The sequence below is a fragment of the Mercenaria mercenaria genome, chromosome 4, assembly GCF_021730395.1.
Source record: "Mercenaria mercenaria strain notata chromosome 4, MADL_Memer_1, whole genome shotgun sequence".
Taxonomy (NCBI): Eukaryota; Metazoa; Mollusca; class Bivalvia; order Venerida; family Veneridae; genus Mercenaria; species Mercenaria mercenaria.
Genome location: NC_069364.1, coordinates 13,950,221 through 14,079,767, shown reverse-complemented (window position 1 = coordinate 14,079,767; position 129,547 = coordinate 13,950,221). Strand labels below are relative to the sequence as shown.

At 33.6% G+C, this 129,547-nt stretch overlaps 1 protein-coding gene across 6 annotated transcripts; it reads left to right on the top strand.

Moving 5' to 3' along the window:
* Nucleotides 1-23,259: 23,259 nt before the first annotated feature.
* On the top strand, nt 23,260-123,821 carry LOC123551048 (uncharacterized). 6 transcript variants are annotated; one of them, XM_045339686.2, is made up of 3 exons: nt 23,260-23,550; nt 112,748-113,377; nt 118,471-123,821. In XM_045339686.2, the coding sequence occupies exons 2-3, from the start codon at nt 112,791-112,793 to the stop codon at nt 118,901-118,903; spliced, it is 1,020 nt and encodes a 339-aa protein (XP_045195621.2). In that variant the 5' UTR covers nt 23,260-23,550; nt 112,748-112,790; the 3' UTR covers nt 118,904-123,821. The 6 variants fall into 6 exon arrangements, with proteins under 6 accessions (XP_045195621.2, XP_045195625.2, XP_045195623.2 ...); XM_045339690.2 differs by lacking the exon at nt 23,260-23,550 and adding an exon at nt 53,636-53,934; XM_045339688.2 differs by lacking the exon at nt 23,260-23,550 and adding an exon at nt 67,064-67,219.
* The last annotated feature ends 5,726 nt before the right edge of the window (nt 123,822-129,547 follow it).

Below are 129,547 nucleotides of genomic sequence, written 5' to 3'. Positions count from 1 at the left end.
TCTGGCTTCTTTGTTTAAGGGTTACACAAGAACTTCGAAGCAACACAGTCAAACCCTACTGAAGAAACAAATAAAATGTCATTAAATGTATCAAAAATAATTTTGATTTTGCTATCTGCAAAACTGGTTTACTTACAAAATGTATTATAAAATGGGCAATGTTTGCGAGTTTACCAATTTGCTATTAGACACAAAGTGGAATTGTTCATAGAACCGGAATGTTTGATGAAATTGTATTCTTTTAACTTTTTCACGCATTTTTTGTTTCTTTTTTCAAGCAAACATATTATCTATCATGCCAAATTTGAATTTAAAGTATTTTGGTATTTACTTCCTTGAGGTAACGCATGAATATCATGTTATATTTCTCGACAATAAAAGCATGTTCTGTCTTCTTAATATGATACAATTGTCACACCGGTGTCCTTAGCCTGGATAAGGTCTGCATCAGTCACATGCAAAATGTGTTATATTTTGCTTTCTGCTATTAAGATACATGAATTAAGGATTAATAAATCATCTTTAACTCAGCATTTTAATAATGATGTACCACTTATTTAAAACTCATCTGGAAAAATCATGTTTCTTTTGCAAAAATAATATATGCGTTCCAGCGTAATCCTGATTTAACCGACAAAGAGGTATGCAAAAATTATGAGACAACTCGCTATATAGCTAACCGTAAATGTAAATGTTAATTCTGGACTAAGTTAGTTTGTGCGTATCCTCTCCAAAGACGTAAGAGATGACTATAAATTCGATTACAATGTGATTCTGGGACGATCTGTATATGGTCGTAAGAGGCGACTTATAGGGTCTGAACACTTGGTTTTGCTGTATCTTTGTGATTCCAGCAGGTACAAAAGTTTTGATTCCATACCTCAGGTTTTTATTCCGATATAAATGAGATATAAATCGAATTATTTAGACCTGTTTGGTGCCAGATAACCTATACTGTGTTGGTGCATTGAAAACCCCAAATCAAATCGAAATCTAAACTCAGAATATAACTTTTAGATCGACTATACAAAGAATAGACAAAGTTATTGGACTCGCCCGTGCGTCGGCGTACGCGTTGGCGTTCGCGTTCCAATTTGGTTAAGTTCTTGTATGTAAGCTGGTATCTCCGTAACCACTTGTGGGAATGGATTGAAACTTCACACATTTATTTACAGTGATAAACTGACTTACATTTCACAAGTTACATAACTTTAGTTTGCTTTTTTACAAATGTGTGTCCCTTTTTCGACTTAGAAAATTTAGTTCAGTTTTGTATGTAAGCTGGTATCTCAGTACCCGCTAATGGGAATGGACCGAAACCTTACACACATGCCCCCTCTGATGAGCTGACATTCAATGTACAGATTCTATAACTTTGTTCTGCATTTTTAAAAAGTGTGCCACTTTTTCGACTTGACAAGGCTGCGTTCTAGTGGCTAAGGTGTCGGCCCCTCAACCCTGGCGTCGTGGGCTTGAGCCCTAATGGGGTCACAATCATGTCTTTTCATAAGACACCAGTACTGGTTTTTCAGGAAGCGGACTCGGGAGTGGTTCAAATAAGCTTAAAGCTTTCATCACAATCGAGCTAATATAAATTGTTATCATATAATAAACTAACTAACAAAGCTGTTGAATAGTCGAGCGTTGCTGTCCTCAGACAGCTCTTGTTAATCATGTGTTTTATCACACTGATAGAATAACAATATATTTTGTGCATAGCAAATAACATTTAAATCATGTCAACATATGTACACAAGGCTAAAACGAGATAAATAGCCAACATTTATCACTGATATTATATTTGAACAGAAAATTAAGTGATTAACAACCCTGGAGTCAAAATAAGCTGCATGATAACGTAATGTTAAGATCACTTTAATACCGTAACACCGATTCAATTTGGCCAACTGAAGTGTTTGAAGAATGCGCCTAATCTTAAAACCTGTATTTTACAAACGTAAGTAAGCTATGTTATAACACTACAACGATAACATTTTGTGCTGTGTTTAAAGTTTCCAAAGGGATTTACTGTAAATCATTGTGAAAACCACGAAATTAAATCAGGAGGAAGGGCGAAATTCATTCTGTAGCTGTTTATCAGCCTTATATGACATCATGGCGACATAAATATATACTTGAGTATTACTCGAGTATGACTACCAAGGTTGGACGGTGAAGTGGCGATGCCAGGATAATTAGGTATACTCTAGAATTATGTTTCATCTTGTAAACAAACTTTTTCTAACCATCAGTATGTCCTTCTACCACTCTACAAACGCCACATTTCCATCCAGCTACTGCTTAAGGATAATTGAAGTAGGAGTATATTATGTATATGTCATCAAATCTGTGCTTTGTTTTCTACCAAGCCCATAAAGTCGTAAAGGTGCAATCTTAGGATCGGAGAGATATACATGGTCTGTATACACACTATTCGTCCGAGGAGCAATATTCGAAGATGGCAAGACACGGCGTGACAAAAGTTTTGCCCGAATGATATAATATTGACGCTGCCTACTCCCTCAATGGACACAGTGCTAATAAATCTCTAAAAAACACAACGCTAAAGGCAGTTCTTTTTAATATTACTACATTTTAAGTGATTAGGTAGAAGTGTACAGACATAACGCCACAAATTGATTAAGTCTTAAATTTTATTGATCAATAATTTATTTTTATATTCTCATACAACTTATCAAACGGTTGCATATAGTTTCATTTCTTGTCTTAATAACGATAATTTGAAGATATCAAGATAGATGTGTCTATTAAGAAAAAGTGACGTTTCTAACTAAACATATTATGAGATAAATGATGAATAAGTATGTAATAGTTGTCGTACGCATGAGCAGTTTCTAGATGACTCGCCATACTCTAATAGAGTCATTTGTATGAATACGTAGAAATGTGAAATCTTTTTTTAAAGATTGCGTAGCAAATCTATTTAACGCCCATTTTAAATTGCAATCTATAAGCTTCGTGTTCGCTTTGGTTTTTGAAAGAGAACCTAAGATCACATACATGTAGGCATAGTGTAATAAATTATACATTGGGGGTATGAAAATGTATAACCATTACACACTTATATATACCTAAACACCTTTGAAATTAATTGACAGAAGTATCAGGTGTGACTATCTCCTCCACAACTTGGAATAAGAAAACTGAGAAATTGCTATGATATATATAATTGTTACACAATCTGTACTAAGATACAAGTAAATATTACACATTTGTATTTCACAAGCTAAACGAATACCCTTTTGAAGCATAAGACTTATGGCAGACTTGTTTGATTTATTGTGAGAAATAAAGAATGAACAACATCCTCCACGTCTAGCCCTAGCATAATTTCAAGCGGAACTTACAGTAACATTACATGAGCCCAAGTGAATTCCGGGACGAATTTCAACAGTCGATTTCTATGAAGATATGATAAGGAAAGAGGATTTCATTGCATTTGAAACCAACAGAAAAGTAATCGAAACATCACTCCATGAAAGGTTCATCATACAGATTGCTACGGACTGGGATGATGATAATATGATTTAAACTTTGCAAGAGTTTAGTAATGTGTTGTAGGACTAACGCAATATACTTGTTTAATCATGTTTCTAGTTAGTTGCTAAAATAAAGGTCAAAGGGTGAAAAAATATGCAGTCAATCTGGGGCTCAAACTCAAGACCCTCCGCTTACAGGGTGAGTGCTCTACCAAGTGATCTAACCAGGCGCCTCGTGATGTGGCCTCCACAAAGCTCGAATTCCGGAGGTACATAATATTGCAATCGTCACAAGACCGACTAAGCATCCAGTGAGGACGAGCCTAATTTCATGTGTAGTCAGTTCGGGGATCAAATGCTTCGAATTGATGTAGATATATTTAAGAATGCAATGAGTTATGTATCTCGTTTTCAGTTTAGTAAAATAATATTTTAAGAGTACCTTTGTACTAACTTGCAGTTGTTAAATGTTCAATGGTTGCTTTTTATGCTTCCAAAGGATCTTCTTGCAGATTTTATTAACTATCACAGCAGCAGTCTCCAAGTGGTATGAGAGGGCTGTAAAAACTCTTCCCGTACTTCGACTCAGTGTTGTTATATTTTCTGGTCGTTTGGTATCATGGAACCTCCTATTTAATGTTTTTGAATAACATAGTTCCGCTTAAGCCGGTGTTAGGGTGCGTGATGGGTGTTGCAAATTACATTACCTCTCAGAACAGAACCATGACTACCTTTATTTATCTTAAAGTTGGTTGAGTTATATGCTTCCAAAATTTCATTACTCATTGTATTGCAACAAAGATAAATAAGAAATTAAAAAACATTGTACCATGACCACCTTGTCAAACCAGGATATTTAAATCATCTGATATTCAGCTCAATGATTCAGATGGAAAAAAGAATCTAAAGATAATTTATTCGTAAATTTGAATGCTTATTGAAATTCAAAGAAAATAAATATGTGCATGGATGATTATCAATGCAAACAGTGCACAAATACACAAAGAAAGTTGTCACCTTTGCGAAATAGGAGTTGTGTATTGAGGTTACGGTGAAAGAAGATACGCCTTCTCTTGCAATTGAGACACTTCCTATTTGTAAAAGAGTAGATTGTACTTAAACATGAAAGTGCATTCTCCTAGGTATTTAAGAATATTTTACGAAATCTATCTTTTGTTCATTATAAGTATCAGCCGTTTGCAACATTAAATGTATGGCAACTGTCAGACCGATAAATGACTCTGTATCCGCACTTACATTTGACTGCAGTATTGAAAAACAGCTTACTATTAAAGAAGTTATTTGTCAAAGCAAGGTATGGTCAGAAAATATCGTTTTCAGTAGTAATTTACATTTAACCTTTTCTTATAGAGGCTATAAAATCCACCATGCTTTAAGCGTTTTATTTGGCTGCTTTCCTCTGACAAATTTGACAAGACTAGGATGATCAAGTCATATATTACTATGATATAGTCAAGTCATATAACACTGTGACAGTCAATCATGTATCACTGTGATACAGTCAAGTCATGAACCACTTTAACATAGTCAAGTCATATATCAATGTAATGATATAATCGAGTCATATACCGCTTTGATACAGTCAAACCGTATATCTCTATTCCATATTCGAGTAATGTACCATTTCCACATAGTCAAGTCGCATATGACTATGACAAAGTCAAGTCATACACCACAATAACATAGTTTGTTGTAACTCTCTAATATATATACAAATGACAGGTACAAATATAAGTGCGGTATATGTGGTTCTTACAATGCCTTGTCAATCTCATTAGACTGCGAAATAGACCACCGGTGTAACTTAAAAAAATATATATAAGAAGTTCACTCAAAATTGTGCATGTTCTTCACAATACGATGCATGTACTTTATACACTATTGGAATAATGACATGGGAAGCAGTCCTGTATCTGTTTATTTATTCATACTATGATTTATTGAATGAGGCAACCTTTCAACATTAACAAAAATCCTAATTGTGATCTTGAATAATTTTAATTATACATGAATTACAGAGACAATTTTGCTTTCAATAATGAAAATATTGGTAAATGTATTAGAATACTTTGCTTCTTGGACTCAATGTTGTTATACTTTCTGGCCATTCGGAATCATGGAGTCAATAAAAAGTTTAGCATTACAGAGTTACGCCTAAGCCGATACTAGTAAATGTGAAGGTGTTCCACGTTTCAATACGTCTCATAACCAGACTCGATTAAACCGAGTCCGATAAGGATCTAAAGCATCTTCTTTTTGGTTTTTGGTTTTATTTCATTTTTTGCTTCGCACATTAACAACATATACATGAAACTTAAATAAAAAATGTGGACAGCAATGGCAAATGCGGCTTGCAACAAATGTTTACTCATTTGAATCGAATTTATGCATTAATGATTCATATAAACTGCGGAAAACACTGACGCTGCTGTCTGCTGATACATACTGCAGACACACAAAGTATGAGAGATATTTCTTTATAAATGAAATAATGCACTTTTATTGCTGAAATCATATTTTCTGATGGCTGATTTATGACAGTTTGTTATGTCGCGTTGGCGTTCGCACGGGTTATGTAGCATATTCAGCTGTGTCCTCGCCCTGGCGCACGCATAAACGATATAACAAAATTTTGAAAGTATCATTATGTTGACTTGGTGTGCGCGCGACCTTTGACCTTGTGCTGTGACCTTACTATGACCCTTAGAAGACGACAGCCCCCCTGAAACTTTTCCAATTTTTATAAAGTTAACAATGAACATGGCTGTCGGGCATTAACAAAAAATGCCATCAAAGGCAATTTCTAGGCCACTTTTCTGGATTTATAGGCAGACTAACACAATTTTGACCATGCTCTTAAATATTTGCGTGGACATTGCAAGTGATTATTAATCCATAATACGTTCTGTGCATGTGGTGGTTTCAGCGGAGGAGTGAAGCCTAAACATAGGGAATTAGAAGAGAAAAGTTCAGTAGGCAAGAGCCTAAATCTCAGACTACCTATATGAAATGAAGAAAACTTAAATGAATTTGCATACGCCTGGATCCAGATGTGGTCGTGATTCTATTCCAAAATGATAGCAAACATTCATATATATCAGCGGGTAACTACGGCGGCTGATTTAGAACCTTTCGTATTGTCACGTTTACGAACGGACGGCTTATGAAGCATATTTCGTTTACTCGAATTCGGATTATACGCTTACTACTGCCTCGGACTCATCGTCAGCTCTATATAATGAGTACTTCGCGTTGGCTTGTCCTACTGATATCTCGAACACATTTTGCTTGTCCCGTTGAGCTCTAGCGAACATAGTTTGACTGAAATAACTGTTGACAGACCTAAAGATTCCTTCGGAAGCACAGAACTGAAGGACGTAAAACAGCAAAGTCAGTTTGATTAAGTCTGTTTGTGAGATAGTATGAAATGTGCAAATTCTCTCAAGCATTATCTAAAATAGTCTATGCTGTTAATTAAAAATCTATTCCAGTGGTTTACGCATGTGCTGTAGTAATTTCAGGAATGTGTGGGTGTTTAGAAATACCATTTATGTACAAAAATTAAGCGATATCAAAGTTTAAATATTCATATTAGATAACCGCAAATGTTGTTTTTATTTTCATTCTATTAGCATGAAAATGGTACTCTCTTTATATTCTTGAATTAGCAAAAAAAATTCATTGCACATTAACGTTAGGCTATTATAAGGACTGGTAACCGCTCTTCAAGTGTTTTCAATATCTACAATTTTGTAACTACCGGTATTTGTTTATGCTGGTTCTATAAATGTCATAACTTCAAAAAGGCTTAATAATTGTCAGTGAATTTGGAAGTATATCGAATATTATTAGTATTATCTTTATTACTGTGAATATAGGGGTAAGCATGTTTGTTTTCCTGTTACAACGCCTTTAGATTTCCGACTATTTGGTTGGTGATAGAACCGAGAAGAGCAAACGTACCAATTTATCACGAAGGAATCTAATGTTATAAAATGAAACAAATGTGAGCTAATGCTATTTTAGCCTTAAACGTGTAAAATTAGACATATGTTTTTATATCTTTATTTTTACATTTAAATTTGTAAAATACATCTGAATGACTAAAGTTTTAGTTCCAAGATACTAGCTTTATTTTCACAATGTAATCAAGGACATCCTGTCTGAAACCATGTGTCAGATGTGTAAATTGTACCGATCTGATTCGTTTTCAACTTTTGTTTTGAACAAGAAGTGAGAGTGTGGCAGCAAAGCCAAAACATATAAGATTCGAAAAAGAAATAGCGTGCTGAATTTTGCATATATCGCATTAGGAGCTTCGGTGATAGTTCTTGAAATGTTCTACTTAAGTACAAATACATAAAATATGATGATAAATGTCTAACCGATAGTAGAAAAAGGAAAGAAATTACAGCAAATCAAAGACATGGTATATAGAGTAACTAGTTGAATTCCTACAGATCTGTTCTGTTGTGTTTATTACCGTACATGTACTGTGTACACCTATAATGTGACCAATATTCCAGTTATTCCTCTAAAATGGTCCTATTTAACCATCAACGCGTGGACAAATTAACATAAATATATATCATATAATGAATTATCACCAGTATTGAAATCATTTCTTTAGGAGCTAGAGAAGCATTCCATATATGTAAATGTTACTTATAACAGTATTTCAGTCATGTAACGGCGGTTAATTAACCTAATCAGTGTTTCTGGAGTCTCTACAAGTACTATCCTTTTCCCGCAAGTAACTGCCAACTTCTCCATATGAGAAGTGGAGGACGAAATTACTCCTGACAATGTCAATAATCAAATCATCATGGAGAACATACACCTCTCCCGGGGATCGAACTCATGATCCCGCGATCCTTAGATCTGCGCTCTCCTTATTGAGCTAAAATACTTGGTTGTATACATGACAGTAAAGTGATTTTAACTGTTTATATGAGAATTTTTATATATTTATACGTAATTCATTTTCGTTGTAGTCTAACTCCTCAAAACCAACCATATTTTCTTTTTCGCATACATTTATCAAAGGGTGTACAATATGTAAATAATCTTTTGATAGTCAGTTCAAAGGCTTAAATTCAAATTTTATTGCTACCTCACTTTTGTTTTTATCTCTGCCAAATTTTGACAGATTTGAATGAAAATTGGACACATTGCTTAATGACCAGTTCAATTAAATAAACATAACATCGATATCAACTGTGCATAAATTCATGACATGACAGTTCAAATAAGGTAACCTAAAAAATAAAAAAGGTCGCTTGTTCTACCCAGGTGCCCGCTCGGGATGAAATTATGCACGGAGGGGCACCTGGGGTCTTCCTCTACCATTAAAAAGCTGGAAAGTCGCCATATGACCTATCATGTGTCGGTGCGACGTTAAATCTAAAAATGTAAATAAATAAATAAATAAAATAAAAATAAAATGTCACAGAATGGATGCAACGCGGTGCTGGTCTCTATGAGGCAAGTACTGCCATCTGCAGTATTAAATAATTTTGTCATTAATTGGTGTCATTAATGACATCACAAACCTGATATAAAATTAACATGTTCATATTGAAAATATTGACGGATGTTCCATTTCAACTAAACATAGCTGAACATTCAGAATATGATACTTTGAATTTCTGCTGTGATGAATTTACTTATTATATGGCTTTTGATTTAAAGGTTACCTTATTGTTACCCTTACAGATAAATGAATATAATTCACGCTATGATCGTTTTTATGTTTTATTATAATAAAATAATCATTAAACATTGAACCCGCCTGCTTAGCTCAAAGGTAGAGCGTCGGCCTTTGGATCACAGGGTCGCGAATTCGGTCCTCGGGCGGAGCGTATGTTTTCCTTGACTATTTGATAAACGACATTGTGTCTGAAATCATTAGTCCTCCACCTCAAGTGGGGAAGTTGGCAGTTACTTGCGGAGAACAGGTTTTTACTGGTACAGAATCCAGGAACACTGGTTAGGTTAACTGCTCGCCGTTACATGACTAAAATACTGTTGAAAAACGGCGTTAGCTCCGCCCCCTCCCCCCAAAAAAACAACAACATTGTGTAGAACGTTCATTCAAATATGTCAAAATTTGGCGATAAAAGAAAAAAACAGGTGTGGAGTTAGAAAAGTTGTTGAGTATATTATTAATAAACGCAACATTTTTATTCCTTTAGTACCAAAGAAGTCATTTTCAGAAGTTCATTTTTGACCTTGGCATGTCTGTGACCTTAAAATTACATTAAAATAACCCTTGGATACGACAATACCAAAAATATTCTTGCAATTGATCCATATATATAGATTGGCAAACATGTCAAGTATAACACACTTTGCTATCGTATTCCCAGATATGTATTATTCTATATAATATAATATATATAATATATATTTTTAATATTATCATCAGTTTTATTTACAAAATACTAAAGGGCGTTGAAAAACAATATTTTAACCAATTTAGATGTTTATATTAAAACAAAACGAGTGCACAGCGGTATAGTTTATTTGTAAATGCACTCATTTGACCTTTGACCCCATTATACTGTAAGGAGGAACCGTAGAAGGCGACAGCCCCTTTTAAATTTCATGTTTGATCTTAATGAACACTTTCATAATAATATCCGAGCATTAACAAAAAATGCCATCAGAAGTCACATTTTCCTCAGATATTGGCAGACTATGTCTTTAAGTTAGACTTTATATTTTACATTTGTAAAGCTATAATTATTCTATATATGCCATAGCATTACCCTTTGGATAACTCTACCATATCACAATTAATAGGGAGAACACAGATCTACTGATCGTGGGGTCGTGAGTCCGATCCTCGGTCGGTCTGATAAAAAGACATTGTGTCTGAAATCATTCGTCCTCTACCTCTTATTCGTGTGGGAAAGTTGGCAGTTACTTGTGGAGAACACGTTTGCACTTGAGCAGAATCCAGGAACCCCGGCTATGTTAACTGTCCGCCGTTACATAACTGTAATACTGTTGAAAAACGGCGTTAAATCAAAAACAAACAAACAAACGATGTCAAAATGAGTGAAACAAGTCATTATATAAGCGTTTAAAAGAGTACAATCTATAAAAATATCCTTCTAAAGTATAGAACGCAGCCAAGCAATGTGGTAAAAAGTAGGTTTGATTGAGTCTTCATGGATGATGGTGGAGATTGCAACAACTCTCACGCCCCTAGTAATAGCTAATATGAGGAACAGTATTATACAAAAATTGAAAAGCTTGGAATGAACGATGTATGTTTTTAAGAGGTGTTCTTAAATATTTTATCCACTATCACAAAATGCAACTTAACTGAGTCACACCGGTTTGGGGCAACCACACAACAGTTACAGACTGCTGTCGTGATAGTTAATAAGATATATAAGAACATCCCTTGAAAGCATACATCGCTATCATGTTTAAATGTCAAGTATGCTTCATGAAACAGATCCGTCGCTGGAGGAAAATGTAAAGGATGGTAAAAGATTTAAGCTATTTAACTTTATTAAATAGAACTAGATCCGACTGCATTGCCTGATAATTAGCCACAGGTTAAGGCTTCTAGGCTTCTATATTGTATGAACTTGCAGGTACATAAGGATAATGTTCACAAGGAAACTAGACAGTTTACAGTGTTTGAGAGTCTTTACAAATGTTGCTAACACAAGTCTTATAATTGTCCCAATTGTCTTTTAGCATTGACGCATGAATCACAGCTAATATGGATTTACTTCGAGTATGAATGTTTGTAAAATATACATGTACATGGCTATTTAACTTAAAAAGTCTTATTCAATTAAGTGTGTGAAGTTGGCGAGAAGTTCGACATTCGACATTGAACATTCGATCTCAGAACGACATTGGACATTTGAAGCGTGAAGTTAGCAATAAGTTAAACTTTCGACATTGAACATTTGATCTTAGAATGACATTGGACATTGGATACCAGAACGACATTGGACATTCAATTTTAGAACGACATTAGACATTCGAATCCAGAACGACATTAGACATTCGATTTCAGAACGACATTAGACATTCGATACCAGAACGACATTGGACATTCGATACCAGAACGACATTCGACATTCGATACCAGAACGACATTCGACATTCGATTTCAGAACGACATTCGACATTCGATTTCAGAACGACATTCGACATTCGATACCAGATCGACATTCGACATTCGATTTCAGAACGACATTCGACATTCGATACCAGAACGACATTCGAAATTCGATTTCAGAACGACATTCGACATTCGATACCAGAACGACATTCGACATTCGATACCAGAACGACATTCGAAATTCGATTTCAGAACGACATTCGACATTCGATTTAAGAACGACATTCGACATTCGATTTCAGAACAACATTCGACATTCGATTTCAGAACGACATTCGACATTCGATTTAAGAGCGACATTCGACATTCGATTTCAGAACAACATTCGTTTTCAGAACGACATTCGACATTCGATTTCAGAACGACATTCGATTTCAGAACGACATTCGACATTCGATTTCAGAACGACATTCGACATTCGATACCAGAACGACATTCGATTTCAGAACGACATTCGACATTCGATACCAGAACGACATTCGACATTCGATACCAGAACAACATTCGACATTCGATTTCAGAACGACATTCGACATTCGGTACCAGAACGACATTGGACATTTGATACCAGATCTGCATTGGACATTTGATACCAGAACGACATTCGACATTCAATTTCAGAACGACATTCGACATTCTATTTCAGAACGACATTCGACATTCGATACCAGAACGACATTCGATTTCAGAACGACATTCGACATTCGATACCAGAACGACATTCGACATTCGATACCAGAACAACATTCGACATTCGATTTCAGAACGACATTCGACATTCGATTTCAGAACGACATTCGATTTCAGAACAACATTCGACATTCGATACCAGAACGACATTCGATTTCAGAACGACATTCGACATTCGATACCAGAACGACATTCGATTTCAGAACGACATTCGACATTCGATACCAGAACGACATTCGACATTCCTGAAAGTCTGTGAGTGCTCCTGAAAGTGTCGTAGACCATTCTAAATGATTGAAAAAGAAACACGGACTGTTTTGACGATATTTTCTCCATTGGCACCATTTCCTGAAAGTCTGAGAGTCCTCCTGAAAGTGTCGCAGACCATTCTAAATGATTGAAAAAGAAACATGGACTATTGTGAAGTTTTTTCTCTCTTGGAACCGTTTCCTGAAACTCTGAGAGTCCTCCTGGAAGTGTCGTAGACCATTCTAAATGACAGAGAAATAAACACGGACTATTGTGACGATGTTTTCTCCCTTTGCACCGTTTCCTGAAAGTCAGAAAGTCCTCCTGAAAGTGTCGCAGACCGTTTATAATCGGTTGAATTGATACATAGGCTAATGGGACGGTGTTTTCTCACTTGGCATCTATTCTTGAAAGTCTACGAGTGTTCCTGAAAGTGTCGCAGACCATTTCTAATGATTAAAAAAGAAACAAGAACTACTTGGTTAGTATTATCTCTTTTGGTACCGGTTCTTGAAAGTCTGCGAGTCCTCCTGAAAATGTCACGGACCGTTCTTAATGGGTTGAAATGATAGTTCTTGTTCCTTTTGGATGTTCACAAGAACTATCATTTCAACCCATTAAGAACGGTCTCTGACATTTTCAGGAAGACTCGCAGACTTTCAAGAAACGGTGCCAAGGGAGAAAACATCGTCACAATAGTCCGTGTTTCTTTTTCAATCATTTAAAATGGTCTGCGACACTTTCAGGAGGACTCTCAGACTTTCAGGAAACGGAGCCAAGGGAGAAAATATCGTCACAATAGTCCGTGTTTCTTTTTCAATCATTTAAAATGGTCTACGACACTTTCAGGAGCACTCGCAGACTTTCAAGAAACGGTTCCAAGGGAGAAAACATCGTCACAATAGTCCATGTTTCTTTTTCAATCATTTAAAATGGTCTGCGACACTTTCAGAAGCACTCGCAAACTTTCAGGAATCGGTGCCAAGGTAGAAAACACCGACCCAGCAATCCTCGAATGTCGAATGTCGTTCTGAAATCGAATGTCGTTCTGATATCGAATGTCGAATGTCGTTCTGAAATCGAATGTCGAATGTCGTTCTGAAATTGAATGTCGAATGTCGTTCTGGTATTGAATGTCGAATGTCGTTCTGAAATCGAATGTCGAATGTCGTTCTGAAAACGAATGTCGAATGTCGTTCTGAAATCGAATGTCGAATGTCGTTCTGAAATCGAATGTCGAATGTCGTTCTGAAAACGAATGTCGAATGTCGTTCTGAAATCGAATGTCGAATGTCGTTCTGAAAACGAATGTCGAATGTCGTTCTGAAATCGAATGTCGAATGACGTTCTGAAATCGAATGTCGTTCTGAAATCGAATGTCGAATGTCGTTCTGAAATTGAATGTCGAATGTCGTTCTGGTATTGAATGTCGAATGTCGTTCTGAAATCGAATGTCGAATGTCGTTCTGAAATCGAATGTCGAATGTCGTTCTGAAAACGAATGTCGAATGTCGTTCTGAAATCGAATGTCGAATGTCGTTCTGAAAACGAATGTCGAATGTCGTTCTGAAATCGAATGTCGAATGACGTTCTGAAATCGAATGTCGTTCTGAAATCGAATGTCGAATGTCGTTCTGAAATTGAATGTCGAATGTCGTTCTGGTATTGAATGTCGAATGTCGTTCTGAAATCGAATGTCGAATGTCGTTCTGGTATCGAATGTCGAATGTCGTTCTGAAATCGAATGTCGAATGTCGTTCTGGTATCGAATGTCGAATGTCGTTCTGGTATCGAATGTCGAATGTCGTTCTGAAATCGAATGTCGAATGTCGTTCTGAAATCGAATGTCGAATGTCGTTCTGGTATCGAATGTCGAATGTCGTTCTGGTATCGAATGTCGAATGTCGTTCTGAAATCGAATGTCGAATGTCGTTCTGAAATCGAATGTCGAATGTCGTTCTGGTATTGAATGTCGAATGTCGTTCTGGTATCGAATGTCGAATGTCGTTCTGAAATCGAATGTCGAATGTCGTTCTGGTATCGAATGTCGAATGTCGTTCTGAAATCGAATGTCGAATGTCATTCTGAAAACAAATGTCGAATGTCGTTCTGAAATAGAATGTCGAATGTCGTTCTGAAATTGAATGTCGAATGTCGTTCTGGTATCGAATGTCGTTCTGAAATCTAATGTCCAATGTCGTTCTGAGATCGAATGTCCAATGTAGATCTGGTATCAAATGTCCAATGTCGTTCTGGTACCAAATGTCGAATGTCGTTCTGGTATCGAATGTCGAATGTCGTTCTGAAATCGAATGTCCAATGTCGTTCTGAAATCGAATGTCCAATGTCGTTCTGGATTCGAATGTCCAATGTCGTTCTAAGATTGAATGTCCAATGTCGTTCTAGTATCCAATGTCCAATGTCGTTCTTAAATCGAATGTTCAATGTCGAAAGTTTAACGTGTTGCCAACTTCACGCTTCAAATGTCTAATGTCGTTCTGAGAACGAATGTTCAATGTCGAATGTCGAACTTCTCGCCAACTTCTCACACTTTATTCAATTATCATTATTTACAATAGGTGTAAAATGATATTAAGTATAAAGTCTTTGTCAGCTTGAAAGAGCAAATGTTTGTGATATCAAGCAGTAATATTTTGCTTTGGCTTTAGAAAGCAAATTGAATGGAAATTAGATATAATTCTAAGAAAATTATCTTCTATATATTTCAATCGAGACATATTTAATGTACGCTGTATTTCGTCTATTACTAAACAAAATGATTTTTGTCTGTATTTTCTTGATATCTAGGACATTTCTAGAGCAAACTGGCAATTTTTTGCAGAATGAACATGTCGTTTCTTCACTTATTTTTGAGAAACATACATTTGCGTTATACATTTACTAATAAGCCTGTACGTATGCCAATAGTATAGTGTCAAAGTTTTGAAATTTTATTTGGAAATTTTTCTCATATACTCACGAAAAAATGGAGTATGTCCTATTTGGAAAATATTTGATATTTATGATTCAAACAGGCTAAAGCGTTGGAACTTTATATATATGGGAGAATTTATACGAACTAAATCACCACCACAATATATCAGATCAATTACGGCAAAGCGCCTAACAGTCCAAACTAGCGCACACATGCCACAGCAAGTCCACTAACCCAGTAAGATTAGTTTCGATGCTGTTTTAAATACACACCCGAATTGTACTACACATTCGTACTGGTTCAACATTTGCATATATACTCACATCTCTGTTTTCATGTCTCACAAATCAGCAGTGACATTTTAGTCTTTTTAACTAATTGGGACCAGATAGCTATATTTCCAACTGGATCTCGAGGATACACTGAATATATAGGGATAGTTTGCATTAAGGGATATAATTAAACTCATAACAATTGACTTTCCCATACATGAGATCCGCCAGGATACAAGCATTATTAATTATTATATGATAGAGAGAATTTATTCGAACCACTATATACCAGACCAGTTACGACGAAGCGTCTAGCAGTCCAAACGAGCGTACACATGTCACAGCAAGTCCACTAACACAATAAGATTAGTTTCGATGCTACTTTATGGTCATTTTGTCTTTTCTGTTGATTTTTTTCGTACATTTACATTCTCTTTATTACGATATATAAAAATGTTGTCTTTTTACTCAGTAAATACGTCTTATATTACGTTATGAATATCATCAGGTATCCCCGGGGTAAAGATTAAAGATAAATTATCCGTATCAACTATCAATTAATTAGACTCGAGTTATCTTAAAGTACATTAGCATTTTAATGTCACCACTGCAGGTTTGCATGTGTTTATGCAGTACGTGTCGGCAAATTTCCTGATACCGATATATCGATTTTATAATGCACTTTGATTACTCAGTATATACATTTAATCGCTAAAGCCTGTTTAGATATTAATGTATTTAAGGAGTTTTCATTATTACATATTTGACACTTGTTTTGCAGAGTGACTTCGAGCGTTTGTTAACATGATGAGACATACTGAGATAAATAACATATTTCGCTGCACTGGTGTGATTTATCCCCAAAAAATATCCTCACATACAGTCGCGGTGAGTCATACTGTGACTGAAAATTGACCCATGAATTCCATTTCAAAAGTGTCAGCGAGCTTTCAGTTGCTGCATTTATTTAACTGTTTGTTGGTACAGTACATATGAGTGAGTGAGTGTGTCAGATTTTACGGCGAATCGACATAAAATGGCCATATATCGCCGAAAACAAGTGTTTTGAAAACGTAAATTGTAAGGCATCTCTAAAAACAGAAACCTGTATTTTAAATGTTGAAAGGGGCCTCTGTGAAGTTTTATATAAATGAGGACAATAGTTCTGAAGAAGACTTTGTGGAGGGAACACGACGGACACCAAAAAATCACAAAATCTTTTGTTGCTTAAAAGATGTTAACAGTAAGCAAACAATATTGAAATAGGTTCTATACTTTATTTCTGGAATTGTTGGAAGCAACATGAACCCTTACTCTACTTCAGCTTATTATCAAATTTGTCTATCATTCAGAATATGTACAGTACTGTTTTCACCGGAAAGATGTATTTAAAATTTAGTGTCTAAAATTCAACAGTATCGGACATGTTGTTGCAGGTTAGTAATGATTTGCACTGGTTAGAAATTGTTGCTGTAATGCAGGATAAGAGTTAATGACTGTATAAAACAAATAACCTTTTGCAAAAACAAAACTTAAGGAAAGGAAACTTAACAAAACAGAAATAACTTAAGAAAACTTGAAAAAAAAACGGAAATATGTCCGGATGAGCAGATGAATATTTGGCTACGCACACCTGTTCAAGTGGTACGCATACAACCCGATTGTGCTGTACTTATAGAGGTTATAGATGACGAACGCGTTGTCATTTCACTCAGTGTCACACATGACTCAGAGTGAAGCATTTTCAGCCTTTCCTCCAATCAGCGCCACTCTTACTAAATCTCTCATTATGGCTGAAAATACCGAGAGTACCTTACCAAGCAATCCGATTGGTACATTATTCAGGCGGCATAAGGTCATACGAGTCATAAAACCGTGCTTAATACGACACGCCGAAAAAGTAAAGTATGAAGCATCTCTAAAAACATTTATGTAAAATGTATATACATATAAAGGGTTAAAATGTCAGTGGCAAACAATAATATTGAAAAATATGTGAATAAACATATGATGTTCAGATTTTGTTATAAATGCCTATTAGCTTTAAAAAGGACAAAATATTGTCGACTGAAACGTTTTCAAATAACTCTTTCAAAGATTGAACGTCATAGTATGTACTGCGCTGTGACAGTGGATTAAACATGTTTAATAGTATGGTACACATTCAGGTTAGAATATAAGACTGAGTCAAACGGGTATGACCTATTATCAACTTCATCCCTGTGAACAGATATGTTCCCTTGGTGTCATTTTAATAGCATGAAGTTTATTGAACGAAGCATTGTTCTGTGACGATTGCCATTTAGATAAAATGTATTTGTTTATATTTGGCCTAAAGTCAGTATATGGTAATTTCAAATTAGATTGTGGTAATGTAAGGGATTTCTTTGCTGCAGTATCAGGATTCTTGATTCCATAAATTTAATTTTGACAAATTAATCCTAATTCGCAAATCGCGCGACACTTAAATTGAAATTAGAAGATATTCACTCCGTTATCAAATATTCTCTATTCTTTAACATGTATCCCATATATATATATATTCTTCTTTTTATCATGTTCTTGATGAAATTGTTGATTTATTAATTAATAATCTTCTACAAAAAGAAACGAGTTCAATGATTTCTTATAAAGTCAACACTTGTTATTTATTCAAGTAATTGACGAGCTTTTAATCTAATAGAATTGTCACATAGAAAGTATAATAATAGTTTAATACATGGTTGATGCCTTACTATGTAGGAGTATTCATTATGAGTAGTATTATGTTTGATCATACATTTACAATTACAGTTACATTTTACTTGAGTTTAATATGCCTGTTTACACAAACATTTTTCAAGAAATATGGTTCTATGTATAATGACTGATTCAGATGTTGTCGAGGAGTTTCCACTTTCTCCAATTTTACGTTTCAGTAGTCTCCCAGAAAGCATTTTAGAATATAAACTATTCTTGCGTATTTTCACCATTTCTATCAGATTGCATTCACTTGCTTGTATCTTGTGGTTATAGTTCTTGACACCAAAGGACCAGAAACTTTAACAACGCTCACAAAGACTAATTTCTTGATAGTTAACAAAATCTTTATGAAATGCATTGCAAAGCATAGAACGCAACCAGGCAAAATAGATTCGGCTTGATTAAATATTCATGAGAGGTAATGAAATTTGAAACTCCCCAACGCCCCCTACCATAGGTTTTAGCCGAATTATATTCTTACATAGCATGAATGGACTCAGTGGTATAAAAGTTCGAGAACAAATACAGGGACAACATACAACAGGTAAAATCACGTTTTCAGAATACAGTCCCCTAAATCAGAAAGCATAGTAGATTTTGAATGGGAGTAAATATTATCAAAATGTTAAACAAAAATACATAAACAAAGTTATTCAGACAGACAGTAAGGAAATAACAAACAATAAACAACCACAGTAAACCTTTGCCTTGGAACAATCAGTGTCAATATGATTCACACTAAATCCCAGTCTTAATCAAAACCACGAACACTGGGAAAGGGAAGTGTCAAAATCTGGCTTTGCTGTCTGTTACGTATCAAAAATATTACATAAATAGTGTAAAACACCGAGAAGGCCATTAATGTCTTTATACTGAAATATCTTTTGACACCATTCCAGATGTTTAAGTCGCTGAGAAGTGTTCTAGCAAACTCCTGTTACATTTCTTTAAGTAGAGAAGGCAGTTGTTTTGGTTATGCTTTAGTGTTTCTACTTGAGTATGTATTGATCGATGCTATTCGAGCATACAACGTAGCAATGAAAACGTATGACAATTGCATATTTCGAAAGAAATCCGAATTTTCGTTATTTATTGCCAAAGTATTAAAAGTGACTTACACTTCATAAAACAAGAGCGTAAAATGAGAAAAATGTTACAAAGAGATATATCGTTTGGACGCAAATGAGAACAGTAAACAAACACATCTGTCAAAACAAGCAAACGCAAGACAAGGCAAATATTACCTTGGAAACCCACAGAAATTAATCAGATAACACATGATGAAAAATTTAAAATTGACATTAAAGACAGATACAGACAATAGGAACTTTGCAACTGTCTTTTACTTCATTGCTGAGCTAATAAAGATCCATAGATCGAAGTATCGGTTCCGAAACGACTCTGAACAATAGACTCCTGGTATTCTGGATGAGGTTTTCCTATTTCGAACAAAACATATTCCTTCTATAGCAAATATACATCATCTGTCTGTGTTCTATTCTGTAGAAATCATCAAATGTGTTTCAAAAGTATTTTTCTCTAACCTTGTTTTAGATGTTTGCCCGGGTATTATATGTGATTGACGAATGTATCAGACACTTTCTTTTAAATATAATTGCATTTTTAGATTTTGACAGTTCTTCTTTCATGTCCAATTTGCTATTTCCATCTGGAAATGTACATGTTTTGTTACATTTCCAATATCCTGACTACATTGTGAAACGTTTTTTGAAAAAAATAATGTCAAGACTTGCGCACAAAGGCCACTACGAAATAGACCATGAAGTGTAAAAGTGCACGTTATGAAGTCAAAAATGCACCTTACCAAACAAGGTGACCTTCAAAGAAAGCCGTTCCTACTTCTGTTGAAAAATTTATTTATTATGATCAATCTTCTCCAATAAGTTTCTGAATTTGAAATTCAAAGTATTTTCTAGAACTTTTAAGTATATAAATTGTTTCTAACATGTATAATGAAAACCGTATTGTAAAATCAAATTTGAATTTAGTCGATGAATTTCGATTATCTCGAAGTGAGGTCTCGATCACTTGGAATTTGAGTTTCAGCTGTATTTGCCGTTGGCTTACACAAGTTAATGAATAGAAATGGATTTGAAAAAGAATATTTCTATAGGAAGCTTTTCCTGCACAGGCAAGATTTCATAGATGCTTTATCATACTGCAGAATTTGAAAGGTTTGTTTTCAATACTTTATACAGATTTTAAAGGTACATGACTTTACTAGTATTTTGTTTTTGTTAACGATTTTTTGTCCATGTACATTAAACAATATTTGATCAATCAATGAAACTGTACCAAGAATATGGTAGACATTATATACCTTGACAATGGCTGTTATTTTATCTATCCGGGTGTTGATTTGGTCTGTTTCACTTGTCTGTAGAACGGCCAGCTTTTACAAGTTTTATTGTCTGCAGAGGTGACAATGATGCTAGTATATAAAGTAAATATATTTGCTCTCTTTGATCGACAGGTTGTTTTGTGAATTATTTTTGTAGTCATTGGTGTAAGGTTTTACTTTTTTATCACCTCTGTTATCATGAAGAGACTTACCCTAGCCCGCTTTACAATCTGTTTATTGAGTGAAATTGTTGAGTGAACACCGTTTGTCAATCCTAATCCTGTTCATGTTATATCAATGCATTGGAAAAGTAAGCTACCTAGTATGTTAAATGCTATGTACGATAACACAGCCATGCATCTAACAGTCCTGAAATTGATTTCTTTGATTTCCTCATAATTCTAGATATTTTCCCATATCGTGAGGCATATATATGGATAGCAGAGTTTGTTCTCCTTCCATCAGTACCTTTTTCAACATATTTTACTTTCTGAAGTTTTGTAGGGGTACTGGTACTGATGATAAACCCGGACAGGTGATAAAGTCGAACACCTTGGAAATATTCGATTGCAATCGTTTATTTATAAAATTGAACACACCATCTAATATTTTCCACTTACAACACCAACTGGTGTAAACAAAAACAAAATTGGTAAATATTCTGTATAAATAAATGACTTTGTAAAATTTGTATAAAAAATATTTATCCAAAATTACTGGGGAAGAGGGTGTTTTTTTTTTTTTTGCGCATGCTCACTGCCGAAACATGAAGGCCTGACATTTGTTAACTTTTCATTACTTGATCAGGAATGACTGTTGCAGCTTTTTGGGGAAAGTTTCAATATAATAATACCAAGGAAATTTTGTAAATGACAAAGGGTTCGAATTTATCATCAGTCAACGTTCATAAAGTCCCCTTTTTACATACCCCTTTCAGGCCCTCAATTCGTGTGAGTTTGCTTACTAAATATAAATTTGAATTATGTAAAGTTTTCAGCAAAGGTTAAGCTTTATTTTGATACCGACCATTGATTTCAATTTGCAGAAATAAAAAAGTCACCGGTAAAAAACCTCATTTTCTGTTCGGGTTTATCATCAGTACCAGTATAATTCGTCATCCTGTGACAGCTGTAGTTGTGTCTAAATATCTTTTGAGACACTTCCAGATGGTTACGTCGCTGAGAAATGTTCTAGAAAACCTCTCTGACAAGGCAAGCACAATTTCTTTGTTGTTTGGTCTAAGGTCTAAGTTTTTGACCGAGGCTATTTGAATATACACCATAGTTATAACAACATATGACCATTGCATAGTTCGAAAGAACTTCGAATTTTCGTTATTATTTACCATCGGTATTAAAAGTGACTAACAGCTTCACAAAATAAGAACGTAAAATGAGAAAAATATGTGATAATGTTACAAAGAGATATATAAATATAACATTTGGACGCAAATGAGAACAGTAAACAAACACATCTGTCAAGACAAGCAAACAGAATACATGACAAATGTTACCTTGGAAACTAACAGAAAATTAATCAAATACTAGTAAACACTGTTACAACATTAAAACTAAGATTGCTACAGACAGAGATAAAATATTAGAAACTTTGCAACTGTCTTTTATTTAGTTGCTGGGCTGAACGCAGCTTGAGATTTAGTATCGGTTCCAAAACTGATAAGGTAAAATGTCTTTAAACAAAATAATAATGGTGATCTGATTGTGGTTTTCTGTTGGAAATAACACATTTTCCTTCTATAAAGTATACTTTATCTGTCCGTGTTTTATTTTGTGGGGTGGGGGCGTTTCACGAAGCCTACTTAGGACATTGAACTTAGGGATAAGGCGTTTCATGAACATCGTTTAAAGTAAATTCATTTTAACTATTTGGCTTATCTTAGAATATGAAATAAGCACGGATAAAATAGATTTGGGCTAAAATTATATTAACCACACATTTTCAAAAAGATGCAAGTTACATCCTATGAAATAAATGTGTTTTAAAATTACATACTTAGATGAAATTTAAGGAACTTTTGTGAAACGGACCCCAGTATACTATTAGAGATCATACAATCATGCAAAAGTTTGGGTGCTATATGGCGAACAGATCTGATCATATTTTTATGAGAACCTCTGGTTGTTCCAGTCCTAAATTAATATGACGAAATATGAAATTTAAATCTTGAAGATATTTATGACTAGCTTTGACATCGGAAAGAAGATATTCATGCAAGGCAGATGCATCAATTGCAGCGATCGATACGTAGTTAAATAAATGTGGTATATATGGTTTATACACCACAGACCTGTGGCGTAACGCACATGGTATTGTATATATTCGTTATTAGACTTTAACTTGAAACATGTGAATTGTGAAAATTAAGTGACAAAACTAGTATTTCACCTACCAATGTCGATTTATTAAACGGTGTGTTTATAAAAGAGGTAAAGCGAAAGTTACATATAAGCGTGATAAATCTTGTTAAAAAAAACCCAAATGATAGTAAACTTTCGTTTAGATGATATAGGGATAGAAGGTCATATCAAACAAGTGCATATTATAAAGTGCGTATATTTGTATACATTGGTGTGTGATACTATGTAATGTGCTGGCATTGGAAACATGTATGTAGAATTTTTGTTTATATCTATTTTCATTTGTCTTAATCAGTTTATAGACTGAAACAGTCTTTCAGTATTATTGAAAAAATACCGAAAAATGGTATTTAATAACTGTAAAATGTAAATATCTAACAAACAATATCTGGGGCCGTATTCATAAAACATCTTAAGTATAAGTTTTGACTTAAGTTTAAGATTTTACTTAAGTTTGTGGTGATTTCAGTTCTAGTCATAAAACAGCTAAAACTTAAGATACGTAAGAAGTGACTTAAGTCAGAAAATAAAATAGCGTGGTGAGTACGATTAAAGTGTTGTTTTCAGATAAAAGCACTTTAAACATAATTGTGCATGTTGTATCTGTCTGAAATTAATGTTGTTTTTTTTAATGTTTTCGCCCTCAATAAAAAACAAGAATTACTTATTAAGTTGTTTTATGAATAACAAATATACTTAAGTAAAATAAATTTCTAACCTAAGTAATACTTAAGTAAATAATCAATTTCTTATACTTATACTTAAGATGCTTTATGAATACGGCCCCTGGTCTCACTGATGACAATAATATAGCTAATATATAAATATAATAATAAATATATTTTGATAAATTTAAGTTTATAATTGAAAACACAGTTTTCTTCATATTAAACTTATATAAATCCAACGTAAATGATGATAGTGATGCACAAAATGGTAATGATCTGTAGAAAGGATTAATGCTGTTGAATGCCGACATGTACATACTGCAGACAAACGCAGCGCGTATATAGAAGCTGACCGCTTTCCTGATATCAATAAATTTAATAATACACACTGAACTTACCCGAGTATAGTTACCAACTGATAAAATTAAGGACATAGAAGAAAAATGTTCCTGTCGTTTTAAATCAGTATTAGTCTGGGACTGGGCGTGTGGCATTTCTGAAGAAGGTAGAGAGAGATAAAAGCTTTGGCCTACTGAAAAGTAAGTTTAATATCCAGCCCCCGATATAACTACCTATCATTAATCACTGATAACGTGAAATATCGATGGTTGGGTCAAAACTGTTCGATCGTAAGGGTAAAAATCAGAATAGGTATATCACTACTTCAACAGGTTTTTATAATCATGACATGGTTACAATCTATGACAAATGGTACCAAAACGCCGTGAGCTGTGCCATACTACTTCCATGTATCTATTATGTTTCATAATTGGATTTGTGTGTACATACTGATAATTTATTTATATGAAAATATATTAAACAAAGTATAATTGTAGTGAGTCATCAGTTGCAACAATTTACAAATGTAATTAGATCGAATCTTTTACTAGTAAACCATAATAATATAGTATTTGAATATAAAACCAAGAATTGATGTTTGAAATTAATTTCAAACATATCAGCGAACATGATTTCCTATTTTTTGTTAAGGACACATATACAGCGGACCATTTAGCGCGTTGTAACTTATAATCTCTTTTTAAAACCGCGAAAAACATTTGAATGTTGGTTTTGTCTTCGTCAGAATCATTTTAAATATTTAGAAATTGGCCTTGAAATTATCGAAGGTGCAATGTGGCTACCCAATCTTTTTTCCAAAGAGTAAAAAGCACAAAGGGTGCAATGTTGCAAAGCATTTCTAAAATATATAAAAATGCAGAAGAAAAGATGTTAAATGAATTTCGCAAACACGAAGCGCTTCCGGCAGATCTTTACAGGGACAAAGTTCTAAAATCAGTAAGAAAACATTACGTTAATCATCGCCTAAAACTGGTTTATGCGGCATGTGCCTTAGTCATGACAATGCCTCTGTGCACAAGAGCAATATTGTACAGCAGTATTTATAGTACCAGCAGGTCAATAATTGCCACACCCTCCGTATTCTCCCGACCTAACTTCCTGTTTCTTTTCTTTACTTTGCTGAAAAAATGCTGCTAGACGTCGCTACAATTTCAGAAGTGCACTTGGTGGCGCGGTCAATCATTGTCATTGTAGTCTTTTTAACTAAATGGGACAAGAGAAGCTATATTATTTATTCTCTCTCTGAAAGTTAACTGGATCACAAGGATACAATGCATTTATAGCGATAGTGTGTATTAAGGGAATTATTTAAATACATAACATTTAACTTTTCCATACTCAAGATCCAATAGTGTAAAAGTCCGCATTATAAATGCACATATAAGATATTTAATACAAACCATTATACACAAATCCCACTCATTAATGAATTGAATGAGATTATACATAAATAATACAGATTCTTTACGCGTATCGCATTCAGCTTTGAAATCTGAAGAGAAAATAATTTTGACGATGTTTTGGGAAGTAGTGGTTTACCAACATGCATAAAATAGTACCTTGTGGTATTTTGGTGAGCATGTAGGCGAGCATGTATGAGTGAGTGTGTGAGTGAATCCCGAAAATATCATCTTCCTTGTCATGACTAGTTATATAAATTTACATGGTCATTATTACTATATAACATGACATTTATAATTACTTTTTAATGCCTTAATGCGTCTAATGTAAACCAGCATTTACTTCGCCATAACAGACTTGGCGTGTGCAAATTGCAGGTTCACGCATTACGTATAAGCAAGCAACTTTGTCGACATCAATTGATTGATCTTACAATGCAGTTTGATAATCAAACATATATTTTATTTTGCCGTTGTGTGTGGCTCATACATAAAGTAAATTTAAATATAAACTGAATAAATGACATCGGCACAAGTAGATTAAAGCATATATGACTGTTTCCTGTACCACGAGGTGTCGAAAGCTTTTTCTGCACACACAGTTTTGATGACGAGATTTTGTTCGTCGTTGCAAAAATTAATAATCGAAACGCCAAAAAATTCATATCCCGATTTCAGTACTTTTAGCACAGAGGGCAGAAGGACAATGCACTATTATCTAATATTGGCGCATATTATATAATTTTCAAAGTATTTGCATGTAAAATATTGAAAGCTTGTACTATAATATCCAAAAAATCAGTTTTCCTTATACATCAATTCTGCTACAGATTTTCAATTTCAGTTACTATTTCGTCTGTATCGGGCTAGCTTTCACATGGTTGAGTGTCAAGTACGCTATGAGACAAAGGTGTTGCTTTCTTTGTTCGGTCGGTTGTTCTTTGAATTATTTACGAAGACATTTAAATTAGGCAAACATATACTTATCAGGAATTGGTTATGTCTTGTTTCTGTCATTATATGCTACTTTTTAAATGTTATGGTAAATATACATGTTATCGCTTGGTTATGCCATGTTTTCATCATTAAAACGTGAAATTTTCTACATGTAAAAGTAGACCCGATCATGTCTAGTCCGCATCTTGCATATAGTGTCGTTGTTGTTACTGCCTGAAACAAAATGAAATGTTTTCTATGACAGAAATCTTCTGTTTCTTGTTAGGTCAACTATTTTAGTAATTATAACGGAATATATTTCAATCAAATAACCAGAGTTGGCCTCGCTATGAGTATTGTGATGATTTTTCACACCGCATAGAATAGCATAGTCAGCCTATTTATGATGTCTAACTATATAGGATTATTGCTTGCAGTGAACTGCATAATTTGCATATATTGTGTTTGATCTTTACGTTAATGATGTCAATTACATCACATTTGTGTTAAATGTGCCTATTAACACAAATATTTCAACAGTAATGGTTCTATTTATTACTCAAGTTAAATGTTATAGATAGCTTAAAAGTTCTTCCGGTTTTTAAGTGAAAATATTTCTAAACTGTTATCAGTAATATAATTTAAAGCGTACGTTAATAACATATATGAGTTGAGTATTCTTAAATTTGACGATATTGACACGCATTTGTATCCTTTGTTTATCTAAAACTACCTTTAATATTTCTAAACTGTCTTATTAAGTTCTTATTGTCATTTGAACTGGACTGGCTGTAACGTTTAACAGCCTTAACTGCTCTATGTTGGCCAGACATTACTTTACATCTTTCTCTCTAATGTGATTTAAACATTTCACGTCTTAAAAGCATTTTGACATTGTCTTGCATGTTATTAAATCATTTAACCTTTCGGCAATGAACCACTGTCTTTTCATGATGCGTGTGTGTTCTTGAATTTCGGCTGCCATGACAACACAAATAAACTTTATTTGTAAAATATGTTAGAATTTGCTTTGTTTTGGACTAAATCAAAATATACTAGAATCCATATTCTGAATGAACAGTACAGGTTATGAAATGTGCAATACCACATACCCTCTTTCACAGACAAAGGCGGAACTATACTAAATAATAACATCCAACGAACTCCGTCGTCCCAAAATAAATAACACCTTACCCATGCCACTGACAATAAACAAATAATGCTTCTCGGGGTTCTTGCTTCACCTATTTATGCATCATGTTACATTTTGTCTTACAAAATCGAGTACAATTCCTATTGCATCATTACATGCTCTCACAACTCAATATGTATCAATGTTTAATCATTCACTGAGATTGTTTTAGTCAGACGCTTGTCATGTCTCTGTTCAGACGAACTGGAAGCGTTCCGTTAATAAGACATATCAGTTGATTGGTGTATGTATTTTATTACACGAAGATAAAACTCTATAATGAAGTAATGGGAAATCTTTACTATGCATTTATAACATCACTTTTATGGCAATGAGTCAGATTGAATAACACATATGGTTTTGTCTTTCACGTGTACACTGAGTGAAATTGAAAGAAACGGATGATGTGCATGAATAATTATCAATACAAAAATAGGCTGACACATAATAAAAGCGACTTTTGTGAAACAGGAAATCTGAATTTCAGTTGTTGTGCAAGAAATTACGTCTACGCCTGGCCAGCAATAGAACAGATGTACACATAAAGGCATCTCCTAAAATAATATAATTTTCAAAAACAATTGTTTGTGTAACTAACATTATTTGCAATATTTGACTTCGTTTATGTCATCCAAAAGATGGCTAATTGTCTCTTTGTCTAGAACAATATGATCGCATTTATGCTATGTATGTTATGAACAAGAATGACTGCGTTGAATAATTATTCGCCTAATAGCATTTTTAGTCTTGATCAAGTCGGCTGCCAAAGGGTTGCCGAAGGGGAATTTAGCGAAGCATGTTTTCTTTCATACGTCACAGACACACTTAATGTGCATAAGCAGGAACTGTCACGAAATCGATTTACTGGCGGGATAATGCACCTTGATTACTTAACTTATTCTTAATTTGACCATTATTACCAGTTGATATATCAGCAAACAAAAGAAATTCTCGTAACAGAGGTGTTACTGTAAAAGAAGATAGATAGAAATAGATAGAAAAGTCAGTATCATTTTCATAAGGTATCAATTTCACATTTAACATCCGGAATAGGGCGTGAGACATTTCAATGTTTTGTTTGCTTCGTTTCAAGCAGATAAACTGAAATAAAAGCTACGGCCTACTTGAAACATGTTGTTTTTGTTTTTGCTTTTTTGCTTCCTACATTAGGCTTCTTACTCCCCGCAATAACCATTTATTATTAATCACTGATAACACGAAATATCGTTGCAAAATATATACAAGTGGCAGGTCAAATGTGTAATTTCAAATAATGTTTTAAGATTAGAAATTATTTTTACATTACCTTTATGATAGTATTGTTATTTATATTGCCATAACAACACCGTTTTAGTTTTTCCACTTTGAGGAAATGTTTGTCATTATACTTGCACGGAAGCTTTACGTTTTAATTAAGTCTCGTTTAAAGATCACTTATACTTTAAGAGATAGGCTCAACACATTTAAAAGAATAATGGGTTAAGTGATTTCGGCAATTTAACTTATTTGATACAACAAGATCCGCCAGTTACGAATTCAATGAATTATACGCTCTACCTATTAGCCGCATGTTTGTCACCAAATCTAAAAGACCCAATTAGAGAAACTGTTAGCGAACAGCATGGATCCTGACCAGACTGCGCGGATGCTGCGCTGGTCTGGATTCATGCTGGTCGCAAAGCCACTATGTTGGTTTTCTCATGACACAGCTCATATAACATAATCTGATTTCGAAGGCTCTTCTATTATTCTATTCATTAGTTCTCTACGCTTAAAGACTTGTTGCATGGCTGTAACTTTTGACTAGCATTCTATTTTAACAGCGAGTAAACGCTTTGGATTTAATTAATTTCAAATCGACGCAGAGACGGGTTATAGATCACCTAGAAAAAGCAAACTTTTACACAATATACTTAAAGTATGTATGTACATTGGTAATAACATTATCAAAATAAACGAAGTTTGTCAGCGGAGTGTTTCTCTAGATCATAACTCCGGTCTTGACCAGCGTCTCTCTCAAACCTGTTTCAATATTTTTCGTATGCCAATTTAAGTATATTTCTATTAATTACTAGTCCAGTAATTCTTTCATACCTTATTCAGTAACAACCTTGTATCTAGCCTAGTATCTCTCTTGAATATTGATCATTATTTCTAGCATAAGAAGAGTATCTCTCTCAAGAGTATCTATTCCAGTATGTCTCTTGATCCTCCTCCAGTACCTCTCCCATACTAGTAGTACCTTACTCGTACCTAGTCCAATATATCTCCCGTACCTAGTCGAGTATCACTGCTATCATTAGTCCAGAATCTCAACTGTACATTGTGCAGTATCTTTATCGTATACATAATCCAGTATAACTAACGTACTCGGTATTTCTCTCATATTAAGCTCGGTCAGTCTCATACCTAGGCAAATATATATCTTTCAAATATTCTTTTTACTCTTTTTAAAAGTATTCCCGCCAACGTCTTTACAATGTTACCATCTTTGTGGGAGCTTTTGTATTCTCTCTGCAAACCATGAAGTAGACTTACTGCTGACGTACAGATTTACAGCTGAAATCAAAGCCGTCCTGGTCTCGTATTTGTTTTCAGCGAACCTTTTTCAGTTCTGGAAACAAATAAAAGTGTCGCAAGGGGCAAGGTCTGGGATGTACTGAGGCTGGGGGCATTGTCATGCAAAAGAAGGACATTTTTTCTAGGCTAGCCTGGGACGCAACATTTTCAGTTTTTCTTTGAGTTTTATATATTTGTTCAAAACTACTTCTGAATAGTATCCATCAGCCACAATTTAACCTTTTGGCATGCAATGTGCCAGTATAATTCCACGTGAATCCCAAAAAGCAACCAGCATAGCCTTGCAAGCAGAGGGAGACAGTTTAAACTTCTTGGGAGGTTCACTGTTTTGTCTGAGCTTTTGTTTCAGGTTCAGCATAATAAACCCACATTTCAGTGACAATACAGTTCAAAAACTTATTTTTCGCTAACGGTTTCTCTAATTGTAATAGGCTTTGAAACCGAACAGTATGGATCCTGACCAGACTGCACGGATGCGCAGGCTGGTCTGGATCCATGCTGGTCGCAAAGCCATTATGTTGGTTTTCTCGTGGCGCAGTTCATATTATGAATCGTACAATACCTAGTATGTAAATAGCTATTTGACTTAAAGCTTTACTAATAAACCGCATAAAATGCCATTGACAATTGAAATCTATTGTCATTATAACCTCTATTATTTTATTTAGCTGGGAAGTGACAAAGTGAAGATTTTTAAATAATAATATTTTTTTTTGAGCGTACAGAAGCAGAGTGCGAGGAAAGTAGGTCAACTTTAAGTTTTGATCACCTTTTTAATATAAATTAAATTTATAATCCTTGATCCCACAAGCCCTGAAACTATAACAATATATACTGTAATATCTTTACTGCAGATTGAAAGTTGTTTTTAAAGCATCGAGAAGACCGTTACTTTATTTACATTTAGATGTCTTTTAAAAAACTTTCAGATGCACGTCACGGAAATATCTCTGACAAGTATCGGTTCCAGAACTTAGTGTAAAATGACTTCGAAACAATGAATATTGATATTCTGGTTTGGAAAACACATTTTCATTCTCTTACAAATATATTTGGTCTGTCAGTGTTCTATTTTATAGTAATAATTTACACAACCCGGGATACGTCGGTCACGTGAGCGGCAAAAGCAATATTGCCGGTTTTAGGAGAAACGAACGCTCCGCCGTTTTAAACCCGGGCAGTGCCGGGAAGCCAAACAAATACAAAATCAGCTACCAGTGGCGGAACGGCGTACGCCACCAATGTGAAACAAGGAGGCCCAATACAAGAGACAATGGTGTCAGTAATAGGGTTGAGCTTTTATCCGACGGACAGATCTTATCATGTCTTGATGAGAACCTTGGGTTATTCCAGTCATAAATTAATATGACGTGATATGAAATTACAGTCTTCAGTTTTGAAGATATTTATGACTGAAACAGACTGGCTTTGACATCAGGAAGTAGTTATTTATTGCGATATGTTATATATAGATGCATCAGTTGTAGCGATCGACACGTATTTAAATAAATGTGGTCTATATGGTCAATGGAATAGACCTCTGACGTATTCTGATTGTATATATACGTTATTAGACATATTATCTTGAAACAGATGAATTGTAAAACATTAAATGATATAACTAGTATTTCACCTTAATCAATGTCGATTCATTAAACGGTGCGTTTATTAAAGAGGGAAATCGGGAGTTATATATAAGCGTGAAAGATCTTGTTTTGAAAACAAACAAATAATCGCAAACTGTCATTCGGATTATAAATGAATAGAAGGTCATTTCAAACAAGTGCATTTATCACCGTGTGTACAATTGAATACACTATTGTGGGGACACTATGTAATGTCCTGGGAAACATGTATGTACCATTTTATCTTATATTAATTTACATAATCCAAATAGGTTTATAGACTGATGCAAACTTTCAGTATTATAGACAAGGAACCGAAAGATGACATTCAATGATTGTGAATAAAAATGTCTAACAAAGACTATCCGATCTCAGTGATGACAATAATTAAATATATTTATGTAATATTTGAATAAAATATTTTCTTCATAAGAAATTGTATACATATAGATGTCACGTAAATAAAAGGTATGGACAATACTGGTGACAATTATGCACAAAATATTAATCAATATATTACTGCATTTATACTTTAAGTTAATGGTCTGCAGAAAGGATAATTGCTTTTACATAGAGCAGACAAACGCAGTGCGTATACATAAGCCGGATTAATGCTCCTGATATCGATAAATAATACACATTGAATTTACCTGAGTATAGTTACCCACTGATAAAATCAAGGAAATAGAAGAAAAATGTTCCTGTCAACAGTCTGGGACTGGGCGTGTGGCATTTCAATTTATGATAACTTGAATTTAAGTAGGTAGACAGAGATAAAAGCTTTTGCCTACCGATTTTGTTTTCAATTTCCTTCTATTACCAAGCTTAATATCCAACCCCCGCAATAACTATCTATCATTAATCACTGATAACGTGAAATATCGATAGTTGGGTTAAAACTGTTCGTAAGTGTTGAAATATCAGAACATGTATCACAACAGGTTTTTATAATCACGACATGGTTATAACCATGTTGCAATTTATTATAAAACCACTATTGTGCAAATACCAAGTGCTTCCGGCAGATCATTACAGGGACAACGTTCTAAAATCGGTAAGAAAACATTACATTAAACGTCGACCAAAAACTGGTTTATGCGGCATGTGCCTTATTCATGACAATGCAAGAGCAATATTGTACAGCAGTATTTATTGTACGAGCAGGTCAAGAATTTCCGCACCCTCCGTATTCCGTATTCTCCCGACCTAACTTCCTTTGTTTATTTTCTTTACTTTGCTGGAAATTATTGCTGGCTAGACTTCGCTACAATTTCAGAAGTGCACTTGGTGGCACGGTGAATCATTGTCATTTTAGTCTTTTTAACTATCTGGGACAAGAGAAGCTATATAATTTATTCTCTCTCTGAAAGTTAACTGGATCACAAGATCGCATTTATAGCGATAGTGTGTATTAAGGGAATTATATAAATACATAACAGTTAACTTTTCCATACTCAAGATCCAAGAGTATACAAGTCCGCATTATAAATGCATATATAAGGTATTTAATACAAACCATTATACACAAATGCCACTCATTAATGAATTGAATGAGGTCATACATAAATAATACAGATTCTTTACGCGTACCGCATTCAGCTTTGAAATCTGAAGAGAAAATAATTTTGACGATGTTTTGGGAAGTAGTGGTTTACCAACATACATAAAATAGTACCTTGTGGTATTGTGGTGAGCATGATTGTATGAGAGAGTGTGTGAGTGAATCCCGAAAATATCATCTTCCTTGGCATGACTTGTTACATAAATTTACATGGTCATTATTACTATATAACATGACATTTATAATTACTTTTTAATGCCTTAATGTGTCTTATGTAAACCAGAATTTACTTCGCCATAACAGACTTGGCGTGTGCAAATTGCAGGTTCACGCATTACGTATAAGCAAGCAACTTTGTCGACATCAATTTATTGATCTTACAATGCAGTTTGATAATCAAACATATATTTTATTTTGCCGTTGTGTGTGGCTCAAAGATAAAGTAAATTTAAATATAAACTGAATAAATGACATCGGCACAAGTAGATTAAAGCATATATGACTGTTTCCTGTACCACGAGGTGTCGGAAGCTTTTTCTGCACACACAGTTTTGATGGCGAGATTTCGTTCTTCGTTGCAGAAATTCTTTATCGAAACGCAAAAAAAAAAAATCATATTCCGATTTCAATACTTTTAACACAGAGGACAGAAGGACAATGCAATATTATCTAATATTGGCGCATATTAAATAATTTTCAAAGTATTTGCATGAAAACATTGAAAGCTTGTACGTAATATCAAAACATAAGTTTTCCTTATACATCATTACACATACAGATTTTCAATTTCAATTACTATTCCATAAATTACGAAATGCAAATGTAAAAGTATTAGATCAATATAAAGCTGTTATAAGAATACGGTAGACATTTTACTTACTGGCTGCAGTTGGTGGTTAAGCTATCCAGAAGTTGATTATGGGCAGTTTTATGAAATTCTCGTCTGTATCGGGCCAGCTTTCACATGGTTGATTGTCTGCCGAGGTGACAAGTACGCTATGAGACGAAGGTGTTGCTTTGAATTCTTTGTTCGGCCGGCTGTTCTTTGAATTATTTACGAAGACATTTAAATTAGGCAAACATACACTTATCAGGAATTGGTTATGTCTTGTTTCTGTCATTACATGCTACTTTTTAAATGTTATGGTAAATATACATGTTATCGCTTGGTTATGCCATGTTTTCATCATTAAAACGTGAAATTTTCTACATGTAAGAGTAGCCCGATCGTGTCTAGTCTGCATCTTGCATATAGTGTCGTTGTTGTTACTGCCTGAAACAAAATGAAATGTTTTCTATGACAGAAATCTTATGTTACTTGTTAGGTCAACTATTTAGTGATTATAACGGAAGATATTTTAATCAAATAACCAGAGTTGGCCTCGCTATGAGTATTGTGATAATTTTTCACATCACATAGAATAGCATAGTCAGCCTATTTATGATTTCTAACTATATAGGATTACTGCTTGCAGTGAACTGCATAATTTGCATATATTTTGTTTGATCTTTACGTTAATGATGTCAATTACATCACATCTGAGTTAAATATGCCTATTAACACAAATATTTCAAGAGTAATGGTTCTATCTAATACTCAAGTTAAATGTCATAGATAACTTAAAACTTCTTCCGGTTTTTAAGTGAAAATATTTCTAAACTGTTATCAATAATATAATTTAAAGTGTACGTTAATAACAGATATCAGTTGAGTATTCTTTAATTTGACGATATTGACACGCATTTGTATCCTTTGTTTATCTAAAACTACGGTAACCTTTATTATTTCTAAACTGTCTTACAATTAATACATCACTGTCTTGAACAAGCTAAGTTCTTATTGTCATTTGAACTGGACTGGCAATTGTGCCATTGTAACGTTTAACAGCATTAACGGCTCTGTGTCGGCCAGTCATTACTTTACATCTTTCTCTCTAATGTGATTTAAACAGTTCACGTCTTAAAAGCATTTTGGCTTTGTCTTGCATGTTATTAAATCATTTAAACCTTTCGGCAATGAACCACTGTCTTTTCATGCTGCGTGTGTGTTCTTGAATTTCGGCTGCCATGACAACACAAGTAAACTTTATTTGTAAAATATGTTAGAATTTGCTTTGTCTTGGACTCAATAAAAATACACTAGAATCAATATTCTGAATGAACAGTACAGGTTATGAAATGTGCAGCACCACATACCCGCTTTCACAGACAAAGGCGGAACTATACTAAATAATAACATCCAACGAATTCCGTTGTCCCAAAATAAATAACACCTTACCCATGCCACTTTCAATAAACAAATAATGCTTCTCGGGGTTCTTGCTTCACCTATTTATGCATCATGTTACATTTTGTCTTACAAAATCGAATACAATTCCTATTACATCATAACATTTTCTCACAACTCAATATGTATCGACGTTAGGTCACTGAGATTGTTTTAGTCAGACGCTTGTCATGTCTCTGTTCAGACGAACTGGAAGCGTTCCGTTATTAAGACATATCAGTTGATTGGTGTATGTATTTTATTACTTGGAGATAAAACTATATAATGAAGTAATGGGGAATCATTACTATGCATTTATAACATCACTTTTATTGCAATGAGTCAGATTGAATAACACATGTTGACGTAATTTTGTCTTTAACGTGTACACTGAGTGAAATTGAAAGAAACGGATGATGTGCATGAATAATTATCAATACAAACATAGGCTGACACATAATAAAAGCGACCTTTGTGAAATAGGAAATCTGAATTTAAGTTGTTGTGTAAGAAATTACGTCTACGCCTGGCCAGCAATAGAACGGATGTACACATAAATGCATCTCCTAAAATAATATCCTTTTCAGAAACAAATTTTTGTGTAACTAACATTTTTTGCAATACTTGACTTCGTTTATGTCATCCAATAGATGGATAATTGTCTCTTTGTCTATAGACCAATATGATCGCATTTATACTATGTATATTATAAACAAGAATGACTGCGTTGAATAATTATTCGCTTAATAGCATTTAAGTCTTGATCAAGTCGGTTGCCAAAAAGTTGCCGAATGGGGAATTTAGCGAAGCATGTTTTCTTTCATACACCACAGACACATTCAATGTGTATAAGCAGGAACTGTCACGATATCGATTTACTGAAGGGATAATGCACCTTGATTACTTAACTTATTCTTAATTTGACCATTATTACTCATTGATATATTAGCAAACTAAGGAAATACTCGTAACTACGGAATCCTGTTGGGGCCATTTATAATGTCGCCGTCGCGTTTGCGGGGTCGACACACGACAACGCGAAGTGACATAGCGACATTACGAAGTGACACCCGACAATCGCAAACGACGGCGACAATCCCAAACGACAATGTCGCGGTATCCACTTTGAAATGTCGCCTTTCAAAAGCACGATATATCGCGGTGTCACTTCGCGTTGTCGAGCGTCGTTTCGCATTGTCGCTATGTCACTTCGTATTGTCGCGATGTCACTTCGCGTTGTCGTGTGTCGACCCTGCAAACGCGACGGCGACATTTTCAAACGACATGCGATAATCACAAACGACGCTCGACAACGCGAAGTGACATTTTCCAGATGTCGTATCGTATGTCGCGTGTCGCGGGTTTGGGTGAGGGTCGACGCGCGACAATTCCAAACGATACACGACACGCGAAGTGACACTCGACAATACGAAGCGACATTTTCATAATGTCGTATCGCATGTCGCCCGTCTACCGGTGAAACGGTAAGATAAAAAGCTGTATTTCCGTACTTTTCCGTACGGAAAATGTCCGTGTTTTTCATTAACTTCAAATAATTGTAGAATGTTCCAAACACAAGATAATAACTTTTATAAATTAAATTCAAACATTATCTAAACGGATATGTAACTTGTATAATTTTACCGCCGACGGTTTCGTCGGAGGACCGTCTCAAAATGTATCAGTTTTCGTGAAAATATGCATACTTCTTCATATATTAAATAGAGAGGTGGTCCTTGTCTGAGGAGACATATCTTCATAATCTGATGTCCGATTTTAATAAATGGTACTTTGTTGCAAAGGGCAAGCCAGTACCAAAAGAAAAGAGGCCACGTCAGGTTCGAACCCGGTCGGCTAGGGGTCAAGGCCATAGGTCAAATTCCGGTAATATTCTCAAAATATGAACTTGTCAGAGCAGTCAAGACGGTCCTGAAAATCCAAGCACTACCTTCACTGAGTCCAATGACACCATTGGAGCAATTCTCACGGCTCCCCGGGTCGGGTCAGCTTAGTCTTGGCCAGCACCTTACCGTATATAACAAGTTAAATCATTTTCTGATACCTGTCCAGAGCTCTGATGGCCTCATATGGACTTGTAAACAGCTTAAATGTAAAGCCAAGTCATCTACGAACATATTCATATATATATATGGTATAGGTAGGTACCTGGGATGTAGAGACTCGAACAAGGGTCAAAATCTAACATAGTGTCATTATCAACTGAAATTCAGTATAAATTACAATAATAATAATTAAAAAAAAGTAGGACAGGTATCAGACAATGATCAAACTTTTGTTATATGTGGTAGGGTGCTGGCCAAGACTAAGCTGACTCGACCCGGGGAGCCATGAAAATTGCTCCAATGGTGTCATTGGACTCAGTGAAGGTAGTGCTTGGGTTTTCAGGACCGTCTTGACTGCTCTGACAAGTTCATATTTTGAGAATATTACCGGATTTTGACCATGACCCCTAGCCAACCGGGTTCGAACCTGACGTGGCCTCTTTTCTCTAGGTACTGGCTTGCCCTTTGCAACAAGGTATCATTTATTAAAATCGGACATCAGGTTATGAAGATATGGCTCCTCAGACAAGGACCACCTCTCTTTTTAATATATGAAGAAGTATGCATATTTTCAGGAAAAATGATACATTTTGAGACGGTCCTCCGACGAAACCGTCGGCGGTAAAATTATACAAGTTACATATCCGTTAAGACAATGTTTGAATTTAATTTATAAAAGTTATTTCATTAAAATATCTTGTGTTTGGAACATTCTACAATTATTTGAAGTTAATGAAAACATGGCCATTTTACGTACGGAAAAGTACGGAAATACAGCTTTTTATCTTACCCTTTCACCGGTAGACGGGCGACATGCGATACGACATTATGGAAATTTCGCTTCGTATTGTCGAGTGTCACTTCGCGTGTCGTGTATCGTTTGGAATTGTCGCGCGTCGACCCTCACCCAAACCCGCGACACGCGACATACGATACGACATCTGGAAAATGTCACTTCGCGTTGTCGAGCGTCGTTTGTGATTATCGCATGTCGTTTGAAAATGTCGCCGTCGCGTTTGCAGGGTCGACACACGACAACGCGAAGTGACATCGCGACAATACGAAGTGACATAGCGACAATGCGAAACGACACTCGACAACGCGAAGTGACATCGCGATATATCGTGCTTTTGAAAGGCGACATTTTAAAGTGGATACCGCGACATTGTCGTTTGGGATTGTCGCCGTCGTTTGCGATTGTCGGGTGTCACTTCGTAATGTCGCTATGTCACTTCGCGTTGTCGTGTGTCGACCCGCAAACGCGACGGCGACATTATAAATGGCCCCAACAGGATTCCGTACGTAACAGAGATGTACAAGAAGATTGATAGAAACAACTCATTTTCATAGAGTATCAATTCCATATTTGACACCCAGAATTGGGCGTGTGACATTGCTTCATTTCAAGCAGATAAACTGAAACAAAAGCTACGGCCTACTTGAAACTTGTTTTCACTTCCTACATTAGGCTTCTAACTCCCCACAATAACCACTTATTATTAATCACTGATAACGTGAAATATCGTTGCAAAATATATACAAGTGACAGGTCAAAAGTGTAATATAAAATAATGTTTTAAGACTGGAATTTATTTTTACATTTTTAATTTGACAAAATGTATGCCTTTATACTTGCACGGATTTTAATTAAGTCTCGTTAAATGATCACTTATACTTTAAGAGATAGGCTCAACACATTTAAAAGGATAATGTTACGTAGGGTTAAGTGATTTAGGCAATTTAACTTATTTAATGCAACAAGATCTGCCAGTTACGAATTCAATGAATTATACGCTCTACCCATTAGCCACAGGTTTGTAACCAAATCTTAAAGACCCACTACAGCCTTTACTATTTCACCACATGGACTTCATGCAAAAAGTTATAATCCAGTTATACTGCAGTATGGCAGGACGACAATTGCATTTTCAAAGCTTGTCTGAAAAAAATAGTTTTTAGTTTCTTTTATTAGGTAATATAAAATCTTTTTTCGGTATGTTTTACATTTTTATAAAACACGGCAATATAGACATCTTACACTGTTGAAACGAAGTCTAGTCTAAACTTGGCTACTACATCAAGAACTGTACATACTGCTACATTTTGTTCGAATTACTTGCCTCTCCTGCGGGTTTGAAACGTAACATGCGGTGTAGATTTCCTCATGATAGAAATCCATCAAGATCAATGGTTCTTCTAAGGTGCCCGCACGTGCCCGCGCGTGCCTGACATAATTAATGTCTTGATTTGCACCTTTGCCCACTAAAGTCGCGCAAAGTTTCCTCAGCAAAGCTTGTCCAAAGCTTATATCCTGTAAATGAGGAGATCATGTATTATTAATCGTACAATACCTAGGTAAATAACTATTTGACTTAAAGCTTGACCGAATAATCCTTATTGACAAACCGCATAAAATGCCATTGTCAATTGAAATCTATTATCTAATTTAGATGCAAAGTGTCAAAATAAAGATTTAAAGTAATAATATTTTATTTTTAACTTACAAAACAGAGTCCGGGAAAAATAGATCAACTTTAGGTATTGATCACCTTTTTAATCTAAAATAAGTTTATAATCCTAGACCTCACAAGACCTGAAATATAGCAATATACACTGATATATCTTTACTGCAGATTCAACAATGTCTTTAAAGCATCGAGAAGACCGTTGCTTTATTTACATTTAGATATCTTTTAAAACCTTCCAGATGGTTATATCACGGAAGCATCTCTAACAAGGAGAAGACGAAGTATCGGCTCCAGAACTGATAGAGTAAAATGATTTTGAAAGAATGAATACTGGTATTCACATTTTCATTGTCTAACAATTATACTTGGTCTGTCCGTTTTTTGTAGTAATCATACAATTTCTTTTTCAAAACTATTTTCCCCTTAACTTGTTTTAGATGCGTGTTCGGGCATAAAGTATGATTTGACAAATGTTTTTTTTTCTGAAATATAGTTGCGTTTATAAATTTGACAGTTCTCCTTTCACTTTCAATTTGCGATTTCCATCTGGAAATTTACATGTTGTGTAACATTTCACATGTAACATTTCCAATAACCTGACTACATTATCATAACTATGCGCGAAGAAATCTGTGGAGATCTCTCTTCTCAGGAAAGATGAAACTGTACACCGTTTACGATGTCAGACTTTTGCTTGTTCAACGTTAACTTATGACTGAATTAACTTCATTAAAAGTATCCAGACATAAACTTGGAAGCACTGAGTAGTCCGAAGAGGAAAAGTGAAGTTTGATATCTACTACGAAACAGAGCATGGAGTGTAAAAGTGCAAGTTATCCAGCCCCAAACAAGATGATTTTTGGAGAAAATCGTTCCTACTTCACTGGAATAATGTATTTATTTTTTAATATTTTTTTCCAATAAATTTCTAAATTTGACATTCAAAGTATTTTTCTAGAAAGTTAAGTGTATATTTTTTTCTAGGATGAAAAACATGTTGCAAAAAGTAAATATTGAATTTTAGTTGATCAAGGTTTCGAGATATATTTAAGCTTTATTTAATTAAAGATTTTGTTGAGCTCCTATAAAAATGTGATTTTTCTCTCGTTTTTTTTTCTTCATCCAAAAACAAAAATTTGCCTGCGCCGCTCTACTCTCTGATTAGTAAAACAATGGGCCAATTCGCTTCATCCAACCCGGGATACGCCGGTCACGTGAGTGGCAAAAAAATCAATATCGCCGGTTTTTGAAAAAAACGAACGCTCCGCCGTTTTAGACCCGGGCAGTGCCGGGAAGCCAAACGAATACCAGCGGCGAAACGGCGTACGCCGCCAATGTGAAACAAGTTGGTCCAATATTAAAAGAGAGCATGATATCAGTCAAAGGTTTATGCCTTATCTGGCGGACAGATCATTTCTTTATGAGAACCTTGGGTTGTTCAAGTCATAAATTAATATGACGTAATATGAAATTGCAATCTTCACTTTTGAAGATATTTATGACTTTAACAGACTTTAGCTTTGACATCGAAAAGTAGTTATTTATTGCGAGATGTTATATATAGATGCATCAATTGCAGCGATCGATACGTACTTAAGTAAATGTGGTATATATGGTTTATACAATGCACAGTCAATGAGATAGACCTGTTGTATATATACGTTATTATACATGTTATCTTGAAACAGGTGAAAATTTAAATGACAAAACTAGTATTTCACCTTAACCAGTGTCGATTTATTAAACGGTGTGTTTATTAAAGAGGAAAAAGCGAAAGTTACATATAATCGTGATAAATCTTATTTTAAAAACAAATGATTGCAAACTTTCATTCGGATTTATAGGAATAGAAGACCATTTCAAACAAGTGCGTTTATCATCCTGTGTACAATTATATACACTTTTGTGGGGATACTATGTAATGTCCTGGGAACATGTATGTACCATTTTTATATCAATATAATTATCCATGCATATAGGTTTATAGACTGAAGCAATATTTCAGTATTATAGACAATATACTGAAAGATGGCATTCAGTAATTGTAGTCCGGTCTCAATGACAATAATTAAATGTATTATGAACTATTTAAGTAATAATTATCGCATTACACAGTTTGTCTTTATAAGAAATAATATACATGTACATGTCACGTAAATAGAAAGTATGGACAATACTGATGATAATGATGTACAAAATGGAAATTAATCTATTACTGCATTTATACGTAATGGTCTGCAGAAAGGATAAATGCTATTTAATGCCGATGTTTTACCTTTTGCAGACAAACGCAGCGCGTATACACAAGCCAAGAACGCGCCTGATATCGATAAATAATACATATTGAATTTACCTGAGTATACATTCCCACTGATAAAATCAAGGAAATAGAAGAAAAAATGTTCCTGTCAACAGTCTGGGACTGGGCGTGTGGCATTTCAATTTATGTTAACTTGATCTTAAGTAGTTAGACAGAGATAAAAGCTTTTGTCTACCGATGTGTTTTTTTTAATTTCCTTCTACCATCAAGCTTAATATCCAACCCCCGCAATAACTACCTATCATTAATCACTGATAACGTGAAATATCGATAGTTGGGTTAAAACTGTTCGTAACTGTTGAAAAATCAGAACATGTATCACAACAGGTTTTTATAACCACGACATTGTTGTAACCATGTTGCAATTTATCATAAAACCACCCTATGACAAAAGGTACCGAGCACGCCGTGTGCTGCTCCATGATACTCCCATGCATCTATTGTATGTCAAATATGCATTTGTATGTATATGAAAATATATTAAACAAATAACAGTAGTAGTGAGTCCTCAGTTGCAACAATTTACAATTGTAGTTGGATCAAATCTTTTAAATGTAAACCATCATCTTATAACATCTGAATGTGAAACTAAGAACTTGTGCATGAAATTCATTTTAAACATATCAGCGAACATAATTTCCTATTTGTTTGTAAAAAGGAACATGCACAGGACCATTTAGCGCTTTGTAACTTAAGTATCTTTTTGAAAACCGCGAAAGGCATTTGAATGTTGGGTTTTTCTTCGTAAAAATCATTTTAGATATTTAGATATTGGCCTTGAAATTATCGAAGGTGTTTGCAAAGTGGGTACCTAATCTTATGTCCAAAGGGCAAAATGCACAAAGGGTGCAATGTTACACAAAAATCTAAAATCTGTTAAGATGCAGATGAAGGGAAGTTTAATGAATTCGCACAGGGGATGAGACGCGGGTATATAATTTCGAATCTCAAAGGCGGATTAACAACAAACAGTGGCTTAGGATAGGACAAGAACGACAAGCTATCGTCAAAAGATCGGGTTTGTTCCAAGGGTCTATTGTGCAAATACTAAAAGCATAGGGCAGATCTATTACTGGAAAGTTTTACAGGGACAAAGTTCTAAAATCAGTAAAAAAAAACAACATTATGTTAAACGTCGCCCGCAAACTAATTTACGGGGCATCTGCCTTATGCATGACAATGCATCTGCAGTATTGTACAGTAGTAGTTACAGGACCAGCAGGTCAAGTATAATTGCCGCGCCCTCCGTATTCGCCCGACCTAAGTCCCTGTGTTTTTTTCTTTCCTTTGCTGAACGAGAATGCTGGCTAGAAGTTGCCACAATTCGAGAAGCGCTCTTGGTAGCGCAGTGTATCAGTGTCTCCATAGTTTACCAAGGACAGACTACTCTGTGGCTTTTCGGTCATGGATAGCACGGATGGAAAATGCGTTCCGTTAAGAGTGAATAATGTAAGGAACTGGAGTAGTCAATATGCTTAAATCATGTAAATATAAGGGTTTTTTTTTTTTAATATTTTATATGGACAGTCTCAAATTCTGAATACAACTCGTATACCCAACAAAGGTTTTCTTTTTAATCGGAATACGGTATATAATGATCTGAGCAAAATAAAAAGGACTCGCAAACAACATACAAATGTCAAGTATAATTTAGGTTACTCTTATACCGATATAACTGGTTTGAGTGATAGCGTTTTAAGAAAATATTTTGAGAAACGCTTACTTTGGAAAAAAATCAATACTGACTTTAATGGAAAGATATTTAATTGAATAAAAGTCGGAAATTTTTGACAACAATGTTGTTCATATGTCTGTAATTGACTTCAGAATGTAATGAAAATATGCACTAAAATGTTATAACACGAATAACAGCATGGGCTACACGTGTACGGACGACAAAAGTCACGCTTCAAGTGTCACAATAGAAACCACCGTATCGGATCATATGTAACCGAATAATAATGAGTGAATAATAAAATACTTGAATACAAGTTGAAGGAATAAAATAATTGCCATATATGGATGAGGTTTATTGTGTCCTTGAGTGCATTGTGGTTATTTACCGACCAAAAATTAATATCGACTGTAGTGTCGAGGTCCTTCCTTACATTGTTATTGATATATTGATGTACTAGGTAATAAAAATGTACTTTACAGTATCATGACAGTTAAAACTCATTTTAATTTGATAGTTTCATATCTACCTGTTTTCTGTTTTTAGTGCTACATACATTTAAATTTCGTAAAGACTGATCTGTAATGAAACAAAAGTTTGCACATGAGGTTAATTGCGAATTAAACTTCCTTTTGTAAATAAATTATTTATTACAACCATGGTCTCTTTTAACTTGCTTCTCTTTCCAACAACTTGCTTGTTTTTCCAACAACAGTTTCCCCCAAAATCCGTACATTTAGTTAAATTATATCATAAAAATAGTAGGTTTAGTATTTATGCTATTACCTGCTAGTAAATGTGAACATTTTGTCTGCTATACATTTCTTTATCCGAAACAATCCTAAAATATCGTCTTCCTTAGCCTGTCTAGTTACCTTAATTTACATTGTCATTATTACGATATATAAAATGGCATTTATCACTTTGTTAATGCGTCTCATGTAAACCAGCATTAACTTCGCCACTACAGACTTCACGCATTACGTATTAGCAAGCAACTTTGCCGACATCGATTTATTGATCTTACAATGCTGTTTGATAATCAAACACATACTTTATTTTTCCGTTGTTTGAGGCTCATACATGAAGTAAATTGAATAAATCGTTAAACTATGGTAACACAGTAGTATGCCTATCAAGCTTATGATTTACAAGTGCTTGGAATGGTGGACTTGGGTGTTTGTCATATTCTAAAGTTGCTTCCCACTCTACAATATGCGGAAATAAGTGACATATTTCGTTATATGTATGTGGCTTTTCCCCAACTTATCAATGAAAAAACCAAAATAGATTACAGTCGTAGTGACTCATCAAGTGATGTCGTTGAATCAAGGCCATAATCTTATAAAAGCCGGAATGTAATCTTAGAATTACCGCATGATCTGACATCTTATACTGGCGCCTTGTATATAATAGTATTTGAATGAAAGTATTAAAATCTTTTGCGTAAAATCCAAAAGATCAGTTTTCTTTTTACTTTGATTTTGTTTCAAATCTTCAATTTACTATTTCATGTAAGAATGTAATGCGAATTTAAAAATATTAGGTCAATACCAAGCTGTTATCAGAATACGGTAAACAGTTTATTTACTGAGAGCAGTTGATGAAGTTGATTATGGACAGTTTTATGAAATTCTTGTCTTTCACATGTTGATTGTCATATATATCAGGAATTGGCTATTCCATGTTTCTGTACTTGTACTTTCCATATGTAATGGTAAATATATACAGGTTAAGGCTTGGGTTAAGGCTTTGTTGTGTCCTGTTTCATTATCATAACGTGTAATTTTCTATATTTAGTGGTAGACAGGATCATGTCTAGTAGTCATCTGTGTTTGCACTTTGTTTCCTTTTGTCTTTACAAAATCGAGCAGAATGGTCAATATTTTCTATTTCCCTCTATTTTTATGTACGCTTGTCTTGTCTCTAATCAGACAAACTGGAAGACAAATTCACTAATTGGTCTAAATATTTATTACACAAGGAAAAAACAAAATAATGAAATTAAAAGAAACTGATGATGTGCATGAATAAGTATCCATACAAACATAGGCAGACATGTAATAAATAGGATATCTGAATCTATCCAAGTTGTTCTCTAAGAAGTTACGCCTACGCTTCTGACATGCAATATAACAGATAATTTAAAACGCATAAATGCATCTTTTCAAATATCTACAGAAAACTAAACTAAAAATAAGTTTGTAACGACCAGTATTTTGCAATTTTTGAATACATATGATCCGATAATTGCCTCTTTGTCTTGAACAGCACTTTAGTGTTGTATGTTATAAACATGAAAGCTTGCGCTGAATAATTATTTAGTGCTTTTTTGATCCAGCCGATTGCCGAAGCGGAATTTAGCCCTGTTTTCTTCCGTACATACCGCTGATACATTCAGTGTGTATGAGCAGAAACTGTCTCGATATCGATTTATTGGTAGGTTGATGCACCTTGATTATTTAATTTAGTATTTATTTGACCATTATAACCAGTTGATATATTAGCAAACAGACGAAATACTCTTAACTGAGGTGTGACTGTACTAGAAGATAGATAGAAATAGATTGAATTCTCACTATCCTTTTCATAGAGTATCCATTTCATATTTGATATCCGGATTTGGGTGTGTAACATTTCAATGTTTTGTTTGCTTCATTTCAAGCAGATTAACTAAAATAAAAGCTAAGGCCTACTTGAATTTTTTTTACTTCCTACTTTAGTCTTCTTACTTCCCACAATAACCACTTTATTCACTGCGTGTATCATTAATCACTGATAACATGAAATATGGTTGAAAATATATACAAGTGGCAGGTCAAAACTGCTCTTAAGTGTAATAATATTCTAAGATTATAATCAATTTCTTTTTACCTTAAAGTTTATAATATTGTGGTTAGTTCATTTTGCCATAACACCGCCCTTTGGGTTTTTCCACTAAAGCCACATGAACTTTATGCAAACAATTTTAATACAGCTAATACATTTAGTACTGAACATACTGCTACATTTCGCTCCGGGTTGGTTCTTTCATGTGAGAAAGTCATCCAGCTAGCTTTCGAAAGGTCATTGGTTCTACCGAGCTACCCGCCTGAAATAATTCCTTGAATTTGGCTCCTTAAGTGGTGCAATATTTCCGCTGCACATCTCGTGCAAGTCTGGTAACCTATAAATGTGCAACATATGCATAAAATAATTCAAATTTACTATCTCAATCAACTCCATGGATTGTTATCTATGAAATGCTATGACAAATTGAAACTATAAATTTTCTTTTGATTACGAAATCAGTACATACGTGTAGTGTGAAATACTATTGCTAAACTAAATACTTTCATAGGAACATTCTTTAATTCAATCCTGAATACATACACTACAACAAGGCTACATTGAATTATGTAAATGGAACCTTTAATAAATGACATCGTTACATGTACTGATTAAAACATACATGCTTGTTACAACTACTACAAAGTGCCGAAGCTGTTTCAACACAGTCTTGGTTTTCAATGCATTAATTTGCATATCAGGGATGCAAGTAAACCATTTTACTTTTATCTAATATTATCGCTAAATATACATACTAAAACGCAAACATTTATCTAAAGTTCGAAAGAGCAGATTACGTACTTTCTAATTATTTATTTATTGGCTATCACTTTTTTTTATTTGAAGTTGTTAATGAATGTGGCAGACATTTTATTTATCGGCTGCAGTCGCTAACTTAGTTATCCAGAAGACGATCATGGATATATGGCCAATCTTTACAAAGCTGGTTGTCTGTAGAGGTGACAATGGCGCTCGTTTATAAATCAAAGATGTTGCTCTCTTTGTTCGGTCAGCTGAATTACTTATGAAGTATTTGATGTAAGACAATTACTTTTGTATCATGTCTTTCTTATGTCCTAGTTCTAGATTTCCGTGATATTTTCTACATGTAACGTTAAAATACGTATCATTACTTTGGTTTGTCAGTTTTTCTACATGTAACGGCAGAAAAGTTACGTATCAAAACTTTGGTATGTCCCGTTTCCATCATTATGTGTCACTCTCATCACTTTGTTATAAGGGCAATTCAAAACGTCGACAAAGAAACATTTCTTCGTAATTTTAATCACAAATATTGACAGCGGAAAAAATATTGACAATAAAAATATATCCGTTTACGGAGCTGTTCAAGCCTACAGAAATTCAGCTTTCAGTTGACACTTAGCGCTTTGTGTAACCTTAGCTCTTTTTAACCTGGATTTTCAAAAACAGTCATTTATTGTTTCGGAAATTGCTGTTATCCTTTTAGTCTTTTGTATGAAATATAATGAATCAAATTGTTGATTTAGTTACACAATATAGCAGATCATATAATGTTCGTCTTTCATGTGGCTTGTTTCATTTGTGGTTTCAATCGGATTCATTTGGCCCCAACAGACATTAAATCAGTAGTAATATGCTTCAAACGTTTGATGGTACATGCAGAAAGAGAGAGATAGATACGTATCAGATACTGTAGTCTAGTCGGCAGTGAATCATTCACATTAATATCGTCACCATCAGGTAGCACTTGGATCATATACGGAGAAATTCCATTTATCAGTATTCTAGAACATCTGGATACTTAGAAGTTGCCGATGATATTAATTTCAGAGAACATTGTTACACATGTATATAGATATTTACGTTTATCTAATTAGCTAATATATTTTAATTTCAAACGTGCAAACATAAATATAAATAAGGAATTTAAATTACAATGCCCATAAATAAAGGCAGCAACACTACGATATAGTATTGTAATGGCCTTTGATAACATATATCATTTCCTAAAAGAAGTAAATTGTTTAAAATGCGGGTCATTTACACAGTCAGGTGCAGGGATACAGTTGCTGTTGACCATTTGATCCGCTGGTCAATACCGAAACAAATATCTACTTTTTATAATTCATTAAATGGTACAATCATGAAAGAAATGCTGATATTCATTACAATGGGCTAATAGTTCGTTATTCAAGGTCATTGTTTGCTTTAAGCAGTTCCCGTATTACAATTTAAGCGTTAAGAAGGTTGTTTAGTAATTTGTCATGAAATTAGATATGTAAATAAGCAGTTATTTTAATCAAAAAACGAAATCTTCTTAGTGTCATGTATGTAACTGATTGAGATAATAATCGAAGGCCGCGAAAAAGCGAAATGCAAAAGAATAATATCTATTTTAGCATAAAAAAATTAGGTTCAAATTTAGGAATTTTGTTGTTTTCTCATTTTGATGTATACATTGCACAAAAAGCCTAAATGGAAAATAACTAAACCTCGCTATAGAAATGTATGTTGATTACTTAGTTTATTTGTGAATAGTTTCAAATCTATATCTAGCATTTTGATTTCCGGTGCAATTGCAACTCTTATGTGTTACGTCAAGAGTTTTTAACAGTCCATGACCTCAGCTAAATTTATTAAATGTGTGTTGCCCTTAACCGTAGAAACATTTTCCTAATCTAAAACTTATGTTAAGTCAAATTTCTTAATGTCCTCTTTCCAAATACATGTATGTAACATGTTATGGCTTGAAAGCATTCAATAAATTGTTAACACAGTTAATGACTACTAAACGCAATTTATATGTATGGATTGTAAAATGTTATTTTTTTAGAGAGGAAAGAAGGAAGTATAACTAAATTCATGAATTTATCATAATCTCTGCCCATTTAGGTATTACATTTATTGTAGAGTTACATAATGCTATATTTTACCGATTACAAATTTTAGACTGACATATATTAGGGCCCCACATTTTTGCGAAATCGCTACAATTATTACTATTTCCGCTTGTCCGTCTGTTAATGGGTCCGTCCGTCTGATTGTCCGTTTTGAGACACCTTCTCAGGGGTATATCTTGTACAAGAACCATAACTCTACCATGCTAGGGGCCTCCGTGGCAGTGTGGTTAAGGTCGCTGACTTAAAGTCACTTGCCCCTCATCGATGTGGGTTCGAGCCTCACACGGGGAGTCGAATTCTTCATGTGAGGAAGCCATCCAGCTGGCTTACGGAATGTCGGTGGTTCTACCCAGGTTCCCGCTCGTGGTGAAATAATGCACGGAGGTGCACCTGGGGTCTTCCTCCACCATCAAAGCTTGAAAGTCGCCATTTGACCTGTAATTGTGTCGGTGCAACGTTAAACCCATCAAAATGAATAAATAAATACCATGCTATTCTTTTGAATTAACTCCCTTTATTGAATTATTGAATTTAAATGTCCATAAAATGTTGTTCGGATTTAACGTCTTTTCCAACATGTTTTAGTCATATAATTGAGTAGAAGTATAAAAAAGTGAGAAGGAAATTTATTTAAACTGCATACATGAGTAGATGGCATTCACTGAAAGATCTATTAATATCATTTTGCTACGTTTTCAATTGTCTCCCCTTACTTGCTATTTTACTTGCCGTATAGATTATAAAAGAAATGTTTAATGCGTTTGGTACTACTTTATATATAAAAGCACATATTTTACGGATTGTCTTGAAGGAAGATAATAAAGATATCATAGTAGACCCGTCCAGAAAAAACAACAGCACAATCTGGACTGAACTATTAATTGTTTTCATTTTAAATCCCATTTATCATGCAGTTCAGAAACAAAACTTCTAATAAAAATGTGATTTTAGTAATATTATTGCTCTCATCATAAAGTTCTCCACTACACGGATGATTAGTTTTATTTTGCCATTTACTAATTGAACCATAATATAATCTGATTTATATGATACTCTTTTTGCATATTTCATCAACGTGCCAATTTGATGCCAAGTTAATGATTTCAAGATATAAAATTCTATCTTCTGATCAATAAATACATAAGCAACATAGTTGGGATGTTAAACGGTCGCATAATAAGTTGCAACTTTCTGTTTAGGTCAAATAGGTCGAGTTTTCGAAAGTAGAGAGTCAAATCTAAACATGTTTTAATGCGTAAGAAGATCATTCGGATGATACATTAAACACAAACAAGCAACAAAAAAGCAGACTCGGATTGGATTGATCAAGCCTGTTAATGAGAAATTAAAGCCCTTTAACACCGTCTCAACATTTAATTAATTCCAGTGTCCCGAAGGACTAAAAATAATAACACACTTATTGCATTCCTTTCTTCATGTCCATAGCGGTTACTGTCTTAGCGACTGTTGCTTCGTCTATAAACATACATACATATCGTTACGTTTCGTAAGTAGCTTCTGTAGTATGTTTTCGATCGAGACGAATTGAGATTATGTCTTTTTCCTTAATAAAAACTGGGCACAGAGAAGGTTTCTATGAAAGCAAACTGGATGCTTTTCGTCAAAAAGACATACCAGTCATCGCATTCAATATAAACATCTTACCCATCTTCAAGATCAAGTCTTTGAACTTTCATATGCAAAGGTTTGTCAAACAGTTTGAGGTTACGTCCTGACCATATGAACATCCGCGGTTTGATAAAACTTTTGTATGAGAAGGCAAATATTAATACGACCAGTGTTAAAAGTGGTTAACATCTTCATAAAAATAAGCGTTAAATAACCAGTGATATAACGTTGTATGGACGCACAAGAGATCAGTAAACTCAACCTATTAGAATAGAAACGTTCTGAAAGCAAGCAAAATAAAAGCAATGACAATATTTGAAAATAGCAATACGAATTAAAGAACTTTCAACAATGTGATTGCTACAGCAAGAGATAAAATATCAGAAACTTTGCATATGACTTTTATTCAGTTGCATGACTAACGAAACATATTTCTTAATTGTCAGTGTCTTAGAGAAACATTGTACTAAGACATGAGTTGTGCTTTAGATCTTTGTCTACATAATTAGGTGAATAACATGTTTTGTATATCAGGTACAATAGCATACTATTTTATTGTGTTTTATTGTTATATAGTGTGATAGCTGTTAAATGTCTTGTTTATTTAAATTTACCTCAATAAACTACTAATAAAAATGATAAAAACAATTGTTAAACGAGGGTCCTTAGTTCGTAGATTCTGACTCAACAATGTGTTTCAAGATGATTTATTCTCATATATGACTGCTCCTTCAACTTTAAAGAAACAGATGATAAGCATCGACGATTTTCTATGCAAACATGCGTCAATAAAGAATAGAAATTATCACCTTTCTGAAATACGAAAACTGTATTTTGCAAATTGCAGTATACGACAGTATATTTTCTATTGCACTGATATATTTTTCAGCTGTAAAGAAAGCTTATACTTTTAAATCAAGTTTCAAAACGAGGAAGAAATGTATTTCTTGAAAGCAAAAATGACATTTGAATATAAAATTTGTCTTTAACCACCAGCCTTATGCAACATTTGAATATGTACAGGTCTACAAGCAGACCAATAAATGTCCCTTCTATCACCGCATACATACTGAGTAACACCAGTGCTTGAGTTGAATAATTGATCAGTTAATAGTATTTTTGTCTGACGAAGCCGGTTGGCAAAGCAGATAAAGTGACGCATATGTCAATCATTACCTTTTCAATATTTAGAGCGCATTCATGAGTGATACCATTAAAAATGACGGAATGTTAACCCTGCTGTTTCATGCAGAGATTGCTTAGGTATTCTTCTACCAATGTTAATCTTCATGACAGGAGAGTACTAGCATCTTAAGACGTAATATTGGATTTGTAAAGTAACTTTGAGTCAATGGAATATTTGAGATATACTTTCAGATGGATTTTTATCCTTGTATCCTTTCAAATGCATTTACTTTAAGTCTTTAAAATATTTTACAAAGTAAAAAATGAAAATGATATTGTAATTACAAATCTCATGGAAAGTAATCAAGGAGTTGCATTAAACATCTGACCAAAATACTAGTTAGAGCCAAATAAATAGTCATACATTTTGTCAAATTTCAGTTGTTGTTTTTTTGTTGTTGATTGTTTTGTTGTGTTTTTGGTTCAGTTTCTTCTTTCATTTGCAGTTTTCTTTCACTGATTTGATCATGAGAGCATTGTGTCGTCCAAGACATTTATAAATTTGACATAATTTGATGATACACTCTTCAAATTTGTAGCTTATGTAGGATCTTCAAGTACATAGATCATTGAAATATATAGATAAATACACCAGTTGCAACGACCGATACGTACATAAATAAATGCGGTATATGGTTTTATGCACTGCACTGTCAATCTCATTAGGTTGTGAAGTAACGCTCAGTGTACTTCACGGTTGTATGTTGTGTTTACATATATATACGTGTTTTAGAATATAAATTAACACAGGTGAATTGTGAACATATAAGTTGTAAAACCAGTATTTTACCTTATCCAAGGGCGAAGTATTAAACGCTGCGTTTACTAAAGAGGAAAAAACGAAAGTGACATATAAGCGTGATAAATCTTATTAATGGATAACTGGCAACTGTTCGTTTGGATTAAACAGGATTCGAGGGTCCCTCGAAACAAGTGCATGTAATACAATGTATTCGTTTTGTACCATATAGTGGAATACTGTCCTGGAAAACATGTATGCATTGATATTTTATTAATTTTGTATTAATTTGTTTTATATTTATTTATCTGGTTTTTTTTTTCTGAATTACAGAATGAATGTATATTTCTGTTTGGGTATAAAATAGTTACAAACATATATGTATAACAATGAATCTTTGATATTTATTATGAAAATAATTAAAAGGATTACGAAATATTTAAGTAACATTTCAATAAAAGTTTCTACATAATATTATATACATGTTCATGTCACGTAAAAGAAAAGTGTAGGCAGTAATGCCGTAGAACAAAGATGCATTTTAGTATTAACGAATTTCTTGCATCAGAGTAATAATTTATAATGTGCAGAACGATTGGTGCTGCTTTATGTTGACATGTAGATACTGCAGACATACCCAGTGCATATAAGGTAACTGTTCTTTTGATATCGATTTATAGATAAAACGCACATTGATTACTTAACTTATTCTTTATTTGATCGGTATTTCTAACTGATATAGTAAGTGTCCTGTCATTTACAGAAAGTATCATATCTGACATCCGGGACTAGGCGTGTTTCAATTCAATTTATATTTGCTTTTTTTAAGTAGGTAGTAAGAGATAAAAGCTATGACCTACTGAAACCGTCTATTTTAATTTCCTGCGTTTAGGCCACCAACCCCCGCAATAACCACAGCATTCACTGCATGTATTATTAATCGCTGGTAACGTAAATGTCGATCAAAATGCACACCAGGGGTAGGGTGAAAATCTCGTTAGTGTAATATCAAGTTGTATTTTAGTTTTACCTTTAAGTCATATTGCCGTGTTATAAAACCGCCCTTTGGGTAGATCCATAATGACAAAACGTATGGGACAAGACATCATGCTTGCACAAAAGATACCCAGTTTTACGAAATATTGTGAAATTAGCAAGTATTCTTCAAGAAACCATGTGAATTCAGCAATTCATTTGTTATGTTTAGATGTGATTGTAGAAGCACGTGTTCATCCTTTCATTGTGCCCTTTCTCTATAATTAAGCGTTATTCATTGTGTTACTCGGATTTTACAACACAACATTTTAAGGTACATTTCGATTCTCTCCTCCAACATGTATCATTTTATCCATTTAAGTGTGCATACATTTGTACGTATAAGGCAATTTATCTAAATAAACAAGAATGATAAATACCCATCAGGAAAAGACATACTTTATCAAGTATCATACTTGTAGGACATGGTTTTATAAGGGTATATATAGGGTAGGGCATATATTTGACGCATTAACACATGTGGATACCCTGAATGTTAAAAATCTACATTTACATGGCTATTTAACTTAAACTTGACCAAGCAATCTTTATTTACAAACCGTATAAATTGCCATTCAACACTGAAATCCTTTAATATCGTTATATGTTCTATTTCGAAAGCTTTAAAGTAGGAACCTAAAAAGATTTTAAAAATAATATTTAATCTTTGGCTTACTAAGGCAAGATGAATGGATCTTTACTATACATCTCAGTATTGAAGACTTTTGCAAATCTAAATTCAATTGTAACTAGTCATATTCTGTGTCGGACATTTCACTGAACAAACAAATATTGTACGTTTTTCTTTTGTATTTCCCTTCCACATCGCGTTAGATATTTTAAGCTATTTTTGTTTAAATATAAATCATTCACACATCCATAATGTACACTGTTGTAGAATTTCGTTCGTTTCTGGAAGGCAGAAATGTGGATATTACAATTGAATCTTATTTTTGTTTTGTCTGTGTTTGTATGAATGAAATAATTACTCATTGACTAAAGTATTCTCCATTCAACTGTTTAGAATGATTATACACGGGAGCAAAATTATTATATACATATATGATAGAAATTGGAAACAGAAAAACATCACTTTTTCTATTTTCAATTTCTGTCATAAGGACCATTTTCTGTATGTAATTTTACACACTAACTCTTAGTTTGTCGCAACATGCTATTTTCTACATACATAATCTCCTTGTTATGTCATATTTTTTATTGTCTATTATGTCCACAGTCCAGTACTCAGTGTTATTTGCAACTGCATCGAATAAAACATTAATACCGTGTCCATACCTGTCCGGAGTTAACGTTATTTTTAAGAAGATAAATTATATTCTATTTTTTCTACCCGCTGACTAAAAAGTGGAAAATATATTTTTGTTGAAAATTATCCTTGGAATCTATAAAAAAAGATGGATTGTAAATCTGCCATCACCGGTTGTTTCAGCAAGAAAGTCTTTTCTAAATCTTATTTACTTGACTAGTCATTTAGAGCCAGCCAATTTTCAGCATTGGCAGTTTTCTCTGACAGACCTCATCTTGTCCTTATAAGTACATTTGGCTGTTCAAGATATATATCATCAAGATATAATTTGAAATTACTATCACCAGTTTTGAGCGTGTTTATGACTTGAATGGGGTTAGAGGGCTGGCGGTAGAATGTATTTCCGCTACCATTCAAACACGTTCTCTGCAACATTTTCTAATTTTTATTTTTATTATTCTTTTCTGTTGTTGTTGTTGTTGTGTTCGGCGACTTATGGAGTTCTCGCTTTTACTATTTCAAATATTAAAAAGGTTTTCACTTTTTGCCTCAGTAAGTATTATTTTGTTGCAAATTGTTGTAAATGCATCAGTTGCAGCGACCGATATGTCGTATATATTGGTTATACACTGCAGCGTCAATCTCATTAGACCACCAGCGTAAAGTACAGTGTAATTCACAGTTGGATGTAAATTGGATGTTTTTACGTGATTCAGAATATATTATGCGAAGATTTATGTGGTGGAATCAGTATTTTACCTAAACGAATGTTGATGTATTAAAGTTTATAAAAGTGGAAAAAGCGAAGGTTACATATAATCATAATCAATCTTATGGGATAACACATGTTCTCGATCGTTGGTTTGGATAATATCGCATATAGTATAGTGTATTCGTTTTATACAATATTATGGGGATAACGTCCTGAGAAATATGTATGTATCATTTTTAAATAAATTTACTTTATCTATTTGACGATTTATTTAAAGAAGCAACATGTCAGTGTTACAGACAAGATCCGATTAATTTGTAAATAATTGTAATTTTATACATGCATGAAAAAGACTATTCATCTCATTATACAATAACAAAAAATGATGAAAAGTAGTATGAAATGTTTACTGTGTAATAAAACAATAACGGTCATATAATATACCACGTGAAATAAAAGCATTTGGACAGTAATAGCGAATGACAATGATGCACTGTGGTCTGACACCAAAGGTTAATTAATAGGAATCGAATTTCTTGCATGACGTAAATACTTTGACCTGTAGAAAACACTGATGCTGCTTAATGTGGACATGTACACATGGCAGACAACTCCCTTAATATCGATATATCGACAAAGTAATGTTCCTTGAATACTTAACTAATTCTTATGTGGCCGTTGTAATCCATCGATATATCATAAAAAGGAAATAGAAGACATTGTAATATAATTTTCGAACAATAATGTTTTCATAATTATGTAACATGCGGAATCGAGTCTACGGCATTCCAATTTGTGTTTGCTCCATTTAAAGCATATATTCATAAAGCTTCTTAGTTAAGTATTAAGTGTTAGTGGTTTCAATAAAATTTCTATAAAAGAATATGTCGATAATTTAAACATTTACATCTTACTGTTCAGCGAAAATATAACAAAAATTATGGGTTTAAAATGAAACAGAAAAAAATATAAGAAAATATAAAACTTCCATGTTTGTGAAATTTTTACTAAGATGCTTTGTGAATATGGACCCTGATCAACATAATACTTTTATTTTTTTATTTCCTACGTAGAGGCTTCCAATTCCCGCAAAAACCGCAGGTTATGTTTCACTGATATCTACACATATTATACCAAATGCTTCTTTAGTGTAAAATAGAGCTATATTTCAAACTCAGATTTTCAGCAAGTTATTATAATCATAATATGGCTTCAAATATGGTTGCATACCCATACTGAAATATCTAATAAAATCGAATTTACCAAGAAGCGAAACAATCCATCATCCTTGCACAAACGTAAAGTATTTTAGGAAAACGTTTTGATGAAGTCTGCTGAATAGACCTGCCACCATATAAAAATGTAAAGTAGGGTTAAGTGATTTAAGCAATTTGATTAAAATTTGACAGTTACGCATTCATTGAATACCTACACATTAGCCACAGGTATGATGCACCATGTTGAGGTTACATTGTGGTACCCTCGCTCTTATCGTTTATATATTATACATACACTAGTATATACAAGATAGTGATACGGAAGGAAAGAAACAGCTTACAGTCATGAGTCATGAAATGCAACAGTTTACAAATGTCGTTTAGCTGGTCTTGATTTTATACACAAATGATAAGAAGTCAAAACCAAAGGGATTTAGTCACTAACGAATGAAGAGTTCTTGTATTTTATTTTCGTAAAATATACATGTGTATGGCTATTTAACTTAAAACCTGTGAGACCGAATAACCCTTTATTACATAATGTTACTGACGAATGAGTTAGTTACTTTTTTAATATTAGCGCTAAATATACATACTAAAACGCAAACATTTATCTAAAGTTGGAAGGATCAGATTATTTTCTAATTATTTATTTCTGGGCTATCGCTTTTTTATTTCAAGCTGTTATAAGAATGTAGCAGATTTCATTTACTGGCTGCAGTCGTTAACTTAGTTATCCAGATGACGAATTTGGCTATAATGGCCAGTTTTTACAAAGCTGGTTGTCTGTAGAGGTGACAATGATGCTCGCACATAAATCAAAGGTGTTGCTCTCTTTGTTCGGCCAGTTGAAGTATTTATGAGGTATTTGATGTAAGACAGTTACTTTTGTACATGTATCATGTCTTTCTTATGTCCAAGTTCTAGATTTCCGTGTTGTTGTTTTTTTCTACATGTAACGTTAAATGACGTATCATTACTTTGGTTTATCCTGTTTCCATCATTACGTGTCAATTTCTACATGTAATGATAGAAACGTTACGTATCAAAACTTTGGTATGTCCTGTTTCCGTCATATCTGAGAAATTATATGAGAAATTCAAAACGTCGACAAAAACATCTTCGTAATTTTAATCACAAATATTGACTAAAGAAAAAATATTGACAAAAAACATATCCGTTTACTGCACTCTTTTAACTTTGACTTTTAAAAACAGTCATTTATTTATTATTTCGGAAATTGCTGTTATCCTTTTAGTCTTTTATATGAAATATAATGAATCAAATGGATGTTTTTGTTACACAATATAGCATATCATTTAAAGTTCGTCTTTCATGTGGCTTGTTTAATTTGTGATTTCAATCGGATTCATTTGGCCCCAACATACATTAAATCAGTAGTAATATGCTTAAAACGTTTGATGGTACATGCAGAAAGAGAGAGATAGACACGTATCTGATACTGTAGTTTAGTCGGCAGTGCATCATTCACATTAATATCGTTACCATCAGATAGTAGTCATTTAAAAAACGAAATCTTCTTAGTGTCATAGTTTTTCGCATTGGACAAGATTATATAATTTTATGTTACTGCTTGAGATAATAATCAAAGGCCGCGAAAAGGTGGAATGCAAAAGAATAATGTCGTGATCAGCGTATAAAATCCCAAAACCAACAATGAAATTTTGTGTTGTTTTCTTAATGTTGTATACATAAAGAATTGCCCAAAAGCCTAAATAGAAAATAACTAAAACTCGATATAGAAATGTTCGTTGATTACTTAATTCATATGTGAATAGTTTCAAATCTATATCTAGCATTTTGATTTCCAGTGCAGTTGCAAGTCTTATGTGCTTCGTCAAGAGTTTTGAACAGTTCATGACCTCACCTGAACTAAAACAGAGTCTTCTATTATTTTGATTAAATATGTTTTATGCTTCTAAATGATCATCCTAAAGCCCTTAAACAAAGAAATATTTTCTTTCATCACATTACACGATGATGAAAACGGTTGTTAAAATATTACTAGTAATCCAAAAATTATGTTAATTAAAATTTAATGCCCTCTTTCCAAATACATGTATGTCACATGTTATCGCTTGAAAGCATTCAGTAAAAAAATAAAAGAAGTTGTTTACACAGTTAATGATTACTGAACGTGATTTATATGTATGGATTGTAAAATGTTATTTTGAGAGAAAAATGAAGAAAATAAATCAATACATGAATCTATCATAATCCCCGTCTGTTTAGATAATACAACTATTGTAGAGTTACATAATGCTATATTTTACCCATTACAAATTTTAGACTGACATTTATATACGGAATCACTACAATAGTCACTATTTCCGCTTGTCCGTCTGTTAATGCGTCCGTCCGTTTGTTTGTTCGTTTCGAGACACCTTCTCCGTGCTATAACTTGAACAAGAATCATACCTCTACCATGCTAACATTTTGAATTAGCTCCCTTTTTGAATTATTGAATTTAATTGTCCATAAATTGAGTATAAGTATAAAAGTGGAGAAGGAAATTTATTTTAACTGCATACAATAATAGAACTAGAATTCTAATAGAAACGTTGAAACTATTTTTAAAAATGTTGCTGTTTTTTTGTTTTTTTTTTCTTAACACGTATTTCAAAATAAGTTGGACTGAACTATTAATTGCTTTCATTTTAAATACCATTTATAACATAATTCAGAAACATAAATTTGTGATAAAAATTGTAATTTTAGTAATATCATTGCTCTCATCATAAAGTATTCGTCTATAGTACTCTACGCGGATTATTAGTTTTTATTTTGCCTTTTACTAATTGAAGCATCATATGTTTTGATTTATATGATACTTTTTTGCATGTTTCATCAAAGTGCCAACTTAATGCTCAGTTAATGATTTCTATCTTCTGATCAATAAATCCATAACCAATATAATAGGGATGTTCAACGATATCATAATAACTTGAAATTTGTTTTTCAAAAGTAGAGAGTCAAATCTAAACATTTTTAATCCGTAAGAAGATTATTCAGAGACATAAAATGCAAGCAAACAACAAAGTAGCAGACTCGGTTTGATCAAGCCTGTTAATGAGAAATAAAAGCCCTGTCACACCGTCTGAACATCAAATTGATTCCAGTGTCCCAAAGGAATAAAAATAATAACACTCGTATTGCATTCCTTTCCTCATTTCCTTGATAAAACATAAATAATAGCGGGTACAGTCTTAGCGATTGCTGCTTCACCTATAAACATACATATATATTGTTACGTTTCGTACAGTAGCTTCTGTAGTATGTTTTCGATGGAGAAGAATTAAGATTATGTCATTGTTCTTAATAAAATATTTGAAAGGATCTTTTGGAAGCATAGAACACAACAAAGTCTCATAATGGCAGATTCGGTCTGACTGAGTCTGTTCATGAGAGGTAATGGAATCTGCAACACCCTTCACGCACCCTAGCACCGGCTTAAGCGGAATTCTATAATAGTAAAAATGAAAGTATCTAACAATACTGAAAACGAGTACGCGGGGACTTTTTACTGCCGCCATACGATACTTGTAATAGTTATTAGAGTCTGCGAAAAGAGAATTTGGAAGCATAGAACGCTACCAAGCAACATAATAATATCCTGGTTTAATTGAGTCTGTTCATGAGAGGTAATAAAATCTGCAACACCCCTCACGCCCCAAGCATCGGCGTAAACGGAATTCATTTGTCCTCCATGATCCCAAAAGACCAGAAAATACTACAATACTGAGTCAAAGTATGGAGAGACACACGGCACTTCAAAGACCGCTCCTGTAGTTGTTAATAGAATCTGTGAAAATATCGCAACCAAGCAACATCATAGCAGACTCGGTTTGATTCAGTCTGTTCATGAGTTGTAAAAGAATGTACAACGTCCCTCACGTTCCTAGTTCCGGCTTATGCTTCTTATGTAGTAAAAATGTGTGTTTTCCATGACAAAAAAGGACAAGAAAATATAACAACACCAAGTCCAAAACTCAACCGAGGTTTCTAATAAGGCAAACACTGGATACTTTTCGTCGAAAAGACATGTTAAATCAATATAAAAATCTTACTCATATTCGAAGTCAAGTACGTAAAGGTATATCAAACGGTTCGAAGATACATCGTGTCAACCGTGTGAAACCGTATGAAGATCTCGCAGTTTGATAAAACTTTTGTATGAGAAGGCAAAAATTAGTGCGACCGGTGTTAAAAGTGGTTAACATCTTCATGAAAATAAGAGTTAAATAACCAGTGATAACGTTATATGGACGAACAAGGCATCAGTAAACTCAACTTATTAGACTAGAAACGTTCTGAAAGCAAGCCAACTAAAAGCAATGACAATATTTGGAAATATCAATATGAATCAAAGACACACGATGAAAATTTTAACAATGCGATTGCTACAGCTAGGAATAAACCTACCAGAAACTTTGCATATGAATTTTATTGCATGACTAACGAAATATATTTCTTGTCAGTTTCTTAGATAAAGTTTGTACTGAGAAATGGGATTATCCTTAGATCTTTGTCTCCATAATAAGTTGTATGTCAGGTAAAATAGCATATTAATTTATTTTAGGAATGTTTTATAGATGTACAATGTGATAGCTGTTAAATGTCTTGTTTATTTAAATGTACCTCAATAAACAACAAATAAAAATGATGTTGCGTCACTACAACATTGTAATATGACGGTACTAAGTTCGTAGATTCTGACACAACAATGTGTTACAAGATGATTTATTCTCATATATGACTGCTCCTTCAAGATGCTAAGCATGAACGATTTACAATGCAAACATACGTCAATTCAGGATCCTCACCTTTGTGAAATACAAAGTCTGTACTTTGCAAGTTGCAGTATACGAAAGTTTGCTTTCTATTGTATTGATAATATTAATCAGCAGTAAAGAAATCTTTTAAATCAAGTTTCAAAATGCGAAAGACACGTATTTCTTCAAAGCAAAAATACCATTTGAATTCAAACGTCTTAAACTGTCAGCCTTTTGCAACATTTGAATATGTACAGGTCTACAAGGAGACCAGTAAATATCCCACATATTGTGTGCACTCACCAGTGCCTGAGTTGTCTTACGAAGCCAGTTAGCAAAGCGAGATAAAGCGACGCATATGTTAGTCATTACTTATTCAATATTTAGAGCGCATGAATGATATCATTAAAACATGAAAAGTGACGGAAAGTAAACCCCGCTGTTGCATGCAGAAATTGCTTAGGTATTCTTCTATCTATGTTAATCTTCATGACAGGTGAGTACTAGCATCTAAAGATCTGTAAAGTGACTTTGAGTCAATGCAATATTTGATATTCTGACATGTAGTAAACAGCTTTACTTTCAGATGTATCACAAAAGCAAGGGATCGAGCAGTATAAATTTGACATAACTTTAAAATACACTCTTCAAATATGTAGCTTATACAGGATCTTCAAGTACATAAATCATTGAAATATATAGATAGATGCGTCAGTTGCAGCGATCGATACGTAAATATATACGGTATATGGTTTTATACACTGCACTGTCAATCTCATTAGGTTTTGAAGTAACGCTCGGTGTACTTCACGGTTGTATGTTGTGTTTACATGTACACGTGTTTTAGAATATAAATTAACACATGTGAATTGTGAACATATAAATTGTAAAACCAGTATTTTACCTTATCCAAAGTCGAAGTATTAAACGCTGCGTTTACTAAAGAGGAAAAAACGATAGTGACATATACGCATGATAAATCTTATTAATGGATAAGAAGTGATCGCAACTGTTCGTTTGGATTAAATAGGATTCGAGGATCCAAAGGTGCATGTAATATAGTGTATTCGTTTTGTACCATATTGTGGAATACTGTACTGGAAAACATGTATGCATTAATGTTTTATTACTTTTAAATTAATTGATTTTATTATCATATATCATTATCTTTATTCTGATTGATAGAATGAATCCGTATTTTTGTTTTATAGACAAAATATCCAATTTTTTTTATATAGTATATTTATAAACATACATGTATAACAATGACTTTTTGATATTATAATAAAAATGATTAAAAACATTACGAATTATTAAAGTAATATTTCGATAAAAGTTTCTACAGGTCACGTTAAAGAAAATTGTAGGCAGTAATGACGAAGAACAAAGATGCATTTTGGTGTTAACTAATTGGAATCGAATCACTTGCATCAGAATAATAAATTAAATTTATAATCGGCGGACAGACTGGTGCTACTTTATGTTGACATGTACATACTGCAGACATACTCAGTACATATAAGGCAACAGTTCTTTTGATATCGATTTATAGATTAAACGCACATTGTTTATTTAACTTATTCTTTATTTGATCGTTATTTCTAACTGATACGAGTACATTAAGTGTCCTGTCATTTACGGAAAGTATCATATCTGACATCCGGGACTAGGCGTGTGTCAATTTAATTTATGTTTGCTTCTTTTTAAGTAGTAGTCGGAGATAAAAAGCTATGGCCTACTGAAACAGTCTATCTTATTTTCCTGCGTTTAGGCCACCAACTCCCGCAATAACCACAGCATTCACTGCATGTATTATTAATCACTGATAACGTTTATGGCGATCAAAGTGTAATAACACTTATATTTTAAGTTTACCTTTACGTCATATTATCTTGTTATAAATCCGCCCTTTGGGCTGGTCAATAATGAGAAATAAAATGTATGAGACAAGCTATCATGCTTGTACGAAAGATTCACAGTTTTAGGAAATATGGTGAAATTATCAAGTATTCTTCAAGAAACAGGAAGTAGGGTTAAATGATTTCAGCAATTCATTTGTTATGTCTAGATGTGATTGAAGAAACACATGTTTCATCCTTTCATTATGCCCCTTCTCTATAATCAAGCGTTATTCATTGTGTTACTCGGTTTTTACAACACAACATTTTAAGGTACATTTCGATTCCCGCCTCTAACATGTATCATTTCATCCATTTAAGTTTGCATGCATTTGTACGTACATACTGGGCAATTTATTTAAATAATCAAGAATGATAAATACCCATCGGGAAAAGACATACATTATGAAGTCTCTTACTTGTTGGTCATGGTTTTGTAAGTGTATATATAGGGCAGGGCATAGATTTGACGCATTAACACATGTGGATACCTTGAATGTTAAAAATCTACATTTACACGGCAATTTAACTTAACTTGACCAAACAATCCTTATTTACAAACCGTATAAATTGCTATTTAGCACTGAAATGCTTTAATATCGTTATATGTTCTATAAGGAAAGCTTTAAAGTAGGAACCTACAAGGATTTTAAAAGTAATATTTAATCTTTGGCTTACTAATGCAAGATGAATGGATCTTAAATATACATCTGTTGAAGACTTTTTCAAATCTCAATTCATTTCTATCTGTCATATTCTGTGTGGGTCATTTCACTGAACAAACAAATATTGTTTGTTTTTTTACTTTTGTATTTTCCTCCCACATCGTTTTGGATATTTTGAGCTATATTTGTGTAAATATAAATCATTCCCATATACCTAATGTACACTGTTGTAGAATTTCATTTGTTTCAGAAACGTGGATATTACAATTGAGCTTATTCTTGTTTTGTCTGTGTTTGTATGGATAAAATAATTACTCAATGACTGAAGTACTCTCCATTCAACTGTTCAGAATGATTATATGATTATACATATATGATAGAAATTGGAAACAGAAAAAACATCACTTTTCTATTTCCCATTTCTGTCATAAGGACCATTTTCTGTATGTAATTGGACACACTGTCTCTCAGTTTGTCACAACATGCTATTTTCTACATACATAATCACCTTGTTACGTCATATTTCCGTCCGGTTTGGTGTTTTATCGTTAATTATGTCCACAGCATGGTACTCAGTGTTATTTGCAACTGCATCGAATGAAATATTAATACATTGTCCAGACCTGTCCGGAGTTAAAATTATTCTTAAGAAGATATATTCCTAATTTATCTACCCGCTGACTAAAAAGTGAAGGATATGTTTTTGTTGAAAATTATCCTTGGAATCTATGAAAAGAAGACGTCTGGACTGTAAATCTGCCATTGACCGCTTGTTTCAACATTAAGGTATAGATCCATGTTTCGGAGAAAAAAATTCGAACGTCATCAAATCATAGAAAGAAAGCATTGTTTTACATGAAAATTTAACAGCGTATAAGACATTTATATTATTCTACAAAACCATTGTCAATTTACTGATATATGTATTGAATTCCGGAAAGGGACTGCATGAAGGGGCCACACTTCTGGACAGTTCAGCGGCTTTAAAAACTCGCCATTTTTTAAAAGATGTTACATGTCTTCGTTTTGATGCATTTGCAACCTCGTGCGAGTGTTTAAACTTTACATAACTAGGTAAAATATCGTTTTTGACAATTGTTTACATTTATTTCTTTACAAATGGCATTCTTATTTAAAGGGGGACAACTCATTAAGAATATTTTAAGTATCCAACTCTGTGGGACAGAACAGTAAAACATGTATTGGACGGATAAGTTATTTGTCAAGATGCTGTTCATTTACTAAAAAAATCTGTTGTTTTGTGATATACTGCTAAACCTTAAAGTCTTTTATAAATCTTATTAACTTGGCTTGTCTTCTAGAGCCAGCCAATGTTTAGCGTTGGTAGTTTTCTTGTCCTGATAAGTACACTTGTCTATTCAAGATATATATCATTAAGACCTACTTTGATTTGAGGGTATTTATGACTTGAATTCTGCTTAACCCGGGGCTAGAGGGCACTGACGGTAAATGTATTTCCGTTACACATCTATTCATACACCGAGTCTGCAACAGTTTCTTTTTTTGTTGAGCTGGGCGACTTATGGAGTTCTCACTTTTACTATTTCAAATATTAAAAAGGTTTTTACTTATTGAATCGGGAAGTACTATTTTGATGCAAATTGTACATGCATCAGTTGTACGATATGTGTTATATATTTGTTTTACACTGCCATGTCAATCTCATTAGACCGCCGGCGTAACGTAGTGTAATTCACAGCTGGATGTAAATGGAAGTTTGAATATATTATGCGAAGATGTAAGTGGTAGAATCAGTAATTTTCCCTCAGCCAATGTTGATGCATTAAAGGTTGTGTTTATAAAATTGGAAAAAGAGAAAGTTACATATAATTATAATCAATCATGTTCTCAATCGTTGGTTTGGATAATGTCGCATATAATATAGTGTATTCGCTTTATACAATATTGTGGGAGTAACGTTCTAGGAAACATGTATGTAACAAATGTACATTCTCAATATTACGATTTTTATTTTTAGTGTTACAGACAAAATCCGATTAATTTGTGAATTATTGTAATTTTATACATGCATGAGAATGAATCATCTCATTACAAAAAGGATTAAAATATTATGAAATGTATAAGTAATTAAACAATAACAGTCGTATAAAGTTACATACATATATCATGCGAAATAAAACATTTGGACACTAATAGCGAATGGCAATGATGCAATATGGTCTAACACCAAAGGTTAATTAATAGGAAACGAATTTCTTGCATGACGTAAATACTTTATGATCTGCAGAAACCACTGATGCTACTTAATTAATGCGGACATGTATACATCGCAGACACACTCAATGCAAAATCTCCTTCGATATCGATATATCGGCAAAGTTACGTTCCTTGATCTTTATGTGGCCATTGTAAGCTATTGATATATCATAAAAAGGAAATTGCAGACATTTTACTATAATTTTCTAACAATATCATTTTCATATGTAACATCCGGAGCATGGTCAGTGGCATTCAGATTTGTATTTGTTTCATTCTAAGCTTATATTCGTAAAGCGTCTTATGTGTGTTGTGTGTGTTGATCACGTGCGAGTTTGGGAAGGCTGCGTTTTTAGAACGTGGCTTTCCCAGCTGGATATTCTTTTTTTTAGTAAGGTGTCAAATGTAAGTGGCTTCAATAACATTTCTGTTAAAAGAATACATGGACTTTTGAAACATTTATATCCATCTCACTGTTTAAAGAAAATTTATGCTTAATAAACAAAATCCATCTGGTTTAAATAGTATAGATATTTGTGATGTTTTTTCTAATAAGATGCTTTGTGAATAAGGACACTAGTCAACTGAATTATGTTTTGTACTTCCTACGTGAATGCTTCCAATCCGCACAATACCCACAGATTATTATTCACTGATAACGTGAAATATCGATGAAACGTATAAAAAGGGCTTGATCAAATCAGTTCCTAAGTGTAATATAAAGTTTTGTTTCAAACTCAGTTTTACCCTATTTTTCTGCAGATTATCTTAATCATAATATGACTTTTAATACGGATTATAGCCATTTTAAAATATCCAGTAAAATTAAATTGACAAAAAGCGATACCAGTCTTCATCCTTGTACAAACTTTAAGTATTTTAGGGAAGCATTTTAATGAAGCCTAGTTGAATAGACCCATCATCATATAAAAAAAGTAAAGTAGGGTCAAGTGGTTTCAGCAATCTGAATAAAATTTGACAGTTACGCGTTCAGTGGATTCGTTGGTTTTATGCTCTACACAATATCCACAGGTATGGTGCACCATGTTGAGGTTAAATTGTGGTATCCTCGTTTTTATCGTTTATATATTATACATATATTTGTATACAAGGTAATATATTATACTTTATCATACAAAAGGAAAGGAACAGATACCGTCTTGAGTCATGAAATACAACAGTTTACAAATGTCGTTTAAGTCTTTCTGTCATGTTGGTCTTGATTTTAAACATGGATGATCAGAATGTAAAACTAAGAACAAAGGCACATATACCCCCACAACGAATGTATATTTCCTGTATTGTCGTAAAATATACATGTGCATGGCTATTTAACGTAAAACCTGTAAGACCAAATAATCCTTTATTACAATGTATTATTGAAGAATCAGTTAGGCTGGGAAGTGGAACAATGTATTATTGAACATAAAAACATTATTCCTCTATCTTACGAAAGAATTATTAAGGTTTAGGAGTAAATCATCAAAACACAGAAATATTTGATAAACGAACACCATCTTTACCAAATATCTACTTGACCATTACATGTTCTGCAACACTGTCCCGTACGATGGGTACATAAAATATTTTCAAATTGTTGTCCACCATTTATAATGAAAGTGATTTGTTAAGAAATAAAAATAAACAATTGCTGAAAACTACGTACCACCTAGTTATGAGACAATTTAGCAATGGGGCATTGTTGCAAATGTATCAAAACAAAGACATTTAACAGTTTTTTTTGAAAATGGTGAGTATTTAAAGGTGTTGAACTGTCCGAAAGTGCGGCCACTTTATGCAGTCCTTATCCGAACTTCAATGTATATACATGTATTCGTAAAACTAACAATTGTTTTGTAGATTAATACACATGTTTTATATGCTGTTCAATTTTCATGTGAAATGACCTTTTCTTTCTAAGATTTGGTGTTGTTTAATTTTTTTTCAGAAGGTAAGGCTAAGCATTGAAGGAAATTTGATGTGACGACCATCTTTTAAACCTCATATCGAGTATCATGTTCATATTACAGAACTAAATATACATAGTTTCAGTATTTCTTTATATCTAAAAATATTTCTTCAGATATTAAAGTAAACAATGTTTTTTTTTTTTTGTGGGGGGGGGGGGGTTTCTTGGCGTTTCAAACATCAATAAAAATTAGATAAACAAATCTGATGACTTGAACAAATAAGAAAACAGGAAATAATATGTATGTACGTGTTTATATTCATCTGCTAAAACACAAACACAAATATAAGCAATGTGAAGGATGAATATTATTCCATTTGACGCAAACAAAGTAAAGGCTGAATCCCTGTCGCAACGTCTGTATCAGATGATTGTTACGGGGAGGTTGATCTGTCCTACTGACTTATTTTTTTACCCCACATAACCAAGATTCGAACTTGATCTAGGGAGTATTTTATTATACTCATCCAAAGGTTGCTTTAAATGTTTTACATAATAGTCTCTTATAACTCAGTAGAATTAATGTCACTGTATTTTTACGAATTTTATATTTGTATTTATGTTAATATTTGCACGAAGCTGAGACTCAAATAACCGAATAAACTACATAAATTTTGTAGTATTTTTATTTGCCAAATTAAATATGGAAGTGATATTACGAATTCAAAAGTTAAATTGAAAGAAATACGTGTTGCTTGATGTACTGTATTTAAATTAGGACTGAGCGTATGAGATGCGTAGTAAGTTTAAAATGTCCTCTTGTAAATCTGATAACATGATTTTACAATAAAATCTGTGAAAAGATCCTTTGGAAGCATAGAATGCAACCCAGTAATATAATAGCGAACTCGGCTTGAGTCTGTTCATGAGAGGTAATGAAATGTGCAACACCCCTTACGCCCCCTAGAACCGGCTTAACCGGAATTTTATTCATGAATACTCCATTATCCCAAAAGACCAGAAAATGTAGTAACACCGAGTCCAAGTACGGGGAGACTTTTTACAGCCGCCACAAAGAGACTACTCTTGTGATAGTAAATAAAATCTGTGAAAAGTTCCTTTTGAATCATAGAACGCAACCAAGCAACACAATAGCAGAATTGGTTTGATTGCGTCTGTTCATATAGGGGAATATTTTATGACTCATTGTCAGCATTAAAGCATTCGTGGCCGGCCAGTTGGTCTTGACTATTACAGTTTTTTATCGTATATTTGTATGTATAATGATATATAACACGACTTTCAATTGGTCAGTAAGTCTTATGTTAACACTACGAAATATAAGATACTACTCGACGAATGACAGCAAAAAGAGTCTGTTTGGTTTTTATTAATATGGACTTAGAACCACTAAAATACTGAGGTGGGATGTTAGATCATAGTTAAGTTAACAAGTATCAATAATTTGGAATCGAATTATCATACACTACATTCGCATTTTTAATTTCGCCACTGCAGACTGATGGTGCTTGATGGACATATACACTCTGCAGATATAGAGTACGTCTATAAGCTAGTGACTTTTTTGATCAATTTATCGACCTCGTACTTTAATTACTTAACACACTCTTGTAACATGCTCATGTACAAAGTAGATTTATGATAACAGCTTCATATAACAGTAACGGTTTCATATTTTACAGGTGATATCATTGTTGCAATTGGCCGTTTTCACTTTTTGCATTTGCTTCCCATTCTTAAATTTGCTGAGATACATAATATTGCCTACTTGTATGAATCGCTGCATTTTTAAGTTGTTAAATGCCTCCAAATATCACAACTTACACGTTTGGACGTGAAGAAGTGTTAATTTGCACCTAATGAACGACATTAGCCACAGGTATGTTGCACCATAAGATAAACTTAAATCACTGAAAAATGTCTTATTTCTTATCTATTAGATATTTCAGATATTTACATACAATGTGCAGGGTAATTTATGAAACGTGTTGTTTGTTCTAAATATCCCTTTAAGGAATGAAACTAAAACCACTGACTAAACTGTCGATGAATTAAGTCGTATACTTGCAAGCCACGATCTTATAAACGTAGGAATGGATTGTAACATTTAGAACTGACCAATGAATTCCATTTCAAAATTTCAGCAAAATTTTATTTACTGAAAATTCATACAATATACATTAAACTTTAAAATCTAAAAACCTTTCCTTTAAAAACGCATGAATTTATATTGAAAATCTTTCTTATCGTTATATCCTCTATTTGGATATGTTAAGAAAAGGAAAAATAAAGATTTTAAATAATAATATTTCCCTTTCGATTACAAAAAGCAAAGTGAATTGAAATGCGATATACCAATTGCATGAAAAGAATATTGCTAAATCTAATATCAAATACTCAATAGGCGTATTCTGAATCAACAAATCGCAATTCAATCGTAAATGCATATACCCTGATTAATTAAGTCTGGTGCTTATCATGCCCACGATTTAGAATTGGGTATATAAAAATTCTTGCATAAAAACTACTTTTTTCACTGCATCCGCCCATGTATTAACGGGAGAAAAATCGTGTGCTAACAAGGCAATTCACGTGCTGTTAATACCCGATTTTTATTTTTGAAATGCTTTCCCAGGGACGTATCTGTATATACTGTGTTTCTCGATAAAGCAATTTATTCATGCAAAGTTTAGACTCACTGCGAGATTTTGTTCTTCATTGCATATAAATTTATGATATACAGAACCACAAAATTTCAGATTTACATTTCAATACCTTTAACACATATAATGGGCGGATGAGAAAAGAAAATGTGTGCTTTTATCTAATATCAGCGTAAATATGTGGAAAATTAAAACGCTTGTAAGGATTAGTTTACTTCTTAATTTTTGTTCTTTACTGACTTTATTTGTGTTGTTGCGTTTGCATGAGCTAGGTTCACACTATTTTATCAGTTGCAAGTATGGCATAAATAATGTTTTAATATGCTTGTCTCTGTTAAAACACTCTTACGCTAGAATGACGTCACGTTAACGTGCGGTGACGTCAAAGTTTTTTTTGCGACCAAGAAAGAGCGCTTCTATATTTTATCTACTGTTTTAGATTAAAGACATATTAGAATCGAAATAATTTATAGCAAAGGAGTGTTTTAACACTATTTGTACACTCGGGCGGTAATACGTCGTACAAATAATTACACTCGGGCTGCGCCCTCGTGCAATTATTACGCCCGACGTATAACTGCCCATTGTGCATAAATAGTGATAAAGCACTCTTTTGCTATAAATCATTTCTTAATTTAATGGATGCAGTTATTATTCGTAGCTATCCAGAAGCTGACCTTGGTCACTTGTATGGAACCCTTGTATATTGCGATCAGTTTCCACAATGTTGCCTGTCTGTAGAGGTGACAGTGATGCTAGCATATGAGCCAGTGGTGTTGCTTTCTTTGTTCATTTCTTAGCTATTTCCTGTTATTTGTATTTTGCACAAGCTATTGAAGATACATATGTGTATCAATTTCTATCATCCGGTGTTGTTCTCTACATTTCATGGTAGAAACACACGTATCATCACATTCCACAATACGGCGTAACTTTCTACATCCTTTTTCCAGCATTTTATGTTATTTTTGCATGTAGAGGAAGATACATACACAACATAACTTTGTTATATACATAATATAACTAGCTGACAGTATTACATTTTTACACAATATTAGTCACTTATATTGAAAATTTTATTTAAATTTTTTCTGTTATACTGCATATCTCAAACTTCAAGAAATTCAGTTCTTTTAGATATATCCATAGCTCACGTTCAGTGCTCACAACATAGATCTGTGATCACTCTCTTTTACTAATTCCAATTATCATAAACGATACTGAGTTACCACATTTCATACATTTCTAAACTGACTTGCAGTAAATGCAATGAAATAAGGGGTTACATCGGTTTAAATGTAATGTATTGTAACACAACCATACATACACCTCTATATAGTAATGGTTTGAAAAGTCTGTTTTTGTTTGTTGTTGTTGTTGTTGTTGTTGACTTGGAAATGACCTACTGGATAATTATCCTTGTTTTCTAGCTTGTCTATGTCTTTGAGTTTTCATTCAAGTTCCTTTTATCCCAACATTTCATCAAATTATGTTACTGTGGTAGGTTGATGTCCTTGCAAGACGTAAACAAGTAGTTATATTACATAATTCAGTTTGTATATGAACTCATAGTATACTTACCCCGCCCTCTTTGCTCAATAGGGAGAGCGCAGATCTACGGATCGCGGTGTCGTGAGTTCGATCCTCAGGCGAGGCGTATGTTCTCCAGGGCGATTTGATAAAAGGCAGTGTGTCTGAAATCATACGTCCTCCACCTCTGATTCATGTGGGAAAGTTGACAGTTACTTACAGATTATTAACTAAAATACTGTAGAAAAACGGCGTTAAACCCAAAACAAACAAACAAACATAGTTGGTTATAAATTGAGTGGCATTTGAATTCTTTTCCGCGATATTGCAATACAAGAGACAATAAGTAGACTGCGGCGAATGTTTTTTCCAACTACTCTCCTTAAGAGAAGGATTTCCGAAGTAAATGCCAGCTTTTAGATACTGTCATAATTCCAAAGAAAAATATCTAAACTGTTGCGAACACATACATAAATATGATTAAATTTTAAAATTAATAACAACAAAGGACCCACGCAGTATGCGATCCTACTACGAATTGAAACCGCAGCCATAACCTAAAAATAGATATACCTCCCACTTGTCCTTATCAATTTCTTATCAATTCGTAATACTATTTGGTCAGATCGCCACTTCAGTCTATGTACAATACACTTAACAAATATTCTAAAGCAACATTTGTATTTGCCAATATCTGTGAAATTAGTCGAAGAACAAGATGGTATTAATACCATGTACAACTTTCAAGACAGCAGTGTAGCTATTGTCATTTCACAAGCATGTGCGTAAATATAAGACAGATAATATTTGACCATCTTCGACATGACACAGTGAGGACACTATTTTCGCTTCACTGTAAATTTTAGACATAAAGTGTATTTCTATGACTTTTTAAAATGGGATGAAGTCTTAAAATGATATCATGACATGGCTTGTTTTCTATGCTCAATATACATACTAAATGCAAACATTTATCTAAAGTTCGAAGGAGCAGAGTACTTTCATTATATATTTATTGGTTTTGCTTTTTTATTTCAAGCTGTTATAAGAATGTGGCAGACTTTTCATTTATTGGCTGCAGCCATTAACTTAGTTATCCGGAAGACGATTATGGATAGAAATTTTTGCCTATTATGGCCAGTTTTTACAAAGCTGGTTGTCTGTAGAGGTGACAATGGTGCTCGTATATAAATCAAAGGTGTTGTTCTCTTTGTTCGGTCAGTTGAATTATTCATGAAGTCCTTGATGTAAGACAGATACTTTTGTATCATTTCTTTCATGTCCTAGTTCTAGATTTCTGTGACATTTTCTATATGTAACGTTAAAAATACGTATCATTACTTTTTATATTTTCGTGTCGGCTACGACAACTGATGTTAGAAAAGATACGTATTATGATTTTGGAATATCCTGTTTCCATCATTACCTGTCATTTTCTACAGAAAAGTTACGTATCAAAACTTTGGTATGTCCTGTATCCATTATTACGTGTCAGTCTCATCACTTTGTTATACTCCGTTTACTGCACTCTTCTATCATGACTAAAGAAACTCAGCTTTCAGTTGAAACTTAGAGCTTTCAACATTTTGTGTAACCTTAGCTCTTTTAACCTGGATTTTTAAAAAAACATTTTCTGTTTCGGAAATTGCTGTCATCCTTATAGACTTTTATATGAAATATAATGAATCAAACAGGTGTGTATATCACATAATATAGCATATCATATAAAGTTCGTCTTGCATGTGGCTTGTTTCATTTGACATTTCAATAACCATAAAGCTTTCGGATTCATTTAGCCAGAAAAGACATTAAATCAGTAGTAATATGCTTAAAACCTTTGATGTTACATGCAGAAAGAGAGAGATAGACACGTATCTGATACTGTCGTCTAGTCGGCATGCGTCATTCACAATAAGAAAGCAGTTGGATCATATACGGAGAAATACCATGTATCAGCATTTTAGAACATCTGGATACTTAGAAATTGCCTACGACATTCATCTCAGAGAACAGTGTAATAAATGTATACAGAACAAAAAAAAATAAGTTTATCTAATTAGCTAATATATTTTAATTATAAAAGCGTAAATATAAATATTAATAAGGAATTCAAAATACAATGCCTATGACTTAAAGCAGCAACACTACGAAAGAAGTGTTTGACATTTTTAAAACTTACATACTTAGCTTTTCCTTTTGTATCTCAGACCAAATGAAAGCTCAAACAAGAAGTAAATTGTTTAAAATTTAGGCCATGTGCACAGACAGGTGCAGGGATACAGTTGCTGTTGGCCGTCAATACCGTAGCAAATATCTACTTTTTATAAATGGTACAATCATGAAAGAAATGCTGATATTCTCTGGTTGTTGTTCTTTATTCAAGGCAATTGTTTGCTGTTAGCCATTCCCGTATAACAATTTAAGCGTTTAGAAGTTTGCTTAGTAATTGGTCATGAAATTGTACATGCAAATAAGCAGTTATTTTTAATTAAAAAACGAAATCTTCATAGTTTGATTACAAAATTGATAATATAATTTTATGTTACAGTTTGAGATAATAATCGAAGGCTGCGAAAAGGTGGAACGCAAAAGATTAATGTCGTGTCTAGGGTATACAATCTCAAAACCAACTATGAAATTTAGGTTGGATGAAATTTTGTGTTGTTTTCTTAGTTTTTATGTATAAATAAAAGAATTGCTCATAAGCCTAAATTTAAAATAACTTAACCTCGCTATAGAAATGTACATTGATTACTTAACTCATTTATGAATAGTTTCAAAACTATATCTAGCATTTTGATTTCCGGTGGAGTTGCAACTCTTATATACTACTTCAAGAGTTTTCAACAGTCCATGACCTAAGCTAAATTAAACAGACGAGTGTGTTCTCTTATTTTGATTAAATATGTTTTATATTTCTAAATGATAATCCTACTGCCCTTAAACCATTGAAGCACTTTCTTTCATCACATTTGACGATGATGAAAACTAATTTAAAACTTAAGTAAAATTTGTTAATGTCCTTTTTCCAAATACACGTATGTCCCATGTTATCGCTTGAAAGCATTCAATACAAACTTCAAAAGAAGTTGTTTACACAGTTAATGATTACTAAACGCAATTTATATGTATGGATTGTAAAATGTTATTTTTTTACAGAGAACTGAACTTCATTAATCTATCATAATCTCTGCCCATCTAGGTATTACAATTTACCAGTTACAAATTTGAGACTCACATTTATTAGGGCTCCGCCTTTTTGCGGAATCACTACAACAATCACTATTTCCGCTTGTCCGACTGTTAATGCGTCCGTCCGTCTGTTTTTCCGTGTCTAGATACCTTCTCCAGGCTATGACTTGTACAAGAACCATAACTTTACCTTGCTGACCTTTTGAATTAGCTCCTTTATTGAATAACTGAATTTAATTGTCCAAAATTGACTATAAGTATGAAAGTGGAGAAGAAAAATTAATTTAAACTGCATACGGGAACAGAGGGCATTCACAAAAAGAACTTTGATTCTTATTTGTCTCAGTTTTCAATTATCTCCCCTTATTGTTGTTACACGTGCCATACAGATTATTAGAGAAATGTTTAAAGCGTTCAGTACTACTTATATAAAAGCACATATTTTATAGATTGCCTATAAAGATATCATGGTAGACCCGTCTAAAATGTGTTGTTTTGTTTCTAAACACATAGTTCGGGATAAGTTGGACTGAAATACTAATTGATTTCATTTGAAATCCCATTTATCATGTAATTCAGAAACATAAACTTGTGACAAAAATGTAATTTTAGTAATATCATTGCTTTCATCATAAGGTTTTCTTCTACACGGATTATTAGTTTTTATTTTGCAATTTACGAATTGAAGCATAATATGTTTGATTTATATGAAACGTGTTTGCATATTTCATCAACGTGCCAACTTAAGCCCAATTAATGATTTTAAGATGTAAACTTCAATCTTCTGATCAGTAAATTCATAAACAACATAATAGGGATGTTATATCGATCGCACAATAATTTGCAAATTTCTGTTTAAGTCAAATAGGTCGAGTTTTCGAAAATAGAGAGTCAAATCTAACCGTTTTTAATCCGTAAGAAGATTTTTCAGAAATATAAAACACAAGCAAACAACAAAGTAGCAGACTCGGTTTGACCAAGCCTGTTAATGAGAAAAAAAAGCCCTCCGACACCGTCTGAATATTAAATTAATTCCAGTGTCCCAAATGACTAAAAATAATAACACTCATATTGCATTTCTTTCCTCATTTCCTTGATAAAACATAAATAATAGCGGTTACAGTCTTAGCGACTGCTGCTTCATCTATAAACATACATACATATTGTTACGTTTCGTACAGTAGCTTCTGTAGTATGTTTTCGATAGAGAAGAATTGAGATTATGTCATTTCTTAATAAAATGTGTGAAAAGATCCTTTGGAAGCATAGCACGCAAGCAAGAAACATAATAGCAGACTCGATTTGTTTTCGGTTTGTTCATGAGAGATAATGGAATGTACAACACCCCTTACGTTCACTAGCACCGGCTTAAGCGGATTTCTATTATAGTAAAACCGAGTGTTCTCCATTCCCCCATAGGACTAGAAAATATAATATCACCCAATTATTATTAGGCCACTGAGAAGGTTTCTAATAAGACAAAAACTGGATGCTTTTCGTCAAAAAGACATATAACTTTACTGATCTAAGCAGCACATTTAATGTAAAAATCTTACTCATCTTTGAGATCTAGTCTTTGAACTTTCGTATGCAAAGGTATATCAGACTGTTAGAAAGGTCGTGACCAACCGTGTGAAACCGTTTGAACATCTCGCAGTTTGATAAACCTTTTGTATGAGAAGGTAAATATTAATGCGACCGGTGTTAAAAGCGGTTGACATCTTCATAAAAATAAGAGTTAAATAATCAGTGATAGCGTTGTATGGACATACAGGAGGTCAGTAAACTTTGACTAGAAGCGTTCTGATAGCAAGCAAACTAAAAGCAACGATAACAATATGAATCAAAGAAACACGTGATGGAAATTGCAAAAATATGATTGCTACAGCTAGGGATATACATGCTAGAAACTTTGCAGACTTTTATTCAGTTGCATGACTAACGAAAAATATTTCTTGTCAGTTTCTTACATAAACGTTTTACTAAGAATTGAGCTGCTCCTAAAATCTTTGTCTATATATTTAGGTGATGAGTATGTTTTTATGTCAGGTACAATAGCATACTCTTAGTATTAGTTTATTTTAGGAATGTTTCTGTAGATGTACAGTAATAGCTGATAAATGTCTTGTTTATTTAAATTTACCTCAATAAACAACAAATAATAATGATGTTGCGTCATTACAATTTACATATTGTTATATGACGGTACTAAGTTCGAAGATTCTAACTCAACGATGTGTTTCAATGTTAGACTGTTCCTTGAAATTTAACGAAACAGATGATAAGCATGAACGATTTTCTATGCAAGTATGCGTCAGTACAGAATAAAACATATCACCTTTGTTAAATACAAAATCTGTATTTTGCAAGTTGCAGTATACGAAAGTATACATTCTATTGCACTGATATATTAATCAGCTATAAGGAAAGCTTGTACTTTAAAAGCTTCAAAATGCGAAAGAAAGCACTTTTTGAATTCAAAATTTGTTTTTAACCATCATGCAGCCTTATGCAACATATGAATATTGAACAACATTGCAATATTGAATATGTACAGGTCTACAAGCAGACCAATAAATGTCCCTTTTATTACTGCATACATACGGAGCATCACCAGTGCTTTAGCTAGATCATTGATCACTTAATAGCATTTTTGTCTTACGAAGCCTGTATAGCGGCACATGTCAGTCACAGTAATCATGCCTTTACCTATTCAATATTTAGAGCGCATGAGAGATACCATTAAAACATGAAAAGTGACGGAGTGTATACCCCGCTGTTGCATGCAGAAATTGCTTAGGCATATAAAATTATAATCTTCACGACAGGTGAGTACTAGCATCTAAAGACGTATTATCGGGTCTGAAAAGTGACTTTGAGTCCATGGAATATTTGATAGTCTGACATTTAGTAGCTGATTAACTTTCAAATGTGATTTTTGTCCTTGTATCCTTTCAAATGCATTTACTTGAAGTGTTTAAAATATTTTACAATGTAAAAAATGAAAATGATGTTGTATTTAAAAATTTAAATGGAAGTAATCAAGGAGTTGCAGTAAACATCTGACCAAATACTACTTAGTTTCAAATAAATAGAGGTCATACATTTTGTCAAATTTCATTTTCTTTTTCTTTTTGTTGTTTTTTGTTGTTGTTTTGTTTTGTTTGTTTTTTTTATATTATTTTTGTTCTGTGTTTCATCTTCTTTCTTTCATTTTGTAGTTTTCGTTGTCTGATTTGATAATGAGAGCATTATGCCGTCCAATACATTTATAAATTTGACATAACTTTAAAATACACTTTTATACAGGATCTAGAAGTACACATTCATTGAAATATATAGATAGATGCGTCATTTGCAGCGATCGATACGTAATATATACGGTACACTGCACTGTCAATCTCATTTAGGTTGTGAAGGAACGTTCGGTGTATTTCAGGGTTGTATGTAGTGTTTACATATATATACGTGTTTTAGAATATAAATGAACACAGGTGAATTGTGAACATATACGTTGTAAAACCAGTATTTTACCTTATCCAAGGTCAAAGTATTAAACGCTGCGTTTACTAAAGAGGAAAAAACGAAAGTGACATATAAGCATGATAAATCTTATTAATGGATAACAAGTGGTCGCAAATGTTCGTTTGGTTTAAACAGGATTCGAGAGTGCATGTAATATAGTGTATTCGTTTTGTACCATATAGTGGAATACTGTCCTGGAAAACATGTATGCATTAATATTTTATTAATTTTGTATTAATTGATTTTATATTTATTTATCATTATCTTTATTCTGATGTACAGAATGAAGCCATATTTTTGTTTTATAGACAAAATATCTAAATTTTGATATAAAATAGTTATAAATATACATGTATAACAATGACTTTTTGGTAGTATAATGAAAATAATTAAAAGCATTACAAAATATTTAAGTAACATTTCAATAATAGTTCCTACATTTATACATGAACTCGTCACATAAAAGACAAAAGGTAGGCCATAAGGACGAAGAACAAAGATGCATTTTGGTGTTAACTAACTAACTGGAATCGAATTTCTTGCATTAGATTAATAATTTATAATCGGCAGACAGACTGGGGCTGCTTTATTTGACATGTACATACCGCAGACATACTCAGTACATATAAGGCAACAGTTCTTTTATATCGATTTATAGATAAAACGCACATTGATTACTTAACTTATTCTTTATTTGATCGTTATTTTAACCGATATATCAAGTGAAGTGTCTGTCATTTACGGAAAGTATCATATCTGACATCCGGGACTAGGCGTGTGTCAATTTAATTTATGCTTGCTTCTTTTTAAATAGGTAGTCATAGATAAAAGCTATGGCCTACTGAAACCGTCCATTTTAATTTCCCGCGTTTAGGCTGTCAATACAATACAATACAATATTTCTTTATTTCGTCAAGGTTACATAACAGTAACTACAGACAATATAATAAATATAACGGATTAAACACATGTGGGTAACAAGAATATGGTGACAAAAAGTAAATTACTCTGTACTGATATAACAAACCAACCCACGCAATAACCACACCATTCGCTGCTGCATGTATTATTAATCACTGATAACGTAAATGTCGATCAAAATGCATACCAGGGGCAGGGTCAAAATCTCGTTAGTGTAATATCAAGTTGTATTTTGATTTTACTTACGTCATACTAGTATTATCTTGTTATAAAACCTCCCTCTGGACGGATCCATAATGACAAAATGTACAAGACACGACATCGTGCTTGTACGAAAGATACCCATTTTTATGAATTATGGTGAATCAAGTATTCTTCAAGAAACAGGAAGTAGGATTAAGTAATTTTACCAATTTATTTGTTATGTTTATATGTGATTGAAGAAACACATGTTTCAATCTTTTATTATGCCCTTTCTCTATCGTTACATGTTAATTTCTGCATATAATTTAAGCAGTTTTACTTTACTAAAGAGTTATAAATTCATTGTATCACTAGGTTTTTACGCCGTACCATTTAAAGATACATTTCAATACTCCCCTCTAACACGTATCATTTAAGTTTTTTATCAATTAAAGTATGCATAGATTTGTACGTACATACAGGGCAATTTAAATACTAAAGTTAGTATACGAATTTTTCTCTAAGAAACAGGTTACAGTCGTGATGAGTCTGTAGTGAGTCATCAAATGCATTAGTTTACAAATGTCATTGCTTACAAACATCAGTGGTAAATATCCATCAGGAAAAGCCATTCACTATCAAGTCTTATATACCATTTGGTCATGATTTGATAAATACAAAAGACAAAGATTTGATGCATGTACAAATCTACATTTACATCGCTATTTAATTCAAAGTTGACCAAATAATCCTTATTTACAAACTGTATAAATTGCCATTCAACATTGAAATCCTTTAATATCGTTATATGTTCTATTTACAAAGATTTAAAGAAGAAAACTAAAAATATTTTAAAAATAATATTTAATATTTGGCTTACTAAGACAAACTGAATGGATCTTAAATATACATCTCAGTAATGATGACCTATACGAATCTAAATTAAATTCTAAATGTACAAACAAGCATTGTACGTGTTTCTTCCACATCGTTTTAGATAGTTTAAGCTATTTTTGTGTAAATATAAATCATTCACACATCCATAATGTACACTTTTATGGAGTTTCGTTCGTTTCTGGAAGGCAGAAACGTAGAAATTACAATTGGATCTTAGCTTTGCTTTGTCTGTGTTTGTATGAATAAAATAATTACTCAATGACTGAAGTATTCTCCATTCAACTGTTCAGATTGATTATACACGGGAACAGAAACATAATATGCATGTGTGATAGAAATTGAAAACAGATAATCATCACTTTTTCTATTTCACATTTCTGTGATAAGAACCATTTTTCTGTATGTAATTGGACACACTGTCTCTCAGCTTGTCACAACATGCTATTTTGTACATACATAATCACCTTGTTATGTCATGTTTCCTTCCGGTTTGGTGTTTTATTGTTTATTATGTCCACAGTCCAGTACTCAGTGTTATTTGCAACTGCATCGAATGAAACATTAATACCTTGCCCAGACCTGTCCTGAGTTAACGTTATTTTTAAGAAGATACATTTCTACTTTATCTACCCGCTGACTAAAAAGTGAAGAATATATTTATGTTGAAAATTATCCTTAGAATCTATAAGAAAAAGATTGATTGTAAATCTGCCATCGACCGGTTGTTTCAGCAAGAAAGTCTTTTTAGAATGTTATTTACTTGGCTAGTCATTTAGAGCCAGCCAGTTTTCAGCATTGGCAGTTTTCTCTGACAGACCTCATCTTTGTGTACATTTGGCTGTTGAAGATATATATATATAGTTAACACATAATTTCAAATTAAATCCGACACCAGTTTTGAGGGAATTCTGCTCAACCCGGGGTTAGAGGGCGGTAGAATGTATTTCCATCACCATTCGTATGGAGTTCGCATGTTTTCTATTTAAACATTACTCGTATTTAGCATCGGGAAGTACTGTTTTGTTCCAAATAGTTATATATGCATCAGTTGCAGCAACCGATATGTCGTCGTATATATTGGTTATACACTGCAGTGTCAATCTCATTAGACCACTGGCGTAACGTACAGTATAATTCACAGTTGGATGTAAATGGGATTTTGAAATGACTCAATATATTATGCAAAGGTTTATGTGGTAGAATCAGTATTTTACCTAAACCAGGTTTGATGCATTAAAGTTTATGTTTATAAAAGTGGAATATGCGAAAGTTACATATAATTATAATCAATCACATTCTAAATCGTTGGTTTGGAAAATGTCGCATATAATATAGTGTATTCGCTTTATAAACTATTTTGGGAATAACGTTCTTGGAAACATGTATGTATCAAATTTACATTCTCTTTATTACGATTTATTGTTTTTCAGTGTGACAGACAAAATCCGATTAATTTGTGAATTATTGTAATTTTATACATGCATGAGAATGAATATTTCATCTCATTACAAAAATGATTAAAAATATTATAAAATGTATAAGTAATGAAACAATAATATATATAAATAAATATAAATATAGAAATAAAAAATTGGGGCAGTAATAACGAATGACAGTGATGCAATGTGGCCTAACACCAAAGGTTAATTAATAGGAATCGAATTTCTTGCATGACGTAAATACTTTATGATCTGCAGAAACCACTGTTGCTGCTTAATGCGGACATGTACACATCGCAGACACACGCAATGCAAAAACTCCCTCAGTATCAATATATCGACAACTTAATGTCCCTTGTTTACTTAACTAGTTCGTAAGATGTTAATAAATTATAAAAAGAAAATAGAAGACATTTTACTGTAATTTTCTAACAATATCATTTTCATATGTAACACGGTCATATCCGGAGCTGGGTCTGTGGCATTCCTATTTGTGTTTCTTTCATTTTAAGCTCATATTCGTGAAACGTCTTAGTTAAGTGTCAAACGTTTTTGGCTTCAATGTCATTTCTGTTAATGCTGCGATTACACTTAGCCACGATGTCCACGATTTCCACGATTTGAGAGAAGCGTGGTGAGCGTGGGGGCTCGTGGGATCGAATCGTGGTGATCTTGAGGGAACTTGGTGGAATCGTGATGATCGTAAGGATCGTGACAAAATTTTTGACAGTCACGATTACCCCGATTTATCTTAAATCTTGAGAGAACGTGATAGAACGTGGAAATCGTTGTAGAGCGTAATGCAGCTTAACAGACCTTAACGTAGCGCATCAGACCTTGATGTTCCATCGTATGGGGATCTTGGTGAACGTGGAAACACGATTCTAAGTTCCACTAGATCTGCAGGCATCCTTACATAGTTGGCGTTGGAGCAAACATCTTCACACGTTCTGTGAAAAGTTGAGAGTATTGTCCCAGTTTGAGCCTTCGGTTTCCACTTAACCATGGTCTTACCCACCAGGTCTTAGGCTTTCTATTTCTTCTTCTCATTTCTCTCTTTTATATCCAGCCCTATGCCGTCCCTTGTTGCTGCTGCCGACGAGTAACTATTATAGGCATACACGAAAAATGCAAATTCAGCATTTTGTTCAGCTCTTTGATGCATAGCTCGTTCCTCTTTGAAATCTCTGGAGAGAATGAGAGGATGACCCATGACTCCTATTTATACTCCAATCGTGCTCAAAACGTGACAATCTTGATCAAATCGTGACCATAAATCGTAGGAGAGCTTAACAAAACTTGATAACGTGAGGGATCTAAACAGAACGTGACAAAGCGTGATAGCATATCGTGGTAATCGTAAGAGAACTTGAGAGAACGTGATGAAAATCGTGGCAGATCTCGACCAGAATCGTAATAAAACGCTGCAGGTAGTAACAAAACGTACTGAGAGCGTAAGAAAGCGTAGTATCACAAAATCCGTGCAATAAATCGTGGAGCTCCGAGCTTTTCTTTAAATCGTGGACATCCTGGATATCGTGGCTAAGTGTAAACGCAGCATAACAGAATACGTGGATATTTGTATTTGCTATATTTCTGTTTAAAGAAACCAAAATCCATGGGTTTGAAATAAAATAGAAAAACAAATGAGAAAATATTAAATTTCGATCTTACTGGTTTTTGTTTTGTTAAGATGCTTTGTAAATATGGACCCTACTCAACTGAATATTTTTTCACATGCTACATAAATGCTTCGAATCCCCACAATAACCACAGATTATTATTCACTGATAACATGAAATATCGATGAAATTTATACCAAGGGCTGGATCAAATCTGTTCCTAAGTGTAATATAAAGCTATGTTTCAAACTCATATTTACTGTCTTTTTTCAGCAGGTTATTATAATTATAATATGCTTTTAATATGGTGTTATAACCATATTAAAATATCTAATAAAATTGAATTGACAAAAAGCGATACAAGTCATCATCCTTGCACAAACGTTAAGTATTTTAAGGAAAGCATTTGATGAAGTTTAGTTGAATAGACCCATCATCATATAAAAAAAGTAAAGTAGAGTCAAGTGGTTTAAGCAATTTGAATAAAATTACAGTAACGCGTTCAGTGGATTCGTTGGTTTTATGCTCTACACATTATCCACAGGTATGATGCGCCATGTTGAGGTTACATTGTGTAATCCTTGTTTTTATCGTTTATATATTATACATACACTTATATACAGGATAATATATTATACTTTATTATACGAAAGGAAAGAACCACGGCTCAAAAACACAAACACAAATATAAGTGAATATAACAGACGATAATTGTAAAATCTGAGGTAAACAAAATAAGAAATAAAAGCTAAATTTCCTTGAAGCATTGAGTAAATCTGATGCAACCAGTGTCCATGTTAGATTATTTTAACGGAAAGGTGCAACAGACGGAGTATTTTATACTTTTCCCAAGGCTGTTTATGCATCGTGCATTAATTTTGTAGACAATATTTTAATGTTTTACAGAATATTTTATTCTCTTATAATTCTATACTGTAACTATGAATGACATTGACAGTTGTGATTTTTATTTCTGTATTTATGTTGATGTTTGCACAATTATAAATGGCTAAACTACATTACTTTTGTAAACACAAACTAGAAATGACAGTTTTCACGTATATGTAGTATTTTTCCCAAAAAAAACATACGAAAATGATATTGCGGATTCAATGTGAAATTACAAGTAATACGAGTTTCTTGGTACGCACTGTATTTAAATCTAGGATTACGCGAATAACATGCATGTCCTCTTGGAAATCTGATATTGTCCTTTTAAGGACATGGTTTTACAAGTCATGGAATTAGAAATATATAAATTCAGCAATTGTAACTTAGTATCTGGTATCGGAAGAAAAATATAATGTTCTTGGAGTAATTCCCAGGATAATGTATGGGAATATTTTATCACGCCTCGTCAGCAACAATATATTCGTAGCCGGTTCATCTATTCTATAGTACATTTCTATGCTCATTATAATGATATACAACATGATTTTCATTTAGTCAATAGGTCTTATGTCGACGCTATAAAACATAATATGCTACTCTATGAATGACAGCAAACAGAGTCTATATTCTTTTATTTATTTGAACTGTTTTGTTTTTGTTGCCAATCTTGAAATACTGAGGTTGGGTTTTAGATCGAAGTTAAGATAACAAGTATCATTCGATTAGAATAGGATTATCTTACAGTACATTGCAGACGTATGGTGCTTTATGTTGACATGTACACACCGCAGACATACACATTACGTTTAGAAGACAGTAACTTTTCTAGTATATATATCAATTTATCGACCTTGCACTTCGATTTCTTAACACACTCTTGTAACGTGCTCTTGCACACCGTAGATTAAAGAAACCTCTAATGGATTCCAGGTTTACACGGTATCCGTTTCATATTTTACAGGTGATGTTATTGTAACATTTGGCGTTTTTCGTTTGTGCTAATTTGCTTCTCGCTCTTAAATTTGCTGAGATACATTACATTACCTGCTCATATGATCTGTTGCATTTTTAGGTTGTTAAATGCCCCAAAATAACTACAACTGACACGTTTAAACGTGTAAAAATCAATGAAAATGTAAGATGAATGATATTTAAATAAACAAAAATTGTATTATCTTTTGTAATAGTGATACTACCGTTTTAAGCATTTTTTTCGACAGCCGCCCTGGGATGACATGTGTGCAATAAGCAGTAGGTAACACTGAGTATACGTATGATCCGTAAGCAGGTCCATCGTATAGGAAAATGTAAAGAAGTGTTAATTTACATCTAATGAAAACTATTTAATGCACGTCAGTATCCACAGATATGCTGCATCATAAGATTAAACTTAAACCACTGAAAAATATCATCTTATTTCTTATCTGTTACATATTTCTGATATTTACATACAATGTGCAGGGTAATTTTATGAAACATGTTGTTTCTAAACATGCCTTTAAGGAATGAAACTAAATAAACTGACTAAACTGTCGATGGATGGAGTCGTGTACCTGCAAGACATGATCATATAAACATAGGAATATATTATAACACCTAGAATCGACCCATGAATCCGATTTAAAAATGTCAGCAAACTTATATTTACAGACGACTCATACAATTTAGATTAAACTTTAAAATCTAAAAGGCTTTCCTTTACAAAAGCATGGATTTATATTGAAAGTCATTTCTTGTCGTTATATCCTCTATTTGGATAGGTTAAGAAAAGGAAAAATAAAGATTTTAAATAATAATATTTTCCTTTCGATTACGAAAGCAAATTAAATTGAAATACGATATTCGAATTGCATGAAAAGAATATTGCTAAATCCAATATTAAATACTTCAATAGCGTATCCTGAATCAACAAAATTGCAATTCAATCGAAAATGCATATACTCTGATTAATTAAGTTTGCAGTTTGTCATGCCACCATATTAGAATTAGGTAAATAAAACATTGAGCAAAAGGCATCGATACACGTAGATAAAAACATACATACTGAAGCGCCTAAAGAATTTTTCTTCATGCAAAGTTCAGACTCACTGCGAGATTTTGTTCTTCATTGCATAGAACCACTAGATTTCAGATTTACATTTCAATACCTTCAACACATATAAAGAGCGGATGAAAAATAAAAATGTGTGCTTTTATCTAATATTAGCACACGTAAATATATGGAAAATATCAAACGCTTGTAAAAATAGTTTTCTTTTTCGCCAGAGCTTTAGCAACTGGCTATAGCTCTAATATAGCTCTAAATCAACCTCAAGTCGTTTGAGTCTATGTGACCGCATCACACAAATATTCTGGACGTGTAACAAAATTGTCCCATATTTCTTTTATAATCTTGGTATTGTGTGAGTGTGTGAGCAACTGAGGACTAGACTACTGTTTTAAACAACAAAAAACAAAAACAAGCAGCAACGGAATCAAGAATAATTATGAACTTTATATTCACTTTCGAAATATTCGGAGTCATTACACTTTAGGGTTAAGGTTAGGGTTAAGGGTTAGGGCTGAAATTGGCCCCACCCTGGAGCAAACTATGTTTTACACAGAGTTTTATAGGGAAAACATTTTCTTGAACCACAATACACAGAGCTTAGATATTTGGCATGTTGCCTTGTCTAGTGGACCTCTACCAACATTGTTCAAATCATGACCGGTCTATACACAATGAAATGTTGATTCTTCAGGTGTATCGGCTGAAATATCACTCATTAAGCACTGACTATCAGTTCTTTCAGGGTTTTGATTAATTTTAGTTCTTTACTGCCTTTATGTGTATTGTTGCATTTGCATGAGCCAGGTTCACACTATTTTATCAATTGCAACATTATAAGTATGGCATAAATTGTATTTAATGGATGCAGTAGTTATTCATAGCTATCCAAAGATGACCTTGGTCATTTTTATGGAAACCTTGTGTTTTGCGATCAGTTTTCACAATGTTGCCCATCTGCAGAGGTGACAGTGATGCTTGCATATGAGGCAATAGTGTTGCTTTCTTTCTTCGGCCAGATTTCCTGTGAATTACTTATGAAGTCATTGATGTAAAGCAATAATTTTGTATCATTTCTTAGTTATTTCCTGTTTACATCAATATTTGTATATGGTACAAGCTATGGAAGATATATATGTATATCAATTCGCCATTTCCTTTTTCTTCCATCCGGTGTTGTTCTTCACATTTCATTGTAGAACCATACGTATCATCACATTCCAGAATACGGTGTAGTTTTCTACATCCTTTTCCCAGCATTTTATGTTACTTTGCATGTGACGGTAGATACATACACGTCATAACTTTGTTGTGTAGATAATATAAGTAGTTGACAGCAATACATATGTACACAATATTAGCCGCTTATATTGAAAATAAACTCTAAGTAGAAACTTTTTCTGTATCTCAAGCTTCAAGAAATTCAGTTCTTTCAGATATATATCCACAGTTCACGTATAATGCTCACCACAAAGACCTGTGATCACTCTCTTTTACCGATTCCAATAATTATGGACGATACTGAGTTACCACATTTCAAACATTTCTAAACTGCCTTGCAGAAAGTGCAGTTAAGTCTTGAACAAGCTAAGTTCTAGTTGTCAATCTGTCAGGACTTACGTCGATTCCAATGTAATATGTTGTAACACTACTATACACACACCTCTTTAAAGTAATGGTTTAAAAAGTCTGAATTTATTTTTGTTGACTTTGAATTGACTTTCCTACTGGATATTTATTTTTGTTGTCTAGCTTGTCTATGTCTTTGAGTTTTCATTCAAGTTCACTATATCCCCACATTTCATCAAATTATGTTACTGTGGTAGGTTGCTGTCCTTGCAGTTAATACGTAAACAAGTATTTATATTACCTAATTCAGTCTGTATATGGAATAGTTTGGTTAGCCCGATCGCTTAGTTCAATAGAGAGAGCGCATGAATTCGACCCTCAGGCGAGGCGTATGTTCTCCGTGGCGAGTTGATAAAAGACATTGTGTCTGAAATCATACACCCTCCACCACTGATTCTTGTGGGGAAGTTGGCAGTTACTTGCGGAAAACAGGTTCGCACTGTTTCACTATTCAGGAACACTGGTTAGGTTAACTGCCCGCCGTTACATAACTGAAATACTGTTGAAAAACGGTGTTATACCCAAAAGCAAACAAAGAAACATAATTTGGTTATAGATGGAGTGGTATTTGAGCTTATTTTCCACGTTATTGCAGTATAAGAGCCAAGAAGTAGACTGTGGCGACTGTTTTTGCAACTGCTCTCCTTAAGAGAAGGATTTCCGAAGTAAATGCCAGCTTTTACATATTGTCATAATTCCAAAAAATAAAAAATAAGCTGTTGCGAACACATACATAAATATGATTAATTTTATAATTAATACAAAAAAAGAACCCACCAAGTATAACCAATGACAAAATGTGATCCTTCTACGAATTGAAACTACAGCCATAACCTACAAATAGATACCTCCCACTTGTCCTTATCAGCTTCTTATCAATTCGTGATATTATTTGTTCAGATCGCCACTTCAGTCCATGTACAATACACTTAGCAAATAGTCTAAAGCAACATGTGCTATTTTGCCAATATCTGTGAAATTAGTCGAAGAAAATTATTGAACATTCCAAGAACAAGATGCTGTTAACATCATGTACAACTTCCAAGACAGTATTGTAGCTATTGTCATTTCACAAGCGTGTGGTTAAATATTTGACCCTCTTCGACATGACACAGTAAGGACAATATTCTCGCAGACAGTATTCTCACTTCGTTGTACATTTTAGACATAATGTGCATTTTTATGACTTTTGAAAATGGGATGAAGCCTTAAAATGACATGTTGACATGGTTCGTTTTGTTGAAAATTTATAATCTTATTGGTAACAAGTTTTTGTAAAGGTATGCTTAGTTTCAAAAATGACACTTCAGATCTTGAAGATATTGGCCAAATATTGAGAAATGTGAAAAAAAGTACTTGGATTTTCAGTGCTTGAAGTAAACGTTTGAATTATAAGGTTGTTTTATTCTGGTGCACATGCATGTAATTTTAAGCATAAAGTCACTGTGGGCTTCTTGTCATGATTAACTATTTATCATTTTCCTTCAATAATGAGATGCTTTATTCAGTGCCATACATGTTTACCTTTTTATCATTATGGGTACCATTAGATATATTGTTCGTCTTTCGGGTTGATATATTTTATTTAGATTTAACCACCAATCGGCCAGACTCAGAGCCAGAGAAATGTAGATAGATAGATAGATAATTCTTTTATTACAGTGACATTTGTACAACATAATAAATACAACAGCAAAATATAACTATTTTACAGTACAACCGGCCCAATGGGCCTATAAGTCACTATTTTATAACTTCAATTAATTTCGACATGGATCAAAAAATCTGTAGATGGCTGATTCCAACATTGGATCATCTTTAGACTAAATTTTAGTTAAAAAATATTCATATTCATCTAAATGTTTTTTTCTGTGGTCGAATGCACATGACAGGAACTTAGCCGTTTTCCTTGGATAGTCAACTAATAATGTTTTTATTAAATCAACATCTGAAAAAGAGTTTCGCTCTTAGTCTGAGATAATCCTTTGAAATGTTCTTTGCCTTAAATCATTATAAAAGTCACACATTAAGAGAAAATATTTTTCGTCTTCAATCTCATTTTTTGTACAGTATTTGCATAGTCTATTATTAAGGTCTTCGCCAATAAAACGGCCAGTTTCCACTCTATGGGCTAGGACTCCACAACGGAACTGTGCTATGACTGAGCGTTCTCTTCTGGATAGATTAAGTTAAACATAAGTTTCTGTTTCGTAATTATGTTTGAACAGAAATGTTTGTTGATTACTTAGCGAATATATGAAATGAGAAAACCACGTTTCAACTCACAGCAGTGCACGCATAGCAGTGTAAACAACCAACAAACACACAACACATAGCCAAGCAAAATACAGAACATACAAACAAAGGAACATGGTGGGCTTTTATTTTGGAACGGACAGTGGCAAGGCATAACTTGGAAACTTAAACCTGTTGATGGTGCTTACCGTACCTCACTCGTAACCCCTACTGTGTTCCAAAGACACAAGACAGTGTAAATAAAAGTTATCCCGGCCAGCTGGATACCTTACACGCGAAAAAGCTCTCGTAACTTAATAATTAAAACAAACCTGAAGACCTGTAAAAAATATTTCTCAGTGCCTTTTCAGAAGACTAGACTAGTATCATTTAGAGTCTAGTGTTTTCACTGGTTGCGTTTTTTTTTCTTTTGCATTAAACGGTACAGCTTACAGAGAAGCACCCCGTCTTATAAAACAATCATTCAAATACAAAATTCCAACGAAAATATGGACTGTGTAACGTTGTTATGAACTTACAACAGATCCCTCAATAGCGGTCAGAGTCAGAAATTATTGAATCCTATTTCTTTACTTGAAGGTCTCGCCTGAACGGTATTAATGACGCCACTGCTTTTACACATATCGTGTGCACATGAATACATGTATTAATTCCTGATAAACTTTGCCTTAATTCTATGCAATGTATTTCCTGGTGTTAATGCATGTAAATGCCTTGGATTACTATACATTAACACGGTACCAACAAGACAAAGGTAAAGGCTTAAAGTTTCCTCAACATAAGGAAGGAGTGTAATATAAAATCTCTGCATTATAACAAATATCTTTAAAATGCTTTCTTATATAGAAGCCGACATTTTTATGATTTGCCTTGAATGGAGTGTATAGATATCATGATAGACATGTCTAATTAGGAAAAAGCGCTTTTTTCTAAACATATATTATGACATAAATGGTGAAAAAGTAAAATACTGTCGAGCTGAAATGTAAATTGCTTTCATCTTAAATCCCATTCATCATTTAATGCAAAAGTATAAACATCTGTTAAAAATCTGCATATGAAGAGTAGTGTTGCTGTCATAATTAATAGGTTGTCGTACAAATTCATTTAACCTCATTGATGCGAGTAACATAATGATTTGCTTTTTTTTCAACGTGCATATTTAACGCCCAGTTTACGATTTTGATGTTCAACATCATCATCTCCAACTTCTGATTAGTATGTTTATATGCATCATTAAACAAAGATATTATGCAAATTAGGATCATTAGATACACGTACAAAATTAAACCAAGACAACACAATGTCAAAGGTATCCTAAAGGTACAGTGTGTGTAAGGGAATGAAATGACAAACCCTTAATGCATCACCCCCTCTATCTCGCATACGCTTTAGTTGAAAATTATTACATAGTTCCAAAGGTACCGAAATAATAACATTACTGAATTGTGAATATACAAATAATGATTTTCTAACGATTGATGCTTCGTTATATAATAACATTCTTATATTTCGTACTGCAGATTCTAAAACGTTTTATTTTTGTTAAACCAAGAAGAATTGTTAGTACGCCATTACTTTTTTCTCATATCTCAATATCTAATGACACCGTTCAGGTGATCAAGTCACTGAGAATGTTTATAGCAAACGCATTGTCTTAGCTCTTGCAATGCAAACTGGAACGTTTCATTCATAAGACAGATTAATTGATTTCTCGAATACAGGCAAGAAACTGACCAACAATATCAAATATCTAGTCATATCACTTTAATACATATAGATATATCAAGATATTCTAATATATACCATGGTCACAAAACAGCATGACCCGTTTTATAGCTTTCCATATAAGAAAGTAGACAGTAATATTGCCGACGGTATTAAAAGTGACTAACAGCTTCATGAAAGAAGAAAGTAAAATGAGAAAACAAATAAATAGTAATGATTTTACAAAGACGTAAATGAGACCAGTAAACGCAATCTATTTCTCTCTTGGCGATTTAATAACAAGCTATCTGAAGGCACGGGAGAGAGGATTTCATTATTTTGGAAACTAAAAGAAATGTAATAACAGAATCACTTAATCAAGTATTCAGCATATAGACTGCTACAGATAGTAATCTATTTCAAGTGTCCTCTCTTTCCCCTCTTATTATAGTATTGGATGTAAGAAAACTGTGAATTTTCTTTATAATGACAGTGTAACTTTCATCCTATAACACAACCTTCCCTTGACCTTTCATATTAATCCAATACTCACAAAAAGCAAGTTTTACAATCAAGTGTGTAACTGCCTCAGTATAAGTTTTATACTTCAAAAATGTCCTATATTCATTGAATACATAATTGTAGGAGCTACTAGTATACTGAAACTTTGAAAGAGCCTTGTTTTACTTTGGATGACTAATATATGCCGTAATACGTATCATATCCGTTACTGTCATAAACAGTTAACTTAAATTTATACTGCTCCTTAGTTTCATGTCTAAATATTTATGTGATGGATTTGTTTTGTTGTTTATAGTCAGATATAACTTTGTAAGAATTTTATGTGTAAATTTTCTAATGGACAGTTGCTAAATGTCTCCCATTGTGTTTTTTCTTTTGTTTATTTACTTGTTTTGTCCTTTTCTCCAATTGCTTTACCTCGTATGTTTGTTTTTCCATACATACATACATACATACATACACTGTTAAAGCGTTTCGTTTTGTGGTCGCCGCCTTCTTTGAAGCTGGATATTCCTTTAGGATTTTTCCTTTTATACGTAGATGATTAACACACACATATACATAATATTGCACTATTACTACACTGTAATACAAGGAACTTTAATTGATCGAAATCTGAGCTCGATGATTCAGACTGAATAATGCATTTCATGATAATTTATTCGTAAACGTAAATGCTCATTGAAATTTGAAAAAATTGATGCTGTGCATGACTGAATACCTATGCAAACATATGCAGATATATAATTACAGTTGTCACCTTTGTGAAACAGGGAACTGTGTTTAATTTGTGGTTAAAGAAAATACGCCTATTTTATTGAAGCACTTCTGATATGTAATACAAAAAGAAGTTCTTTAAATCAAATTTGAAAACGCAAACGTTAATCTCCTTATTAATAGTATTTAAAATTACCTTTAGAAATTAGATTAGTTTATAACTTTCAGTCTTTCTAATGGCTTAATGGTGTATCTGTATCCCTACACAATGGGTCCGCATATATAATAAGTATTGTACGTTGTAAAACAAAAAATGCTTGAGTTGTTCAGTTAATCGGTTAATAGCATTTTTGCCCTGTTCAAGTCGGTTGGCGTAGCGAACTATAGCTTTATGGATATTTTGCATGTTTTTTACCTTTAGCGCACGAGTAATAGCATCTTAAGATGTATTATTGGTTCCAAAATTGTCCGTGAAAAAAATATTTTGGCAATGGTATGTTAACATCCTGACTTATGTTAAATAATAGTTTAAACTTAAATTATCTTCTTTTTTTTTTCGTAATTTGTTTAAAATATTTCAAAACAAACAGTGGAAATGTTGCCGTTATTGCAAAATGTAATTTCAAATGATTCAACAGGTTACCAGTGTACGAGCAAGCTTGTAAGCTGTCATAAAATCTGCCATACGTATGACTTTTCATTTGATAGTTTTCTCATGCCCTTATAGGAACACTGTACGGTTTCAGTCATAAATTACCATGTCATAATATGAAGTTACACACTTCAATTCTGAGGACATTTATTGCTAAAACAGGCCTTTACTTTCAAACCGGGAAGTAGCTATTCCATTGCGATCTGTTATATAGACGATAAATGCATCTATTGCAGCAATCGATACGTTACATAAATAAATGCGGTATATATGGTTTTATACACTGCACAGTTAATCTTATTTAGGTTGTGAAATAGACCGCTGGCGTAATTCAAAATTGTACAACTGGCTGTATATACGTGATTAGAATACAAATTGACACAGGTGAATAGCGAGGATTGAAGTGGTTTTAACCAGTATTCCGACATAAACCAAGGTCAAAATATTAAATACTGTGTATATAAAAGAGGGAAACCGAAAGTTAAAGTATAATCATGATAAATCTTATTAAGGGATAAATGATGATCGCAAATGTTCGTTTGGATTAAACAGGATTAGAAGGTCACTCTAAATATGTACATGTAGTTAACTGTATCCATTTTATACAATACTGTGGGAATAATGTCGTGGGAAACATGTATGTATATTTTTTTTTATTTTGTATAAACTAATAACATCTAAATTATGATTTATATAAGTAGATTGAAGAACCTTTATTGACATAAATTTTATATTTTGATATTATATGTAATTTGTAAATATATATGTGTAGCAATATTTGTTCACATTAATGGGAATAATTGAAAGAATTATGAAAGAATTATAAATTAGTTTCTACATTATACATTATGCATGTCGTGTAAATGAGAAGTGCGTATATTACGACGCATTTTGAAGTTACCTAATTTGATTGGGATTTCTTGCATGGATGATTACATTACTAGTGTACTTACATATAGATTTATTAGTTGCTTAGTGTAGGAAAAATATTTGAGTCGTGCCATGAGAAAACCAACATAGTGGGTATGCGACCAGCATGGATCCAGACCAGCCTGCGCATCTGCGCAGTCTGGTCAGGCTTCATGCTGTTCGCTTTTAAAGCCTATTGGAATTGGAGAAACTATTAGCGAACAGTATGGATCCTGACCAGACTGCGCGGATGCGCAGGCTGGTCTGGATCCATGCTGGTCGCATACCCACTATGTTGGTTTTCCCGTGGCATGGCTCATTTGTGTTAAGTGTAATGTGCCTATCTTTTATTACGTTGATCGGCTTACGTGTACATTTATTGTGTTTTTATTACATAGTTGTACTATTTTCTTGGAATTGACTTTAGATAAGATATGAATGTTTAGGTGCATCACATGTCACTATAAGAAATGAATTTCTTACCCTTAATACGTATGTAATAATCTACTGATGCTGATTCATACAGACATGTGCATATTGCAGACACACGCATGCAGTGCCATATAAGCTAGTAGTTTGTGTTTGTTACATTCAAAACCGGTATGTAGAAATAAAAAAAAAAAAACAGTTCCGGCCTTGCCATATAAGCCAGTAATTCTCCCCATATAGATTTATCGACAAATGACCTCATCCTTTATTTGGCTGTTGTCACGTATTGGTATTTTAAATAAATAGATTGAAGTAATTTTGCTATCATTTTCAAACAGTATTAGTTTCATATGTGACATCCGAAACTGGGCGTGTGGCAATTTGTGTTTGTTGCATTCAAAACAGGTATGCAGAAATAAAAAAACAGTTCCGGCCTTCGTGCTTTTAGGTTTTCAACCCCCGCAACAAAAACACACACATTTATCACTGATTGCGTACTGATTACGTGAAATGTCGATGAAACTTGCGCAACAGGTTGGGATCAAACTTGTTCGTACCTGTAAGTTTAAGCTATATCTCAAAATCTCAATTAAATATCACTTTAAGTAACAGGTTATTTTAATTGTTTACATTTTGCTGCTTTAATACTGACGAGATGTACAAAAAACGCGCCGTTGCTCAAAAGTTTTGTTAGATATCAAACGTATTTTATGAAACAGAACAATTATCATAGGAAAATGGACAATATAGTTGAAGTGATTTAGGCAATTTAACTATATTAAATGCAATAAATATTCAATGCAACAAGCTCCATTAGTTATGAATTCAATAAATTACATGGTTTTATTCATTAGGTGCAGGTATGTCGCACCATTTCGATACCCCCAGTGTATTATGTAAGGTCTTATCTATTATAGATTGGTTTAAACAGTATTTATTGACAAATTGCAAATTACTTATTATGCGATAATACAGGCCAATTTACAATACTTGGCGGTTATTCCAAAATATTTTAACGGAACTAAACGGGAGTAACCAGTTGCAACAGTGAATGAATTCGGATACTTGTTGGTCATGATCTAAAAGGGGTTACCGAAAATTGACGCATGAACATCAACGGATGTGGATAGAATATACTTGTATACGGCTATCTAACTTAAAGCCTTGCCGAATAATCCATATTTACAAACCGTACAAATTCCTATTGAATGTTGTTGAAATCCTTTATTATCATCATATGCTCGATTGTGTAAGTTTGAAAGTGGAAATTTAAAGATTTTTTTTCAGATAATACAACTAAGTAAAGGTCATATTTTTAATCTAAATCATATCCCTCAAACGTCATAACCTGATAATATTTTGCCATTCATGAACAAAAATATCTACAACTGTATTTAGTTAAATAATTACTTTAGTTTATAAGCAAACACTAATAGAACAAAAGTAAGTGAACCACGTGTCTGGGACTATTGTGAGAAATGAAGACATGAGATAAGTGGTTTAAATGATATTTGATATAAAACATAAAGAAATATATGAAGTGAAGGAAAGAATAAACAATATTGAAATATATTATGCTGCAAATAAAACAATTAGTAAAAGTAAACACCAAGGAATTTTTAAGATTCCACAAAGTAAGCCTGTTTTATGATGACTGTGATTGTAAGGTAAATAGGAGCAACATGAAACGAAGGATTTTTTTTCTACTTATCTTTGCCATGTGTTTTGTAGTAAAATGTCATATTTATATCGCATTAACATTACACAAACATCAAAAGTCAGTGTTGCACTAGTTGAACTAATTAAAGAATAGAATATACTTCTGATATACCAAGTATTATAGGTCGGCTGATAAGGTTGACTAGTAAATGTACCATTATGATAAATGTAGCATAATTGAGCCGTGCCATGAGAAAACCAACATAGTGGGTATGCGACCAGCAAGGATCCAGACCAGCCTGCGCATCCGCGCAGTCTGGTCAGGATCCATGCTGTTCGCTAACGGGTTCTCTAATTGTAATAGGCTTTGAAAGCGAACAGCATGGATCCTGACCAGACTGCGCGGATGCGCAGGCTGGTCTGGATCCTTGCTGGTCGCATACCCACTATGTTGGTTTTCTCATGGCACGGCTCATACGTTTTTGAATTTCTTTTGGAAGTGTTTTACAAATAAATCCGAAATAGTACTCATCTTAACACGAACTTTAAGAAACAAAATTATAATCATGTCATGACATAGTTAAGTATATAGATATACTTGTGAGTAAATTCAATGTAAATCGGACAGTATAAGCAAAACAGGTACTGCGTAAAGTACTTGTAAATTCTATATATTTTTCAGTCTGACAGTTTTATAGACCATTATAACCTGTTCATATATAAAGTAAATCAAAGAAAAGCATAGTATGGTAACAGTTTGACTCACTATCAATTTCATATTTGTGTTTGTCATTGTAAAACCGGGCGTTTTTCCTTTTTCAAAAATTTGAAAATGTGCTTCCCACTCAAATATGCTGCATTTATACGTAATGAAAATTCTTCATCTTACCACAACTCGAACGTGTAAAATCGATCAAGATTCAATTTTAACAGTTTTAAAATCTACACTATATATTTTACCATTTCAGATAGCTACGCTAAAAGAATGTTTATTACCTGTTTTGAAAGCTTATTTCGACGCATTATAATGGCCTATCACTTAAAGTTATGTATGTAAAAAAAGGTGTTTTATTTATTTTAAAGCCGCATATGATAAGATATTTGTGAAACAAGTCGCAAAAAAGTGCGTTTATGTTAGAGCAGTAATTGGAGCTTGTTTATACCTAACACATAATATACAAGTAAAACAAACCCGTCACCATAGAAACATGTATGATCTGCGCAATTTAAATTCAATTCAGTCAATGATTCAGTTTTATCCTTTCACAATAGTTGAAGGTACGTTGTTACATCGATGTTCAAACATGATGGTATATATTATACTTATTTATTTGACAAAATATTTTTTATGGAGCGACACTGAATACGGTCATAGTGAGTCATCAAAAAATGTCGTTTGATCGGGATTGTAAATCTTGGCGCGTGAACGTCAGGGACTAAAATTTAGTTTATTCAGTTTATTGTGGAGATGGAAAATTAGATTTTAAATACAAATGCTTTACTATTTTGCTCTTTGTTTTCCAAACACAAACATTGCAAATAGATATATGAGCAATGCTAAATCATAATTAAATACTTCAGTCGGTGTATCCTGAATAAACAAAATCACAATTTAATCCTAAATAGATACATTAATAAGGTTTTATGTTATTAGGGTACCTACGTAAAGTTTTGTAATTCGGTGAATCTTCTGGCCACTTCCCAGCTTTTTATTGTGACGGAAGACCTCAAATATCAATTTTATTTTTAAAACTAGAATATTTCTTAACTGACTTTTTATTGAGCCTTAGGATACGAAGTAACCAATCACAAGCTGTATGGTTAACATTTCCTTTACTGGCATCAATTGTTATTTTAGCTCAATCTAAACAAAACTGAAGATGACTTTGGGGTATCTGTTACGGTCGGATAGTATACTAAACACGTGTATTGCTTTTTTTCAACCAGTTGCCGTATGAATCATTTGTGAAGCCCTTGATGTAATGCAATTAATAAAATATGTCGTTTTTCGTTCTATCTCTACCAATAATGGGTGTACGTACCTGTATATAGCATTACTTTTTTATATCCTGTTTCAGTTGTTACGTGTTATTTGCAACATGCAGCTTTAGATACATACGTATAATTATTTTGCAATGTCCTTTTCCCATCATTTTTATGTTACCTCTTATATGTAATTGTGGATGTAATATATAATGGCCATCCGTTTCTTTGTTATGGACAGTCCATTTTAGTCTCTAACTATCAGCTACTCCAACATAAGAGTACTCAAATAATAAGTAAGCCTATTACGTTTGAAGCGTATGCAGTTTAGAAAATAAACAATAGTGATATATATTTCTTCCAAAACAATATTGAAGTTAATTTAGTAATTTATAGTATATTTTACGCTCGTTGTCACAGCTGTCATTGATTGTTCAACACACGTTTTTCTTCACTGCCTTAAATGAGAGGGCATTGCCATATATCGTCAAGATTGGCTGAGTAATTTTTTCTACATTATCTCATTGATTTTTTTTAATAACGCAGTCATGTTATCAGCAGATATACAAAGTATCAAAAGTGTAACTAGCTGCAACACGTTCTAGATTGTTAAATGGTCTGAAACATCCGAACAAAACAGTTACTGGCGGAAGCACATTGAAGTTTTCTCATTGAAAATGCAATTTATACATGCATTCTTTTAAGCTGGAAACTGAAAAGAGCATCACAAGACTACTAGTATGTGTGGTAAACCTGAATAATCTGCGTAGATGTCGTTTGATCTTGTGTGTTAACATTGTTATTACAGTAATTACGTCGAAGTTGAGTTTAATATACCTGTTGACGCTAATACTTTAACAGTTAGGGTTCTATATATAATGCTAAATTTACATATGTTTCAGATAACTTCCCACTCACTCCCACATTTAGTTTAAATAATCTGGCCCAAATCATGTCTGAAATGTTAACAGTAAAGTAATATTTAAAGCGCGTTCCTTATATATTGTTCTTCCCAAATGTGACCCGGCTGCACTCAACGTGTATCCTTTATTTTTCTTAATTGGTCTGTTTTTCTTTTATTCATGTTTCTAAACTGGCATTAAATTAGTTTAATGATGCATTGTTGTATGTTCTTTTTTTGGCATTTAAAGTGGGCTTGAATTTGTGTCTTTCTAACGTTTAGCAGAACAGAACAGAAAGTTTATTTAGAGAGTACACTACAGGTACATTATTAAATATACATATAATGTTACATAATTATTACAATACGATTCTCAAGGTCACGCATACAATGAACTTGCCTATATTATGACATCATATGTGTAAAAACTATTGCGTTACAAAAAGGAAGACATATCTCCATTAAAGAAAAACACATGTGCTAGGCCGTCCATCTTTATGCCGTCTTTATGCCGTCAGTAATTATTCATGTCCATTCGTTGCTCTTCCATTTAAAGATAGGGTAATTGCGGTACGTTGTTGTTACCGTATTAAATCAGAATCCAACAAACCTTGAAAAACTGTAGCTTTCACTAAAAGATAAGTATGAATTATTGCAAGTAGCAAAATGCAAATGTTGGATACATCGACGACCTACGGAATAAAATGTTATGTTTTCGTGTACAAGGGAATTATTGGACCATTTTCAAATAATGTTCCCAGAAGGAATTATGTTTTGTTTCGGAAATGTTAGTCTCCTTTCATGTCTTCAGCTTGAAAAAATGAAGCGTATCAATGTTGTAACCTTGAAACGTATTTGCATATCGTATAAAATCGAATTTGGTTTCATTTGGATATAATCATGGTTCAGTCGGCTTTATTGAGCTAGAAATTAGATTAATTCAGCGGCAATTTGCCTTTAAACGTTTGATTGTACATGCGGAAAGATATATAGAAAAGTATCTGATACTGGAGTATAGTTTATGATGTCTATTCGACAATTTGTCTTCATAGCATGAACTCGGCTGTTACTAATATCGTCACTTAGAAAAACAAGCGACCACACCAAACACAAAGAATTGCCTTTGTTAGTATTTCAGAATGTCTGAATTATAAAAAAAAATGTTACTGTTTGTGGTTTCATACTGTGTATCAAATGTTCTTACAATAGATGATTTACTTGTTGCCTGAATGTTGTTAATCTAAAAATATAAATAGAGAAACAATAAAATTTGCATAAATTGTAGAAGCAACAACATGTATTCATGAATTATGCAAAGGAATTTTGATAAATGCTATGGTCGCAGATTGATTGAAATAATGAAATATGACCAGACAGATTTAATCATGTTTCATTTACACCGAAAGGTGCATCTTTTTATCTCTTTAATAATCTTTTATCAGCTGATGCTGTTAATTCAATTAAATGTCTACTACTTTCTTGGTGACACAAATCGAAAAATTAGTGCTAGAAGTCATTGAACAAAAAAGCTTTTTTAATTTGTTTCTAAGTTATAGTTACATTGCATTTTCTTTACGGAATTTTGTTTGTGTCATCCGCATTTTACAACTGATGCATTATATAAAGAAAGTAATTTTAGATAATTAAAGAACGTTATTAAAGGCGGAATTGTATACTTTTTATGCCCCCGGCATCTACTGATGCGGGAGACATATAGTGATCGTCCTGTCCGTCCGTTCGTCCGTCCGTACGAGGTTAACCAAATGGGACTGTTTCGTCTAGCATCAATACCCCTTACTAGAATGACTTGATACTAATGCAGATGGAACCTGTGACCATTCCTCATCTTCAGACATCACCTGACCTCAGTTTGACCTTGACCTTGACCTTGACCTCCTTTTGGACTTAGGTTGCTTTATATGGGCCATCTCTTGGTTAACCAATTGAGACCGTTTCGTCTAGCATCAATACCGCTTACAAGAATGAATTGATATTAATACAGATGTAACCTGTGTCCATTCCTCATCTTCAAACATCACCTGACCTCAGTTTGACCTTGACCTTGACCTCATTTTGGACTTAGGTTGCTTTATATGGGCCATCTCTTAGTTAACCAAATGAGACCGTTTCGTCTAGCATCAATACCGCTTACAAGAATGAATTGATACTAATACAGATGTAACCTATGACCATTCCTCATCTTCAAACATCATCTGACCTCAGTTTGACCTTGACCTCGTTTTGGATTTAGGTTGCTTTGTATCGACAAGGATGCCACCGGGGGCATCAAGCGTTTATTGAACGCAGCTCCTTGTTAAGTATTGTTTCGCGTTTTGACTTCATTTAAAACGTCAAAAGCAACGTAAAAAATGAAAATGGAGTTTTGCTTGGGTTTGTTTTTTTTCGCATTTTTTCTACTATAAAGAATGCACAAGAACTTTCAGTTTGTCTCATACTCTGGAATACAAATATGAATCGATATAGCAATGCATGTTTATTACTTTTATTACTCAATTCATTTATATAAAGTTTTCTCATGAACAGACTCAATCAATTCGAGTCTGCGTTGACTTCTATGCTTCCAAAGGACCTCTTCTCAGATTTATTCGAATTTTGCGTGTTTTCAACTGGTTATATATTGTAATAATTAGAATTTGTCCTAAATTGATCTTTGGAATGTTCAGATGAATGACAAAATATATGAAACAAGTCAATAGACTTATAGACAAAATAAACATTTTGATTTTTACATAATAACAACGTCTCGCCATAGGAACAGGCTAACCTGATATGTTAAAAATGAATTGACTTTTTTATGCAGACCAATGTACCTTGACATGTACCATGTTTACATTTAGATATTCCGTGGAAAGAGTAATTATGTTATGTATGTACTGGTCATTAGAGCCTTGTAACACTACTAGGCCCTTTAAAGCATGGATTTTACTTACGTGTAGCAGCAAAAGAGTAAATGAATCTTATATCAGACTTAGAATTGTGTAAATATTAATTTTAGAAAATAATAGGATCACTAGTATACAAAGGAAGTTGTTTCTAATTCTTCATATACTATAAACATGCTGCTTTTCCAGTGTGTTTTGTACTTGTTGCCATCTGACAATTTGTAGAATGATTATCTGCTTAAGTTTTAATTGCTGGTACAAATTTGAACTATGTAGGTTATGTGCCGATTCAGTTATTTCTTATATGTTGATGTTGACATTTAATGTTTATTTCAAATTATTTGGTGTGGTCATTAATATGGCTCCCTGTTTCTGATTAATATTTCTATAGCCGTTATTGAATTAACAAATTTCACCCGAAAGTGTTACATATCAAATCATCTGTTAGAATAATTTATGAGTACATTCTATTGTACATTTGATATTTTTATCCCAATGGATACAAACGTGTTTCAGGTCTCATGAAAATATTTGATCATAATTCACTAACAAAAAGTCGTTACCAGTCACGTGGTACTCATATTTCTTAACAAGACATCGAATGATCATACTTGTAGAGACCCAACGTTTAAGGGGCTGTAACTCTGCGAATTTCAACTTATCAGTTTGTTTATATGAAAGTATCATATTTTCTTACGTATAATTTGTATAGTCTTTCAGTTCTTTCGAGTACCTTGCGTATATTTTATGTAACAGAAATAAAAATGTGTATATGTTGGTAAATTCTACATTTCTTGTTAAATGTGACCACTTTGTTTTTCAGCCTGTACCATTAACTCACGTTTCGTTTGTTTGTTTTTTATATTCAAGGTCACCTTTCACGTTCTAATCATTTTGCAGGAACTACAATAATTGTCTGAATGTGTTGTATATTGGTTTTTTCTTCTCTTTTCTTTATCAAGTTACTATTGAATCACAATATGAATAAGCTTTGAGTAGTACTTTTTAAATTCATTCCACTTTATTATTCAATTTGTCAGATCTGAAGTCAGAAATACACAACGGGTGGAATGTTCCTAAAATGTACTGTCCTTGAATGTCAAATTAGTTTCCAAATGAGTTACATGTTGCTATAAATTTTACAAACTGTAACATGCGCTTGTACTTGAAAATGACTTATCACTGATAACAACATGGGCATACGGGACAGACTGGAGACCTACAAAAAAGCAGTCATATATTTTATCAAAAGGCTATTTTTTGCTTTGTATTTAAATAAATAAACCCAAAACGAGAATCGAGAACTTCTTAGGCAATATGTTTTTGCAATACATGCTTATTGAATTTCAATAATAATAAAAACTTGTGAGGAGAGTATTAAATGATCAAACTAATGTGTTCTTTTTCATTTAAAATACTATGTCGCTTATGGGTATCCTATTCTATATAATAGATACGACAAAGCATGGTGTAATAAAGGGTTACAGCTGCAGAATGGGCTTTTAGCTGATTTTAGCATTGAATCATTTAGCGTCAAACGAAATTAACTGAGATACAGTTTAGAACCAATTTCACTTCAAAGCAATACACACAGTCAGGAATGTGTATTTGATAAAGGAGAATATTGTTGACATGTGATGTCAACAACTTGACCAGTTTCTCTTGATACTGTTACTTACAAAAGTAATTGGTCTAGACACGCGGAATTGTTTGTTAGTAATGGAAAATATCTACATGGTAAATTGACCACCACAGTTGGAAATATATATGAGCCGCACCATGAGAAAACCAACATAGTGCGTTTGCGACCAGCATGGATCCAGACCAGCCTGTACGTCTGCGCAGTCTTGTTAGGATCCATGCTGTTCGCTAACGGTTTCTCTAATTGCAATAGGCTTTGAAAGCGAACAGCATGGATCCTGACCAGACTGCGCGGATTGGCAGTCTGGTCTGGATTCATGCTGCTCGCAAATGCACTATGTTGGTTTTCTCATGGCGCGGCTCGTTTATTTATTTTTTATATATGTAAATGTATTTCTTTCGGAGGAAATTAATTTGCAATTATTTACTAAAAGTAAAAAAAAACTATTCGGGATATTTTGATTGTATATAAATTGTCAACGTAATTATTTATCCTTAAAAGCATGAATGTATACAAAATTTGTGCTTTTGATAACTGTTTTTAAGTCAAACACACCAACAGAGGTATGGTCATACGACGATATTCTAGCTTTAACCGTGGTGTTGTTTTATGAATGAAGACAACCCGGATAAAACCATTGTCTTTTCGATAGCCCAATGGATGGCTTTGTTTTATGAGAGAAGTCAGTAAGCCTGAAATGGACGAAATCTATATGCAGTCAAAGTTTCTTACTTAAAGTTTCATCAAGAACTGATTGCAATCTGACCTTGCTTAGAAGTTTAAAGTTGTCCTACATACCGCAGACAAACTACTTGTATATATTCTAGTCGACAGTATAATCATCTGCAGGCATTTTTGTCTTAACATGTGTGTATTTACTCCATTATTAATGTATTGTCACAGCTCGTCTGTATTCGTAAATTATATGGCGCCTGAGGTTCCACTTTGTTACATTGTCTAGAAATATATTGGAAATGTTTGTTTAGGTTGTTTATCCTCAGTCTTCACTGTCATTGTTTCCACTGTCATTGTTACGTATAACACTGTTACTGTAAACAGTGATGTTTTAGAGAATTCTGTATTAATGTTTTTAAAGTTTTTTTTAAATTTTGAACACATATATACTATTAGTAAGAACAATATAATTTCTCTTACGACGACGCCAAATGGGCATGAGTGGTGTTAAAAAAATCCATTATTTCTCATTAACAAACTCATTCAAAGCGAGTCTGCTATTATTTTGCTCGGTAGCATTCGTTGCTTCCAAAGGATGTTTTACATAACTTTATTTTAAAGACATTTAAGTAAATCCTCGCTTTTTTTACACAACATTACAATAATGTTATACGATTTGATTAATTGAAAGTTCAAATAAGGACAGAGGATTTAAAAGTTTAAAAGTGTCATAATTATAGTTCCTTTGACCATCTGTTTCTTTTCGGTTCAACCAATGGTCACAACCTGAACAAATATTTATTTTTTATTACGAAATTGACAATATTTAAACGGCTGTTTTGTGTTCCAATGTGTGTGATGTAACACATTTTAAACCTTTTGTCATTCTAGTATTATTGAATAGCGTTTTTGGATTCTTTAATCGTATAAATAGCAGTTTGGTACGAAATTTCCTCATATACCCATTGTTCGATATAAACTTATTATCTTATATACATTTATTGAATAGCCTTTCGATCAGTAATGATAAAGGTAGTCCGAAGTCTGATTAAGTGCCAATAGTTTTGACAACTGACAGGGAAACCATTCAATAAGACTTGGTGTTTATTACTAAAGATGCCATGAGCAGCCTGAAGATCGTCGTTTACTATGCCGTACAGCTTTAATTACTCTAATTTTTGCATTTTTATCTTAGCATGTATGTATTTTATTCCATTATTAATATATTTCACTGGCCGTCTGTAATTTTGTTGTCTATAAATCGCGAAATGCAGATATACATTTTTTAAGAGTAATAAATCGTTTATTAGGGAAGATTATTGCATTTTGTCATCAGTTTGTATTTTCTATATTGTTGTTTTTGTTTTATTTCCCTGGTACAATGTCAGCGCATTGACAGTCAGTGGAAATTGATTAAAAGCAATAAAGCAATAGTTTGCAATACTCTGCTGACATTTAAATGCATTCAACTCATATTGAATTCCCTATTAAAGCAAATCAGTCATCCGCAACCACAACTTTGAAAAGGAAACAAAAATTCTTTTACATCATTTTCAACATTTAGCTTATATGAACATTAAAAGTGTACAATGAAAACATAAAATTTAACTGAATGGTTGCCTCCCATATTACCGAACGGTGCCTACTCATTTGAATTTATAAATGTTTTGCATTGACTAAAACTTACGCTGCTCAATATTTTCCAGCTTACTGAAAACTGCGATGCTGTTACTAGGAAATTTATTGGTGGTTTATTAAGTGAAATTTAATTTGCCAGCTTAATATAATTTTGTTCGTTTTATTTATTTTTTTGACTGTCGGTTACTCAGTGACTGTCCCAGTAACTGATCGCATTTCCTGAAGAAAATTGTTGTTACTCTGTTAAATTTCTCCACCGTTTTAAAGCATATTAAGTACTGTGGTGTGCAAGGATAGTTGAAGTGAGTTATAGTATCCTATGCAGGACAATATATAGTGATGATTGTTATTAGAGCGATTCAGTCATCAAATGAACTGATAAAATTCAGCAGGTTTTGTTTGATCTTTACGATTTCAATAGGATTACAATAGGATTACGACGACTAAATCTAAATTGGTTTTATAATGCCTAATGTGACGAAGATTTAAAGACTTAAAGATCTATAAATAAACCTTTATAAGGGTTTTGGTAATACATTGTCACATAACACTTTGAAAAATGAAAAATTCATAACGAAAATCAAGAAAGATGCTTTCTTTTGCAACAGAACCACAAACTCGACGTATGTAATTAATTCCTCGCTCTCATGTAGTTGCTAATATCACTTTCACCAAATTACACCAGACACATGTAAAGTATAACTTTATAATGTTTATATGCAACGTAGTTTCTTTAATTGTAAATAACTGCAGTCATTCATTAAAAAATGTAAAGGGTATGTTACATGTCAGTATTCTATTTTTAGCAGAAAATTATGATTCTATTTACTTTTGTTTTTAATTTGCAATTTGTTATATGAAAGACCGAGTGACCATTATTATGTTTTATGATTTTCCGACATTACTAGTATTTTGCCCCTGGACGCTTTTAATATCAGCAGATAATTTGACCTTAACCATACTGATGATACAGCAATGGCAACAGCATTCCTCTTCGTTACTACAACAAACAAATATATCTTCTTGTTGTTAAATTGCATATATAAAATGAGCATGCATGAAGTAATGCAACTGCATATAAAATGATAACGAATACAGACACATGTACTTTATATCATTGTTAATTAATAATTGTAAGTACATCATTTGTTTTGGTGGGCTTAGTAAGCAAGAAGCGTGAAAAGAGAATTATCTAGATATCAATCAACAGTAGTTTGCCTTAAAACAAGTTGTGTTGGTGCATACACAATGAGGTAAATAAATATTAAATGGCGGGGATGATTTATCTTGTCCAGTCAGCAATACGCAATGCTTGGACATCTTGCCCAATATATTCCATTAATGCCGTTACTTTCGAAAATTAAGCCGACTACACACGAAACATTGAGCTATTGTCTGTAACTGAGAATGTCTCCAAAAATTGAAGATTTTTCAGCTAATGTCTGTAACTGAGAATGTCTCCAAAAATTGAAGATTTTTCAGCTAATGTCTGTAACTGAGAATGTCTCGAAAAATTGAAGATTTTTCAGCTAATGTCTGTAACTGAGAATGTCTCCAAAAATTGAAGATTTTTCAGCTATTGTCTGTAACTGAGAATGTCTCCAAAAATTGAAGATTTTTCTCTGAGATGTAACAGTATTCATTGTCTTTATTAGATTTGATTCGAGAGAATTTACTTTCAAATATATCTGTAAAAATCATTTTGATATCATTTTTTAGACAGGATGAAAACAATTAATATAAATTTTATGCATTAATTATAGTAGAAATAGTATGCACGAACAACCCAAGCTGTCACTAATGTAAATTTTAGTTTGTAGTTTGTATTGTAATAAGACATTGTAAGTTGGTCTATAAACTAATGAATGCATACATTTAATGACATGTTTTCAAAATATAACAGTGAAATGAGCCGCGCCATGAGAAAACCAACATAGTGGGTATGCGACCAGCAAGGATCCAGACCAGTCTGCGCATCCGCGCAGTCTGGTCAGGATCCATGCTGTTCGCTAACGGTTTCTCTAATTGTAATAGGCTTTGAAAGCGAACAGCATGGATCCTGACCAGACTGCGCGGATGCGCAGGCTGGTCTGGATCCTTGCTGGTCGCATACCCACTATGTTGGTTTTCCCATGGCACGGCTCAAATATATCTAATGATGTCACGGTGAAAATATCAAGAATAATTCCTGCTGCGAGGTTAAGGTCAAATAAGATCAAAATATCTTTCACATGTAAACACCAGGTTTTTGCTTCATTTGTGGCATAACATTGCATACGGTGTTTACACGTTGAACGGCATCTTGATTTTACACAGAACAAATGACTATCCTACATGCCATTTGTCTAGCTGAACACGTGTCATTTATAAGTGTCAGCGTTTATTCCATTATTAATACACTGTCGTCTGTCGCACCAGACAGTATCAGAGATATATGAGCAGAGATATATGAGGTATGGGACATTAGTTTGTTATTGTGTCTGGAAATATTGCAAGCGGTTTTTATGAGATACCATTCTAGTAACTGTCATGGTCATATGCAGCAATATATAAAGAAAATGTAAATCACTATAGTTGTAACGTGTCCTTTATGAAGCAAACAAAAACAATCTTAGAAAACCAACATACCGTTTTAATAATAAAACAGACGTAGCCATTCTAACAGAATAAGAAATGACCATAAACAGTGCTGCACAATACGAACGAATTAATTTGATTCGCTAGGAACCCTCCTTTTTTGTTTTGTTAATTTAGCCCAGTCTAACTCTCGTATATTACGAAGATATACAAGAAAATTAACGATGTTGCAGCATGAATATAAATTGAGCAGCACCATGAGAAAACCAACATAGTGCATTTGCGGCCAGCATGGATCCAGACCAGCCTGCGCATCCGCGCAGTCTGGTCAGGATCCATGCTGTTCGCTAACGGTTTCTCTAATTGCAATATGCCTTGAAAGCAAACAGCATGGATCCTAACCAGACTGCGCGGTTGCGCAGGCTGGTCTGGATCCATGCTGCTCGCAAATTCACTTTGTTGGTTTTCTCATGGTGCTGCTCAAATTAAGTTTAGTTTCATGAAAATCAGCCAGCACCAGTATTGTTTTAGGAAAATCTTGGTCATTTTTGTCTGTAATGTTTTAGTATATTATTTTGATTTTAAAAGTACAAAATTGACATACGAGTATCACATATAATGGACACCACATGTTTCTTTCTCATTTGAATAGAAGTATTAAGAGGTCTCAGTATGTTTTAGCCATGCCGTGTGGTTTCCATATATATATATATATATATATATATTATATATATATATATATATATATATATTATATATATATATATATATATATAATATATATATATATATATATATATATATATATCTCGTGTGTCTGCTTTGTATGATACGTATCTTAAAGAACAATATATAATACACATTATCATGTATGTATTTTATAAGGATCTAAACGCCGTTCGACAAGGTATATACAGATGTGTATTATACTGGCCCTAAAAGCACAAACATAAAACGATACGGACACTAAAGCCAAAATGTATGTCAGGAACGGGCATGTTGTAATAACAGCGTTTCAGATTATATCAGTCAACTGTTTATTTAAAAAAGGTGGGGGAAAAGGAAGAAACTGCTTATAAATTAGAATGTGAAACTAAATACGTTTACTAGAAAGGTCGAAGATGACCAATTGTTGCTATTAGGTTCAACCACTGGTCAAAACCGGAGCTCGTATTTACTTTTTCTGACTGTCAAATAATACATAATATTTCTTGTATTCATTCCAACACACACATCGATATACAAACGATTGTTATTTATTCCAAAGTGTATGACGAGACAAATTATCTGTCTTTACATGCATTGATTTAATCTTCAGACATCTTTTGATCATAATTTATTGATTTTGAATGGAATTCTGTAACCAGAATTGCACTTGCTCAATGAAAGCTATGTCTCAAGGATAGCAATAATTAATGAAAATGTTAAATATAAGTTATATAAAGAATCGGATATATACATAAAATGTGGTGTCTGCGCGGTAAATATTCTTGGGTATTTTTGGCTATAATTTCACTGTCGTTAGGTAAGGATTGCTAACTCCATCACGTTTGTTGAATAGTTCTTTTGTTATTAGACTATATCTTCATTCATATGTGTTGCAGGTGCTATGGTTTCCATAATTAACAACAAACAAATGAATCGCTAATGATGGCAAATGGACCTGTGATGAATTGCTGCCAAGTTAACGGAATGCCGCAAACTTTAGAGGAAAACAACAATACCCTCAAACCAATTTACTCCACCAAATCTAGCGAGTATGGAGGTGGACGACAGATTCGAAAAGTTAGTGACAGTGAATATTATCGTGAAGTGTCAATGGGCAAAGCCCCGGATACGTTTCCATGCGGACACGTGCTTTGCCATAAATGCATTCGCAAGTCGATGACACCGACAACAAATGGAAAACTTGAGTGTCCAATATGCGGGAAAGAAGCAGCTCGGATGTTCACAGCTGACCCTGGGGATTCTATTGGGTTTAATATGAGTGATGTAGACAATATTACACTGCTATCAAATTTTGACGATATTGTGAAAAAGTTTGACGGACTCAAATATTCAATACGGCGTCTGCGGTGCGAATCTGTACAAAGTCGGAGTTTGGCCATGACCTTCACAAATTGTGGGTGTCACATGTGTGATGAGAGTCACGGTACCTTACAAGTGCTGCAAGAATTTAATCAATTAAGAGTGAGTCACATACGTCCACGACTTCCGCCATATTACTTTTACAGGTGCGTAGCATTAATATTTCCTTATTCTTACAACATGAGTATTATTTTCAATTCCTCGTTTTTTTCAGTTCCTCGTTACTCACTGTGATGTAATTGTAGATGCAGTGATATCTCGAAACGTAAGCAATTGATGCCAAAGTACTCGTAATATAACATTAGTATAAATATGAAACTGCACTATCTTTTCGTTGATAAATTGTTACCTAGGTTTTTCAGGATATTAAACAGAAGATAATTATCTTAAAAATAAGTGACATTCTAAATCAAACCCACGCGGACTTATTTTTATGCATTTCCGTACAAAAGATATATTTATGATGTGTCGTGTCTAACTTTTTTATTAGAAGGATATAGTATTTATTTTTGCGATGAATTGTAGGCGAAATAATACGTTCTATTTTTTTGGGTTGTTTAAACAAAAGTGCTTATTATACGCAAGAAGGGACGTATTATGTTATGACGCCGGTGTACGTCTGTCTGTCTGTCCGTTAGAAATTTCGTGTCCGCTCTGTAACTCCTGAACTGTAACTTTGAACCTCTGAATGGATTTCAAAGAAACTTAACAAAAATGGTCACCACATCGAGACGAAGTGCAGAGCGCATGTTTTTGGATGGCTTGCTTCAAAGTCAAGGTCACACTTATGGGTCAAAGGTCATATGACGTTGTTTCGTGTCCACTCTGTAACTCTTGAACTGCTTGAAAGATTTTAAAGAAACTTGGCACAAATGTTCACCACGTCGAGACGACGACGTGCAGAGCGCATGTTTTGGATGGCTCGCTTCAAATTCAAGGTCACACTAAGGGGTCAAAGGTCATACCTTCGGGCATATATTCCTCTGCATTGCGGTGCTCTTGTTTAGTTATTTTCTTCATGATTAAAAACATTGATATGTGAAATATTGTTGATTAGGGTTAACGGTATTCCTGGTTACTGTAAAAAAAGACTTTCTTCTGACAATGTGCTGTCGCGTGCAATTTGTTAAGTAACTGCCGTCTGTCACTGGTATGTGAAGTTTATGAATACATCAAAGGGCATTTAAAACGTCATTTCCATAAATTGAATCAGTTCATTCTTGCAACTCGTATGCATATAGTTTATATTAATAAACTCTGGTCTAAAAATATGGTTGTTTCATATGTAATACAGGAAGCGTGACCGTTGTCACCTGCGCATATGAAGTTATGTTGTAGTTCTCTCCATGCGCAATTCACAGCCTGACTTTACCATAATTATTTATTGTTACTTATTACAGCCGATTAAAAAACACAAACAACCATTTCATTTTAAATTATTTCCCGACATATTATTAAATAACGATGTTTTAATTAAATAATTATCGACTTTTTTTCTTGCCAAAGTAGACGTTTCTCAAAAATGATTTTATTAGATAGCTAAATGGTGACAAGATCAAACACCACGGACCAGTCACATAAGTAATACTGGACATGCTTCGGTCTAGGGTTCCACGTCTAACACCAACACATGCACGTTTAAAATTACGTCAACATCACTGCAAAAAAAGATCAAAACACCATTCAATTATTTCGGTATGGAGCAGCCAACGACATTATACTGGACATACTTCGGTATGGGACCAGCACGTTTAAAACTACGTTGACGCTACATACATTTGCGTATTGCAACGGAAGAAAAATTAACATAACATTTTATCATCGGACATACTGCTTGATTCAATTATGTTTTAACAGTTTAACATTCAAAGTTATTCCGACAACCAGATATTTTTCGAATAAAAGTAATTCATTATGAGCTTTGGTAGTCATGCTTCATGCAGAACGGAAAGTCACTACTTTAACTTTTTTTAATCTACATATCTCAAAAGTTTTCTTAAATCGAAGTTTTCAAGTGTTTCTTAAGTCCTTGAGGATATACAGAAGCATTTGATTTGATACAGAGTTAAAAGCACAATGTTTTGTTTGATCTTTGCACGAGACAGACTCAATGAGCACCTTTTTTCAGTTGTAATTCGGATAAATCTAAGAAAAAAACTGTTTGTATAAGGAAGGTTTTTTGTGTACATAGTGTGCGATAGTGTTTGGAATGTTTGCTTTGCTTTCTTGAAGCTCTTGTTCCGACATTATGCACTTACGTTGCGAAAACATTACTTGTATTCAAGGAAGCCGGCGACTATATTTGATAAGCTCAGGATTTTGCTCATGATAGAATAATCTTTAAAGACGGAAGTTGTAAAGCTTTGAAGGAAAACATTTTATAAGCACCAAAATTCTACTTGTATCTGTATATGTTATATTTATATTTTCATTATTGACATGAAATAAAACATTTCAAGTTGTAAAGACTCTTAATACGTTCGGATGATAAATGAGCCGCGCCACGAGAAAACCAACATAGTGGCTTTGCGAGCAGCATGGATCCAGACCAGCCTGCGCATCCGCGCAGTCTGGTCAGGATCCATGCTGTTCGCTAATAGTTTTCTCTTATTGCAATAGGCTTTGAAAGCGAACAGCATGGATCTTGACCAGACTACGCAGATGCGCAGGCTGGTCTGGATCCATGCTGCTCGCAAAGCCACTATGTTGGTTTTCTCGTGGCGCGGCTCAAATCTTGTATTTATCTTAAAAAAAAAGTCTTATAAAAGTTATATAACCCAGGGAAATGCCTACGCCTTTAGTATCTTGAACAATAAAATGGGTCCAATCGCTAAGGTGACTATGTCTTAGACTAGCTGACAAACGATGTAGAATGTCCTTTGTTAAAACGTGTAGCTGGTGAGACCAAATATCTTGTATATAATTTTTTTCTCTGGCTACCTTGCCTAAATAATTCGTGTACCAATGATTCGTAAATGATTTCAGTTAGGAGCTAAATAATTTCAGGGATCAGGCAAATCACTAAATGTTTCAAACTAACAATCTTCAATTAATGATAATCAGCTCAAACTCCTATAGGCTGGAGATACTATACTTGACTGGTCTTTTTGTTGAAGTTCCCGTCAGACAATGTCTTTGAATCAACAACATACGAAATCCTATCGCATAGATGCTCAGCCTATGTCCTCTTAATTGAAGCTGTAACTTGATAAGATTGTCCTGACTCCTGGATGCTCAGCGCCTATATGCTATCTCATGTAGCATTCAACTACCATATAGATATAACCCCGATGCCTTGGCTGTACTTCGCCAATAACGCTGAACCTCGTCTATAAGCTGGAACTCTCCTACTATCTCAGTAGATTACCAAACACTATGTATCCGCCTCAGCTTTCCGATGCTCAGCCTATATTTGCTATCGTCTATAGCATTCAATTACCGTTTTGGTATAACTCCTATGCGCTGGCCCTATAGCTCAATTCTGCAACTCTTCTTTAGTCTATGAACTTCAAACGTCTTCTTTTTAATAATTTATCCGCCCTTACAGTGTTGTTGCAATAACTTCCTCATCAAGGTACAGGGATAAGTTATTAGTTGAATCCCCGATGTGTCTACATCAATCGCTGGATACAGAATGATCTCTCTGTCATCCATCTACCTATTTATACCTTAGCAGAAGTGAGCTTTGATTGGTGCTATTTATAGAACTTATTTCTGATTGGTCAAAATTCATACATAGTATTTTTACAACGAGTACTTGCTCTAACAAATATTTGGTTCCATTATACTATCGTATACAACATAATATGTGGTGCTGGGATCCAGCTATAAATGTGATTAACCCAAATCGTCCATAAATGACCCAAATCCCATTATTTACAGCAATCAACTATAGCTATAGCAATGATAGAATGAAAAAGGAGTCAAGCACTATCTGTGCTTGCTTGTATATATATATCAAATACATTAAATATACAAATTATTCTGACAACTATGTTGAAGAATTTGAATAAATTGCCACGTTTAAAGATGTGTGTTTTTCTTTATGATGAGACAGATATCAAAATTACTACATTCTACATTTTTTTCTAACACAAAATAGTCAAAATGTCCAGAATACAATGTCATTAATATGCTTTTGAATGTCACTAATCAATACTTTATATGTCTTTTAAAGAAATCTTTAATAAAACAACAAATTTTCTTGCATTACTGTCGAAAAAAAATTGATATTTGCACTAATAATAACAATTAAACGTCGTTTCACAAAATTGTGCAGTTTTCCTGAACATACGAGTCATTTGGTATGCACATTAGTATATATGATTATGAAATACAAAACAACCCTCATTGTTAACAAAATAACTACTCGTGTAGTTCAGCAGGCAAACCTTTATTTAATTTAATATGCAAATATGACATTTCCAATATGAAAAATGTTCCCTAATTACAAATTTATTGTTGACGCTTGGTTGACCTACATGACCACAAGCATATCTTCCGTAATTTTGTTATTGTGTAAACGCATTTAATATTTTGATCAAACTAATGTTTAATAATGTGTAAATCTTTCATTTGCACGGCTGTCAGCGTTTAAGATATAAAATGAAAGTACAGTCATGTTGTCGCGGAGTAAATGTTTACGTTTTGGTAATTTCAGTTGCGTTCAGCCGCATCACTGCTCTTCGGAGTTTTTTTCGAAATACGTCTAATGGCTTGTTCCTTGGCACATTTTTATTTTCAATTTGTTTTAGATCAGATGATAATTTGAAAAGCTAAAGGGAAAAAATATTGCTTAAAAATTCGAGCGTAATGAAATCTGTATCAGTTTGACCAAGTCTGTTCATAAGAGGTAACTATATCTAATGCTACATCATCACAAGTTCCGCGGAGTATTTCTACCATTCACCACATAGTTTACGCAACAGCAATGACGAAAACTGTTTTTTTATGACAGCTCATTCAGGATGTCTTATAAATGTTCATATAAATGTGATCAGCGAGATAGTGTCTAACCGCTCAACTCTTTACATAGTAGAGCACAGTTGTATTCCGCCATGGTGTTGCTACTGTCTCCGTGGTAACAAGCCAACAATTAAGTTTACTCAGATGCCCTCTTGATGAATGTTGAAAATAGTTGAATGCAATCATTCACAATGTCTATAAGGACGTATATTAATTAAAACGTCTACATTTCCATTTCACATTTGTACGTAAATTAATGTAAATGTTTTTTCAGATTGTGTCATGGTGAAGTTGTGACGTCATTCTACAGTCTTGTGAACTCGTGTTGCATCTGTGTTCCCTGCACGTATAAAGAGCTACGAGAAAGCAAACATTTTCCAAATTTAAAATCTCTCTCAGACGATGAAGCTGTGAATAATCCAAAATCAATACTAACTGAAGTTGGTAAAATCATTGCGAAAAACACTGCACCGCTGGAGTCTCTGCACGGGAAAAACGTGATAGAAATTGATCATATGATCAAACTTCAGGAAAGAGCCGATGACTTCAAATTTGAGGATGCAACAGTGAAAATAAAGAAAATGGTGAATGAACAGGAACAGCAATTGATCAAACATGCATCTTATGTGGTGCAAGATAAGGGGGGAGTTATCCACATGAAAAGTAAAAATTCCATAGAACAGAATACGAACGAAACTGTTGTATAGTACATTAGTAGATGTGCTAGGAAAAGGAGGGATAATCCATATCAAAAGTGATAATTCCATAAAACAAAATACGAACACATTTGATTGTGGTGTACTATTGAACAAATTGCATAATTTGTCCGGAGATCCAAACTGTCATAAAAGCTACCATATTGAATTATAACTCCACATGTTTGCACGTGCAGTGACTGACACACTAGGTCACTCTCTGGAAATCAGTTATAATTTTATGTCAGTTATAGTAATTGAGCATCTTGGCAACCTTCAGTACTACTGATCAATAGTGAACGATATTGAATTGCTGTACATGCATTTTGTTTTATTGCAGTTTTATATAGATATCCAATAATTTCTGTTACATCGCTTGCATCGCCATCGACTGCTTAAACGCCTGTTGATTGAACAAGTGCTCCAGTTAGCATTTTTATTAGTCCCCTACTGGTTGAAAACCAGTTTCGGGGACTATAGGAATGCGCTTTTCCGCCCGTCCGTCCGTCCGTCCGTCTGCAATTTCGTGTCCGGTCCATAACACACTTCGCAGTAAAATGTCAACATGGCATGAACAGGGTCTGTTTCGTGTCCGGTCCATAACTCTGTCATTCATTAAGGGATTTTAATATCACTTACCACAAATGTTCTCCATGATCAGACGACGTATCATGCGCAAATCCCGGACCCCTGGCTCATAGGTCAAGGTCACAATTGGAGGCCAAAGATCAACAGGGCTTTTTTTCTGTCCGGTCCATAACTCGGCCATCCATCAAGAGATTTTAATATTACTTGGCCCAAATGTACCTCATTATAAGACGATGTGTCATGCACAACTTTCAGACTCCTTGCTTAAAATTCAAGGTCACACTTGGCAGTCATATGTTAACATGGCATGAACAGGGTCTGTGTCGTGTCCGGTCCATAACTCTGCCATTCATTAAGGGATTTTAATATCACTTGGCACAAATGTTTCCCATTATGAGACGATGTGTCGTGCGCAAATCTCGGACCCTGGTTCATAGATCAAGGTCACAATTGGAGGTCAAAGGTCAACAGGGCTTTTTTCCTGTCCGATCCGTAACTCGGCTATCCATGAAGGGATTTTAATATTACTTGGCACAAATGTTTCCCATGATGAGACGACTTGTCATGCATAAAACCCGGACCCCTAGCTTAAAGGTCAAGGTCACAGTTGGAGGTCAAATGTTAGTAGGGTTTTTTTTCCTGTCCGGTCTATAACTCTGCCATCCATGAAGGGATTTTAATATTACTTGGCACAAATGTTTCCCATGATAAGACCCGGACAAAACCCGGACAAAACCCGGACCCCTAGCTCAAAGGTCAAGGTCACAATTGGAGGTCAAAGGTCAATAGGGTTTTTTCCCTGTCCGGTCCAGAACTCTGTCATCCATCAATGGATTTTAATATTATTTGGCATAACTGTTCCCCATGATGAGACGATGTGTCATGCGCATTACCCAGAACCCTGACTTAAAGTCAAGGTCACACTTGGAGATCAAAGATCAGTGGGATTTTTTCCTGTTCAGTCTATAACTTTGTCATGCAAAACAGGATTTAAATATCAGTTTGCACAAGTATTCCACTGGATGAGACAATGTGTTATGCGCAAAACCCGGGCCCTTAGCTGCAAGATCAAGGTCACACTTTAAAGTCAAAGGCCAAAAGGGCTTTTTTCCTGTCCAGTCTGTAACACAACAATCCTTAAAGGGATTTTAATATTACTTGGCACAAATGTTCACCACCATGAGATGGAGTGTCATGCCCAAGAACCAGGTCCCTAAGTCCAAGGTCAAGGTCACACTTCCGGAGCATTCCTTCTTCATGCATAGAGGGATTTTGATGTAACTTGGCACAAATGGTCACTACCATGAGACACCCTTGTTTTAGAATTACGTCCCTTTGTTGTTACTATAAATAAATTATTTTGTAACTTATTTATTACTGGCCATAGGGAAAAATCGGAACCACTTTTCTGTGGTACAACATGCATGTCACATCCAATTTTTAGGTGTTTTTTTTAAACTTTCTCTACCTGGTAAAGAGTTTCTTGTGGACTTATATTATATAGATTTTTTTAGGATTAATTTCCCTTTGTTGTTACTATAAATAACTTATATGATACCTTTTTTGATAATCGGCCAAAAATGCCATATGAAAACAACTTTAGGTTTTTATATATACAAATTTTAATCCATGTTTTATTATAACATATTGTATATATAGTACACTATTGTTTATACATCATTGATAGATATCAGTTCATTATGTTATACTGCAGTAGAGAAAATTAGGTGCCTTCCAGTAGGGGACTTTGTATTGCATGGCAATACTTCATTCACTTGTTTCATTTCAATTTAAGTCGTTTTAAACAGATTTTTTCCAGAATTTCGAACATTGCAAGGAAAATAATATAACTCTAGTAATTCGACGTCATATCATTTTGATACGCTAATATTATGTATTAAGCAAATTGGTTGGTTTATTTTCAATTTCCAGGTTAATGTCTGTTATTGTAGTCAACATGTAGAAAGTTTTGTTGCATTACAGAAAGTTATTTGAGCCGCATCATGAGAAAACAAACACAGTGGCTTTGCGACTAGCATGGATCCAGACCAGCCTGGGCATCCGCGCAGTCTGGTCAGGATCCATGCTATTCGCTTTAAAAGCCTATAGCAATTACAGAAACCGTTAGCGAACAGCATGGATCCTGATCAGACTGCGCGGATGCGCAGGCTGGTCTGGATTCATACTGGTCGCAAACGCACTATGTTGGTTTTCTCATGGCGCGGCTCATTTCTGTTTAGTTTATACTAATTTGTATTAGCTTGCTTGTGATGAAAGCTTGCAGCTTGAAGCTTCTTGTAAGTGGAGACTTTTAAATGTTATCGTTCTAAATTACACAGCAGAAAGTAAGTTTTTAGACGACAGATAACTAACGCCACCTATCAAAGGAACTCTTTGTCCTTAAAAAGTTACTGAGAGACGTTACACATTGTCTTGCGCACACAGTGAAATCAAATTAACGTTAAAACAGACAATGGAGACGTTTCTACTATAAGGTTAATGACTCGCTCTTCAAAAAGAAACGACACGTAGCTATGCATGACGACCCTGTAAAGCTTGACATTTTAGAGTTAATGTCATGACATCTTCTGACAGCATCTGTTTCACACTCAAGATGTTCAGTGTTTATATTTATGCAAATCAAGTAGGTGTTTTTAAATTTGCTCTTAATATATTAATTCTGTCTTATGTTTATTTTTAAGTTGTTTCATATAAGATCTGATTTTGTGTTTAAGTATCAATGTGTCACTGCCAGAAAACATATAGTTTTATATAACAATAGACTTCCATACCAGAACATAATTGAGCCGTGCCATGGGAAAACCAACATAGTGGGTGTGCGACCAGCATGGATCCAGACCAGCCTGCGCATCCGCGCGGTCTGGTCAGGCTCCATGCTGTTCGCTTTTAAAGCCTATTGGAATTGGAGAAACTGTTAGCGAACAGCATGGATCCTGACCAGACTGCGCGGATGCGCAGGCTGGTCTGGATCCATGCTGGTCGCACACCCACTATGTTGGTTTTCCCATGGCACGGCTCATATGTATGTAAGTGAAGTTTATTGAAATACAAATAGTTTCGTAAACTTGCCCCTATTGAAAAATTCAGTGTACTCTAATTCCTTATTTAGTATATTAATTTGCGGTGCAATTCATGGCAGATGTTGACCGGGCCACCCTTTGAGCCCAATACACACATACGGTTTCATTTCAATGTATTTGCTAAGTTTGGAAGTTTCTTATTTTTGTTGGTCATTCACGAACTACATTTTTGTATGACCTCTTCTGTGTGTCCATGCCATGTGATTTTTTATGACTGCGATCTCTTCGTTTTTTTACACCAAGGTCAATTATTCGTAACTACTCTTCTGGTCATTCACATGCATTTACATACATATATACTCATAGCATAAAGTACACACTGGGAAGTAGGCATTTGTATTTGCCAAATTACTTCAACAACACATAAGTTTAATGAAAATGAATACAATGTTAGAATGGTAGAAAGTCAACAATATTCAGCTGACAATATTGTTAACAAAATGATATCGTTTGGAAACAATTGGAACGTCACAAAAGAGCAATTTCTACAAAGCAGGTACATTTTATTTTGTGGAACCTACGAATAGCGAGAAGTAAGCGACGGATACAAGATCAAAGAAGTAGAAGTGAATATGACATGATCTTACCTGACTACAGTTCAACCAAAAACAAAAGTAGATTCTGTTCTATTCTATTTTACCGACAGAGGTATATCGTAGATTCCTTTTGGAGAAGGAGCGGATGTTGGTTGAACCCTCCACTTCTAGATAAAAATTTAAAATAATGTTTTGTCTCAAACCTTTGTTTATCTAGAATTGTGTTCAGTTTTTTAATAACCGGGGAACCATATATCACTTAGATGTAGATGATACTTATTGTTTTGCAATGCTTTAAATAGACAAATAAAATGCTTGTGTTCTTGTTCTCGAAATATAGAGATTTTAAGTGCTGTACTCTGGTGCTAAGAGTGTGTACACATTTTTGTTATTGACATACATTTAAGATATCATAAATGCAACGCCACCTAAAGCGTTGGACCATAGAACATGGTTTTAAGTTGTGCTTTGTTTTGTTATTTTTTTAAATATTAGGTTGAATATTTGTTGATTTTTGTTTTATTTTACTAAGAATTTACATTATGCTTGGCTACACTTTATATTTATTTTTTGATCTGCTAGTTACTATTTGAATGATCTTCATTTGAGGAAAAGGTTGTCTCACAGAAATGGACTTTCATACTGTCGGCACTGTTAAGAAGAATTTATGATGTTTTTGAAAACAAATATACTCAGCTGAGCTTATATGTTGTTATTGTTGTTTCATTTGCGTTTACAGGTATTTTCTTAAACAGGTACGTGAGCTGATCTATTCAGATTTTGTTATTTACTTTACCTAAGAGTGTTTTTTCATCCTATAATATATTGCTGAATGCATGACGAGATCAAGGAAAAGTGTCCTAATTGTACAATGTCTTATTCTAAAGCGCTTCGACGAGCTTCAAAGATTTACACTTCTATTTCAACCGCGCTTAAGATGTTACATTTGTAATAATCAAGTTTTAATGATAAAATGAGGATGTATGAACACTTCACTAAACGATAAATTTCGGTTTAAATTTCAATGGAAGATACACAAATAAGATAACATTACAGCTACAAAAAGCTACGTAAACACAACTTTATAATAAGCTGAAAACCGCAGTGCAGTATCGTATGTCTTTACTTGTTTATCTTAAACGTAGACAGAACTATCAAAATACTGTTTTAATTGTCTCTTTAAAGAGATAAGATAGAATTTAAAGATAATATACAAATTTGTCAGAAAAACTTACATTTACAGGTTGTTTACTCAAACTGGTACTGTATCCAGCAGTGCTGGAGATGTAACGCGCTCGACTAGGAACAAGTTTCCGTTTTAGGTGTCCAGATGTTTTCGAAGACATTGATCTTCTAAGGAACAACTGACAGCTGAAACAATCGATTAAGCTGTTGACGCTGAAGTCATTTCCTCTTAAAAAAAATTGTTATAATTTCATGCATTCTAGTGCCGTAATTTCTTGTGTCTGAATTATTCAACCATGCTGGAAAAGGAAACTAGCGAAATTATGTTAATTTACCATGCTTTCTTTTGTATAATAAAGTTAGTTTGCATATACTGGACCTCCTGTCAGGGAAGGTATATAATCTGGCTGTTTTGCGCAGCCGGGAGTGTGCCTGATATCGCCGGAAGTGTGCCAGATATCGAAATCAGACACACCATCTCTCACGAACACTGATATCGGCCTCACGCTGCTTCTCAGTGCAAATTTGTTACTGTATTTAGTAACATATGCAATAATGTATCTGAAGTAAAGTTTCAAGGGGACTGTTACATGCAAACCAATGTGATAGAACAATATAATATCATGCAAAGATGTACCAATTTTCATATAAAGGAATCTCTCGGAGTAAGGACAAGTGTTAGAAAAGTTGTTCTGTAACAGCCAAATCGCTCCAGACACAACATCGGTAAAAATATTTCAGAATTTATTCCTCCATTTAGGAAAATTAAACTGTCTACAGATATGAAACAAAGTTTTAAGCATTTTTATAGCGGGTTCATTACTTTCTTAGAATTGAGGAATTAGTGATTTAAGCCAAACGTAACAATTAACTAAAAAGGATGACACAAGCAGCTGTGGTCCTAGACTGAATTAATCTGTAACAAACGTTTGGATGGACATGACGTCAGTGTCATCATACAGTGATGACGTTCCCGCGCATTACACGAAACATTAAGGCCGTGCAACATAAGTTAATCTTATTTACGATAAAACAGTAGAGTTTTTGTTGGATTTAGCGTCGCACCGACACAGTTATATATCATATGGCGCCTTTCCAGCTCTGATGGTGAGGAAAACCCCAGGTGCCCCTCCGTGCATTATATCATTACGAGCGGACAACTGGGTAGAACCACCGACCTCCTAAGCCAGCTGGATGGCTTCCTCACATGAAGAATTCAACATCCCGAGTGCTCACATTGTGATGGGCAAGTAATTTGAAGTCCACGACCTTAACCACTCTTCCACATAGGCCCCTAAACAGTAGAGTGAAACATATGAAAAAAAAAGGTTATAAAACAGGGCTGGCGTGCCGTAATACGATATTGGCATACTCAACCGGTATGCCAATATCACCTTATGGCACACCAGCCCTGCATAATAACCTCTAATTATTTTAAGTGGAACAAAAATGGCTCTGTTGCAAGTAATCGTAGACAAAATGTTTAATATAAGATAACACGGACTGACAAATATACGACCTATGTGATTACAATTTACGAGTATTTTATTTGAATTGCACGACTGTGCAAAATAAACATGATAATGTCTTTTTACTTCTTGACTCAAGTGCAGTGTATTGTTTGATCTCTGCAATAGAATGCCACAACAAGCCTCTGTTTGTATTAGTAAATCAAATAATTTTGAGAACCAACATTTTTTAAAAGCTTAGGTTTGCCAGCTTACGGTCACATTACCTTTCAAATGTTTGCAATTGCTATCAAACTTCCATTAGTTTTTGTCATGTCGTACTGTGGTCATTTGTTAATTGTCATTTATTTCGTTTGTTCAAAAGAATTTTGAGTTTGTGGCTACTTATTCAAATGTAAGTAGATAATTGAAGAACGTTAAGGTACATGTTAATATTTTATTAGTCTCATATATACACGCAGAGTTTGACATGAACCAAACCAGTGAAAGTTAAAGTACAATATATGAACATAAATTATTATGCTGTGTCATTATTTCAACAATATTTTTTAAAGATGTTGGCTCTCAAAATATTCTGATTTACTATTGTAAAATCAAGACATTGAAAATGTAGAGTTAATGATCTGCGCATTCAAATTTGATCTGTAGATTTTATCTGAATTTTATCTGCGTCAAATATGTAGTCATTAAAAGGTAATTGAACTAAATAAAAACTGAAAAAGAGAAACATGTTTTCTTAAAGATAATGTCGATATAGGAAATATGTGCAATTGAATTGTTACATTGTGAACAGAGATGATAAGTTATAAACTGGTCATGAATGGTGAAATCGGTTGATAATAAACCAATTTAATGAGCAATGATATTGAATATTATTGCTCAGTTCAAGTCAATTGACAGTAGCCGTAAATTAATCATGCAAAACTTTTCAGAGAAGATTATTTTAATTTTAACATCAGTTGTTTACAAACTGGTTGACTTTGTCGTTGTTGTTGTTATTTTATTTCCCTAGTACAAAATCGATGTATTGACAGTCGATAGGGAAGTGTTTAAAGCAAACGAAACAAGAGTTTATCATAATCTGTAAACTTATATGCACCTTCTTAACCGCTCACAATACACGGATATTATAAGCAAGTCAGTATACGCGTTTGCTACACTATCATCAGAGTATTATAAGGGTAACAAATTTTAAAGCTTTCTTTTACAACACTGCCAGCATTAAGGACATTTGACATTTGAACATTTGAATACAACGGAAGAATAAAATGCAATAGATTTTGTTAAACTCATATGCTTTTCTTATGTATCAAGTTATGAATTTATAAAAGCATTGCACTGGCTGTCTACAATAAAACTAAATATCTGCAAACTGCAGAAAATAATTAAAGCTCCAGATCTTTCAAGTAAGTGGTTGCTAGTTTATTACTATTATCATTGGCAGTAAAATGTTGTACAGATAGTCTTACTGAAATATTTTGAATGATCGTCTGTGGCTGATTAACCATGTCATTCGTGGTAATGTCCGATCAACGTTTATGAAAATTGCAGAATATCAATTAAATCTGCGACGCAACAAAGCAATACAGTAGCGCACTCGACTTGACTGTTCTTGCGATGAAATATGCATCATCCCTCCGGCGCTTTAGGGCCAGCTTTATAGAAAAGGAAACTAAATGATCCTAAAGGACCAGAAAATATACTGCACTACAAACGTTTAGTTAAAGTAGCAATAGTTAAGACGGCGTACACTGCATGCAAAAGCAAAATATCATACATGTCTTAAATTCTCCTATTAAAATGCTTATATCCTTTTACAAAAACATCACATTAGAAAGAGAATGTATTTCTTTGTAAAACATTGTGCTATTGACACTAACAAAATCTAGTAAGTATTGTGTAAGGGTATTAGAAGCAGCTATATCTTTCTATTACAGTTTCTAATTATGGCGAGCTTACATTGCCATGTATGACTCTGGCTGTGTTTCCTGTGCTCAATGCTTCCAGGGAGTCTTCTATAACCTTCTTTGCCTATGTTAAATAACCTGTTAACATTTCATGCGTTTCCATTCATACCAGAAAATAAAACTTTAGTATGCGATAATTTTGGACAGTGTAAAAATCCTATGTGACCTTTATTATGATTTATGTCTTTCGGAACGGACTGTGTTTTTTCTCATTTTCATTATTCTTTATCATGTGAATCATTTGACATCACCAACAGTCATGATGTTGGCAATGGCAACAGCTAAATATTTCTATATTAATTACATAAGAAAGCTTACAAAATCATGACGAGCGTACATGCAAACACGTTTAAAATAGAATATCATAAAGTACATCTAGGTGGGTTTAGTAAGCACGAAGCGTGAAAGAGATTATTTAGATATCAATCAATAGCAATTTGCCTTAAATAGGCTTTGATTGTTCATACACAAATAACTAGATACATATCTAATGGCGGTTGTTAATTTATCTTGTCTAGTCAAAAATACGACATTCATGGCCTATTCCATTAACGTCGTTACTTTTATGAAATTAATCCGACCAGACACGGAACATCGAAAGTTTGCTTGTAAATGAGAATGTCTTCCAAACGTAGATGTTACGATGTTATGTAACTGTATTTGTCCTTGTCTGTTATTGATTTCAGAGAGCTGAGATTCAAAAATATATATGTACGCGCCTGAGTAGTTACAATGCATAAGAATTCAAATAGCAACCACATGAATGAACAATCATACTTGTCGATGTTGCCAATGTCGTGTTTTTAGTATTTCTCTTTGAAAGTCGTAGATTTCTGTTACAAACGTGATCATCTGTTTTTCATGTATACTGTTGAAACACTTTGCCAATAAATTGAAATAAATATGACAGTAAATGAGGAAGATTAAGATGTTTTCCAATTGTCTCACTTGAACCTGCATTGAAACATTTGTTTTGTTATTGTTATAATAAATAGATATCATACAATAACATTTAGATTGAAACTAAGGAAGGCATACTTTTATTACATTTTTCAATGAAAATATATCAGTGAAATTGGTGAAAATGTCTCACATGTTGCGCCGATCAAATGATTAACATTTAGTAAGAAAAACACTGAAAAAACATGCAATGAAATTGTTTGTTCAACATGCACTATCTTCCACTCCTGGACATTCGATCTTATGTTTTTTACTCATGACTAAGACGTACGAAAACATACTGAATCTAGTATATTGCATCTAGTATCCGCTCAGTGATAGTTATGTTGTTACACCGAAATAAAAGGTAAACTCAATTTAGCAAAGAAAACATAAAAAGCAACTCAATTTTGTCTCAAACAACTGAAATGTAAACTACTGACCCTAAAAAGCAAACATAAATGATATCGATAAACCTAAAATAGAACAAACTTTATATAAAAACTGTGCATGATGTAATAATACGGTTTCAATTTATATAATTAAAGGTTATTAGCTTTGTATCGGGAAAATGCACGAGTTCTTCAGCGGAAATATTGCGCGACTTTAGGAGCGCAAAATTCTTCCGCTGAAGAACGAGTGCATATTTCCCGATGCAAAGATAATAACCTTTTTATTACATACGCATCTACACGTATAAATATAATGTACATATCATAAATATGTTCAACAGTCTGAATAGGATTGACAATACTGAACTAATTAGAAAAAAACAGTGCAACAACACACACCGAATTTCGTCACGCACCCGATATGAAATTCAGGCGTCACTTTATGGAATAATAAAAAATAAAATAACGGGGAATAGAAA

Coding starts and splice junctions, on each gene's coding strand:
- LOC123551048 (XM_045339686.2), top strand. CDS start 112,791: ATGATGGCAAATGGACCTGTGATGAATTGCTGCCAAGTTAACGGAATG. Junction 113,378..118,470: donor CCGCCATATTACTTTTACAG/GTGCGTAGCATT, acceptor ATGTTTTTTCAG/ATTGTGTCATGGTGAAGTTG.